At 40.9% G+C, this 144,179-nt stretch overlaps 1 non-coding gene across 1 annotated transcript; it reads right to left on the bottom strand.

The window, feature by feature from the left end:
* Positions 1–29,776: 29,776 nt before the first annotated feature.
* On the bottom strand, positions 29,777–29,847 carry TRNAQ-CUG. The gene has a single exon. It is a non-coding gene; the product is annotated as a tRNA-Gln (tRNA).
* Positions 29,848–144,179: the final 114,332 nt, after the last annotated feature.

The following is a 144,179-nucleotide window of genomic DNA, read 5'->3' as shown; positions in this document are numbered from 1 at the left end:
TTCTACAGCCCTCCTAAAATCCCCACATCCTCCAAAAAGTCTTTAATTATCAGAAGCTTGATTCATATCAACCCTTCAGCTCTCTCTTGAACTTGCATATTTGCAGAAGCAGCATGGCTCAGTGGAAAGAGCCTGGTCTTGGGAGTCAGAGGTCATGGGTTCTAATCCCGGCTCCACCACTCGCCAGCTGTGTGACTTTGGACAAACCACTTAACTTCTCTGTGCCTCAGTTCCCTCATCTGTAAAATGGGGATTAAAGCTGTGAGCCCCACGTGGGACAACCTGATCACCTTGTATTCCCCCAGCGCTTAGAACAGTGCTTGGCACATAGTAAGTGCTTAACAAATGCCATCATTATTATTATTATTATATTTATTTATGCCCTTATACGTATATTTATATGTTTTGTTTTGCTGTCTGTCTCCCCCTTTTAGACTGTGCACCTGTTGTTGGGCAGGGATTGTCTATCTGTTGCTGAATTGTACAATCCAAGCACTTAGTACAGTGCTCTGCAAACAGTAAGTGCTCAATAAATATGATTGAATGAATGAATATATAAATATTCAATATTTCTATTCCAGACTCCCAAGTTAGCATAAGTTTTAAGTGGATAGGGAATACATTCTGGACTTCTATTGCACTCAGTGGATGTTCAGAAAATACCACTGATACTTCTAGGGTTAACTATCATCCCTTTTTTTTCATAATAAAGGGCATTTGTATTTATTAAAAATTATGATCTAGTACAAATAAAATACTTAATATAAATGATCCTTAAGGTTAATGAGACATATTATGTACTTCTGATCCCTTTCACATACTATTTGTTAAAAGAATAAACGTATTAAAAATGAAGCATTAGTATCCAAAGTATTATAAAATGAAACTGATGCAGAAAACCCATTAGATGAATAGATTCTGAATGTTAACTGGGAAAACAGAGTTGGTAATGTCCCAACCCCCCCGTAATGATAGATGCAAATGTATTGTTAAGCATATTTCCCCCTAAAAGCATAGTTTGCTTGGTATATTTACTATGGATGATAAGTTTCCAGGGTTTGGGTTTGTTTGAGGGAGGCCTGAGCAGGGCTGGGCTGGACTGGACTGAGGACTTTATTGGCCTGGTTTGGGAATGAGAGTGAATATGGCGAGATATTGTGAGGACAGTAGGGGAGGTGTGCCTCAACTGTAGTTATAGCTCAACCCAGCCCTGTCTCCAGTTGTATGCCTTTGCCTCAGATCAGTAACTCTAGCACCAGACCTGTATCACTGTCTCTAGCTCATTCTATATGAATTTCACACTTCCACTTCAAATGGCTAAAATGACTCTTCCCCTTATTCAGCATCTCCATTATCATCACTTCATCTTCAGAGCTCCTCCAAACACTGGTCCTTGAGATGTACAAGCTTGCATTTTCCTTGACTGCTCTGCTAAGCTTTGCTCCTCTTGTTTAATCAATGGCAAAGCAAGGAAGCTTCCTCGTCATCAGTCTCTCATAGATCTGTCTAGACTTTAAGGTCTTCATGGGCAAGGAATATGTCTACCAACTCTGTTATATAGTAACCTTCCAAATGCTTAGTACAGTGCTCTGCAAACAGTAAGCACTGAACAAATATGACTGATTGATCGATGTGCCCTTTCTTTTTTGCTACTTAACCAGCACCTCAATCAGAACCTGGTACTTTCTTGCATATACTATCCATTGCAATAACTTCAGTTTCTACTTTCACCAACTCTAAAATACCACTCTCTGACCACACTCTCATTCCCCTGCCCCACAGAACTGTTCTCTCCCCTCTAAAGAGACCTCTGATTGGTAGACAACCTCTGCTTATCCCAGGACATCAGTCCCTTCTTGGAATTCCTTCCCAAACTCCCCTCACTTGATGCAAAAGTTCAGTCCTTCAGTAATTCTAACTGGTCAACTTGCTTGTTCCTGATCCTCCAATGATTGTGCATCATGGATCTCCAGGGCTTTATAATATGCTTCTCCCACTTCTGTGCTTATGCTGTGTTGTGTTCTTCATGTAACTCCAGGCACCAGGGTGATTTCTGCAACATCAAATTCTCCCTCATTTGCCATGCCTATGCCTATTCCTTTGTTCTTCAAAATTATCCTAAAAAAGCCTTCTCTGGATCCCACTGCATTTTTATCATTTTCTATCCAAAACCTTCAGCTTGCTCCCACTTCCTCTTCTCCAACTCCCTTCTTGATCCTTTGAAATGTGTTATTTGCCACTTCATTGTATTCCAGTTGCACTCAAAAATTACTTTTCAGTGTCCTATCAAATAGACCTCAATTTCTCCTAATCCACCTCAATTTATCAGATTCTTTTGACACCCTGGACCACTCCCTTGTCCTAGAAATGCTATCCAACCTTAGTTTTTACCAACACCATTCTTTGTTGGCTTTCTTTCCTTTTACCTCTCTGGCCACTCCTTCTCAGCCTCTTTTTTACTGTTCTGCCAATTGCCATTTAACTCGTGTCACTTATGCATCAGTTCTGGGTCCCCTCCCTTTCCCAATATACCCTCACTCACTTGGAAAGCACATCCAATTCCTTGGCTTCATCTTCCACCTTTATCAATCAATCCAATAAATAGTATTTATTGAGAGCTTTCTGTGTGCAGAGCATTCTATTAATTACTTAGGAGCGTATAATAGAGTTAGAGATAATAATGTTAATGATATTTGTTAAGTGCTTACTATGTGCAAAGAACTGTCCTAAGCGCTGGGGAGATACAAGGTGATCAGGTTGTCACATGTGGGGCTCACAGTCTCAATCCCCATTTTACAGATGAGGTAACTAAGGCACAAAGAAGTTAAGTGACTTTCCCAAAGTCACACATCTAACAAGCGGTGGAACTAGGATTAGAACCCATGACCTCTGACTCCCGAGCCCGTGCTCTTTCCACTGAAACACGCTGCTTCTCAAAGGCATGATACTTGCCTTTAAGGAGCTTACATTCCACATAATTGACTCTCAAACCTATCTTGGTAGTCTGACCTTTCTTCTCTGCAATTTCACATTTCTCTTGCCTTCAGAATATCTCCACTTGGTTGGATTCACTGACACCCTAAACTCAGTATGTCCAAAACTGAATTCTTCCTCTTCCCTCCCAAATCCTCTCTTCCAACTAACTTCCTATCATAATTTACAATACCACCATTTTCTCCTTCTGTCACACCCACAACCCTTACATTAGAGAAGCAGCGTGGCTCACTGGAAAGAGACCAGGCTTGGGAGTCAGAGGTCATGGGTTCGAATCCCAGCTCTGCCACTTGGCAGCTGTGTGACTGTGGGCAAGTCACTTCACTTCTCTGTGCCTCAGTTACCTCACCTGTAAAATGGGGATTAACTGTGAGCCTCACGTGGGACAACCTGATTACACTGTAACTACCCCAGTGCTTAGAACAGTGCTCTGCACATAGTAAACCCTTAACAAATACCAACATTATTATTATTATCATTGCCTCCTCTATCTCTTTCAACCCTGATATTCAGGATGTTGCCAAATCCTGTTGGTTCTTCCTCAATACTTTTAAGATCTGCTTCTCTAGCCACCTTGATCCAAACATTTGTCATTTCCCAGCTTGACTCTTGCATCAGCTTCCTCATTGGCATCCTTGTCTCTAATCTCACTCCCCCAATCCATCATTCACCCTGATGCTCAGACTTTAAATGTCACTCTGTACACTCCCTACCCCCATAGAAACCTCCAATGCTTTTCCATTCATCTGTGCATTAAGGCAGAAATTTCTGACAATTGCATTGAAGACAATCAGCTTTTTCCTACTTATCCATTATCTCTCCCACTACACATGCACAATGCTCATTCTCACCCTTTGTTCCTCTGAAGCTTATTTACTCATTGTGCCTCATTATCAAATCTCCAGATTCCAAACTTTTGTTCCTGCCTTTAGTCCTGCCTGGGACAAACTGCCCCTTCAAATTAGAGAGACCACAACTCTCCCCATCTTCAAAGCCCTTCTGAATTCAAATTCCTTCTGGAGGCTCTCCTTGATAAATTTTTCTTCTTAGTTCATATTCTCTGGACTATCCCCTCAGAACTGTTGGCATATCCCCTTTTCCCTGTTGTACTCACAACCACTATAGCATTTCTGTATATGTAGATTTGTATACTCCACCATGTAAGCACATGCATTCATATATCCATCTTTCTATTCTCCTTTTTTACTCCTTTAATTAGTTTGTGTCCGTTTCCCCTAATAGCAGTTGTAGTAGTTGCAACATTTGAGTGCCTTTATGGTGAAGTACACTGTGCGAAGTGCTTGGAAAATATAGACCCTTCCCACAAGGAGTTTACACTAATGGGGAAGACACATATAAGAGGGAAGAGTCGTTGCCTGCTGTGTGACTTAGGGCAAGTCACTTAACTTCTCAGTGCTTGTAGAAGCAGCGTGGCTTAGTGGAAAGAGCCCAGGCTTGGAAGTCTCAGGTCATGGGTTCTAATCCTGACTCTGCCATTTGTCAGCTGTGTGACTTTGGGCAAGTCACTTAACTTCTCTGTGCCTCAGTTACCTCAGCTGTAAAATGGGGATTAAGAATGTGAGCCCCGAAATGGGACAACCTGGTAACCTTGTATCTATACCAGCGCTTAGAACAGTGCTTGGCACATAGTAAGCAGTTAAATATTATTATTATTATTCATTTTCCCTATCTGTAATACGGGGATTTAAATACCTGTTCTACTTCCTGCCTTAGCCTGTGAACCTCATTTGCGACAGACATTATGTCCAACCTTATTATGTTGAATCTACCCCCATCCTTACTACAGTACTTGGCACATGGTAAGCAATCAACAAATATTATTATTATTATAATTCTATCCCAAATGCACTCTCCCTACAACATAGTACAGGCCCTTAATATAGTGCTCTGCACACAGTAAGAGCTCAATAAATACTACTGATCAATTGATTTACTTTCACATCGCCCTTTTTCCATCTTTTCCTACTGTAAAACTCATCCTTTATTTTTCCTTCTTTTCAAAATCTTATGACTTACAACTGCCAGCTTTTACCATATCATATAGCATAGGCTTCAAAGTCCTCTGACATCTAAGGCCAATTGACCCCCACTCTTCCATGAAGTCTGGGAAGGCTAATTTGAAACCCGTCCTTGAATAATCTTCATTGCCCTCTTCTGAAGCCCCTCCAAATTATCCTCATACTCTTTGCAGTTGATATGCCAGAACTAACATTATAGGTATTTACAATTTGGCACATGAAAGGGCATTAACCACTATATGGTTTTTTACTCTGAGTGTTTTTCAAGGACAGCACTGACAAGCAAAAGTCCTTAAAATGCTCTCACATAGGATTTAGCTAAAATTCACATTGTGGTTTGGATCTACTTGCTTTATGACTTGCCTGACATTCTTTGAAATTTCACTTTGTCATCCCCAAAATTATTATACCTTATAAGCATTTTAAAATGTTAAATTTTATTTTATGTGGATCTGAGAATAGATATCTGCTTAATTTCTTACTGTTCACAATTTTTGCCTCTAGAATTTTACTGAAATTATCTCCTTTGCCGCTAGATTGGGAACAAGTCATTGAAAGTCTTTGTCATGGTCTCTATTATTGATTTGGCAAATGTAGTAGCTATAATGGGTGACAGTGTTTTGCTCAATCAACTGCCTAGGGTAACCAAGCTGAAAATTCTCTATTCCTTTTTGACATCTCAAATGTATTATAACAAGTACACAATATTCTAGAAAACCTTGTAGATGACACCTGTCAATAGTATATAGTCTTCAACTTTGCTTCAGATATTAGCTACATGACCTGGCCACATTTGAAAATTATAGGGCTGCAGTATGTTGTGGTCTCAGTCCTCGGGTTAACTAAACCCATCTAAATTCCTTATCAAGACAACATTGCAATTTGAAAGGCAGGATGCTGACTCCAAAATATTCCTGTCAGATTAAAATGGGTTTACAGAATCACTCTCCTCCCAGCTTGAGTCCCAAGGGTGCTGAAGGTTACTGAAACACAACTTCTAAATCATCTTTGGAAGCCTTAATTAGATGATAGATAATGGACATTCACAGCAAGTATCTCTCCCTTAGGAACAGAGAAAGGGAGGAGGAAAACAGACTACCATTAATCCAAGGAGGTGGAGAATACCATACGGATCAAAAAGAGGATATGGTCAGAAGCCACCTTAATAAATACCACAATTATATTATTATTATTTCCCAGAATTCTTTAGGGTGCTCATTATGTCTTCCATTGTTATGGGGAAACCTATCCCCAGGGGCTGAGAGCCTGGTAATGTTTCCCTCCATAGCAAATAATCTGATCCCCATGGTTGGCAACCACTTTTTATTTTTTATGGTATTTGTTAAACACTTACTAAGTGCCAGACATTGGGGTAAAAACAAGTTAATCAGGTTGGACAGAATTCATGTCCCCACATGGGGCTCAGAGTCTTAATCTTCACTTAGAAACAGAAGTTGAGTGACTTGCCCAATGTCACACAGCATACAAGTGGCAGAGCTGGGATTAAAACCTAGGTCCTTCTGAGTTCCAGCCCTGTGTTCTATCCACTAGCCCACACTGCTTCTCCCACTTTCCTTAGGATGCAGCCCCCAAGGGAGGCCCTCCACCAGTTAACCCACTGGCGAGGAGACTCTACAGTTGATGCTATACCCCTGCCCACACCTTTCATGATAATAAAGTGTATCATGGATTTTTCCAAAAAGTTTCCTATTCTTCCCAAAGAATGGATTTAGATAGCTTCACTGCCAGTCGGGTGGCCTTCACCTTGTCTCTGCAGGACCCCTGTAGCCTGGTTTCAACTGATTTCAACTAGAAGCTTGTGATGCCTCATTTCTTCCAATGCCTCCTGAATCAGACTTGATTTCTTCTAGTGGTGAGTCTTCTCTTCCACAGCCCTTTGTCTGTTTTGCAAGCCTGTCATTCATCTTACACTTGGATTTCTGTTTCACATTTTTTCTGCACTCCTGGCTTTTCATTTTGTATTCTTCTTTGCAAATCTGCCTTCCCATCTTACATTCTATAGCCCAATTGGGGTAACACCGGGCCTGTTCTCCCCTCTTTTGAACTCAGTCTCCCTCTCCAGCAAAGTCAGGTTACCACTGGTAACAACCATATGCCAATCAAATAATCAAATTTATTGAGAACTTACTATGTAAAGAGGACTGTACTAAGTTACTTGAGAGAGTACACTACAACAGAGTTATATGACAACACCTGCCCTCAATGAGCTTACAGTCTAGAGGAGGAAACAGACAGTGATATAAATATATAACTTATATAATTTAAAGATATGTACAAAGTACTGTGGGGTTGAGTGTGAGATGAATATCAAATGCCCAACAGTCATAGATCCAAGTGCATATGGACAACACAACAGGGAGAGGGAGCTAGGGAAATGAGGACTTAATTGGGAAAGGCTACTTGGAGAAGATACGACCTTAATAATTCTCTGAGGGCGGGAAGAGTGGTGGTCTGGTGTATATGAAGTGCATGTTTGGGGGTGGTGTTTCCAGGCTAGGCCGGGAAGTTGAAAGGGGTCGGTAGTAAAAGAGACAAGATCAGGATTCAGTGAGTAAGCTGATGCTAGTGAAGTGTGTGGGATGGGCTGCAGAAGGAGAGCAGTGAGGTAAGGTAAGAGAGGGCAAGCTGGTTGAGTGCTTTAAAGTCAATGGTAAGGAGCTTCTGTTTTATGTGGAGGTGGATGGGCAACCATTGGAAGTTCCTGAGAAGTAGGGATACATGGACTGAATATTTTTTATAGAAAAATTATCCATTCAGCAGAGTGAATTATGGACTGGAATGACTAACTCCGTCCCTTTGCTCTACGCAGCAAAGAAGCAGCGTGGCTCAGTGGAAAGAGCACGGGCTTTGGAGTCAGGGCTCATGAGTTCGAATCCCAGCTCTGCCACTTGTCGGCTGTGTGACTGTGGGCAAGTCACTTAACTTCTCTGTGCCTCAGTTCCCTCATCTGTAAAATGGGGATTAAGACTGTGAGCCCCACGTGGGACAACCTAATTCCCCTATGTCTACCCCAGCGCTTAGAACAGTGCTCGGCACATAGTAAGCGCTTAAATACCAACATTATTATTATTATTATTATTACGCCCCTCCTTCACCCAGCACTTGCTTATATATGTACATACTTCTGATTACATTTTATATTATGTGCATATATCTATAAATCTATTCATTTATATTAGTGCTATTTATGTCTGTTTACTTGTTTTGATGTCTGTCTCCCCTCTTCTAGATTGTGAACCTATTGTGGGCAGGGAATGTCTCTACCGGTTGCTGAATTGTACTTTCCAAGTGCTTAGTACAGTGTTCTGCACACAGTAAGCACTCAATAAATATGACTGAATGAATGAATGAAAGAGCCAGGAAGGTCCTTGAAGAGACTGGTGCAGTCAAGGCAGGATAGGATGTGTTTGGATCAGCATGTGACAGACTAAGTTCATTGTGGGCAGGGAATATGCTTACTGTTATATTCTACTCTCCCAAGCACTTAGTACAGTGCTTTGCACACAGTAAGTGCTCAATAAAAAATGACTCAATGAATTAATTGGATGGAAAGGAAAAGGTGTAGTTTAGCAGTGTTGTTAAGATAGACCCCTACAAGATTTGTTGGCAGATTGAATATGTGGGTGGAATGAAAGAGATGAGTTAAGGACAAGACCTTGCTTGTGAGTTTGGGAAGATAGTGGTATTTTCTATGGTGATGGGAAAGATAAAGAGAGGACAGGATTTGAATGGGAAGATAAGGAGTTCAGTTTTGGACTTCATGTCAAGTTTGAGGTATCAGGGGGACATCCAATGAGAGATGTCCTGGAGGCTGGAAGAATCATGAGACTGCAGAGGAGAGAAGTCAGGACTGGAGATTTAGACTTGTGAATCATTCACATAGAGATGGTAGTTGAAGCTATGGGACTGAATGAGTTGTCCAAGAGAGTGGATATAGATTGAGAATAGAAGAGGATAGAATAGAACTGAGCCTTGAAGACATCCACTGCCAGAGGAATTGCAAAACAGAGAAGGAGCAGTTAGAGAGCTGGGAGGAGAACCAAGAGAGGACAGTATCAGTTTCAAGTTTCAAGGAGAATGGGGCAATCTACAGTGTCAATGGCAGCTGAGAGGTTTAGAAAAGGATTTAGATAGAATATGGCTATCAGATTTGGCTAGAAAAAGGTCATTGATTACACTAGAGAGGCTGTTTATGTGGAGTGATGAGGAGAGAAGCCAGATTGGAGAGGATCAAGGAGAGAATTGGAGCAGAGGAACAGGAGACAGTGGGTCTAAATAATTATCTCAGGAAGTTTGTGGAGGAATGGTGGGAGGGAGATGAGGTGATAACTGGAGGGAGCAGTGGTTACAAGGGACCAAACTGAAGTACGTAAGAATGAATTTAAGGTAAACAAGGTCAGACAGTTGACTGATTTCTTACAACAGTGCTCCACAGATTGGACACAGGAGTGGAGGAAACATACTGTGAAGGTGATTCAGGGTTGCAGGTTAGTAGTTCCCACACCCCGTTAGTAGTAGTTGAGAAGCAGCATGGCTCACTGGAAAGAGCATGGGCTAAGGAGTCAGAGGTCTTGGGTTCTAATCCCAACTCTGCCACTTGTCAGCTGTGTGACTTTGGGCAAGTCACTTAACTTCTCTGTGCCTCAGTTACTTCATCTGTAAAATGGGGATCAAGACTGTGAGTCCCATGTGGGACAACCTGATTACCTTGTATCCCACCCCCAGCACTTAGAACAATTCTTAGCACAAAGTAAGCACTTAACAAATGCCCTCCCTTTCCCTCTGCCCCTACTCCCCTCCCAATTCCCCCTACTTCCTCCCTCTGTTCTTCCCCCTTCCCCTCCCCAAATCACTTGTGCATATATGTATATATTATTTATTACTCTGCGTGGCTCAGTGGAAAGAGCCCAGGCTTGGGAGTCAGAGGTCATGGGTTCAAATCCAGGCTCTGCCACTTGGCAGCTGTGTGACTGTGGACAAGTCACTTAACTTCTCTGGGCCTCAATTACCTCATCTGTAAAATGGGGATGAGGACTGTGAGCCTCACGTGGGACAACCTGATTACCCTATGTCTACCCCAGCGCTTAGAACAGTGCTCTTCACATAGTAAGCGCTTAACAAATACCAACATTATTATTAATTTTAATGTGCATATATCTACGATTCTATTTATCTTGATGGTATTGATGACTGACTACTTGTTTTGTTTTGTTGTCTGTCTCCCCTGATTAGACTGTGAGCCCGTTGTTGGGCAGAGATTGCCTCTGTTGCCAAATTGTACATTCCAAGCACTTAGTACAGTGCTTTGCACATAGTAAGTGCTCAATAAATACAACTGAATAAATGAATGAATGAATAGACTGGCAAAGGGACTGGAAGGGAGTTGAACTCAGTGGAGAGGGTCGTGTTGAGGATTTTAATTTGTAGTCAAGAGGAAGTAGTTTGGGTATGGAGACCAAATGAGGTAGGATGACTGAAGAATATTTCAGGGTGTCAAAAGAACAGAGGGAACGGGGGACAGGACAGGCTTGCAAGGGGTGGGTTTATGGAAAAGAGAGTTGGTGAGGAGATTGCGGTCTGATTTCAGAATTGGTAGAGATTGTACAGTGACTGGAGATTACAAGATCAAGTGTGGGTCCAGGTTGGTGAGGCTGTGAGGTGGGGTAGAAAAGGAGATCATTGGAGTAGAGGAATGAGAGAAGGTGGACAGTGGAAGGGTTGTTGGGGGCATCCACATGAATATTGAAGTCTCCATGGATCAATGTAGTTAGGATGGAGAATGAGCAAAGCAATATGAGAAAGGGATCAAAATGGTTCAGAAAGTTGGAGGAGGCACCTTGGAGGGGGGGTGGGAGGGAGAGTAAGTGATCGTGAGCACCTTGGGGGGGTGGGAGGGAGAGTAAATGATGGTGAGCACCTTGGGGGGGGTGGGAGGGAGAGTAAATGATGGTGACTAGTAATTGCAGTGAGTGGTAGAGGTGAATGATATGGGCTTAAAGGAAGGGAAAGAAAGGGATGGGGGAGGTGGGATTGTGCAAAAATGGCATTGGAAAGCGAGAAGGAAGCCAACTCCTCCCTTTTCCCCCCTCTAGACTGGAAGGACACTGTGGGCAGAGAACTTGTCTATCAACTTTGTACAATATTGTACTCTCCTGAGAGCTTAGTATAGTGCTCCACACACAGTGTCTAATGAATACAATTGATTGATTGATTTCCAGTGAGTCTAGGGGAGTTCCCCAGTCTCCGAGAGAGCAGCAGAGGATATAATGTCCTCTGGGGAGATAGGTGGGGGCAGCCAGGATTGGGGAGGAATTGGATGGGAGTGAGCTGAAGGGGGCCAGCGTATGGGGAGGGGGGTAAGGAGGGGTGTTGGGTGCGGGGGACAGGGGTAGTGGGATCAGAGGGAGGGGACTGAGGACACATGCAGGGCTAAGGTGTACAAGAAAGAATGTCCGGAGCTCCAAAAGTTTATCCAAAGAGTCCCGCTGTCAACACAGGTTCCTCCAGTAGGCGGCGACTAGGGAATCCACAAGTCCTAAAAGGCAATTAGTAAGTCATTAAAAAAACGACTGTCTAGAGTGAATGGGTGCGTGCTATCCTGTTGTTAGTTGTTCAGGGATGAATATAGATGCGTCGCTATCAATCAGTTGTATTTATCTATTTGGTGAGCTCCGCTGTCCGGCTTCTCTGGTGGGGCATCAGGATCAGGATCCTTTCATTTTAGAAGCAGCATGGAGTAATGGATAGATCACAGGGCTGGGAGTCAAAAGGTTTGTGGGTTCCAATCCCAGCTTGGCCACTTGTCTGTGTGACCTCGGGCAAGTCACTTCACTTCTCTGGGCCTCAGTTCCCTCATCTGTAAAATGGGGACTGAGACTGTGAGCCCCACAGGGGAGGGGGACTGTGTCCAAACCCAATTTACTTGTATCAACCCCAGAATTTAGTACAGTGTCTGGCACACAGTTAAGCAGTTAACAAATACCATTATTATTATTATTATTCATTGATGTGCAAAGGGAGTCAGAGGTCATGAGTTCCATCCCCGCTCTGCCACCCATCTGCTGTGTGATCTGTGTGAAGTCACTTCACTTCTCTGTGCCTCAGTTACCTCATCTGTAAAATGGGGATTAAGACTGTGAGCCTCATGTGGGACAACCTGATTACCCTGTATCTACCCTAGCACTTAGAACAGTGCTCTGCGCACAGTAAGCGCTTAACAAATACTAACGTTATTATTCTCTGGGCCTCAGTTACCTCATTTGTAAAATGGGGATCATAAAAGTAATAGTTATGGTATTTGTAAAGCACTTACTACGTGCCAAGCACTGTTCTAAACACTGAGGTAGCTAGGTTGTCCCACGTGGACTCACAGCCTTAATCCCCATTTTTCAGATGAGGTAACTGAGGTGCAGAGAAGTTAAGCTGCTCACCCAAGGTCACACAGGAGACAAGTGCCAGAGCCAGCATTAGAATCCACATTCTCTGACTCCCAAGCCTGTGCTGTTCTCACCAAGCCAGCCCCAGGAGGGACAAGGATTGTGTCCAATCTGATTACCTTGTACCTATCCCAGAGTTTAGAACAGTGCTTGGCACGTAGTAAATGTTTAACAAATACCACAGTTATTATTATTAAAGGGGTGCGGGTGGTGGGGTGCGGATTGTGTAGTCATCCATTCATTCAGTCGTATTTATTGAGTGCTTGTGTGCAGAGCATAGTACTAAGCACTTGGAAAGTATAATTCAGCAACAGAGACAATCCATCCTGCCCACAACAGACAAGACTTCGATGCACGGATGAGGATGCTGGTGTCCCCTCCTCAGGTACAGCCCTGGGCCACTGGTGCACGGGAGGTGGGGGGCTGAGGATGCTTGGGTCTCTTCTCTGTGGAGAATCCCAAACCCCTGGACGGTGGGGTTGGGACACGACCCTCCCCTTTGCTTAGTCCTCAGGTATCCACGTGCCCATCGTGATCCTTCCCTCAGACTGATCCTAGGTCTCTGGTGGGAGGGGAGGGGCCTTCTCCTGGAGTCCCTCTTCGCTTGGGGTTCCTTCTTACACCCAGAGTTTAGGCCTGGGTGCCTTTGGCTGATTCTATATACAACTGGAGGAGTGTCTCAGGCAAACAAACAGCAGGATGATTCTCAACAGCAAGGGACCCTAGAAGAATTCGTTACTTGTCTATACCTGACAGGATATGTTGCTAGTAAACTCTCTGAAATGAATGGGAAAAACAGAGCTGACTTTTTGATTTCTGATTTTTCTTTCAGCGCTCCCTCAAGATAGTTTCTCACCTCTTTTTTCTTATGCTCACAACACTAAAGGGAGGTTTAAAAAAATTATGCAACCTGACAGATAAAATTAAGAATAAGGTAGGGCAGTGACTTCAGACCAAATCCAGCACAGCTGATACAGGAGAAGTACAGCAAACAGCTCAACAGCTTATATTCTGAATTTGTAAATCACACAAAAGGAAAATATATAAGCAGCTGTTTTATGTTGAAGAGAAATTGGGCTTATTCAAACTGGAAGATTGAACAAACATTTTTAAGATGAGTCATCATCATCAACACCAGTATTTATGTGCACTTGCACTACTGCACATCTGGTCAGCCTCTACCCGACACACAGATGGCGGAATGACAAGGGCATCCAAGGCAGGGAACCTGCATCTCTGCCACCAGCCTACTCCGCAACCTTGGATAAGTCACTTAATTTCTCTGTTCCAATTTCAGCCGTAAAATGGGAATTAAATAACTGTGCTCCCTCCTATTTATACTGTGGTCCCCATCTGGAACAGGGACTGTGTCCTGCCTGATTATCTTTATCTACCCCAATGCTTAGTACTGTACTTGGCACATAATATGCATTTAGCTATTATTGTCATCTTAGACAAACTGGCAAAAAAGTCTTTTCTGGGTTATGCCCCAAATTCCCTTCCTTGATTAATTTAGAATATCTCTACTTAATAGAGCCTGATTTCCATGTCAGGATATTTGCCTAACCTAAGCACTTGAGTATTCACAAACAATAATACTTTTGTACATATTTATATATTCTACTGCTTCCTCTTATCTGTATTCACTATCTGTTTCTAATACTACTACTACTAATAAGGGTATTTGTTAAACTCTTACTATGTGTCAAACACTATTCTAAGTACTGGGGTAGATGCAAGATAAGTGGGACACATTCCCTTCTTTACATGCAGCTCACCTACATAAGAGGGAGAACAAGTACTTAATCCACATTTTACAGGTGAGGAAACTGAGGCCCAGAGAAGTCACACCACAAGCAATTGGCAGAGCCAGAATTAGAATCCAGGTCCTCTGGCTACCAAGCCCATGCTCTTTCCACTAGGCTATGCTGCTTCCTTACTAGACTGTAAAATACTTGAGACCACGGATCATTTCTGTTCATTATTTTGTTCTCTCTAAGAGCTTAGTATCATGCTTTGTACACAGTATTCACTCAATAAATGCTAATGATGGATTGAAATTTTCCAATCTGCCCTATGGGAGTAGATGCTACCACCTGTATAGTAGCCTCCTCATCAAGTAAACTTCAACAGGGACAAGTGAGGATAACACTTTTGGAAGGAATAGCACAGACTGATTTTCATACCATCCCTGGGCAGGGTTTAGATCTGAATTTATCCCATCAACTCAGATGGAAATGAAGGTTCTGGCAGAGAACAAGGAGAAAAAGAAAACAAAGGAAATGAGTGAAGGAGCCTTCAAAATCAGTATTTTCATCTAAAGGCCAGTAGCATATCTGATGAAATTTAATCAAAACCTAATCCTTAGTTGGTGATTCCTTATGTGATTTATCATAGGTCAACTTTCCTAAAATCAAAAAACAAAATGCCCTCATTAATCTCCATTGGAGGGTTTACAGTAATTTACGTGGTATTCAGTGTAATAACTTCAAATTGCTTTCTAAGGAAAAATCAGTGGCGAACTAATGAACTGCCTTTCCCATTTTTTATTACTTTTAATATTTAAAGAATTTTTAATGATCATAATGTGAATATCTCTATTTACATGTGGTCGGTACCTATATAGTGCTTCCATTAATATTAAAGTATGCTATTACCTACAAATCCCTGTAAAAAGAAATTATTTAATTACTATATAATGCAAAGTATCAATTATATTATTAAAGATAAATATTGAATACCATTTTTTCATTGACATTTGACTACCTTCAAATTACCCATTATTTCTTCAGTGAATTTGACCCAGCAAATCTTATAAAGTCATGGTTGAGTAGGAAGAGCTATTTGAAAGTGATATTTTTTCAGAACTTTGAACCTTTAACATTTGCACTATTTTAAAATAATTCCAGAAGTTCAAGCAATGTCATCATATAATGCTTATGAAAATCATGAAAAAATTCCAATTTAAACCTGCCTTTTTTCCCACTCTCTTAATACTCTCCCTATGGCATTTACCCCTTCATGACTACACTCCTTTTTTGCTTTACTATGCTTGGATAAATTTCAGTAAAAAAAAATATTCAGTACACAATGCCAATTTCAGTCTAATTTGATGTATTACTGCTATTCATGATACACTGACATTGATATGTGACCATTTTACAAAGATAACTGCCCACACTTGGAGGTAATGTCCAGAAGAGACAAAACCATTAATCCTGATGGAGGCACTATCAGAAGACAGGACCAGGTCCACCTGCACTGAGTGAAGACAACAAGAATTGAATGTCAGAGTTCTTGGGTAGTGATCAGATATGTAGCCAGTCAAAATCTTCTATTAAAACAGAAGGATACTGACTGGGATAATGAACATAACAAAAGTAGTCTGAGGCTATAACTCTGAGCTGTATTTTGAGACTAGGCTTGCCTTCTTGCACCTGAGGGTGGAGGAGAGAGTCACATGATTTCTGACCCTTGAAATATGTATCTCTATTAGAAAGCATGACCCCCTAGTAGAATTCATGTATGACTGCATTTGAATTTGGGAATTGCTGCTGATTCCCCAAGCAAAAGTCCTTTGGCAGAGGGGAAAAATATGCCACTAATTTTCTTAGAATTTTGCATTTTTTTTTTTTAATGAGAACCTCAGAAGTAACAATAGCTTGAAAAAGTACTGTTTCAGGTAGTTCTGTGAAATAATATTTACTGAGCACTTTGTGTGTGCCCAGCATTTTTTAATGGCATTTGTTAAGCGCTTACTATATGACAGGTACTGTACTAAGCAAATAGTAAGCATATATGCCTTTCCAGAGTAAGCCCTGTCTCTCACCTCCCACTCTCTTCTGGGTTGTTTATTGTACTGATGACTGTTCCTCCCAATCCAGACTGTAAGCTCATTGTGGGCAGGGAATGTATCTGTTTACTGTTGTACTGTACTCTCCCAAGTGTTTGTAGCATTCTGCACATAATAACAATCATTATTATGGTATTTGTTAAGCACTTAGTATGTGCCAAGCACCATTCTAAGTGCTGGTGTAGGTACAAGGTTATCAGGTTGTCCCATGTGGGGTTCACAGTCTTAATTCCCATTTTACAGATGAGGTAACTGAGGGCACAGAGAAGTTAAGTGACTTGCCCAGAATCACACAGCTGATAAGTGGTGGAGTTGGGATTAGAACCCACAACCTCAGTCTCCCAGGCCTGTGCTTTATCCACTAGGCCTCACTGCTTCTGAGCGCATTTGACCCAGATGCCATATTGTATGTGTCTTTCTGGTTTTTCAAACTTTTGTACTCTTCTGCTCTATGTGTGAGTGTTCATGGCTTAGCTGATAATGGTTCAAAAGCACCAGCAGAAAGCTCCGCCAGGCATTCAGTAATTTTAAATGGTGTGCCTCTTAGATCAGAAGCTTCAAGAAGATCATGACACAAAGAGGCAGAATTGAAAATGGTGCCTAGACATCTCATCTGGAGTGACCATGATTTTCAGAGTTCTGCCATGCCACCCAAATGGTTTAAAATGAAATTAATTACTGTTTCACTTTTGATTGGGGTGGTGGGAAGGACCTCTTAGCTGCAAAGGCATTGGTAGTAAGAGAGCAGGGATGAGGTGGCTTCTTAGCTAGTACTGCTAGCAATGATATTCCCACTGTGACTCTGCTGGCTCTTGCTGGAGGCCATCTTGAGTAGACATTTATAGTGTAGCTGGGTGCCTAGTAGGGTCACTGCCCTTCTGCTTTGGTTGGAGCAGCAGTGACGGTAACCTCAAGTGGACTGCTCTCCCCTAGGCCATATTACCATCAGACAAATCAGGTGGTAGCGGTGGTGGTGGCAGGCAGGTGCAGCAGAGGTGGCCAAAGTGGATGAGTTTAGTTCTCTTCCCTTATTTCAATTTCTCCCTGCCAAACTCTCCTTCCTTCCTCCCTCACTTCCCCCTCCTTTCTCAAGCAGCCCCCTAGCCTAATCCCTAGAAGCCCCAATTCCATTCCACCTAATGTAACCAGATCAGGGTTATCCCAAATCTTTACACACCTTTGATCACCCGATGGGTCACTGGGAATCCACTAGTCTATTTCATGCATCTATTTCCGAATCTGTGAAGTGCTGCTATATGTAAATCTCTTTGGAAGTGGGGTGTTAAGCCATATAAAGCCAATATGAATAAAATTATAACCTTTTTCCCCCTAAATATTACAAATTGAAAGCAACTTAAGTTTTCCCCTAGTTTCAACTAATGAATTATTCCTGTGTACTGAGTGCCTATGGTGGGGACCACTTATTAAGCTAATAATAATAATAATAGCAACAACAACATTTGTTAAGCACTTACTACGTGCCCAACACTCTAAGTGCTGGAGTAGATACAAGATAATGAGATTGGAAACTGTCTCACATGGGGCTCACAGCCTAAGGGAGAGGCTTTCATTCCTATTAAACAGATAAAGAAACTGAGGAATAGAGAAGTTAAAAGTGACTTGTTCAAGGCCACAAGGCAGGTAAGTGGCAGAGCTGGAATTAAAAGCTAACCCTAGAACCCACTTGAGACAATGCAATAGAATGTGTAGACATGATCTCTTTCTACAAGAATTTCACAGTCTAGCAGGAGAGATAGACACAAATAAATTACAGATGGGGGAGGTAATAAAGTATACATAATATGTATTAAGCTATATGGAGGTTGTGAGTATTTAAATGCTTAGGTGGCACAAAAACTGTTGAAGTGACTGCTGTGAGAACAAAATGGGAAGTTTAGAAATTAATCAGGAAAGGCTTCCTGGAGGAGTTGAAATTTCACAAGGACTTAAAAAATGGGAAGAGCTGGGTCTATCAGATATGAAACAGAATAATAATAATGCCATTTAAGTTCTTGCCAAGCACTGCTTTAAGAGCTGGGGTAGTTACAAGGTAATCAGGTTGTCCCATGTGGGCCTCACTGTCTTAATCCTCATTTTACAGGTGAGGTAACAGGTACAGAGAAGTTAAATAACTTGCACAAGGTCACACAGCAGGCAAGTGGCAGAGTCCACATTAGAATCAACATCCTCTGACTCCTAAGCCTGTGCCTGTTGCCACTAAGCCAGAATGGAGTGCCAGGGAATGGGAAGTATTTAAACAAGTGGGGGAAAAAAAAACCAAAACTGTATGCTCATCATGGGCATATGATATGACTGCTTATTGTTATATCATACTCTCCCAAGTGCTTAGTACAATGCTTTGCATATAGTAAACACTCAATAAATACAATGAATGAAAGAAAGAAAAACAAGAACTAGGCACAAGTAGGTTGGTTTGAGAAAGGTGGAAAGTATGAGCTAGGATGTAGTGGGAGAAGAGAATGGATAAGTAGGAAGGAGAGAGCTGCTTTAGTGCCTTAAAGTTGATGGTCAGGAGCTTCTGGTTAATAGGAGAGAAGTGTGGAGGTGGACACACAAAAACAACCCAGACAAAAGAGTGAAGTATGGATTGGAGATTGGGTGAGACTGTAGCTGGCAAATCAGGAGGCAAAGAAGGTAGATGAAGTGGTTTAGCCCAAATTTGACAAGCACTTAATACTGTACTCTGCACACAGTTAGTGCTCAAAAGTACTATTTTGATTTAAGTGCCTAGACCATTGGTGGATTTCAGAAATGCTGTAGAGGAAGAAATGACAAGATTTGAGGGCAGACTGAATATGGGGGTTAAGGAGAGGAAAGAGTCAAGGATAGTATCTGGATTAAATGCTTAAGGGATAGGAAGGATGTGATAAGAAAGTTAGGTGGACGAGAAGGTTTGAGAGGAGATGGGGCATTTAGTTTTGGACATATAGAGCTTGAGGTGCCAGTGGGACATAATTAGAGATGTCCTGGAGGCAGGAGGCAGTGCAGTACGGCAGAGAAGGACAGAGGTCAGGGCTAGCAAAATAGGTTTGGGAGCCAGCTGAATAGAGATGAGAAGAATAGACCAGAGAAGTATGGAAGAACAAGGAAAGAACTCTCTCAAAAAATGAAGGTTAGCTAGTTTTCCATAGAGTTGAATGCAGATGAAAGGTCAAGTAACATTAGGGCAGCATTGAGTCCTTCAGATTTGACAAGAAGGAGGATATCAATGCTATATCGATAATGATTATTGAAAGGCTTTTTGGATTAGTTTTCATTTATATCATTTTCATGAATAACCAATCTTCTACCATTATGCATTTAAAGGGTCATTATTTATGACAAATTTAAAAAATGCAATGGTTCAAAGTACATAGTAAATCAAAGCTTTATAACATTACATAGTACAAACACAACTAAAAGCTGTCATACCTAAAGCATCAATCTTTAGGTTAGTCTAGGTTCTAAATGGGGATCTCCTCTCTAGTTTGAGAAATAGTGTTTGGGGAAAAGTTGGTGTGAAAAATGAGGAAGGTAAAGTTTCCTCAAATAGTTTGCATTTGAATTTTTGATTGTCAGAAACGGAGGGAAGAAGGTTAAAAGCTCCAATGGACAGAGATACTGCTGCAATTTCAGGGAGCCGAAGGGTTTTTCACAACAAAAGCTGTATCTTTAAATGTCACAAGAATTAATCATCCAGCTTAGAAAAAAGTCAGCACACGTTAAAAGACAACATGCTGCCGATATAGTCAGGCTGAGAAGAATCATAAATCTGAAAATCTTAAATTACAGAGGAACTGGGTCAATGAGGTTATTTCTTCATGCTATTCTCCCTGCAAAAGCAGTTGATATTTACAGACAATTTAGAGGCACTAGGTCATCTGGTTGAATTTTATGTAGTCTCTAAAATCTTTGTAGACATTCATCCAATACATATCACCTGGGAAAATGTGGATAGACCTCTTTGTATTTACCTCAGTGCTTAGTGCATAGTATGCACTTAATGCCATTAGTAGGCTTTTTCCACTTTCTTCAGTGGTATTTATTGAACACTTACTGCATACAGAGCATTATACTGAACACTTGGGAAAGTACACCAGAATTGGTAGACAAGTTCCCTGCCCACAAGGAGCTTACATCTAGAGGGGAGACAGTCATTAAAATTATGGATATGTCTCTAAAATGCTGTAGGGCTGAGAGTGGGGTGAATATCAAGTACTTAAAAGATATCAATCCAACTGCATAAGTGATACAGAAGGGAGAAGTAGTAGTGTACATAGGGGCTTAGTCAGGGAAGGCCTTTTGGAGGAACTGTAATTGCAATAAGGAAGTGGTGGTCAGACAATTGAAAAGGGAAGGGAGAATAATTGAAGAGGTGAGGGATAAGCATGGTATACTAAAAAAACATGGGGGCCTGAAGTCAGTGGAATTGGGTTCTAATCCTAGTTCTGCCACATGCCTTGTGTGACCCTGCACAAGTCACTTAACTGGGAAGCAGCGTGGCTCAGTGGAAAAGAGCCTGGGCTTCGGAGTCAGAGGTGATGAGTTCGACTCCCAGCTCTGCCACTTGTCAGCTGTGTGACTGTGGGCAAGTCACTTCACTTCTCTGTGCCTCAGTTACCTCATCTGTAAAATGGGGATTAACTGTGAGCCTCACGTGGGACGACCTGATTACCCTGTATCTCCCCCAGCGCTTAGAACAGTGCTCAGCACATAGTAAGCGCTTAACAAATACCAACATTATTATTAACTTCTCTGTGACTGAGTTTTCAACCATACAATGGGGGTTTAATACCTGTTCTTCATCCAACTTAGACTGTGAACCCCATGCAGAACAGGGACTGTATTCTAACCTGTTTAACCCTGTGTCATGAGACCCCAGATCATACCAACCAGGACCTTCCTGGACCAGGGAGAGCTTCAGTGACACATAGAAGTCAAACCCCACCACTGATTACCAAGGTTATTGTGGAAGAAGCTTTTTTTTAAACTTAGCTTTACCAACATGCAAGAGAGTGACACTCACCCAATTCCATTCCACCAAGGGACCAATACCAGCCTGCTGGTCAGGGCAGCCCATTCTGCCAATGCTTCTTCCAAGTGCTATTGCCTTCTGCTGCTTCAGAGTGCTGCTTTCCCCCATTTCCACTGTTCCAGCATACCTCCTTCTTGCTTCTTTGCATGCTTCTGATGCTTCCCTCTGTGTCTCCTGTCTTCCATAACACTCCTTTATTTCTGCTATGCCTCCTGATGACAAAATGAGCACCTTTTATCTGTCTTAGGGCTTGTGGCTCTACATGGCAGTCATTGATTGGTCCAGGCCTGTTATTGGGTAGAACAGGGAGAGAAAGCCACACCTCCCTCCATGCTCCACTGCCACAGGTTCACAGTCACCTGTCTCAGATAGAGCCCATCAGTGGCTTCACCAGTCTTTTCTTTGTTTTTGCTTGTAGGATCACAAACAGTCCCTGATAAGGCAGCTTGTTGTGGGCTCACCACATCTTGTATGTATCCCAGCACTTGGAGCAGTGTGTGACACGTAATAAACACTTAACAAATACATATCAGTATTATTATTATTACTTTTGAGAAGCTGTCAAAATACCATTTCATTATTTTACTTATGAACTTAGTCAAAGGCCAGATCATTGCAGATACTGGGATGTATCAGATTACCTGAATATAAGTACTGATTAATTTTACATTTATTAGACCTGATTCACCCTGGCAACAGGGAAGGTGAATCCCTACTCTTTTATGCAGCCACTATCTACATGGCAGCTCCAAGGTAATGAAGGCTCAAACCCTTTCAGACTTCAGAGAGAGAGTTTTCTTGGTTGCAGAAGACTGTTCTCAGTGCTTAGCCCTTTTACAGGCAGGGGAACTGTGTTAGAACAGTGTTTGGCACATAGTAAGTGTTTAACAAATACCAACAATAGTGTTCCAAATTCTGAACTACAGTTTAAGGTGATGTATTACAGCCACTAAATATCTGGAGACAGAGAACTTGAATTAATAATGTTGGTATTTGTTAAGCACTTACTATGTGCAGAGCACTGTTCTAAGTGCTGGCGTAGATACAGGGTAATCAGGTTGTCCCACTTGGGGCTCACAGTCTTAATCCCCATTTTACAGATGAGGGAACTGAGGCACAGAGAAGTTAAGTGACTTGCCCACAGTCACACAGCTGACAAGCAGCAGAGCCGGGATTCAAACCCTTGACCTATGACTCCAAAGCCCTGGCTCTTTCCACTGAACCACGCTGCTTCCCCCACTGAGCCACGCTGCTTCCCAGGATTACCCAAGAGGATTACCCAGGCGGATGGAAAACCCATTTTTTCCATCCCAACAAACATTCATTTGATCTTTGCATACAAAATTAGTGTACCTCAACCCAACAAAAATGATCTGGAATAATGACAATTCCTAATGTTGTCTCTTCCATGGCTTTGTTGAAAGAGCAGGGTCTTGGTTGTCAGAGAACCCAGGTTCTTGCCCTGGGTCTGTCACTTGTCTGCTGTGTGATTGTGTGCAAGTCACTTAACTTCTTTGAGCCTCAGTTTCTTCATCTATAAAATGGGGATAAAATAGTAGTTCTCCCTTTTCAACTGTGAGGCTCTTGTGGGACAGGGACTTTGCACCACCTGGTGATCATCTATCTACCCTGTCATTTAGCACAATGGTGGACACATAGTAAACACTTAATAAACTCACTTAAAACTACTGCAGCCCCTAATATTTACACAGGATGATGCCTAGATCTCCTATTACATGAAGGTTGTGATCTTGAAAACCTTTGCTGTTAGATTGTGTAGCCCTGCATACAGTCAATCTTTGCTGAAACTTCTATGATTTCATTCCAACCAACCAGAGGTTTAGTTGAAAGATGACAAGGAAATTGTATAGATGGAAATGAGAAACTACATTTTCCATATGGCAAAGGGGATGATTCCCTCCATTTGACAGAAGTTGGGGGGGTACCTACGTGCTGTCAATCTTCCAGGGGTGTGGAGGCAGGGACTTGTGCTCTGATTTCTAGTTTCTTCTGTGAGAGGGAAATTCTGTGGCTGCTCCTGGAAACAGACCTTCCATGAGATGAGCTGTCTTTTTGCTCAATCAGCATTTATGGGAAGTCAGGGCAGAGGAACAAAGGTTTATAGGTGATTTTTGGAATTTCCTATTGCAATCCTTTTTGAGCAAACCCTTCTGATTGACATATTTGCTGGCTAACACCGTGTTTAAGAATACTCTTTCAAATACTTTCCATCAAAGCCTTGTAACTCTTCACAAATTTAGTTCCCCTCTGAGCCTCATATGCTCCTTTACTTCTTCTAAATATCTTTTGTCTGGAAGGGATTTTAATGCTATCCAAGGGAAAATTGTGCAAGCGCATACACTATTTCTTCTGACACTTTTGTGTGCTGTATTCAAACAGGTTCATGCTGTCAGATGAATGATCCCTAATTCCCTAACAACCTTTTAACCAAACCACAGTAGAAACATGCATTGCACTAGAACTGAATGTACTCAGAAAGAAATGATATAAAAAAATACTAAAATTCTTGGAAAATTATCATTTTTTAGTCTTGAAATCTTTATTGAAGCAAAGGATACTAATATAGACATGTTATAAACAACTAAATGTTGTTGTTAATTATAAATCTGGGGAAGAAATGAGAGCGGAAGAGAGAGAAACAGAGAGAGAGAGGGAGACAGAGAGAGGTAGAGAGAGGGGAAGATTTTCTTTGGGATTAAAAGATGAGGCATTGAAAATCCCTTCCACTTGCTTTCACTTGTTAAACAGGGCTACGCAATTGTCACTGGCAATTGGCAATATCCACATTGTCTAGGGTTGTATTTGTTTCTGCTTCTTGATGAGAAAATCCCATGTCTCTATACTAATGCAATCAGCCCATTTCTAACTGTCGTACATGAGGTCTGATTTATATGTTACTGTTGTTTCCATCTAAGTATATAACATTATGTGAAATTTTGCTTCTTTTTAACACTCTAATTCTCTCCTTTTAATTTTTTTTTCATTTCCCCTCTTACTTTAGCTCACAAAAATAGCAGGTGTATGGACAGCCTGTGCTCATGTATTTTTCTCACATTTCTTTCTGAGCAAAAGTGTGATATAGTAAGTATTAGTTAACATCCATGCAATGTTGAAGTTAGTATGCTTGTGATTCTATCTTGCTATTTGGGAGAAATCTGAAAACCTCAATTGCTTAATAGACCTTTAATTTTTTTTCTATCACACTGATAGTACTTTTTCAGTTTCCTATAGAACATATTGGTCTTCAATCAATTAATCAGTGTCATTCGAACAGTAATGGGCAGTATACTGTATTAGGCACTTGGAAAGTACAATAAAATAAGTATACATGATCCCTGTCCTCAAGGAGCTTACAATCTAGCTTTCTTGATATGGGTCTCTACCTCTATCTTTGAATTATTAAACTCCTCAGTAGGACATAAAATTTAATGAAGGTCTAAATATACTGCTTATTTAAATTATTTTGAAACACAGCCAAGATAGAAGAAAATTGACTGCTACTAGTTTTCAGAGGATGATATTTTGAGGTTTTGGAGGTGGACGTTTAATAGGAAAAAAATCTGGTAAACCTGAAATTTTTGGAAGAAAAATATACCTGGTCATTAGTCTGTAAGCTTTCAGAGAGAGGGACTGCATCTTCCACTTTAAATTTTATATTTTTATTCATTCATTCATTCAATCATATTTACTGAGTGCTTACTGTGTGCAGAGCACTGTAGTAATTTATTTATTTCGTTTCAGCGTGACATCTTCACAAACCATTTAGAAAATATGGTATATATCAATCTTAAAAATAGGTATAAAATATTTAAATGCATTAAAAATGTACACACAGGAGGCACACCGGGGTAAAATGGGCAAAATCATCATCCATCATTCTGTCAATAGTATTGGTAGAGCACCTATTATGTGCAGAGCACATGTGTTATGTGCATGGGAGAATACAATAGAATAAATAGAGGTGTTCCTGATTTCAAAGGATCTTTAATTCCAGTGGGGATGTCAGATTCTAAAATAACACAGAGAGCAGAAAAAGGATCTGTTAGTGCTTATGTAATTGGGTATGCAGGATATATACACAACTGCTGTGGAAGGTTGTGAGGATTTAAGTGTTTAGATGCCACAGAAGTGCTGAACAGGTAGTAGGAGAGAATAGAAACCGAGGAAGACCTGGAAGAAATGTGATTAAAGAAGATCTAGAAGAGATGGCTAGCAGTGGTCTTTCAAATTTGAAATGGGGTGGGAGCGGGTAAGTTCTAGGCAGTGGGGAACAAAACGTCAGTGTTGGGAGAGACAAGGACAAGGCACAGAGTGTAATTTATTCATTTGTATTGCTGTCTGTCTCCTCCACTCTAGATTGTAAGCTCATTGTGGGTAGGTAATGTGTCTGTTTATTGTCGTATTGTACTCTACAAGTGCTTAGTACAGTGTTCTGCAAACAGTAAGCACTCACTAAATATGATCAAATGAATTAATGAAGATTGGGTTGAGAGGTATGGACAATATGAGCTGAGATGTAGTGGGAAAAGAGAGTGGATAAGTAGGAGGGAAAATGCTGACTGAGTGTCTAAAAGCCAATGATTAGAAGTTTATGCTTGATGCAAAGAGGATTGGATAGTCAATTGAGGTTCTTGAAAAGTGAGGGGAATGTGTGCAGAATGCCATTTTAGAAAAATGATCTTGGAAGGAGAATGAACCATTGACTGGATATGGAAGAGACTGGAGCAGGGAGACATAATGCAGCAGCCACACCATGTGACTGGACTAGTGTAGGGGCTTTATGGATGGAGAGGATGGGGTGGATCCTGGAAATGTGGTGATGGACCAAGTGTGGAGTTTGAAAGAGAGAGAGGAGTCAATGATAATACCAGGGTAAGTGTTTGAGATGGAGGAGGGATGGTGATATTGTCAGCTAGGATAGGAAAGATATGTGGAGAGGAATTGGGAGGGATGCTTAATAATAATAATAATGTTGGTATTTGTTAAGCGCTTACTATGTGCCGAGCACTGTTCTAAGCACTGGGTTAGACACAGGGGAATCAGGTTGTCCCACGTGGGGCTCACAGTCTTAATCCCCATTTTACAGATGAGGGAACTGAGGCACTGAGAAGTTAAGTGACTTGCCCAAAGTCACACAGCTGACAAGTGGCTGAGCCAGGATTCGAACCCATGACCTCTGACTCCAAAGCCCAGACTCTTTCCACTGAGCCACGCTGCTTCTCAAGAGTTAGGCTTTGGTCATACTGAGCTTGAAGTGCAAGTGGGGCATCTAGGAGAAATGTTTCAGAGGCAGGAGGAAATTAATGATTGCGAAGGAGGAGAGGGGTGAGGACAGGTGAGGTAAATTTGGAGTCATCCACAGGAAGGTGGTATTTAAAACTGAATAATAATTGAGAAAGATGATCCAGTCAAAAGAGTGAAATATAAACTCGAGAAGGGAGAGGGTAGAGGTAGGGAGATCAGTGAGGAAGTATTCACACATTTGTCTAAAACCCTCTAGAACCTAATGATAAAATCTTCCTATATTTTTCCTTTAACCATCTGCGTATTTCATGTGACCAGGGTGTTACCTTTCACCTTCTCTTACATTTATCCTTCTGTATTTTGTAATCAGAAAGATAAATATGGTAGAACACTGAAATAAGAGAAAGTTGCCTAGACAAGAAATTGCCCACATCTCTATTTTAGGAGAAAAGTATATTATAAATTTGAAAGTTGGAGAAAATAATAAAAAAAGACTTCTTCAAGGTCAACAAGCTCTCAAACCCATTTTTTTGCATGTCAGGGAAATAGATGAAAAAAACTGATTTCTCAACTAAGGGTGTACAAAGTATGAATGAAAAACAGATTTCTAATTTTTTTAAATCAGGGCTTTCAAGAAATATTTGTGTTTGATACTGTTACTGATACAACTAACACCTGGGCTGCATTTGGAATGAATTCAGAACATTTTTCTTTTAGGCACTGAGTTTCGTTTAGCAAACCAAGTTTAATGTTAATAGTGGTGCAGTGCATTAAGTATTCTTTCAATGACAGTAGGACTTGTGTGGAGAATGTAATGACCCTACATGGATTTTATACTAATTTAGCCACAGCTACTGGAAGTATTGATGAATTTGGACTAAAAATGAGCCATCAATCATTTCTGAAGGGGCTAGTAAACTAAAGACAGAACATATTCACCTGGTCAGAAGTCATGCACTAAGAGTACATTCTGTGTTCTTCAGCTAACCTTCCAAATTCCTCAGGACAAGTCCTGAGCTGCATTTCTAATGCTCTTCTCACAAAATAAAATAGAAACTGGAAGCAACTGAATGGCATGAATCACAACTTGGTGGCATTGGAGAATTAGGAGGAGTTGGTGTAGGTCATATAAAAAGGTGATAAAAATTACTCAGGCAGAAATGTTTCTGAGATTTACTTATCAGTGAAAAGTCTCCTAATTTGAAAATTAAGCCACCAAAAAGGAAATTTGAATTTTTAACATTTAGATATTTTTTTCCCCATTTTCAGGCTATTTCAAGCCCCTATATGAATTTAAAAAATACTTATTTTTTTCTTGATGACTGGTAAAGGTATTCATATTAGCTGGTGCAAATGGGAGTTTTCTGATAAAGGATATGAGATTTATACGAGCAAATTAGTTCATTCCTCTGCACCGCAGTGGGGCTCTTGACTCACCTTCAGGTTTTTCTTTTGTTTCAGTGCAGCTTTGTTTTCAGTGCAGCTCTGTCCAAGATAGAAGTTCAGTGCTATCTAATGCAATGCAGAGCTGAGATTGCATCCCTTTTTGCCTAGAGCCAGTGAAATTTTTGAGGTCCCCAATGTGCAGTGTAGTGTTAATGACTTTCCCCCTCCTAGACTATAAGCTTGCTATGGGCAGGGAATGTGTCTACAAATTATGTTCTATTATATTCTCCCAAGCACTTTGTACAGTGATCTGCACATAGTAAGTACTCAATAAATCTCATTGATAGATTGATTATTGTAGTGTACTCTCCCAAGTGCTTAGTACAGTGAAGCAGAGAAGTGGCATGGGCTAGTGAATACAGCACAGGCCTGGGAGTCACAAGGACCTGGGTTCCAATCCTGACTCTTAAGCAAGCCACTTAACATCACTGTGCCTCAGTCACCTCAGCTGTAATATGGAGATTAAGACTGTGAGCTCAACATGGGGCAGACCCTCTGTGTCCAACTTGATTAGCTTGTATCTACCCTAGAGGTTAAAACAGTACCTGGCACATAGTAAGCACCTAACAAATACCATAACAACCCCTCCTCCCCTTCACCCCCCAAATAAATGCCCAGCACACAGTAAGAGCTCAATGAATACAACTGATTGATTGCTAATCATGCTACAGGTGATGACATTTGAGCTCTCTCCCAGGTTTAACTGATCAGGTCATGGCTGGCAGCCTCCCTGACCACAGCATCATGCTATCTCACAGCATAGATGGATCCCTCTGTGTCTGGCTCTGGACAAAGCTTGCATTAACCATAGCACAACCCTCTTCAATTAGCCCCTGATAAGTGATGGGCTATTAGCAATTTGACCCCGGAGCAGGTGTTTCCTGAGGGCTCAGCTCAGTTCCCTTTCAACCATGGGTTTTCAGGGCAGGGGTAGGGGCACACTATGTCCCCACTTATCTCCCTGCAGCCTAAGGGTTCCTGACAAACCAAAGTTGAGTCCAGGTCCTCTGAGCCAGCTAGACTGAGGCCTTGGCTTGTCATGCAGCTCCTGCAGTCTGGAGCCTGCATCTCCCATGTACCACTGACTTGTTGACCCCAGCGACAGGTCAGAATCACAGGGAGGGAGGGAGTTCCCCTATGGGAGGAGGAGTGATTAGAGGGAGAGTGTGCTTGATCCAGCTGGACCTGAGCATGGATTTCACTGGATCAGGGGGTTTAGGTGGCAGCTAGTCACACTAATGAGAGCTTCATTGTTTGAGGTTCAGGGCCTCCCACCACCTTAGCCAGGAGCTTCAGCCCCATGAGTAATTGCATTAATCTGGCCCTAGTACAATGCACTGTACTAAGCATTCAGAAAGTTCAACAAAAGCACAGGACATGTTAATAATAATAATAATGATGGTATTTGTTAAGCACTTATTATACAATGATGATGATGGTATTTGTTAAGCACTTACTATGTGCCAAGCACTGTTCTAAACACTGGGGAGATACAAGGCAATCAGGTTGTCCCACATGTGGCTCACAATCTTAATCCCCATTTTCCAGATGACGTAACTGAGGCACAGAGAAGTTAAGTGACTTGCCTAAATTCCCACAGCTGACAAGTTACGGAGCCTGGATTAGAACCTATGACCTCCCAAGCCCGTGCTCTTTCCACTGAGCCACACTGTTTCTCTAAAGTTGAAGTTCCCACCAAGATTTGAACTTGGATCGCTGGATTCAGAGTCCAGAGTGCTAACCACTACACGATGGGGCCCCCTACTACCCGTGTTATAATAATGATGGTATTTGTTAAGCACTTATAATGTGTCAAGCACTGTTCTAAACGCTGGCATAGATAGAAGGTTATTAGGTTGTCTCTCATGAGGCTCACAATCTTAGTACGAATTTTACAAATGAAGTAACTGAGGCACAGAGAAGTTAAGTGATTTGCCCAAAGTTACACAGCTGACAAGCGGCAGAGCAGAGATTTGAACCCATGACTTCTGACTCCCAGGCCCATGATATTTCCAATAAATCACACTGCTTCTCCACTAAGACACGACAAGGAGCTCTGAGATAGTCAATAAAAATACATTGAGTGAAATCAGAATGAACTGAATGTTCAATCAAATGTATACACACACACAAATCCCCACCCTCCTCACTGCTGTATTTGGGTATAAAAGGATCCAAAGTGCATGAGGTAGCTGTTGAGTTGATACCACTCAGGGTGACTGTAATTAGGCAGGGGAAGTTTGTTGAAAAGACTGAGAAGAAGAGACCTGAGAAACTGTAACTTTGAAATTCCTTTAATTTGAATTGGTGACTAAAAAAAAATAGTAAGAATTCATTTATTTAATTATATTTATTGAGCATGTACTGTGTGCAAAGCACTGTACTAAACACCTGGGATAGTACACTTTAACAACAAAGAGACACATTCCTGCCCACAATGAACCCACAGTCTAGTGGGGAAGACAGACATTAATATAAATAAATAGATAAATAAATTACAGATACCTACAAATATGTACATATGTGCTGTCGGGATGGGAGGGAGGATGAATGAAGGAACAAGTAAGATCGGTGCAGAAGGGAGTGGGAGGAGAGGAACGCTCAATCGGGAAAGGCTTCTTGGAGGAGATGGGCCTTCAATAAGGTTTCGAACTCGGGGAGAGCAATTATCTGTCTGATATGAGGAGGGAGGGAGTTCCAGGCCAGGGGTAGAATATGGGCAAGAGGTCAGTGGCAAGGTAGACGAGATTGAGGTACAGTGAGAAGGTTAGCATTAGAAGAATGAAGTGTGCAGGTTAGACTGTAGTAGGAAAGTAGTGAGGTGAGGTAGGAGGGGGCAAGGTGAGTAAGTGCTTTAAAGCCAATGGTGAGGAATTTTTGTTTGATAAGGAGGTCGATGGGAACCACTGGAGTTTCTTGAGGAGTAGGGAAACATGTCCTGAACCATGATGATATTTTGAGTGGAGCCTCTCTTGTTCCAGACCCTCACTTCAAGTTCTTCCCCCTATCTGGAACTCCCTCCTTTTTCATATCCAGCAATCCAGAGATGTGTATCTCTCCATCTTCAAAACCCTTCTGAAGTTACATCTCTTCCAGGAGTCCTTCCCTAATAATATTTTCCAGATCTGCCCCTTCTTGTCCATCCAAACAGCCTCTACTCAGTCCAAGCTCTGTCATACCAAGGCTAGATTATTCAATCAGTCTCCTTGATGGTCTACCAGTTCTCTCCACTCCAACCTATACTGTACTCTGCAGCATGGATCATTCTTTAGGAGTGTATCTTAGCACATATTTCTCCATTTCTCACAACCCCCCACTGACTCTGTATTATTCATTCATTCAATAGTATTTATTGAGCGCTTACTATGTGCAGAGCACTGTACTAAGCGCTTGGAATGTACAATTTGGCAACAGATAGAGACAATCCCTGCCCATCGACGGGCTTACAGTAGAATCGGGGGAGACAGACGGACAAAAACAAGACAGCTTAATCACAATAAATAGAATAAAGGGGATGTACACCTCATTAACAAAATAAATAGGGTAATAAAAATACATACAAATGAGCACAGTGCTGAGGGGAGGGGAAGGAAGAGGGGGAGGAGCAGAGGGAAAGGGGGGGAAGGGGGCTTAGCTGAGGGGAGGTGAAGGGGGGCAGAGAGGGAGCAGAGGGAAAAGGGGAAGCTCAGTCTGGGAAGGACTCTTGGAGGAGGTGAGCTCTCAGTAGGGCTTTGAAGAGGGAAAGAGAGTTAGTTTGGAGGAGGTGAGGAGGGAGGGCATTACAGGACAGCGGGAAGACATGGACCAGGGATCAACGGCGGGATAGGCGTGAGTGGGGGATGGTGAGGAGGTGAGCGGCAGAGGAGCGGAGTGTGTGTGGTGGGCATTAGAAGGAGAGAAGGAAGGAGAGGTAGGAGGGGGCAAGGTGATGGAGAGCCTTGAAGCCTAGAGTGAGGAGTTTTTGTTTGGAGCGGAGGTTGATAGGCAACCACTGGAGGATTTTAAGGAGGTGAGTGACATGCGCAGAGTGTTTCTGCAGGAAGATGATCCAGGCAGCGGAATGAAGAATAGACTGGAGCTGGGAGAGACAGGAGGAAGGGAGATCAGAGAGAAGGCTGACACAATAATCCAGCCAGGATATTATGAGAGACTGAACCAGTAAGATAGCCATTTGGATGGAGAGGAAATGGCGGATCTTGGCATTATTGTAAAGTTGAGACCGGCAGGCATTGGTGATGGATTGGATATGTGGGGTGAAAAAGCCCTTCAAAATTGACTTCAGGCCTCTCAACCAACTTGCTCCACCTTACATATCTGCTGTTTTAACCCACTTCACCACAGTTAACAGGTCCTGCACTAAGTGAACACAATTGATTGTATTTCATGTACATATTTTCACCCATGTTGTTCCCCCAGCCCCTTAACTTCTAGATTGTAAGCTCTTTGTGGAGAGGTATCATGTCTACCAACTCTATCGTGCTGTACTCTCCCAAGTGCACATTAAGTGCTCAATAAATGTTGTTGATTGATTGACTGGAACTCCCACACCACCAAATCCAACAAATCACATCCCTTTCCACATTCAATGCCCTCCTAAAATTCCATGGTTTCCTATAAGCCTTTCCTGATTAGTTCCTTAATTTCCAATCCTGTGCACTCATCAGCAATGTCCAATATTTAATCATACCTGCCCCTAGCACTTTGGATTATATATCATTAAATGGTACATTCACTTACATTGAAAACTCTATTTCTAAATATTTTTTGTGTGTGTCTCTCCCATTACAGTGTAAGTTCTTTGGAGGCAAATAACGTCATTTTCCTGTACTGTACTCTCCCTCCTACCATTCCTCTCTAAACTCTTTGAGCAAGTTATTTACACCCGATGTCTCAAGTTCCTCTCCTCAAATTCTCTTCTTGACCCTCTTTGATCTGAATTCCATCTCCTTCACTCCACATAAGCCACCATCTCAAAGGTGAGAAATGATTTCCGTCTTTCCAAATCCAATCCATCCTAATCTTGCTCAACCTCTCAGCTGTCTTTGACACTGTTGACCACCCCCTTTTCCAATTCAATGGTAGTATTTATTGAACACTTACTATGTGCAGAGAACTGTACTAAGTGCTTGGAATGTATAGTTCAGCAAGAGATAAAAACAATCCCTGCCCAATAATGGGCTCACAGTCTAAACGGGGGAGACAGCAAACAAAACAGAACAAAACAAAACAAAGCAACATCATCAAGATAAATAGAATCATAGATATACACACATCATTAACAAAATAAATAGAGTAATAAATATTATATACAAATGTGCACAGTGCTGAGGGGAGGAGAAGAGGAAAAGCAGAGGGTGGGAGAAGGGGAAATGGGGAGGGGAGGAGGAGCAGAGGGAAAGGGGTGCGCTCAGAAACATTATCCAACCTTGGCTTCATTGAAACTCTCCTCTCCTGATTTTCCTCCTATCTCTGGCCACTCATTCTCAGTCTTTTTTGTGGGCTCCTCCTGTTTCCCACCCTCTAATTGTGGGAGGACCTTAAGGTTCAGTCTGGGTCTCCCTTGGAGAACTCATCTGCTCCCATTGCTTCAACTACCATCTCTACATAGATGATCTCAAATCTACATCTCCAGAATTGATCTCTCCTTGTCTGCAGTCTCATATTTCCTCCTACTTTCAAGACAACTATACTTGGTTGTCCTACCGACACCTCAAACTTAACATGTCCAAAAAATAACTCCTTATTTTCCCACCCAAATCTTGTCCTCCCACTGATTTTCCCATCACTGTAGACAGCATCACTATCCTTCCTGTCTCACAAGTCCATAACTTGGTGTTATCCTTGACTCATCTCTCTCTTTCAACCCACATATTCAATCTGTCACTAAATCCTTTCAGTTCAACCTTCACAATATAGCTAAAATCCTCCATTTTCTCTCCATCCAAACTGCTACCATGTTCATATATGCATTTATCCTATCCCACTTTGATTACTATATCGGCCATATTGACCTCCCTTCCTCCTGACTCTCCCTACTCAAGTCCGTACTTCACTCTGCTGTCTGGATCATTTTTCTACAAACATGTCAGTCCATGTTTCCCCAATTCCTCAAGAATGTCCAGTGGTGAAAGTCCATCCACTTCCACACAAAAGAAACTTCTTACCATTGGCTTTAAAACCTTCAATCACCTTGCCCTCTCCCACCTCATCTCAATGCTCTCCTACTACAACTCAGCTTGCACACTTTGCTCCTCAAATGCCAACCAACTCACTGTACCACTATCTCATTTGTCTCATTTGTTCATTCTTCATTCATTCATTCATTCAACCATATTTATTGAGTGCTTACTGTGGGTACAGCACTTTATGAAGCACCTGGAAAAGTACAATATAACAATAAACAGATGAATTCCATGCCCACAACAAGTTTACATTCAATCTCGCTGACAACCACTCACTAATCCTGCATGTGGGCTGGAATGCTCTCCTGCTTCATAACCAACAGACAATTAATCACTCCACCTTCAAAGCTTTATAAAAAGCACATTTTCTGTCTCCTCACAACCTACACAGAGCAGCAGTGTGACTTAGTGGCTAGAGTAAGCTCGTCATGGGCAGGGAATGTGTCTCTCTATTGTTATATTGTACTCTTCCAAGCACTTCGTGCAGTGCTCTGCACAAAGGAAGTGCTCAGTAATACTACTGAATGAATGAATAGACCATGAGCCTGGGAGTCAGAAGGACCTGGGTTCTAATCACTGCTCTGTCACTTGTCTGAAGTGTGACCGTGGGCATGTTACTTAACTTCTCTGTGTCTCGGTTTCTTCATTTGTAAAATGGGAATTAAGACTGTGAACCCCATGTGGGACATATAAAGCAACTGGGACATAATAAGGGCTTAACAAATACCATAAAAAACTTCTCCAATACACCTTCCCTCACTGGGCACTGATTTCCTCATCTGCAACTCCTAAATCACCCTTGCTCTTGGATTTGCTCCCTCTATTCACCCTTCCTCAGCCACACAGTAATTATGTACATATCTGTAATCGATTAGACTGTAAGCCCATCAAACGGCAGGGACTGTCTCTATCTGTTGCCGACTTGTTCATCCCAAGCGCTTAGTACAGTGCTCTGCACATAGTAAGCGCTCAATAAATACTATTGAATGAATGAATGAATATTTATTTATTTATATTATTGTATGTTTCCCCTTCTAGACTGTAAGCTTGTTGTCTACCACCTCTGTCATATTGTAATATTGTACTCTCCCAAGCACTTAGTACTTAGTTCTGCACATAGTAAATGCTCAATAAATTAGATTGATTGATTCTAAGTGCTTTGCACAGTGCACTGTACCCAGTTGGTATTTAATAGATTATATTAGTCCTTATTGTTGATTGTGATCAGTCTTTTCAAAACACATTAAATAGGATGTAGCTAAATGAGAGAATAAAAAACCGAGTACAGGGATAGAAAATTGGCCATTTAAGGAAAGATGAAAGGCGATGGTGCTAACCTCACTGTGCCTTGATCTCACCTGTCTCGCCGAGGACCCCTGGCCCACTTCCTGCCTCTGGCCCAGAATGACTTCTCTCCTCAAATTACTCTTCCCAAATTCAAAGCCTTATTGAAGTCAATCTCCTCCAAAAGGCCTTCCCAGATTAAGCTTGACTTGTCCTCATCTCCCACTTCCTTCTGAGCCACCCTGGCTTGCTCCCTTTGATCTTCCTCTACTCCCAGCCACACAGCATTTATGTATATATCTGTAATTTTATTATACTGATATTCATTCATTCATTCAATAGTATTTATTGAGCGCTTACTATGTGCAGAGCACTGTACTAAGCGCTTGGGATGAACAAGTCGGCAACAGATAGAGACAGTCCCTGCCGTTTGACGGGCTTACAGTCTAATCGGGGGAGACGGACAGACAAGAACAATGGCACTAAACAGCGTCAAGGGGAAGAACATCTCATAAAAACAACGGCAACTAAATAGAATCAAGGCGATGTACAATTCATTAACAAAATAAATAGGGTAACGAAAATATATACAGTTGAGCGGACGAGTACAGTGCTGTGGGGATGGGAAGGGAGAGGTGGAGGAGCAGAGGGAAAAGGGGAAAATGAGGCTTTAGCTGCGGAGAGGTAAAGGGGGGATGGCAGAGGGAGTAGAGGGGGAAGAGGAGCTCAGTCTGGGAAGGCCTCTTGGAGGAGGTGATTTTTAAGTAAGGTTTTGAAGAGGGAAAGAGAATCAGTTTGGCGGAGGTGAGGAGGGAGGGCGTTCCAGGACCGCGGGAGGACGTGACCCAGGGGTCGACGGCGGGATAGGCGAGACCGAGGGACGGCGAGGAGGTGGGCGGCAGAGGAGCGGAGCGTGCGGGGTGGGCGGTAGAAAGAGAGAAGGGAGGAGAGGTAGGAAGGGGCAAGGTGATGGAGAGCCTTGAAGCCTAGAGTGAGGAGTTTTTGTTTGGAGCGGAGGTCGATAGGCAACCACTGGCGTTGTTTAAGAAGGGGAGTGACATGCCCAGATCGTTTCTGCAGGAAGATGAGCCGGGCAGCGGAGTGAAGAATAGACCGGAGCGGGGCGAGAGAGGAGGAAGGGAGGTCAGAGAGAAGGCTGACACAGTAGTCTAGCCGGGATATAACGAGAGCCCGTAATAGTAAGGTAGCCGTTTGGGTGGAGAGGAAAGGGCGGATCTTGGCGATATTGTAGAGGTGAAACCGGCAGGTCTTGGTAACGGATAGGATGTGTGGGGTGAACGAAAGGGACGAGTCAAGGATGACACCGAGATTGCGGGCCTGAGAGACGGGAAGGATGGTCGTGCCATCCACGGTGATAGAGAAGTCTGGGAGAGGACCGGGTTTGGGAGGGAAGATGAGGAGCTCAGTCTTGCTCATGTTGAGTTTTAGGTGGCGGGCCGACATCCAGGTGGAGACGTCCCGGAGGCAGGAGGAGATGCGAGCCTGAAGGGAGGGGGAGGGGACGGGGTGGAGATGTAGATCTGCGTGTCGTCTGCGTAGAGATGGTAGTCAAAGCCGTGAGAGCGGATGAGTTCACCGAGGGAGTGAGTGTAAATGGAGAACAGAAGAGGGCCAAGAACTGACCCTTGAGGAACTCCAACAGTTAAAGGATGGGAGGGGGAGGAGGCTCCAGCGTAGGAGACCGAGAATGATCGGCCAGAGAGGTAAGAGGAGAACCAGGAGAGGACAGAGTCCGTGAAGCCAAGGTGAGATAAGGTATGGAGGAGGAGGGGATGGTCGACAGTGTCAAAGGCAGCAGAGAGGTCAAGGAGGATCAGAATGGAGTAGGAGCCATTGGATTTGGCAAGAAGGAGGTCATGGGTGACCTTAGAGAGAGCAGTCTCGGTAGAGTGGAGGGGACGGAAGCCAGATTGGAGGGGGTCTAGGAGAGAATGGGAGTTAAGGAATTCTAGGCATCGATTGTAGACGACTCGTTCTAAGATTTTGGAAAGGAAGGGTAGTAGGGAGATAGGACGATAACTGGAGGGGGAAGTGGGGTCAAGAGTGGGTTTTTTTAGGATGGGGGAGACGTGGGCGTGTTTGAAGGCAGAGGGGAAGGAGCCCTTGGAGATTGAGTGGTTAAAAATAGAAGTTAAGGAAGGGAGGAGGGCAGGGGCGATGGTTTTAAGAAGGTGAGAGGGAATGGGGTCCGAGGCGCAGGTGGAGGGGGTGTCACTTGCGAGGAGGGAGGAGATCTCCTCTGAGGATACTGCAGGGAAGGATGGGAAAGTAGGGGAGGGGGTTGTTGGGGGGGAGGGAAGAGGCGGAGGGGTGACTTTGGGGAGCTCAGACCTGATCGTGTTGATTTTCGTGAGGAAATAGGTGGCCAGATCATTAGGGGTGAGAGATGGGGGAGGGGGAGGAACAGGGGGCCTAAGGAGAGAGTTAAAGGTCCGGAACAATCGGCGGGGGTGACGGGCATGGGTGTCGATGAGGGAGGAGAAGAAGCTTTGCCTGGCGGAGGAGAGGGCAGAGTTAAGGCAGGAAAGGATAAATTTGAAGTGTGTGAGGTCGGCTTGGTGCTTGGACTTTCGCCAGCAGCGCTCAGCAGCTCGAGCATAGGAGCGTAGGAGGCGGACGGAGGAGGTGATCCAGGGCTGTGGGTTAGTGGCGCGAGAGCGGCGGAGGGAAAGGGGGGCGAGAGAGTCGAGATGAGTAGAGAGGGTGGAGTTGAGAGCGGAGACCTGATCGTCGAGAGTGGGAAGAGAGGACAGGGCGGCAAGGTGAGGCGAGATGCTATTGGAAAGACGGATGGGATCGAGAGAGCGGAGGTCTCTGTGGGGCAGTAGCGAAGATTTGCAGGGGGAGGGAGTGTGAGAGATGAGGCAGGTGAGAAGGTTATGGTCAGAGAGAGGGATTTCAGAGTTGGTGAGTGAGGAGATAGTGCAGTGGTAGGAGATGACAAGATCGAGGGTGTGACCGAGTCGGTGAGTGGGCGTGGTATGGTGGAGGAGGAGGTCGGCAGAGTCGAGGAGGGATAGCAGGCGGGCGGCAGAGGAGTCGTCGGGTACATCCGTATGGATGTTGAAGTCTCCAAGGATCAGAGTGGGCAGAGAGAAGGAGAGAAGGAAGGTGAGAAAGGGGTCAAGGTGGTTGAAGAAGTCGGAGGTGGGACCGGGAGGGCGGTAGATGACGGCGACAAGTAACTGGAGTGGGTGGTAGAGGCGAATGATATGGGCTTCGAAGGAGGGGAAGGAGAGGGAGGGGGGAGGAGGGATACTGCGGAAGCGGCATCGGGGCGAGAGGAGGAAGCCGACGCCTCCTCCCTTACCGGTGAGTCTGGGGGAGTGGGAGAAGGAGAGGCCTCCGCTGGAGAGAGCGGCGGCGGAGACCGTGTCTTCGGGAGAGAGCCACGTTTCCGAAAGGGCGAGGAGGAGGAGAGAGCGGGAGAGGAAAAGGTCATGGATGAAAGGTAGCTTGCCTGTAACAGAGCGGGGGTTCCAGAGGCCACACTTGAAAGTAGCTGTGGGTGCAAGGGGAGGAGGGGGGGAAGGGCGGGGGGAGGGGAGGGTTTGGATGGGAAGGAGGTGGCGGGGCCCTGGACGAGGAGAGGGGGATGAGGGGTGGCGGTGGGACAAGAGGACTGGGATGGGGCATGGGTGGGGAAGAGAGAAGATATCTGTTTATTGGTACTGATGTCTATCTCCCCCACTAGACTGTGATCTCATTGTGGGCAGGGATTGTCATTGTACTTTCCCAAACACTTAGTACAGTGTACTGCACAAAGTAAGCACTTAATAAATACGATTGAATTACTGAATGTATGATGGGGTGATTTGGCTTAAGAAACTTTCAGGTCCATAAGATGCACCAGCTCATTATTTTCTAGTACAAGCATAAGCCACAATATTCAATATGTTCCTAGGAAATGTAGATGTATTGTGAGTCATCATATGTGGAATACATTTTCCCATATACTTAAATATAATTTGGTAGTTTCCTGATTCAGAAGCACCTATGACATGACAACCGAGCCCTAGAGGTAACTAAAAACCACATTGTAGATCCCACCATGTCAGCCCTCTCTCCCTTCATCTCTTCCTGTTTATCATTTTCAGAAACATTTTTGATCTCTGATCTCATCTCCTCCAATTCTTGTTTCCCTAGGTCCTCTCCCACACCTCCCCCTAGTTTTGTTTGTGTGTTCTTTTTGGTAAATCAGTGAGATTCATTCATTAGCATTTATTGAGCGCTTACTATGTGCAGAGCACTGTACTAAGTGCTTGGAATGTACAATTTGGAAATAGACAGAGACCATCCCTGTCCAATTACGGAATCACAGCCTAAACGGGGGAGACAGACAGCAAAGCAAAACAGAACAAAACAAAACAGGACATCATCAAGATACATAGAATCAAGGAGATATACACCTCATTAACAAAATTAATACGGTAATAAATAATATATATATAAACGAGCACAGTGCTGAAGGGAGAGGAAGGGGGAAGAGCAGAGGGTGGGATGGGAGGGGGAGCAGAGGTAAAGGGGTGCTCAATCTGGGAAGGCCTCCTGGAGGAGGTGAGCGCTAAGCAGGGCTTTGAAGAGGGGAAGAGAGTTAGTTTAGAGGATGTGAGGAGGGAAGGCATTCCAAGACAGCGGTAGGACGTGGACCAGGGGTCGACGGCAGGACAGACGTGAACGGGGTACAGTGAGGAGGTGAGCGGCAGAGGAGCGTATGGGGTGGGCAGTAGAGAGAGAGAAGGGAGGTGAGGCAGGAGGGGGCAAGGTGATGGAGAGCTCTGAAGCCAAGAGTGAGGAATTTTTGTTTCATGCTAGGGTTGATAGGCAACCACTGGAGGGTTTTGAGGAGGGGAGTGACATGCCCAGAGCGTTTCTGAAGAAAGATAATCCGGGCAGCAGAGTGAGGTATAGATTGAAGCGGGGAGAGATGGGAGGCCGATGCAATAAGCCAGTAGGGATATTATGAGAGTTTGTACCAGCATGATAGCAGTTGTATGGACAGGAAAGGGTGGACAGCCCCTCAAATTATGCACGACATTGTTTGTCAGCAGGAAAGGGGAAAGAAAACGCTATTAGAGTCTCCCTCCAAATGCTCGGTCATCTGGGTGCCAGGCACCTGAGACAAGGAGGTGACTATTTTGCTTCCACTCCTTGGCTCCAATCTCTACCACGTTTCAGCCAGAATTCATGGATCAATCAGTCACCCCCAGGATTCCTACTTGGTCCTGCCTTCATGGACTCTGCAGTCATCCCTGCTGAGGCTCTGCCTTCCCCAGCAGCTCCAAACTCCTAGTTCAGTCTCTTATATCGGTTGCACTCTTCCTTTCTCACCTCTATCTCCCAACTTGATGCTGTGGGGCTTAACCGTCACTGTTTCCATGGAGACTACCATGTCAGCTACTGCTAAAGACCACAGAAGTTTGGGATCTTTTCAGCAATGTTTAGTAGGGCACCACATCACTTGTTTTTAAAAACAGTGAGGCAGGTTGGGAGGAGACAGAAAGAGGGAGGGCTGAATCAAGAGTTTGGAGGCTTTAAGGCACTCAACACTCAATCAACTCCCCTCCTCCTATCTCACCTCACTGATTTCCTATTACAACCTGTCCCATACACTTCTTTCATCTAATACAAACCTACTCACTGTACCATGATCTCCCAGATATAGATAGATATCTAAGTCTTCTTTCTGGCCTATAACTCCCCCTTCATATACAACAGATCACCATTCTTCTCACTATCAAAACTTCCCTAAAATCAAATCTCCACCAATCCCTAATTTCCCCTCCTGGCTCTCCCTCCTGCATCATTTATGCATTTGATTCTGTACCCTTTAATTACTTGATATTCACTCCAACCTCAGACCCACAGCAGTTATGTATATTTCCTTATATCCTGCCATTTCCCTTATCTGTAAGTTATTTTAGTGTCTGTCTCCCTCTATAGAGGGTAGGGATCATGTCTACCAACTATAATGTATTCTATTTTCCAAGCTATCAGTACAATGGTCTGCACACAGTAAGTGCTTAATAAATACCACTGATTGAGGAAAACACCTCATAATGGGATGACATGAGAAGTAAACTGTTCAAGGGAAGGACTAGGTGGGGAGGAAATTGATTTTCCTCCAGCACTTGGACATAAGGTTAATCAGGCTATATGGACACTGGGTTATGTCAGCAATTAATGTGTGCTATATCTCTTCAGAAATTTGTGTATTATGGTCATTCAGAACTGGGGATATTCCTCCTGTACATGATGTGTTTTAAAGAGCATGATCAACAGTGGTGGTCCATATTCACAGGGCTTACATGAAAACAGAAAAGATATCAATCAGATACAAGGTAGAACTTCCTGCTTGGCAGGAGAATAATCCTGGATTGGGCTACCCATGAAGGTACACTAGAGATCTCTAGGGCAAAAACAGACACGTGCATCTTTCTGGGATTGATTAGTCACTCAAGCCACTAAATATCTCTCTGCCTCTGATACCTCACCTGTAAAATGGCAACTAATACTGCAAGCCCCACATGGGACAACCTGATTACCTTGTGTCTACCCCAAGGTTTAGAAAAGTGCTTGGCACATAGTAAGTGCTTAACAAATACCATCATTCTTCTTCTTATTATTATTACTTATCACCATGGCACCATGGGGATGGACCATGTAGTTCCCAATGTTCTCTAAAATTATAAGACATTTGGAAAACACATTTCACCACTATACCAAAGAGCTTCACACTAGTAGCCTAATTAATCCTTAGTACATTCCTCTGATGTAAGAAAGATAAATTTTGAAATCCTTCATTTTACAGAACAGGAAACTGAAGCAAACAAATTAGGCATGGTAACCAAAGCTAAGGATTGTCTCTTTGGATAAAAAGCTATTTAATGGATATTTCCTAATACTCTTTATCGATTAGACTGGGCTACCTCAGAGAAAGGTGTCAAGATACCCAAATGTGGTTCTGTGGGTAAACATCTAGTGGGTTGATAAATAGAACAAGAAACATAAGGCATGGAATAGGAATGTTAACTGCAGTGGAACTGATTTACTAATGTACCCACATTTAGTTCACATTTTTTTTACATCATTGCTAAATATTTACTCAATGCTTTGCATTTTCTATTTTGTATATTTTCCTAAATATCTGATTTTATCAATTTAGTAGAAGTTGATTTCCCCTTTAAATATTTACTCTATGTTTTGTTGTTTAAAAAAATCACAACTTTTCTATTTATATTTTCTTAAATATCTGATTTTATCTGTCTAGTAGAAGTTGATTTCCCTCCCAGAAACATTATTTTAAGTAGCCTCTGCTGAGTAGGAAATGAAAATCAATAGAAAGCCTGAGCTCTTTGCAAGCTTTGAGTAAGATAAGAACTTGATGACATTCTGTTGACTGTTTCAAACACAGCGGAGGCTGATGGGGTGACTAGAATAGACTGCTATTGAAAAGGGACCCCTCAGGTCCTGAAGCTGCTAGAAAGATCCTTTTAAGATCCACGTCATGTCAATCCAATATTCATCACAGCCCTTATGTACAAACGAACATCCTGAACACTTACATATACATCAATCTGTGCACTCCATCTATTCATTTACTTATCTATGTCCCTATTCATTATTCCTTACTTTTACTATTCCAAGTATCTTTTTCTTCATCCTCCCATTAATTGTAAATAATTTGTGTAATAATTATGGTATTTGTTAAGCACTTAACTATGTGACAGGCACTGTATTAAGTGCTGGGGCGGATACAAGCAGATTAGGTTGGGCAAAGTCCCTGTGCCACCTGGGGCTCACAGTCTCAATCCCCATTTTACAGATGAGGTAATTGAGGCCCAGAGAAGTGAAGTGACTTGCCCAAGGTCACACAGCAGACAAGTGGCAGAGCTGGGATTAGAACCCACGATTGCCAGGCCCATGCTCTATCCACTATGCATTATGCTTGCCTTCTCCTCTATATTTTTCACTCCTTGAGGGCAGGGATCATGTCTCTTAATTTTACTGTCCTTTCCAATTACTTAGTATAGTGCTCGGCATAATACTGCGTATACATTCTTCAGTTCTACCTGTTGAAGATGCATTTGTTTCTAGTCAGAATCTTTCAATTAAATGCACTTAATCTACGAATATCTTCCATTTTCAAAGAAAGGATTTAGATGGATCATCTACTATCATTCCTACTTCTACTACTACTTACATTTATAATTAATATTTCATGAAAACTTCAAAGGTAGAAAGGTACCATGGAGAAGAGGTGTGGTCTAGTGGAGTGAGCACAGGAATGGGAGTCAGGAAACCTGGGTTTAAATCCCAGTTCTACTATTTGACAGCCGTGTGCCCTTGTACAAATCACTTAACTTACCTGTGCCTCAGTACCACATCATATTTGATAATACTCTATCTGCCCTAGGGCCAGACACATAATAAATACTCCAATTATTATTATTATTACTAATAATAGACAAAATTATGACTGTAGAGTCCAACTTCACGACAATGTTGCTAACAAAAATGAATTAAGGCCTGACTCAGTCTCATTATTCAGGCCTCTCAATTTGATTAAGGAATGGCTGAATCTTTATGGGGCAGGCATATTTTGGGAGATTTTTATGGTGGAAAAAATCAGTTATTGAACAAATATGAACATGGCAAAGCTTACCTTAAGCACCACATTAATTTTAACTAAGTTTACACTGGGCGGACCCAACTAACATGTCTGAAGTTTCTTGTTGCTCGTCTGTCTCAGGGGCTGCTTGAACTTCAGCTTCTCCTTTCCCACCAGATTGTCCAATTGCATTATATCATTCAATAAATAAATCAATCATATTTATTGAGCACTTATAGTGTGCAGAGCACTGAATTAAATGCTTGCAAGAGTACAATATAATTGAGTTTGTGGATACAACTAGCTTACAGTCTAGAGGGGGAGACAGGCATTAATACAAATTAACTACGGATAAGTACTAAGTGCTTAGAAAGGTGCTTGGCACATAGTAAGCGCTTAACAAACACCATCACTATTATTATTATTAAGTGCTGTGGGGGTGAGGGGTGAATGAAGGGTGTGAATCCAAGTACAAGGCCAGTGTAGAACGAAAAGCTTTTCCTCCAATCTTCAGGTAAAAAAACCCAAAAAACCTTCTCTTATAATCACATGACAAAATATAAATTGCCAATTCTTACATATTCTTAACATTGAAAATGGATGTCATGGCTTTAAATTATAGTCCCTACCTGGCTATCACGTAATCCCCTGGGCAGCACCTGTTAATCGGGAAAACCTCAGTGTCTAAGGAATCATGCTTGAGCGTGGTCTCACAGGAAAAAAAAAAAGAGTCAAAAACATTCTATAGGTTCTCAACCTAATGGATTTTAGTGTTCTTTGATAGCTTGAAACAAAAAGCACAAAGTTTCCCCCCTTTTATTGAGTTGAAAGTGAAGCTGTTTCTGTCCATTTAATTAAAAATAATGTGGACTCAATTTCTTTTTCACACAGATCTACTTTGTTCAGTGTAGGTTCAGGCATTAGGTCTTCCATTTTCCACTGTCTCATCCTGGAGTGGTCATTTATCTGTGACTATTCAGAAGTCTAAGCCTTCAGCCATCACAAAACACCAAGACAAACATGGAATATATGAGTAAATGGGAAAATTCTTCCTGGTCCCTATAGGTTAATGGTTTGTTCTTGGAATGTGGTGTTTTATTACCCATATCATTGTCCTAGCTTGTAAATATTTATGAACAGTCATAAAATTGCCTAGCCCTTTTTAAAATTCAAGCCACAGAATGTGTCTTGATAATCTGCTGTGAAAGTGAACTGCCTCGGTTGACTACTTTGTATATGCTGGTAGAGAAATATTTCTTTTTATTGGTTTTAATTTACTGTCCTTTAATTTCATCGTGTTCCTCAATCCCATATTATGGGACAAGCTAAAATGGAGAGATGAATATGCTTTTCATGATGCCCTTCAAAATGTGTTCAAGCAAATGAACTTTTAACTCATTATTTTCCCAGACTGTCCTAATCCTTCACTGGGGTTACACGTTCAGGAGAAGCACTACAAGGAAAAATAAAACATTTATCCCAGTAAGCATTGTTTTCACATTCAACCAGGCAGAGACTTCATGGAATCATATGGAATACAAGTTTTGGAAACACATATATACCATTAACTGTATTCATGAACAGAATTGTTTGCCCTACATTTGGTGAGTATAGAGAGAATTTAAAAGAATTGCAAGGGGATATTTACAAAGTATGATGTGAACAGTTCAGGTCTTTTCTTTGGGAGCCATTTCTTCACAGGAAGTGGCTCAAACTTGTTGTTAGCCAGACTATGTAACATTGTAGCATATATATGTGTGTATATATATATATATATGTACATGAAAATTTTGTGTAGAAAGAATAGAGAGTGAAATGTAATGGTATGAAAGCACAGCAAATTTACCTGGAGTAAACAATTTCTCCAAGAAAGGCCAGAAGACATAAAGGGGAATCAGTTGATTGATGCTGTAGTAGAAGATATAGTAGTAGTAGGTAGTAGTAGTTTAGTAGTACTAGTAATTGTATATTTGTTGAATCACTACTTGCTGCAGCACAATAATCCAGAATTTGAAGAAGCAGCATGACCTGGGTTCTAATCCCGGGTCCACCATTTGTCTGCTGTGTTACCTTGGTCAAGTCACTTCACTTCTCTGGGCCTCAGTTACCTCACCTGCAAAATGGGGACTAAGACTGTGAGCCCCACATGGAACATGAACTACGTCTAACCTATCTTGTATCTACCCTAGTGCTTAGTACAGTAACTGGCACATAGTAAGTGCTTAACTAATAATAATAATACTTATTATTAAAGGTGCTAATACTTAATATTTTTTTCTTAATGTAGCTCACCCACTTCTTGACAGATGGAAATAATGAGGAAAAATGAGTTGAAAGCCGATGCCTACCATTAATCTCAAAATTAATCAGTACTGCTTTCAGCATATTCTGAGGGGCACATTCAGTTTAGTTTGGACTTGCACAAAGGATTACTGGCATTTTGAACTACAACCCATTTAACTGGAAAAATCCTTAGAGATAAGTAGATATGAGACCATAGTTTCTCCACCTCATCCATGTCTAAGCAGTTGAAACCATGTTTATCACTAGCCTGGAGATAAGGGGGTAGAGTCAGGAAAGACAGAGGGGGAACATTTTGGTTAGCCTGGCTCTTTCTCCTCTGGCATTGGCTCAGTGATTCCCTGCAAACCTCCCCACCTCCCCTCTGTCTTCCGGAGGAGCCATCAAGACATCCTCTAAGTCTCCCTGCTAAGCACTGTACTAAGAGCTGGGGTAGTTAGCCAGGATAATTACAGATAACCACTTCAGACACAGTCCCTGTCCCACATGGGGCTCAAAGGTAAAGGAGGAGGGAGAACAAGCATTTAATTCCCATTTTATAAATGAGGAAACTCATCAACAAAGAATAAGAGATTTAACGTAATTATGCCTAAAATATTAAAAAATCTATTCTCATATTGAGTACCTATGGGAGAGGTACTGTATTAACCATTGAGCCCCATGAAGGGGAAGGGACAGTTTCTAACCTGATTATCTTGTATCTGTCCCAGCCGTTAATATTATTATTATTATGGTATTTGTTAAATGCTTACTATATGCAAGACACTGTACTAAGCACTGGGATGGATTCAAGCAGATCAGGTTGGGCACAGTCCCTGCCCCACCTGGGGCTCACAGTTTCAATCCCCATATTACAGATGAGGTAATTGAGGCCCAGAGAAGTGAAGTGACATGCCCAAGGTCACAAAGCAGACAAGTAGCAGAGCTGGGATTAGAATTCATGATCTTCTGACTACCAGGCCCATTCTCTTATGTATGACACAGAGTAAGAAGTTAACAAATTATTCATCATTACTAGATTTGGAGCTCTTTGAAGGTGGAAATTGACTTTTACTCAATTTATATATATGCATATATATGGGTATATAGCTATACCTATATATCTCTCTCTATATATAAACACATACATTTTATAAAGCATTTAATACATTTTAGGTGCTCACAACTGTTAGTGATGGTGATGATTATTCCTACAATACTAGTCTTCAACAAGCATTTATTTTCACTTTAGGGTTATTTCATTATTTTCTTACGTTTCACCCCACTTCAAGTCAAATGTGGCTTCTTACCACAAATCCTCAATTTATTTAGAGGATGTTCTTCTCAAACCCTTATAAACTACCTATGAGGGAAATGAAATGGACTTGCTAGGTTACCTCATTCATCGTCTTGTCACTGAAAGATAGTCCTGATAATATTCTTTTGAAAGCTTCATCTGGTCAAATGTGAGTGGATGTCTAAAGGGCAAGTCAATTCAATTTGTACCTGCCTCACTTAAACAGGAAAGCGGATATATTTCCATCATTTAAGGTAGTCATAATTTGACACCTTAACAAAGCCTTTAACATCAATCAATCATATTTACCAAACTCCTACTATGTGCAGAGCACTGTACTAAGCCCTTGGGAGAGTAAAATGTAACAAAGTCGGTAGACACATTCCCTTCCAACAGTGGGTTTACAGTCTAGAGGGGGAAACAGACATTAATATATGTGAATGAATAAATTATTGATATCTACATAAGTGCTGTAGGAATGAGGGAGGGGAGATTATAAAGAGTGAAAATCAAAGCGCAAGGGTGATGCAGAAGGGAGTGGGAGAAGAGGAAATAAGGCCTTAGTTGGGGAAGGAATTTCCCCTAACACTCGGATAGGGAAGTATTACTTTAGAACAGTTGCCTGACAAATGTTCTCTGAAACATCATCACCAGCTACCACAGTAGTTAGAATTCCAACAATACACCAAGGAGCTAGATGCTGGGAGGCAGTGATGGTGGGTGGTGGTTTTGGTAAGACAAATCCCCTACCTTACCACTAGGGAAATTAAATAATTCAGAAAATATTGGGTACTGAAACTGCTGTTGTGTGTATTGGCACAACCAGCAGTAACACTGGGGTGACAGGATGTTACTTGACTAACAATAATAATAATAATAATAATACTTCTTGTACTTGTTAAGTGCTTATTTTGTGCCAGGCATTGTAATAATAATAATAATGTTGGTATTTGTTAAGCGCTTACTATGTGCAGAGCACTGTTCTAAGCGCTGGGGTAGACACAGGGGAATCAGGTTGTCCCACGTGGGGCTCACAGTCTTCATCCTCATTTTACAGATGAGGTAACTGAGGCACAGAGAAGTTAAGTGACTTGCCCACAGTCACACAGCCGACAGGTGGCAGAGCTAGGATTCGAACTCATGAGCTCTGACTCCAAAGCCCAGGCTCTTTCCACTGAGCCACGCTGCTTCCCTACTAAGCGCTGGAGTAGGTACAAGCAAATTGGATTGGCTCACAGTCATTCCACCTTCCGCTCTCTCTTGGATCTCCTCAAATCTGGCTTCTGTCCCCTCCACTCCACCGAAACTGCCCTCTCAAAGGTCACCAATGACCTCCTTCTTGCCAAATCCAATGGCTTCTACTCTATACTAATCCTCTTTAACCTCTCAGCTGCCTCTGACAGTGTCGCCCATACCCTCTTCCTGAACACATTATCCAACCTTGGCTTCAAAGACTCTGTCCTCTCCTGGTTCTTCTCTTATCTCTCTGGCCATTCATTCCCTGTCTCCTTCACGGGCTCCTCCTCCCCCTCCCATCCCCTAACTGTAGGAGTTCCTAAAGGGTCAGTTCTTGATTCCCTTCTATTCTCCATCTACATTCACTCCCTTGGTGAACTCATTTGCTCCCACAGCTTCAACTATCATCTCTACACAGATGACACCCAAATCTACAACTCTTCCCCTGTTCTCTCTCCCTCCCTCCAGACTCATATCTCCTTCTGCCTTCAGGACAACTCCACCTGCATGTCCACCCGCCATCTAAAACTCAACATGTCCAATACTGAGCTCTTTATCTTCCCTCCCAAACCCTGTCCTCTTCCTGACTTTCCCGTCACTGTGGACGACACTACCTTCCTTCCGGTCTCACAAGCACGCAACCTCGGTATCATCCTTGACTCTGCTCTCTTATTCACCCCACACATCGAATCCATCACCAAAACCTTCCGGACTCACCTTCACAACATTGCCTAAATCCACCTTTCCTCTCCACCTAAACTGCTACTTTGCTGGTTCAATTGCTCATAATATCCCGACTAGACTATTGCAGCAGCCTCCTTTCTGATCTCGCATCCTCCTGTCTCTTCCCGCTTCAGTCTGTACTTCACTCCACTGCCCAGATTATCTTCCTACAGAAACGCTCTGGGCATGTCACTCCCCTCCTCAAAAACCTCCCGTAGTTGCCTATCAACCTTCACATAAAGCAAAAACTCCTCACTCGACTTCAAAGCTCTCTATCACCCTGCCCCCTCCTACCTCACCTCCCTTCTCTCGTTCTACAACCCTCCCCGTACACTCCGCTCCTCTGACACTCACCTCCTCATTGTGCCTCGTTCTCACCTGTCCTGCTGTCAACCCCTGGCCTACATCCTTCCTCTGGCCTGGAATGCGCTCCCTCCTCACTTCCACCAAACTAACCCTCTTTCTCTCTTCAAAGCCCTACTGAGAGCTCAACTCCTCCAGGAGGCCTTCCCAGACTTAGCCCTCCCTTTCCCTCTGTTCCTCCTCCCCTCCCCATTGTCCCTACTCCCTCCCTCTGCTCTACCCTCTTCTCAATATGTATTTTGGTACATATTGCTCTATTTATTTTATTAATGATGTGCATTTATCTATGGTTCTATTTATCTATTTGGATGGTAGTGATGCCTGTCTACTTATTTTGTTTTGTTGTCTGTCTCCCCCTTCTAGACTGTGAGCTCATTATTGGGTAGGGTTTGTCTCTATCTGTTGCCACATTGTACGATCCAAGCGATTAGTACAGTAATCTGCACATAGTAAGAGCTCAATAAATATGACTGAATGAATGAAAGTACCCGAAAAGTTGTTACCAAATCATCAGTTTAACAGCGTCCTTGAACCTATACATCAAGTTAGCAATAACATGGTAATAATAATCACTTGCAGATATACAAAAAAAATTTCATTTCAATATGGCAGAAATCAATTTTAGGAAACAAAAGACACGAGTGTGGAAGAAGTTATGATGAAACTCATCCATGTAAAGATAATGCCTAACAGCTGAAGTTTTCATTGACCTTTGGGTATGCAATCATGAGGCAGCTTTTTCACCCTTTGAAAAGCAAAGAATTAATCTGTGCCATGGTCTTCTTACATACTAGAAATTTGGAATAGATTCATTCATTCAGATTTCATCATTCAGATTGGTCTGTTTCTAGCTAACTCCAATTATTAAGAGCTCTTTTTATACATTTTATTACCATTAGTACAATACTCATGTAAACAATAATAAGAAACCCTAGATCACATTGTTTTAAAAAGCCAAAATTCTTTTTCATTAACATTATATAAAGTTTTACTTTTAATATTACTCTTTTAATTTGTTGCCAAGATTAGTTTCTATATCTCCTTACTTCATCCTTTAATCAAAATTTTTTTGAAATATTACCTAACGTTTTTGTGAATGCACATATAGCATCACAGGTATTGCCCTATTAAATCACATCTATGTCAATTTTTGGCCAACTTCATACTAATTAAATTAATTTAACCTGCAATCAATCTCTGTTTCTTGGTTAATTTGGCCCGGATATGTCAAATTACCTTCTCAGTTGCCTCCTGCAAGATTTATACTTGCTAAATTTCTTATCGCACAAGCATGGGTTCCAACTGTTCTGAACTGAGTAAGGAAGCACTCATAACTTTCTTGACAAAATGCTACCATTAACAAACACAAAAATATAGATATTGACTGATTAAACCCTCTTTTCCTCTACTCCCTCTCCCTTTTGTGACACCAATTCACTTGATATTCCCTTTAAGCACTTGACATTCATTCCACCCGCAGCCCCATGGCACTTAAGTACATTTATATAATTTAATTACTTTTATCGTGTGTCTCCTCTTCTTGATTGTCAACTCCTTCTGTGCAGGGAATGTGTTTACCAATTCTGTCACACTGTACTCTCCCAATTGCTTAGTACAGTGTTCTGCATACAGTAACTGCTCACCAAATACCATTGATTGATTGATTTAAACATGTGCATTAGGAATATCTCTTCATTAAATATGTTTAGTTAATATGCAGTCAATACATAACTAATCTACGTGTAACTTTAACTGTGTCACATTGGGAGTTTTAAATGATTTAACATGTTCTAAATCTGGTCCATTAATTTCAGAAGTGTTAGACAACGATGACACTCACTGCAGAAGGGAGAGACAAGTGCTTAGTATGGTGTGCTAAATACAGTAAGTATTCAATAAATGAATTGATTGATATGAATATAAGGGTTTTTTTATTATCTATTTTTGTTTGGCATGGAGAATCTGCCATTTTTCATCTCAGCAAAGCCACTGAAATTCAGTTCTTCAATAGCCCAAGAAGTCAAGCAAAAGTGATTCTGGGAGCTCCTGTTGCCAAAAGAATTTGGGCATTTGTCATAAAGTCACTAGAAAGTGGTGGGTCATAATAGCCTTTTGTTTTCTCTTGTATATCTTCTCATCATCAGATTGAGCTCCCTTTGTAGATAATGGAATCAACATATTCTGTGGTGAACAAGTGATATTCAAAGTTTAATAAAGAAAAAGAAACAAAGCTGTACTTTAAATGCACACGTCCTTAATAGAAACCACCTACATTTTACCATTTAACCATTCTGAGAGTAATGGAAAAATGATCTAATATAAATAAGTCCAGGAATGGAGAGACTATTTTAGAGCAAAGACTTTGGGAAGATTGTAATGCTAAATGACAAAACTGAAATGGCACCAGACACTGGAGGCAGCAAATACAATTTCACAGCTTCACAACTTCACACCTACACTAAGGTATGGCTTAGAAAGGATGGTTGGTGAACCCATCAGCCTTTTCAACCACACCTGCATGCATGGATAAAATCTCACCATCAGTAGTGTCATAGGATTATTTTTGTACCTTATGCATATCTAGCTATCTCTCCATCTCCCTATCATATAAGATATAGTAACCTTCAGAAGTCTTTTGGGAATTTCAGAAAATGAAAACTAACACAAGCCAAGTTTTATTTAGATTATACGTGCTATGTAAATTACACAATTTTTAATGAATATGATTTCAAGAAAATATTAGAATAGATACTAGTTCCTATATGAAAGATAATTTTGGTGAATTTCTATCTGTAAAGAATTTTCTTGTATCTATAAAAATTTAAGTTATTTTATATGTAAAAACCAATTTAACTTGAAGACCACAAGATCTGCAATTAGCAGTAATAAACTATTTAGGTCATTACTACTTAATTTCACTTTTCATAGTGCGATTATATCAGTTCTCCCATTTAAACCGACTGCAGGATAATAAGCATAAAAGACCAGCTATCTTTGAAGGACACATTATAACATTCAATTAAATAGTACTGTAGTGTTCTTAATATGAAATTTTATAGGCTCTAGTAATTAACAAACCCAATATAATGCAGAAAAATCAAAATTCAAATAGAATTTTCAAGAACAAAACATAACTTGTGGGTTTATAAGCTATTTTCTATGCTTCTCTATCTTAAAACCATGAATTTGAAAAAATAGAGCTAAATATAATAGGAATAAGTGAAAATATCTACTACTTAAATGCCTACAACAATTTTCATTACTCTATTTCTTCCGATAATGTTATCCAAATATTACCTAGTTGCATATTTCAGAAATTGATTGCTTTCATTTGTTTGCAAGTTATGAAAAATGAACATAATTTTAAAAAATGACAAAACAACAGATTCATAATTGGTGAGATAATGATCTTTGTACTTTGATCAGGTTCACGATGAGGGTGCAATTTTCCATAAGAGGTGTTTGGTGGGCTTCAATTTGTCTAGGAGTTCTGTAACTTCTATCAAAATTGAGTCCCTTCACACACACAGTCCTCTGCCTCCTCCCTGTCCCCTGTTCCACTAGTGAGAACCAGCGTGGCCTCGTGGACAGAACATGGGTCTGAGAGTCAGAAGGACTCAAGTTCAAATCCCGGTTCCACCATTTATCTGCTCTGTGCCTTAGTTATCTCACCTGTAAAATGGAACTTAAGATTGTGAGCCCCACGTCTGACAGGAACTGTGTCCAACCTGATTAGCTTGTATCTACCCCAGTCTTTAATATTGTGCCTGGCACATAGTAAGTGCTTAACAAATTCTGTTAAAAGAAAAAAAGGGAAAAAAAGTGGACACTGTGCATAAATGTTCCCCAATCACCCACACAGCCCTCTGCTGCCTCCGTGTCCCCTGGTCCCGTGGTGGACACTACACATGCATGTCTCACTTCACCAACATAGCCCTCCACCTCATCCCTGACACCTGGTTCATTCATTCATTCATTCATTCATTCATTCATTCATTCAATTGTATTTATTGAATGCTCACTGTGTGCACAGCACTGTACTAAGTGCTTGGTAGAGTACGATTCAGCAACAGATAGAGACAATCTCTGCCCAACGACAGGCTTAAAGTCTAGAAGGGGGGAGACAGACACCAAAACAAAATTAAACAAGTAGACAGGCATCAGTAGCATCAAAATAGATAAATAGAATCATGGATATATACACAACATTAATAAAATAAATAGAGCAATAAATAAGTACAGATATACAAGTGCTGTGGGGCGGGGAAGGGGGTAGAGCAGAGGGAGGGAATAAGGGCAATGGAGAGGGGAGGAAGAACAGAGGGAAAGGGAGGGCTCAGTCTGGGAAGGCCTCCTGGAGGAGTTGAGCTCTCAATAGGGCTTTGAAGAGGGGAAGAGAGTTAGTTGGGCGGATGTGAGGAGGGAGGGCATTCCAGGCCAGAGGAAGGATGTAGGCTAGGGGTCAACGTCGGGACAAGTGAGAATGAGGCACAATGAGGAGATTAGCAGCAGCAGAGGAGCAGAGTGTGTGGGCTGGGCTGAAGGAGGAAAGAAGGGAGGTGAGGTAAGAAGGGGGCAAGGGGATGGAAGGTCCAGCCATGGCCGTGCCCTGGTCTGGTCCAGTCCAGTCGGGTCTGGTCCTGCCCGGCAGGTTCAGCAGTGGACACCATGCATGCACATTCTCATTCATTCACCCTCCTCTCTCCACCTGGTCCAGTGGCAGAAACTTCGAGCATGCCCATCCCCTTTCACTTACATGGTTTCAGAGGGAACAGTGCACATGTGCATATGTCCCCTGTTGACAGTCCGCTCCCCATGTGGGTGTCCCTTCTTCCTACTGAGATTCACAAAAAGTCCTACCTCCTGCTTCCCTGGCACCATCCCCAGCTCAGAAGATCAGGTGATCTAGTAATTTAAACCATGAGATGATTAATCATAACCATTATAAACTCCTAGTTTATCAAGTCATCTTGAAAGATTTTGCCTGATTAACACTTCTCTTTGTAAAATGTGCTGTCATGGAACTCTTTGATCTGGATCCCACAGAACTGTATATCTGAGCTTTGGGATATTAATTGCCAATACATTTGGGGGAACCATTTTATATAGCCATATTAATTATTTAAGATAATTCTTAGAACTGGGAATAGGTCTCTTCTTTGTGACTTTTTTTTCAAATCATCTGTATCATTTAAATTGTAACATCCAGAAAGGAAACATTAGTTATGGATAAGATTGCCCAATTTGGGTACTGCAAGGATGGCTTAGCTGATTGTTAAATTTTAGAAATTGTCACTGAGGGCATGTGCATTTAATGTACTTTTTTCTTATTTTACCTTTTTATATCTTTATTTTTTCTTAGTCATAGCTATAATAAAATCACATTTTAGAAGAACATATTGTCATTATTATTTCATTATTTTTTAATTCAAAAGGTTTTTTTTGTTTCTTGGAATCAAGAATTCCAATGGGAATGGGAAATAAACAACAATAATGGGAAATAAATGACACTACTAGACAGCCCTATCTCTTAAACAAGTCATTTTGTAAGTCAGAAAAATCAATATGGAATAATTATATTTTGAAACCTGAGATAACATAAAAAGAGTATCAAATGTAACTGGAAAAGTCTTGTGGAAATGTAAAGTTGTTCCTTTTAATGATTCAGTGGGAGGATTTCATTAACACTATATGCATTTAATTATGGATATTGTGAACAGTACTATGCACAAGATGCAAAACTACTAAAATCCATTAGTAGAGTACAGATGTTTTATGTAGATTTAAACTGTAGACCAAATTGATTGTACTTCTTTGTCTATAAACCAGCTGGCTATTCTTTATTAAGGCATCTGTCAATTCTACCTCAGCCCCAAAAAGGGGAATAGTAAAATTAGAGATGAACAGATTTAATTATAAGACAAAAAGAAGACTTTTGAAGTTGTTGTTTTTTCTCAAAGAAAAAATAATTGCAGATTTACAGTCAGTCAAATAGAAATCCCTCTAAAGAGATCATGCTGGGACTACAATGCTTCAGACTGACTGGCAAGTCCTCAAGGAAATGTCTGCTGATCATTGGTCCATATTAATCAGATTCTTGATTAGATTTCCCTTATACTGACATGGGGAAAAACTAATAGTTTGGGAGTTGAAGCATTTTGGTTAGCATACACCATATTTTTACCTAAAGAAATGCTCCTAAAGAATGCAACTACATCCAAAACTTTTCGTTAGTGATACAAAGGTGAAAATCGGCAGTGAATTCTGTAAAGTGATGATATCCACATGGTGTAAAGAGATCAAGGAATGGAACAACTAGTCAAGCTCTGTCAAAGACAAAGAGTGGTGCACAAAGAGTGGTCCACATTTGGTAAGCGCCAAATGCATGACTCACATAAGGTATATGAGGTTTTTTTTGAGCAGTTTCATCTGGGCCCCTATGTGGCAAACCTAACAAAGCTGATCACAGTCTCACCCATCTGCAACATCTCTTTCAAACCTAAGCAATATCAATCAAACAGTGGTATTTGTTGAGGGATTACTGTGGGTAGAATACTGAACTAAGCATTTAGGGGAGTACAGTGCAATACTTGAAAGAATCCACCTGACCTTGAGGACCTTTCTATCTGGGGAGTGGAATGTAACTGTTATATTGTTATATTATACTCTCCCAAGCACTTAGTACAATACTCTGCACCCAGTAAGTGTTCAATAAATATGACTGACTAGTAGCATATGTAATGTCTCCTTATAGTATTACGAGTCATATGTGAATAATAATAAGTGTGGTATTTGTTAAGTGCTATATACTATACTATATACTATATGTCAAGCACTGTACTGGGGAAGCTGGGGAAGATGCAAGATAATCAGGTGCTACATGAGGATCACAATCTTATTATGTGGGAGGACAGTTATTATTGAATCGCTATTTTGCAGATGAGAAAGATGATATACAGAGAGGTTAAGTGACTAGCCCCAGGTCACACAGCAAACAAATGAAAGAGCTGAGATTAGAACCCTGGTCCTCTGATTCCCAGGGTCATTCTCTATCTCCTAGGTGATTCTAATTCTCCACCTACACACTTATACCTATATACACTCTCTCTCTCTCTCTCTCTCTCTCAGATTACAGATGTAATAATAATAATAATGTTGGTATTTGTTAAGCGCTTACTATGTGCCGAGCACTGTTCTAAGCGCTGGGGTAGACACAGGGGAATCAAGTTGTCCCACGTGGGGTTCACAGTCTTAATCCCCATTTTACAGATGAGGTAACTGAGGCACCGAGAAGTTAAGTGACTTGCCCAAAGTCACACAGCTGACAAGTGGCCGAGCCGGAATTCGAACCCATGACCTCTGACTCCAAAGCCCGTGCTCTTTCCACTGAGCCACGCTGCTTCCCTAATCTTCATAAGTGCTTGTATAGCAGGAGTGTATGCCCTAAACTAAGGTGGGAATTTAATTTGGAAGAGTTTCTTTCAAGAAGCAGAAGAGAGAAGCAGCATGGCCTAGTGGAAAGAGCATGGTCTGAGAATCAGAGGACCTGGGTTTTAATCTTGGACTCATCATTTATCTGTTGTGTGACCTGGGGCAAGTCACTTAGCTTCTCTGTGCCTCAGTTACCTCATCTGTAAAATGAGGATTACTACTGTGAACCCCAATAATCAATAAACTGTATTTATTGAGCACTTACTTTGTGGAGAGCACTGTAATAAGTGCTTGGGAGAGTACAACACAACAATATAACAGACACATCCCTGTCCACAATGAGTTTACAGTGTAGAGAGATGAGGGATGGACTATGCCCAACCTGATTGCCTGGTATTTACCTCAGTGCTTAGCACAGTGCCTGGCACATAGTAAATGCTTAACAAATACCATTCAGAAAAAGTAAGTGTTCTTAAAGAATCTCTGACCAGGAGTCAGGATTCCCAGGTTCTTATTCCAGTCCAACCACTGCCTTGCTGTATGCACTAGGTGTGGCTCAGTGGAAAGAGCACGGGCTAGGAAGTCAGAGGTCATGGGCTCTAATCCCGGCTCCACTGCTTGTCAGCTGTGTAACTTTGGGCAAGTCACTTAACTTCTCTGTGCCTCAGTTCCCTCAACTGTAAAATGGGGATTAAGACTGTGAGTCCCACGTGGGACAACCTGATCACCTTGTATCCTCCCCAGGACTTAGAACAGTGCTTTGCACATAGTAAGCACTTAACCAATGCCATTATTATTACTATTATTGTTATTATTAGGGTAAGTCACTTAACCTTTATGGATCTCAGTTTCTGCTCTGTAGAGTGTGATGATAATATCTGTAGCTCACTACCTCACAGGGTTGTTGTGAGGATAAAATAAGATAATTGACTTAAAAGCTTATTGGAAAAATAAAAATGCCATACAAAAACAAGGTATTATTACTATTTTGAGATAGGAAGGGACATGATTCTACCTTGAAACTCATTAACAAGAATTTTAGTTCGATATGTCAGTGGCCAGGATTTACTGAGGCATTTGAAGAGCAGGGTGGGAGAGATTTAATCCACTTCTGGAGAAAGAGATCTGTTGAAAGGCCATTTCTTACAGTTCAACTAAGCAGTAGTACTAGTAATAGTATTTACTAAGTGCCAATTAAGTGTAGTGTCCTGTGCAAATGTACAAACTGCTTAGATAGTACAAAAGTTTAATATAGGAGAACACAATAACACTCAATAAATGTCATTAATTGATTGATAGATTGAAGAAAGACATATAGATGTTTATGGATAAAGTATTTGAAATAATTGAATACAATTGACTAAACATAAGTACAAAAACGCTGAGGTTAAATGCTTAGAGAAGGCTGGATGTGACTTGGGGAGCAGAGAATGAATTAGGGAAAAGCTTGTTTGGAGAGGTGGGATTTTAGGAAGGCTTTGAATAGGTGGGAGTTCTGATTTGAGGAGGTTGAGTGTCCCAAACTGGGGGGAACAGTTTGAACGAGGGGAGGGGGTGAAAAGTTCAGAGCAAGGTATAAGACAATCTAATGAATAAAGAGTGAAGAGAGCAGATACCTAAACTGGGGTGAGTTGTTGAAGATACTTGAGGTCGTGTGAAGAGACTATGCTTGATGCACTAGGACACACAAAGGCAGTGGAGGGCTTTAAATGAGTTGAGTTATATGTGATCTGTACAGCAGTATGCTCTATTTGTGGAAGCAAGGAAACATTGGAGGCAGGGAGACCAACTACTACGCTGAAACACAGGGCAGCCAAGATATGGCCATAGCTTAAAACAAGATAGTAGCTGTTTAGAGAGAGGGAAAGGGGGGGTGCTTTCAAAGACCCATATGTACTGTGCATTAATATAATAATGTTGGTATTTGTTGGTATTTGTTAAGCGCTTACTATGTGAAGAGCACTGTTCTAAGCACTGGGGTAGATACAGGTTAATCAGGTTGTCCCACGTGAGGCTCACAGTCTTAATCTCCATTTTACAGATGAGGTAACTGAGGCACAGAGAAGTTAAGTGACTTGCCCACAGTCATACAGTTGACAAGTGGCAGAGCTGGGATTTGAACCCATGCCCTCTGACTCCCAAGCCCGTGCTCTTTCCATAATTCAAATCACTTCAAAATGTCCAGCATGATTCTAGCAGAGCCTGAATATACACCATGGGCAAGCATGAGGGATCGTTTAGTGTGTTACTGTTTACACTGCAATAATAATAATAATGATAATTGTGGCATTTGATAAGCAATTACTATGTGCCAGGCAATTGTACTGTGTTCTGGGGCGGATACAAGCAAATCGATTGAATAGTGTCCCTGTCCCACATGGGGCTCACAGTCTCAATCCCCATTTTACAGATAAAGTAACTGTGACCCAGAGAAGTGAAATGACTTGCTCAAGGTCACACAGCAGACAAGCAGCAGAGTAAAGATTAGAACCTGTGACCTTCTGACTCCCAGGCCCGTGTGCTATCCATTATGCCTTGCTGCACACATGACCGCAGTATACTAAATAAGCCCTCCAAAGTATGAAAGTGCTAATGCTCCCCACAAAATTTGCAGCAGGGAGTGAACCTAGGCTATGGGAAAATTGTGCTAAATAAAACTGAAACACAAAGTCAGCAATGGGAGGAAGAAAAAAACCGAGTCTTTTGTTTTTATTTAAGACTGAAATATACTAAACTCCTCAGTGACAGGGAAAATGGGGAAAGGGAAGTGTTAGTGGCTGATGGATAAATCCCATAAATTTTACTAAAATGGGGCCCTCCCACAGATATTAGGATAGCTCTGGCAGCAGAAAATATGGTATTTTGAGGGAAAAGCCAAGCTTCAATAACAAGAAGATGGGATAACCAGGTCAGGGATAAGTCCAGGGTGAATAGAAGTCTGTCCAAAATAAAGCCACAAATGCACATGCGCGCGCGCGCACACACACACACACGCACACTTACTAAGTAGCAGTAAAGTCCTGGCTCAGCCCGCCACATTAAAATTCTTATTTTAACTGCAGACAAAGCACTAAGAAACCAACAATTCCCAACCTTTTAGGCTTGAAATCCCATGCTTCTGCAAGCAGTTATTGTTAATTCAAGGCGATTCTTAACTCTCTTCAAGGGCTATAATGGAGACTTACACTAATGAAGAGAAATTGAAATTCCATAACAAACTGAACAAGTTTAATGACCTATTGGTGGTATTATTCAGGCACTTTTTTATTCCTGATTTTGACAAATTCACTTGGGCTCTGTAGATAACTGGATCAAACCAGATTTTAGGGACCCCAGTGTGAGAAAGTAACTTGATGAAGAAGTAGATACATTCAATCAATACTCAACTGGAAGAGTTTGTGACTTCTGACCTTTCTATGTCTTAATAAAAATGTACTGAAAATTCAAGTTTTACTTCTATGACCAACATAGAACAAGGATGAAAAGTTATAAATTTCTTACATATTTTCTATTCTGCTCTATGTCCTTTCATTAAGTTATCCCCAGGAGAGTCACCATAGTGAATTATAAAATACCCTTCCCTTAGCCTGCTTACAAACTAAAAACCTAGGAATTCATGGTCCCTGCTTCTTTGAATTGGTTGCATCTGATTTAGTTCTGGATCTTTAGACCCCAGCTTCTCCACCAGACAGACTCCCTCATACCTGGCTCATATCCTTTTAACTCCTTAACTTCCTGGACAGCCAGTGAACTCAACGACGCTGCTCACAACATTAATAATGTTGGTATTTGTTAAGCACTTACTATGTGCAGAGCACTGTTCTAAGCGCTGGGTAGATACAGGATAATCAGGTTGTCCCACATGAGGCTCACTGAGCCACACTGCTTCTCTACATCCCTTGCCTGGCATGTCCTCTCTACTCTACAACATGTGAAGTAGCATGACCTAGTGGAAAGAGCACAGGCCTGTGACTCAAAACACCTGGGCTTTGCCACTTACCTGCTCTGTGACCTTGGGCAAATCACTGAACTTCTCTGTGCCTCAATTTCCTTTTCTGAATAATGGGGCTTAAATGCCTGTTCTCTTGCTTACCTAGACTCTGAGGCTCATGTGGGACTTGATTATCTTTGTATTCATTCCACCACTTAGTACAGTGCTTAACCCATAGTAAGAGCTTAGCAAATACCATAATTATTATTAATGTTATCACCTTATTCTGCCCCTTCCCCCCTTCAAAGTTCTGCCAAAAATTCTGCTACTTTGCAATGCCAGTGCTTCCATTTGTCTACTTGCAAGGGTTTTGCTTGGACTTCAGTTGTAATTCCACTTACCTATACTTTGCATAGGGGGCAAAAATTTACTTAGAGCAAGGGTTGAAGAGAGGGCTGGATGATGAGGATGATGATGATGGTGATGAAGGTATTTGTTAAGCACTTACTATGTGCCAAGCACTGTTCTAAATGCTGGGGTAGATACAAGGTAATCAGGTTGTCCCACATAGGGCTCACAGTCTTAATCCCCATTTTACAGATGAGGTAACTGAGGCATAGAGAAGTTAAGTGACTTGCCCAAAGTCACACAGCTGATAATTGGTGGAGCTGGGATTAGAACCCACCTCCTGTGACTACCAAGCCTGTGCTCTTTCCACTAAGCCATGCTGCTCCCATGATGGGGACTGGGGTAGCAGGGGGGGATTCCAATGATATGAAGGCAGTATCAAGTTAGAATTAGAAGAGAGAGAGGAAAGAGACACACAGATTGAGAGGAAGTAGGCAAACTCACAAGGACACAGTAAGAAAGAAACAAGACAGAGACATAAAAAGTAAGAAAAAATGATCATTTCCCTCTCCAACTTCTCTCTTGTCTCACACTTTTCTTTAACTTCCTAACCTCTTCATATAGTTTTTTTTCCTCAGAGGTATCCCCAGAGTTGCTGGGTTAGGGAGTTTCTCTTCTGGTATTTTCTAACCTCCAAGACTTCATCAGCCAAGAACAAGGATCAGGTCTAGCTCCTCTTAGATGGGCATCGGGCCACTAATTCTCCAGAGCTTAAACTGTGGGTGAGGAAATTTTTTTAAAAAAACCATAGAAACATCTAACCTTGGGCTTCGCTGACACTGTCCTCTCCAGATTCTCCTCCTGTCTTTCTACCACTCCTTCTCAATCTCTTTCACAGGTTCCTCCTGTACCTTTCACCCATAAAGTGTGAGAGTCCTTCAAGGCTCAGTTCTGGGTCCTCTTCTATTCTTCATCTACTCTTTTGCTTGCATGGCTTTGACTAATAATAATAATAATGTTGGTATTTGTTAAGCACTTACTATGTGCCGAGCACTGTTCTAAGCGCTGGGACGACCATCTCTACCTGGATATTTTACAAATCTACCTCTCCAGCCCTGACTTCTCTACTTCTCTCCAGTCTCTTATTTCTTCCTGCCTTCAGGACATCTCTACTTGTATGTCCTGCTGACAGATCAAAATCCTCATCTTCTCATCCAAACCCTGCACTCCCCTTGACTTCCCCATCGCTGTAGACAAAACCATCATTCTCCATAGCACAAGCCCTCTCATTCAACCCACATATTCAATCTGTAACCAAATCCTGTTGGTTCTACCCTCACAAAATCACTAAACGCTGCCCTTTCTTCTCCAACCAAACTATTATTATGTTAATATAAGCATTTATCCTATCCTGCCTTACTACCTCATTAACGTCTTTGCTGACCTCCCTGCCTCCTGTCTTTCTTCATTCCAGTCAATTCTTCATTCTACCAATTGTATCATTTTTCTAAAGTGAAGTTCAGTTCATATTTCCCCACTTCTCAAGAACCTCCAGTAGTTGCCTATCAAACAGAAAGTCCTCCATAGGCTTTAAAGCACTCAATCTCCTTACCCCCTCCTATTTTGTCTCTATGATTTCCTACTACAACTCAGAATGCTCACTTAACTCCTCTAAAACCAACCTACTCACTGTACATCAATCTCATCTATCTTACCTCTGACCCCTCACATCCCTCACTCTTAATTTTTTTTTTACACTGGTATTTGTTAAGCACTCACTATGTGCCAGACACTGTGTTAACTCCTGGGGTAGAAGCAAGCTAATCAGATTGGATAGTTTAATCCCTATTTTATAGTTGAGGTAACTGAGGTACAGAGAACTTAAGTGACTTACCCAAGTTCAAATAGAAGACAAGTGGCAGAGCTGAGATTAAAACTCAGGTCCTTCTGACTCCCAGGGATGTGCTCTATCCATTAGGCCATACTGCTTCATTTCTAATAGTCCACCAATTTTCCCAACTTCAAAGCCTCATTAAAATCACATCTTTTTCAAGGCCTTCCCCAATTACGCCCTCTTTTTCCTAATCCTTCTCTCTTTTCTGTTGCCCTAGCACCTGACTTTGTATTGTAACCTTTATTCATTCCACTCTCAGCTCCTCAGCACTTACACAAATATCCAAAATTTATTTTAATGTCTGTCTCCCCTTCTAAACAGTAAGCTTATTGTGGAAAGGGAACATATCTAACAACTCTATCGTATTATACTTTCCCAAGTGCTTAGTACAGTGCCCTGCAGCCCAGTAAGCACTCAATAAATATGACTGACAGATTGATTGATCACCCCCATCCCATCCCCAGCACAGAAAATCATGGTGATCTGCTCAAACCAAGCAAATACTATTGATTATGAGAGTTACTGATAATTATGGGGTCTTTATCCCTGCCACATCTTTATACATCTGAGAAAGCTTTGGCCTGTTAGTGTCGGCATCAGCAGCATCAGTATTTCCGTCTCTGTTAATTAATCAGTGGCATTCATTGTGTGCTTACTGTGTGCAGAAAAGTCCAGGCATGTGTCCAGGCATACAATAAAAGTACAGGCAACACAGTCCCTACCTTAAAAAGTTTACAATCATTAGATTGCAGAAATCTGCAACCTGTGAATTTAGGCACACTAAAAGCTCTGAAAGTGCAGACCTCAGATGGGCAAACAAAAGACACATAAACTCATTGGGATAAAGAGTCCCCATTGCCTCTTCTAATTGCTTTCCCTGGCTTCCTTCCTAATATCTACCTCATTTATATTAACCCCATCAATTTATTCACCTTAAATTAAACAGGCATTTAGAGACTTGGTTAGCTGTCTTAACTGGTCCATCTGTCCTTGCAGGGAAAATGAGATGATGAGATGAGTGTTGCTTAGTGGGCCCAACTTTATTCATTCATTCATTCAATAGTATTTATTGAGCGCTTACTATGGGCAGAGCACTGTACTAAGCGCTTGGAATGTACAATTTGGCAACAGATAGAGACAATCCCTGCCCATTGATGGGCTTACAGTCTAACTGGGGGAGACAGACAAAAACAATAGCAATAAATAGAATCAAGGGGATGTACATCTCATTAACAAAATAAATAGGTTAATAAAAAAATATACAAATGAGCAGATGAGCACAGTGCTGAGGGGAGGGGAAAGGAGAGGGTGAGGAGCACAGGGAAAGGGGGGAAAGGGGGCTTAGCTGAGGGGAGGTGAAGGGAGGGCAGAGAGGCAGCAGAGGGAGCAAAGGGAAAAGGGGAAGCTCAGTCTGGGAAGGCCTCTTGGAAGAGATGAGCTGTCAGTAGGGCTTTGAGGAGGGGAAGAGAGTTAGTTTGGTGGAGGTGAGGAAGGAGGGCATTACAGGACAGCGGGAGGACGTGGCCTAGGGGTCAACGGCAAGATAGGTGAGAACGGGGGACGATGAGGAGGTGGGCGGCAGAGGAGTGAAGCCTACGGGGTGGCCAGTAGAAAGAAAGAAGGGAGGAGAGGTAGGAGGGGGCAAGGTGATGGAGAGCCTTGAAGCCTAGAGTGAGAAGTTTCTGTTTCGTGCAGAGGTTGATAGGCAACCACTGGAGGTTTTTAAGTAGGGGAGTGACATGCCCAGAGCGATTCTGCAGGAAGGTGAGCCGAGCAGCGGAATGAAGAATAGACTGGAGCGGGGAGAGATAGAAGGAAGGGAGATCAGAGAGAAGGCTGACACAATAATCCAGCCGGGATATTATGAGAGCCTGTACCAGTAAGATGGCCGTTTGGGTGGAGGGGAAAGGGCAAATCTTGGCGATATTATACTTTAGACATTTCACTATCTCTCAAAGCTGCTTCCTCCTCTCAGGGTCACACCTGGAGAGTTTCCAGTACTCTATCAGTCTCAACTATGGAATGGAGAGTCAAGCAGAGGCATATCCATTCCATTCGTAGCTTGAGGAGTGACTACTGAGTTGAAGGCAATCTGCTACAAGTCAAAACTCACTTGTGTTGGGCAGCAGCGGCATAAGAGAGAGTCGAGGGTGGAGACTCAAGTTTGCTGTGCGGAAGGTGGTGATGGTAAACTACTTCCATATTTTTACCAGGAAAACTCTATGGACATACTACCAGAATGATTGCAGAAGGTGGGGCATTCTGGGATAATAATAATAATAATAATGTTGGTATTTGTTAAGCGCTTACTATGTGCCGAGCACTGTTCTAAGCGCTGGGGTAGTAGATCTATCTATGGCATAGCTATGGGTCAGAAATGACTCAACAGCATAAGACATAAGACGTAAGACATAAGACAGCATAAGATGAGACAAAGCAGCTTCATATCCAATCAAATGAGAACAAAGGGGCCATCTCACCATAGTGATGACTATATTAAAGTCTGACTCCTCCCCTAGATGCTAAACTCTTTGTGGGCAAGGGAATGTCTACCAGCTCTGTTGTATTGTACTCTCCAAAGCACTAAGTACAGTGTTCTGCACACAATAAGTGGTCAGTAAATACGACTGATTGATGATTGATAGGCTAATGACCAGCACCTCTTCATTTCTAGGTCTAGGAACTAGGTATTATGTAGTTACTTGTGGGTAGGGAATGTGTCTACCAGCTCTGTTGCATTGTACTCTCCCAAGCACTTAATACACTGCTCTACATACAGTACATAATAAATACCATTGATTGATAGAATAGATCTCCCTTTGGGGACCCCATAGTTTGAAGTCAAAATTGAGGATTTCAAATTCCTTAGCATATAGACCATTTTTAATTTGACTTCTGATGGAATTCAAGGCATAGGCAAGCATTAGTATTTGTGAGCTGGGGTTCAGCAGCAGGACTGAGAGACTGTTTTATCACAGTTTGTTTTTACTGAGAGCTTTGAGTTGGTTAAAAATGTCCAAGGCTGACAAGATTGGTAAGGGAATTGCAAAGGGAAGGAGAAACTACATTTCCCCAGAAGCAAAGAATAATTATCTTTGTACATCACAGTTTGAGGTGGTCTTGGATGGAGCCAAGTTCTCAGGTTCTCTGGAAAGTGAGGAGACAAAATAATTTTCTTTTTTCTACTGGTACTGGGGAGTGAGAAGGTTGCTTTATCTAGCTCTATGGAGCAGGCCTCATGTGAGGAAGAAGTCCAAATCACCTACTTAAATTGACAGGAAGGTCAGCCAGACGAAGTGGGGATAGTTGATCCATTTTCATTCATTCAATTGTATTTATTGAGAGCTTACTGTGTGCAGAGCACTATATAAAGCACTTGGGAAAGTACAACACAGCAATTAAGAGGGACAATCCCTGCCCACAATGAGCTCACAGTGTAGAGACGGGTTGACAGACATCAATACAAGTAAACAGGCATCAAGACATCAATGTAAGTAAACAGACATCAGTATAAATAAATAAAATTACAGATATATACCTAAGTGCTGTGAGGGGGGGAAAGGGGGTAAGAGCAAAAGGAGTGAGTTAGGGTGCCATAGAAGGGAGTGGGAGATGAGGAAAAGTGGGACTTAGTCTGGGAAGGCCTCTTGGAGGAGATGAGCTTTCAGCAGGACTTTGAGGGAGGGGAGAGTGATTTTGTTGCAGATTTGAGGAGGAAGTGCATTCTAAGCTAGAGGTAGGACATGAGCCAGGGGTTGGTGGTGAGACAGGCAAGATCGAGGCACAGTGATGGGGATCTTTTTAAGTTTGTGGTTATAAATCTATTTGAATTTACTTTCTTACTTTATGTTCAATTGTATCTCTGTTTACAGTATTATTTATGAGCAGAAATGTGTAATCAGAGTTTTAAATTTCTTCAAAATACTCAGGCAGAGTTCCCTTTCATATTCTGGCTAGAGTCCATACATCTTTTATTCTTTTGAATACCTGGTTTGGTGTAGCGTTCCTAATACTTCTCATTCTAGCTATTTTTAGCAAGGTGGCCACTACTACATAAAATATGAGTATAGAAAGCACAGATAGAAAGCACACAGGTCAGACTCTTTAGTCTAAACATCTACTGATTTTTTTAAATGGTATTTGTTAAGGGTTTATTATGTGCCAGGTACTATATTACCTAGTGCTCTGTATTAGAGAGGCAGCATGGCTCAGTGGAACGAGCATGACCTTGAGAATCAGAGAACATGGGTTCTAATCCCAGCTCTGCCACTTGTCTGCTATGTGACCTTGGGCAAGTCACTTAACTTCTCTGTACCTCAGTGTTCTCATCTGTAAAATGGGGAGTAAGACTGTGAGCCCCACGTGGGACAACCTGATTATCTTGCATCTACCCCAATGCTTAGAACAGTACTCAGCACATAGTAAGTGCTTAACAAATACCATAATTATTATTATTGTTATTACTAAGCTTTGGGGTAACTACCAGTTGGATGGACACAGTCCATGTCACACATGAGGTTCACAGTCTTCACCCCCATTTTATGGATGAGGTAACTGAGGTACAGAGAAGTTAAGTGACTTTCCCAAGATCACACAAGACAAGTGCCTTTGTGGTCTGTTCACGAAAATGCTCCGTTTTGTTTCCTGGAGGCTGAGAAACAGAGCTTATGAGTTCTGCCTAGTTTCATTTCAGGCTTTTGGTTTTTCTTTTTTTTCCTTTGTGTTGTTTTTCATGTCCATATGCAAGAAGGAACTTCCATGGTAGAGGTTGTTTGTTAAAAAGAAATCTAACAAATAATAATGCATTCCCCCTTAGGGCAAAGTTAACTGCCTGAGAATGATCAAATCTCTACTTACATAAATATTCAGAGAGTCTCCTGAAAGTACAAATGAGTATTTCAGCTTCTGCCCAGATCAAAAAAAGAAACATTGTAGTATTACCAGAGTTAGAAATAAAATAGGGTTTGTTGAGATGATCTGAAGCACTCAAATATTGAATTGGTACACTGGACACAAAAACTGCTCTATTTATGAAAAAGAATAGCCAATGACAGCATCTTCTTTCTGATATATTGATTTTGGATTCTCAGGATAGACAGAATGTGTTGGGGGCACAAGGAGGTTAGCCAGAAGAAAAAATATAGAAATATCTCCAACTGCTACCTAATGGAAATCCCAGGAGGCCCTCAAATGACATGGAAGATTTCTGTATTATAAGGATTTGGACATTTCTTTAAAGGGTGATTGCTTTTAGAAAGAAAAAAAGTAATTGCTAAATGAGTGAAATGCAGTTAAAAAAATCTATACTCATGAAAGTGCCTCTCATTACTGGGTAAGACAGATCATTCCTTAGTGAAAAAAGAACTGCAGTAGATGAGAAGAAGATCTATGGATCATATAGCCCAAAGGGAAATTTGGTGGAAGATGCATCCTTCGAAAAAATAGCTTGTGATTTGCTCTTTCTTCCATGAAGGTTTCTGTTCTAAAGAAGGAGAAATGCAATTATTTATGAAAAGTTGATTTTCAATGCTAAATTTTGCACTGCACTTGGAATGGATTTTAATCTGGCCTCAGAAGTGAAAGACATCACTTATCGGTGCTTTGAAAAGAACCATGCATTTCACTCAATTCTGGAGAATTGATAATAAATAATACTATTAGAATGCTTTAATAGATATTTTCAATATCTATACTAAAAAAAGCATTCATTAATTTACCAAACCTAAGATAATCTTCCTGATTCTGACTTGTCATGGGGCCATTCTCAATAGTCTTGTTTATATCTGAACAGTGTCTAGCTATTGCCTTGTTTTCATTTTTTTTTAATCCATCCTCATACTTTTTTTTCTTATTGTGTTTGCAATTTGTGTCTGCCTATTTTTCCCATTAGGCTCCCATTAAACTCCTTGAAGGCAGAAACCAAGTTTTTCTTATAGTGTATATACCCCAGTACAGTTCTTTTGTATAGAACAGGCTCTCAGAAATGCCAACCACTGTTGCTGCTCCTGTGCTGAGGTAATAGGGGACTATTTCTAGAATCCCCTTAATCACATCTTGGTGACACCCTGGAAACCATTAGGTTACCACACTTGTCTGTGAATTCTATTTTCTGCTTTTCAAGCATCCACTGTGCCTCTGGCTGCCTAGGGAACACCATGGCAGTGTCCAGAACCTGAGCAGACTGGCAACAGAATGAGATCGATAACTGCTGAACACTAATTAGGGCTAACTTGATGAGTGAAGCAGCTTCCAGCCTCAGGATGCCCAGGCTGCGGCTGTTAATCAGGCCACCTACTGGTGGAATCAAGAGATGTGCCAAAAATCCAATCCTTCAGCCTCCAATCCAAGTCCTGGTATTTGGATTTTCACCCTTTATTCATCCAACCGTCCGTGCTACAGCATTTATGTTCATATCTGTAATTTATATATTTACATTAATGTCCATCTCCCTTTCTAGACTGTAAGGTCCTTGTGGGCAGGGATCATGTCTACCAACTCTATCATGTAGTATGCTCCCAAGCACTCGGTATGGGTGCTCTGCACGCAATAAATGCTCCATAAATTTGATTGATTATTGATTGATTTAAACCCACAGCAGCTCCTTTTTCTTCTGATCCCCTTATAGTTTGAATGAAAAAAAATAGTTTAAAATTTATGATGGTTAAGAAACAGGGAAGTTTGGATTTTGTTTGGGTACAAGTATTGGCTTTGCCTGAGCAGACACAATCACTGTTGTTGATATCTTCCAACAGTGCTCTTTTTTTCATGCATATTGCTTGTCTTCATGGATAGAAACGGAGTGAGAACAAATGTGTCTCATTCAGACACCTCATCACTTCACTCAAATAGTTTAGGCCACTTCTTCAGCAGGAGTGTTCTGGCAGCAGTCAGTATAAGTTCAATAGCTTTAAAATTAGGACAAAGACTGCTGTGGACAGGAGGGATATTAGTGGGGAAAAAGTCAATCAGTGGGAAAAAAAATAATCAGGGATATTGGCAGAGCATCTGACTCAGCCCAGGCATTGCATTTGGAAGGAGTTGAGGGATCCAGAGAGAGTGCGCTTCCTGGTGGTAGTGATTTTTCCAGCACCTTCTTTCAGGAAGAAGGGTCTGTCCACTTTGCAGTGGGTAGGACTTGTTGCAGGTGTTTCTGGTGATTTGGGCCCAAAAAACTTGAGGAGATGAGAGTGGAGGAACTGATGGTAGTGGCAGAGAAAAAGGAAGAATTTACCAGGAATGAGTCCTCTCTTTCACATATGACCCTGAATAATAGTCAAAGTAATGTCTAATTGATATCTGTCTCTCCATCTCTAGACTATGAACTCGTTGTGGGCAAGGATTATCTCTCTTTATTGCTGTATTGTACTTTCTCAAGCCCTTAGTACAGTGTTCTGTGCACAGTAGGCACTCAATAAATATGAATGAATGAATGAATGAATGAATGAATGAAAGGCGCCTGCACCCACCCCACCCTTAGTGGTCCTGCATTTCCTCCCTCCATGCCCCTCCCCATCTTCCCTGAATCTTCTCAAGGGCAATCACCCCATTTCTAGGTTTCCTCACTTGACTTGTGCTCTTAGCTTTTGGGAGGATTGCAACTTATGGACAGAGTCATCCTTGCTTTCCACAGTCAGAGTTCCCCTCTCCCCACAATTTTCAGTCTTTTCGCCCTCTAAACTGTAAGCTCATTGTGGGCAGGGAATGTGTCTACCAACTCTGTTATAATCTACACTCTCAAGCACTTAGTACAGTGCTCTGCATACAGTAAGTGCACAATAAATACAATTGATGGACTTTGAGAACAATCAAAGGTATCAGTTGGAAGTCCCTTTTGCTGTAAGAGGACAGATTAGTTCAATAGTCAACTTCCTGACTTGCCTCTTGGCAAGTCTAGTCTAGTCTAGTACTGCTTATGCCAATCTCCATTCATTTATTCATTCATTCATTCAATTGTATTTATTGAGTGCTTACTGTGTGCAGAGCACTGTAGTAAGCCCTTGGAAAGTACAATAAAAAGGACTAGAAATGATGTGTTGGCTTTTATGGACACCAGCAGAAAAAACAGAGAACCGGAGTTAAATTGTATCTCAAAGCCTGACTTGGTTTGGCTGCCACCACGTGCTGCCACACATGTAAAATGTCACCTACCCATGTCGTGGAGATATTTCAAAAATTCATGGGGATAAATTTCCACCAAACATTTTGAGATTCATAAGGAAAAGTGCTAACAAAAAACAAATTAATATTTAAGGAGATTTATGGAGAAAAGGAAAAAAATTATAATTACTTTAAAGAAACACGGATCCAACTTTACTAGAACCATCCAAATCAGTCCTTTTTATTTACTCAGAGTAATTATTTCAAGTGCTGTGTAAAATAAAAAGCTAATGCACGGTGGAGTTATATTCCATTTAACATGTTTCTAAAATTTTGGAATGGACCTATAAAACCTTAGAGAGCTAACTTTATCATGCTCAGCAAAAACATGCTATGAATTTCTTAACTAAGCAGAGGAAAGCTAGGCCAATGGTTCCAGATGCATTGTCTCTTTTGTACATAAACCATTTGAGAGAAGAAATGAATTCCAATGAATGTCTAGTGTTTTTTTTAAATACAAGTTTCAGGTTAGCTTCTAGATGAAGAAAATGGTCTCAAATGGTGCTTCATGCCAACATCTTGGTGACTAATCAGATTTTCCGAGTGAAACATACCTAGGGAGACTATTCAGAATTTTTAAAAAGAAGTCTATTTGACAGGTGGCCTTTAAATAGAGGGTCATTACAGTTTATGTGTTGCCATTTCCAAATGAGAGTTTATGGTAAAATGCAGCATTAAATTTGAATGAATAATTCAAATGAAGCAACATTGTACATTCTGCTCTATCAACAGTACTCTATTGATCCTGCTCCTCCAAATCACCTGCCCAGTCACAAATTCTCTTAGAAAGCAGCTAATCTGGTTGGGATCTGAACTTTTTCCTCTTTCACTGACCAGAGTGGCACAATGAAAAACTAACCCTCACATGAAAAATCAGACCTAACCCACAGGTTTCTCCAACAAAACCCTAGCTTGGCTAAAGGTCCTGGATCCCATGAACATAAAGCTTAAAAAAAAATTATTGAAAAAGTCACTGCCTCCCTCACCACACGCAACCGTGTTGACTTGAAGTCCAGTTGTCACCCAGAATTTTAAACACCTCCCCGAAGCGGGTGGCCAGCCCCAAAGAGTCATTAAGGGACATTGCAATGACAAATCACATGCCAAAGAGGCTCAATTTGGAAATGACCTGATGTTCAATAGCCCTTGAGGATTATAAATCTGTTGTCCTCAAGGAAAAGCCCAAGTAGACACAATGAGCTCTATTCTCCCTGCTGAGAATAGAAACACATAAGGCCATTGAGAGGGCATTCTCAACTTCCAAGGGGAGGTAAAGCTAGGATTTAAAAACATACAGGGACATATCTATACTCCTGGGGTAGGTTCTGAGAAAGAGAGGAAGGTAATGATTTCTGGCTGCCACTCTGATGTGGCTCCTTAAAGCTCAGACAGCTCCACAGCTGTGACAGCTATTTCCCCAAGAGCGCCAAATCCCCAATATGTTCCCCAGGACCGTGGCTTTGGCCTAGATTGAACCACATAGACACTGAACTACCAGCATTTTCTTTGTGTCTCATCTCTGTAGTCTCACCTCTTCTGCCCTGCAATTTATCCCGTACTGTCCCTGCTGTCCTTTGCATTCAATGTGCTTCTGATATGTCCCTAATGATATACAGTGCATTTTGGAGTCAGGGCCAGGGGTTCACTACTATGCTTCAAAAGAGTCTCTGTTGTCAACAACATAGATGCGGTGTGACCTAGTAGATAGAGTAGGGGCCTAGGAGTCAGAAGGACCTGGGTTCTAAATCCTGGCTCTGCAACTTGTCTGCTGTGTGACCTTGGCTAGTCACTTCACTCCTCTGCACCTCAGTTATCTCATTTATAAAATGGGGATTAAGACTGTGAGCCCCATGTGGGACAAGGACTGTGTCTAACCTGATTGGTTTGTATATATCCAAGCAGTTAGTACAGTGCCTGGCACACAGTAAAGCACTTAACAAATACCATAAAAATCCTGTATCCCTCTAATACAACTCCTTTAACACGGAGGAGATATATTTATAATTGTTTCAAATATATCCTTACTTGAGGTGTTGGCAAAACTGAACCCAAAAGAGGAGTTTGAGTGGAGTTATTCTTTCCCCCAATGTAAACAGAATACACTGAATGAAAAGTTTACTTTTCAGCTCAATCAAATTCCGCCCAGACGTACAGAGTTATTGGAAATGCTATTTTGTAAAACTCAAGTTTAAACCTATTATGATACGCTAAAAATCAATTATCACAAAAACCAAATGAGATTTTGCTATTTCACATAGTGAAGGAAATGGGTTTGCCAAGGGCACATTGACCATTTAACTGATGGATCAGAAACAGTAATGATCACTCTATCAAAACCCTACCAGATGGGTGAGCATTAATGAAAATAAAGCTATAATTATTTTAATGACTGGTAACAAAATTGATGAATGCATTTTAACTAGGTATTAATGTTTAAACTAGTTAATTAGCATTTTATGTTTAAACTTATATTTCAATGGGAAAAGCCTGGGAGGACTGAAAAAATGAATGTTAATAAAAATAATATGTTATTAACCTCCATTTCAAAGAGCTCAATGAGCTTTCCCACATTTAATCCCATTTGCCTTTATTTGGTTCAAAAGGTAGGTACTGACAAATTCTATTACTCCCATTTTGCATCTGGCTCCAAGGAGTTTCTTAGAAAGTCTTTACTATCCTCTTTCTAAAACAGGTACATGTGATGACTGAACTCTCAAAGTCAATGGACAAAAACACATGAGCTAGCTTTTGATTTGCTTTTTGGGGTCAGCCTGGAGCAATTTACGGATAGTGATCCTGAAGAAGATTGAGACCAGCCTGTTCAACCAATCTCTTCAAGGCCCTTCTGAATTCACACCTCCTCCAAGAAGCCCTTCCAGATTAATCTTTCATTGCCCCCATATTTTCCCACTTCCCCAAATTCGACTTCAGCACTTCTACACCATCTAAGCACTTGACTATTCACATTTCCACAGTGATGAGAAGCAGTGTGGCTTAGTGGCAAGAGCACAGGCCTGGGAGTGAGAAGGGCTTGGGTTCTAATCCCAGCTCCACCACTTGTCTACTTTGTGACCTTGGGTAAGTCACTTATCTTAATAATAATAATAATAGTAATGGTATTTGTTAAACACTTACTACGTGCCAAGCACTGTTCTAAGTGCTGGAGGAGATACCAGGTAACCAGGTTGTCCCACTTAGGGCTCACAGTTTTCATCCTCATTTTACAGATGAGGTAACTAAGGCACATAGAAGTGAAGTGACTGCCCCAAAGTCAAACAGCTGACAAGTGGTGGAGGTGAAATTAGAACCCATGACCTCTGACTCCCAACTCTTTCAATTAAACCACGCTGCTTCTCAGTTGCCTCATTTACCTCATCCAGAAAATGGGGATTAAAACTGTGAGTCCCATGTAGAAAAAGCAGATTAGGTTATATCTACCCCAGCACTTAGTACGTGCTTGACAGATGGTAACTGCTTAACAGTACTATAGAAAAAACTGCACTTATACACATATATTTACACTTTTTTGCTTCGACCTTCCGGTAACTTATTTAAGTGCTTGTTTCTCCCACTAGATAACAAGCTTCTTGAAGGCAGGAAACATATCTACTAACTTTATTGTACCCGTGACACAAACTAAGTGCTCATTAAATTACATCAATTAATTGGGTGATTGCTAAATGTCTTTTCCAAATTCTGGTATATTGACAAAGACTCACTGAAACAAAGTAGAGAACTTCACTGTTATCATCAAAGCATTAATTTAGCAGCTGTATGCCTATGATATTGTAAGAAATTTTAGAAAGCAAGTTAAATAGACTTGGTTGCTATCACTAGGATCGTATCAAAAAAAATACTTTCATAGATTTATATTAAGGATTTGACAAACAAATAAATAAACCTAAAGCAAATACATAATTCAAAGCAATACCTTTGTATTATGTGTTTTCAGAGGGAAAAGTGTACTTGGTAAGATTCACTGGAGATAGATTGGAGCTGTGGTGAAGGCAAGAAGGAGGAGATGGACTTTCAAAAGGTAGTGAGCACCAGCACTTTTGAAAAGTAATCTTTTGAAAGGTTAGGGGAAGAGTTCAGGTATTCCTCAACAAAGAGGAAAGGGTTGACTGATAAAAGCCTGGCTTAAAACCATCTTTATGATCATATTCACAAAGTTGGAACATATTCAGCTGATGTCAGAGGTGGCACCAAAACTGACCCAGCAGTGTCACTTAGTCCACAAAGGAGGTTGTATTCTCTAGCATTCTCACTGGACACAAAAATCCAATTTCACAGGAAATCAAATGAAATTTTGTACCTCTTCTAAGAGCACGTGGAGGACCATGGTCATGGAGCTGGGGTTAGCCGTTAACTGAAGCTGTCAAATTAACCCAACAAAATGCAAGTAGAGAAACGACCACCAGAACCAAGCTCTATTTGGATTATCCAGGTAATTCTATCAGAAGTTCTCTTGGATTTGCTAAGGAAGAACAACATTGAAGGAATGAGCATTATTACATCTCTGCAGAGTCAATAACACACAACAGGGCATTGATTACTCTGCCAATTCAGGAGATCTTAGTTGTGAAGGATGCCATGGTAATTAATATATATATTTTTATTTCTGCAGTTCTGCATATGAGAAATCCAGGATTATCACATTAAACATAATTTTTAAAATAGTAAAATGTTCCAAGTATAAATGTGTCATAAGTTCATAATTCAGTTGGATATGTTTTGACTGTGCTGCTACATGTAGTGCAGCTGAGTGTGCTTTATTCTACAAACTGGGTTATATTCTGTGGCCTTGCAAAATTGTGAGCCCACAGGCTAGTAGTTTCACCATTTTCAAATATCTTTTTAACCAGAAAATTGATACCTCATTGATTGATTTTTTGGATTCAAAATCTTCACAGTATCCTTTAAAGCACAATCTTGGTATACTGCATTGTTTCGTTTTCCACTTAAAAATGTATTTTTGTGGAATGCATTATTGGAAGAATTGAAAAATGATTGATCACTTACGGTTTACTGTGGAAATTTGGAGTCTCACGGGTTACTCGACCACTATTTCTTTATGCCAACAGTTCTATTACTGCATCTTGCTGAAAAAAAGCATTGTATGTTGCATAACCTAAAGAAGTAGCATGGCTCAGTGGAAAGAGCCCGGGCTTGAGTCAGAGGTCATGGGTTGTAATCCCGGTTCCACCACTTGTAAGCTGTGTGACTTCGGGCAAGTCACTTAACTTCTCTGTGGCTCAGTTACCTCATCTGTAAAATGGGGATTAAGACTATGAGTCCCACATGGGACAACCTGATCACCTTTTATTGCCACTTCCACCGCGCTTAGAACAATGTTTTGCACATAGTAAGCACTAAACAAATACCATTATTACTATTACTATAACCTGAAAGGTTCTGGCACGTTAGTCAAATTGAAAATGGAATATGTAGTCTTCCAAGTCGTCTCTCAGGGTCGCACCTGGAGAATTGCTAGTACTCTATCGGTCTTGACTACAGGAGGGAAAATCAAGCAGAAGCATACCCATTCCATTCATAGTTTGGATAGTGCCTAATGAGTGGAAGGCAATCTGCTATAGGTCAAAACTCACCTGTGCTGGCCAGCAGTGGCATGGGAGAGAGTTGAGTGTGGAGACTCAAGTTTATTGTGTGGAAGAAGGCAATGGTAAATCACTTTGATATTTTTACCAAGAAAACTCTATGGATACACTACCAGAACTACTGCAGATGGAAGTGGAGTGTTCTGGGAGAGATGCTTCCATGAGGTCGCTATGGGCAGGAGACGACTTGATGGCGTAAGACAAGACAAAACTCTCCCAAGTGTTTAGTCGGTGCTCTGCACGCCGTAAGTGATCAATAAATACGATTGAATGAATGGATGAAGTGCTCTGGTGACATAGTTGAGAAGAAAAATAGGAAGGTAGATAAAACACTCAAAAACACTCAATCATCTGGCAATTTTAAGTGAAACATTTTGGTATCTGAGTTATCTGAGTTTTCAGAGTGATCTGATTTATCTGTATAATTGTCTCAATCCTCCATCTCCCATTTTATGTGTAAGCTATATTGCTGTGTGAAATATCTTCACAAATTAAGAGTGACTTTGTAGCTCCTAAGTGCTGGAGTGACACAAAGAATTTTATCAATTCCTAATCAATCGATCAATTGTATTTATTGAATGTTCACTCTTCATTCATTCATTCAACTGTATTATTGAGGGCTTACTGCATGCAGAGGACTGTATCAAGTTCTTGGTAGAGCACAATAAAACAATAAACAGACCTATTCCCTGCCTACTGTACTAACTGCTTAAGTGCACAAAAAGGTAAGAGGGTTTCATAATGTATACCTTCTATTACCATTCCAGCCTCATTTCATCTCCAGAGTCATGCAGGCCAATATAGTCATGAGATATGTGGGATAAGTTGAGTCATTCATGGCTTTTTTTGAAGGGATTTAGGAGTCACAAGATCCCTCACCCTTGGGACAAAGTTAGAGAGCAGAGGCACACAGAGACACTTGACTAGAGACAGCTCATGCCAAATGCATGCTTTTAAAAACTTCAAACATATGTACTCTCAGAGGGAGCTGCATATTTGATCTTTTAGTAGTTTCAGTAAACTAATGATTTCTACTTCTCTTGACTTTATAGTAGCTTTCCCTGATCTCTTCCCCATCCCGCCCTCTTTCTTTTTTCTCTCTCTCTCCCCCTCCTCTCTCTCAATCTCTTGCTGTTTCCATGATCACATTGGAGTTTCCCAATTTGTATCTCTTCTGAGATCCTTTTGCAATTCCCTGGACCTTAAATGGGTTTCCATATTGTCTTCCCTCTACATGTTGAAGAATCTATCTCTACACAATCCTCTGGCAATCAGCTGGGAATGTGGTTCTCCTGAGATGACGTCGGAAGGACCGAGAGATTGCATCTGTTCTGCTGTCTTTGACTATTTATCAATCTTCCTTTGTGTGTCCTGCTCTGCAGTGGGTAGAAATCTGTGTCTTTAAATATACTGTTCTTGAATCTCAGAGACCAGTTGTTCATCTTAAATGCTATTTAGTTTCACTAGCTAGCAGGTCTAGTGTAACATTTTGTGGAGCAGCAGAAATTACAGAGGAACATTTGTTCTACATTTCAGCAGTCCAGGTAGATATATGATACCACTTTGCTCAATTTGTCTGTGCTTTGACATAGAATTACCCATTTCATCCACAATTAAATTTTATTTCAAAAGTTGGAATGTTTATCATTTTGATTAAAAAGGTCAGTATGCTGCTCTCTGTTGGCTTCTTTCTGTAGTCAAGTGAAAAATCAAATGAACCAACACCCCCTTCCCCTACAAATGAGTGAAGAATATATATTCAACTAATTTAAAATTTGAAAATTGTGATTTTAATGATAGTGTATACTAGGTTTACAGAGACAATATAATACTCTTCACAAATGTTTTCACACTGACCTTTCAAAGAAGGAAGGGGGATGAATCAACTATTAGCATTTCACTTGAAAGGAAATGTACTTAGAAAACCATAGAATACAGGAAAGATACTCAGGATGCTTCTAAGCAGCACACATTCAAGAAACCATGTAAATGAATGCATATGCTTTTTCAATGGATAGTACTAGTAGTAATAGTACTTATTAGGCTTACAGGGGGGAAAACACTGGAAATTAAACATGGTTCCTCTTCTTCATGGGGGAGGGAAGAGGGTGGGAGGAGGGGAGGGGGATTCACAATCTAAAACAGAAGATGTCTGGTTAGAAACCTCCTCATAATTAGGTTGGAAATATTTTATTTGTTGAAGACTGTGTTGCTGTCAAAAACTCCACACTTGTGTACCTTCTCTTTCTTTCTCTGCACCTGGAGGGAGGAGGCAGAAGGGAAGCGGGATTAGTGTTCCCCAGTGTGTTGTTACATCTACACCTCAAGTTCCAGAATCTGTGGGATCTAAATTAAGTATGGGCTACTTCTTTTCCAGAACAAGATGGGGATGCATACATTTAGCACTTAGTAGCTGGGCTCAATGCAAGATAGCTCCATCATTTTAGCTGGAACAGTAGCAGTTGTGGGGAATTTACATATGTACAATGTGCAAAAATTTAGGAACCAACCAAGTTAATGCCAACATATGATATTATCTTATCATCATCTTATATTTTGAAGACAACTTTTATATAACGCTTCAACTCCTTTTTCTGCAGATTAAGTCTCAAATGCCTTTAGTACTCCTTAGCTATAATTTTCCAAACCTCTTTCCTCTATTATGGTTTATCTACATCTTAATTTCTAAATATTCCACTTAAAATGTGAAGAACAAAACTGTACACTTCTGTAAGAATTTCTTATCCTTTAAGGATAAGTTAGTTGAGTGATTTTTACTTTTTCAAAAATATATCTGAGATTGATGAGGTCCAGTCCCAGATAGACATTTATAATATGCAACTGAACACCAAAAACATTATGAAATCATTTTTTATCTTATGAAAACTGAAAATTACCTCCCAACAAAGCAATATGCCAGGTTTCGAAAGATGATATGTAAATGTGAATATTTTGATCTAGTTGCATGGAAAGCTTTTTATAAGAGTTTTGTTCTTGTGCTACATTCTTTTTTTTATGATATTTGTTAAGCACTTACTATGCTTCAGGCAGGTACTAAGCTCTGGGGTATATAAAAGATAACCAGATTGGAAACAGTCCATATCTCACATGAGGCTAACAGTTTTAATCCTCATTTTACAGATGAAGTAACAGAGAAGTTAAGTGACTTCCTTAAGGTGATACAGCAGACAAGTGGCAGATCTGGGATTAGAACCCAGGTCTTCTAACTCCCAGGCCTATGCACTCTCCACTAGGCTATGCTGTACAGTTGGCAAACAAGTGTATCTAGTGATTATTTATCTTTTCTTGTTCAGTCTCCCCCACCCTCTTCATTCTTTTAAGCCAAAATCTTACAAATGCAATAATGCAATCCAGATTGGTTTGCCACCTTAGAAAATTAAAGTTAGCTTTCAGGTACCATTCATTCAGTAGTATTTATTGAGCACTTACTATGTGCAGAGCACTGTACTAAGGGCTTGGAATGTACAATTTGGCAACAGATAGAGACAATCCCTTCCCGTTGACGGTCTTACAGTCTACCAAATCTGAATAACCACCATCGTAACAAGTACTAGATCATTTGTAATCTATAAATCATTGAATATGCTTGCAGTCAATCTCAAGGAATGTATAGAAATCACAAAGACTCCAAGTAGACAAACAAAAGTCCACTGGCATTACTGCTCCATCCCCCTCCCCTTGCTAAAAGAACAGTGTTTGGCTTATTGTCTGAAAACATCTTATTAAGACTCTTTTAAGTATTTTATTTACCGTTTGAACACTGAGTTCAGTGAATGGGATGATATCTATATCTTTGGAAACCTGTTACAAAAAAGGAGTAGCCTACTGAAGGGAGTTAGGTGGTAATAACACTGATGAGGCAATTTCTTGTTAGTTCTTTGTTGTTGAGCATTTGTTTGTGAGTGTAATCTACAGTTACATAATAATGCCTTCTCAAAGCAATTAAATCGCAAACACATTTCTTTGAGAAAATCATGTGTGTTGTTCAAAGAATACAAATGAAACTATAGAATTTATCTATTGGAACTGTAGGTTCCATTATTCTATCCAATAAAGCAAAGGTTCATCTTTGAAGTTAGTGGACTTTCTGACCAAACAAAATGTCTATCTTTTACACACTGGCAGCTAGAAAACACAGAAAAATGTAGAAGGAAGTTTCACTGACCTTTTCATGCCCTTTTAACATTGTGTTATGCTTCCAATTCGTTGCTTACTCAACCTTAGATTTCTCACTAGCTGGTTTTCATGACTAAACACGAGGTTATAGAACTGGACAACAGTCATTTGGGAAGAAATGAACTGCTTTTCATAGCAACATACTTGATTGAATTTAGGACATTGATAAATCATCTAACATTTTCTTCAAGAATTCCAAATAGTCAAAGCTACTTTACCATAAAAAAATTCAATAAAGACTATTATTAGCATTTAATAATTTAGGACATCAACACTGTGCAGAAAACAAAGTGATTAAAAAGGTCCCTGACCACTGAAATTCACAAGGGAATGGGTGGTTCACATGCTGAAGATGTAGATAAAACTTCAGTTTCAAAGATTCTATTTAATCACCACTAGGTGGAATTTAATATAAGTCAGATATGGAGATTTTTACTTCATTTCACTCTCACCAACAAACCCTCAATACCATAGGACAAAGAAGTGAGAGGGATTGTACCAAATCATCTCAGTGCTTAATCTACCCCTAGTTTGTAAATTAGGCAACAGCAGAAGCTACGTTAACATTTTCAGGGCTCTGATATTTACCTTCCTAAAGAGCACACTGAAACACTTAGTAAATCCATCCAGGTACCAACAGGAGTTAATAGGGTTTTCAAAAGTGCCGCCTCTGCACCTAAGAGAAGGTAGGATAATGTAGATCAATATGTGCTTTACTGAAGTGAAGAAAGGCAGGGGACAATTGGAAATGTGAGAAAACAGTTTGTAGAGCCTGCTTAGGTTCTGAACATGATGAGGGCAGTTGAGTGGGAGACAGCAGAAACATTCATTGAAAAACTTGCTGAAAGGTTAAGAACATAAGTCTCGGGAAATACATTAAAAAAGATTTTAAATGAAACACCACATTCATCAGTTTCTCAATAATTCTACTGGCAGTGGCTTAGTCAGAGACTTCAACTTTCCGGTGGATGTAGGACACAGATTCTAAAAAAAGATTGAGAATCTTAAATGACCTAAATCTGATTTGAAGGAAGGCCAAAAGTTGAAGGAGTCAGAAGTAAATAAAAAGTGTTCCCTCATCTCAGCAGTTCAGTGAATTAAAAAATGGACAAATAGCAGAAAGATCCCCAAAAAACTTTGGGTTTGAAAACTCCATTCTGTATGATAGCTTCAAATCCATGCTCCTAGGAAGATGGTGATAAAAATTTTTACTGTTTCTTGTGTACAAGGCATGAGTCGAGCAATAGACATTAAGAATATCTCCTTAATATACTTTTTAGGAAGAATATAGTTCAGGGCTGATTTCAAAAGCAAAATTTAAAAAAAAATCATGTTTCACCATCATCATTAACTAATACATTTTGAGACTCAGTCCAAGGTGATGTAGTAGGTTCTCATGCCATTTCTGCTAATGGTTCATTTTTATTAGCAAAATCCAGGTGGGATGCTCAAGCGTAGCCTGCATCGCTTCATCTGCATCAAGCAGAGCCTTCTACCACTGCCGTTTTAGATTTTTTTTGTATACAGGGCACTCTATATTTGGAGCAAAGATATAGTTTGTCAGGTGGGAGGAGTGAAATGAAGTTCTTATTCTTTGTTCCAAGCAATAAAAAGACCTTTCAACAATTCCATAGTAAATAAAATCCTATATTTTATTAATTGCATGGCCACTTTCGGTTACTATCAGATAATTGTTTTCTTCAATTATATCTATTTATACAGATTGTCACCATCATACTTAATATTTTGATAAATATTCCCATAGCATGCAATTAAAGATAAAAAATATTCTCCTTTGTATAAAAATCTAGACAACAAACAAAACCAAATCCGTGGGAGACATGATTCTCTCAAGTCTAGTGGTTCACATTTGTTTCTCACGTGCACGTGTGCGCGCACACACATGCACACACACACACACACCTCCCCCCTCCCCAGCATAAGTAAGTGGCCTAGTGGAAAGAGTACAGGCCTGGGAGTCAGAGGACCTGGGTTATAATCTCGACACTGCCAGCTGCTTGCTGTGTGACCTTGGGCAAATCACTTCTTTGTGCCACCATTCTCCTGTTCTCCTTCGTACTTAGACTGTGAGCTCCATGTTGGAACAGAGACTGTGTCCAACCTCACTGACTTGTACCTACCCCAGTGTTTGGGACATTGTTTCACACATAATAAGCACTTATCAAATTCTATAAAACCAACAAACATATACATCTGCCCTTATGTTCCAAGGTGACTGTATAAGAGTGTAAGTATGGATGAAACCTCAATACCCACCAAGAGTCCTTGTAAACCTCTGGTAGGCAGGGACTGTTTCCCATCTCTTTGACTGATTGATTCTGATTCAAGAGTGGTCACATAAAGAAAATACTTTCTTGGGCAGGTAGAGTTTTGATAATTGGAGGATGGGTAGAGTTTGGAAACCCACAGTCGGGGTTCCCCCACCATCAGGGTTCTGAGTCACAGGAGAGAAGGCACATGATAAGCAGGGGTACAGACTCTCTGACCTCTGCTTTAATCCATCTCTGCTCCTATAGCTCTGGAAGAGTGTTTGAATCAATGTTTTTATCAAGGGCTCAGTACAGTGCTCTGCACATAGTAAGTGCTCAATAAATATGATTGAATGCATGAATATTTCTTCCTGGGACCAAATATAGTATTACTACTATATTGCTCTTCATTCATTCATTCATGCATTCATTCAATCATTTATTGAGCACTTACTGTATGCAGAGCACTGTAGTAAGCTCTTGGGAGAGTACCATACAACAATGAACAGACACATTCCCTGCCCACAATGAGCTCTCACAGTCTAGGGGGTTGTGGACAGATATTAATATTAAAAAAAAACATTTAAAATTGATTAATATAAAATTAATTAAAATAAAATTGATTATGAAAATTAATATAAAATAAATTAATAAAAATGGAAGATGAGGAAAAGGGGGTTTAGTCAGGGAAGATGTCTTGGAGAAAAAATGCCTTCAATATGGCTTTGAAGTGCGGGAGAGTAACTGTCTGTTAGATTTGAGGAGGGAAGACATTCCAGGCCAGAGTTAGGACATGGGCGAGAGGTCGGCAGCAAGACAGAAAAGATCGAGGCATAGTGAGAATGTTAGCACCAGAGGAGCAAAGTGTGCTGGCTGGGTTGTAGTAGGAGAGTAAGAGGTGAGGTTTGAGGGGGCAAGTGCTTAGTATAGTGCTCTGCACATAATTGTGCTCAATAAATACAATTGAATGAATGAAAGTGATTTAGTGCTTTAAAGCCAATGGTGAGGAGTTTCTGTTTGATGAGGTGGGCAACCATTGGAGTTTCTTGAGGAGTGGGGAAACATGTATTGAATGGTTTTGTAGAAAAATGATCTGGGCAACAGAGTGAAGTCCAGGCTGGAGTAGAGAGAGATGGAAGGTGGGAGGTCAGTGAGGAGGCTGATACAGTAATCAAGGTGGGAGAGGATAAATGGTTGTATTAACATGGTAGCAATTTGGATGGAGGAAACAGTGGATTCTAGCAATGTTGTGAAGGTAGAACTGACAGCATTTAGTGATGAATTGAATATGTGGGTTGAATTAGAGAGAGGAGTCAAGGACAAAGCTAAGGTTATAGGCTTATGAGACAGGAAGGATGATGGTACCATCTACAGTGACAGAAAAGTGAGGGGGAGGACAGGGTTTGGGTGGGAAGATAAGGAGTTTGGTTTTGGACATATTAAGCTTGAGGTGACAGGAGGACATCCAAGTAGAGATGTCTTGAAGGCAGGAGGAAATGAAAGACTGCAGTGAGGGAAAGAGATCAGTCCTGGAGATGTATATTTGTGTGTCATCCACATAGAGTTGGTAGTTAAATCCATGGAAGTGAATTAGTTCTCCAAGGAATTGGGGAGTAGATGGAGAAGTGAAGGGGACCAGGAACTGAACCTTCCTCCTTCTCCTCCTCTAATTACTATTAATATCTGCAATGGACACTGAAGAGTAAGGTCCCTACTTTTTTAAAAATTTCCATAAGCCTCCTATTTAATTATTTAACTCACTGTCCCAGCAGGAATACAACTGGCACAAGAATGGGAGCTGGTGAATGCCTTTTTTCAATGGTATTTGTTGGAAGTGCTTACTATGTGTCAAACACTGTTTTAAGCTCTGGGGTAGATACAACTTAATCAAGTTGAACACAGTCATTGTCCCATGTGGGGCGCACGGTGTAAGCAGGAGGGAGAACAGGAGAACTGGGGCACAGAGAAGTTAAATGACTTGCCCAAGGTCACAAAGCAAGCAATTGGCAGAGCTTGGATTAGAACCGAGGTCTTCTGACTCCCAGGTCTGTGCTCTTTCCACTAGGCCATGCGGCTTGGATGCTTCCTGGAGGAAATGTGATTTCAGGACACCTTTGAAGATGGGGATTTCGGTGGTCTGGCAAATTGTAGAGAGAGGGAGTTATGAAAAGGTGCTATGAGGGAGTTATGAAAAGATGTGAGGAAGAAGTCAGAGATGGGAGAGGTCAAGAACAAAGCACAATAAGAAGTTGACCTTTAGAAGAGTAAAGAGTGAAACTACAAGTCTGGGAATCAGAGGACTGAGTTCTAATCTCAGCTCTACCACTTACTGCTGTGTGATTTTAGGCAAGTTACAATTTCCCTGTGTCTCAATTTCCTCTTCTGCAAAGTACTTAGGCTGTGAAGCCCATGTGTGGCCTGATTATCTTATATCTACTCCATCACTTAGTGCACTGCTTGACATAAACAAATTCCACAATTATTATCAGATGCTTACACAAGCATGCATTATATAATACCAAAGTATCACATGCCATAAAAATAACAAAACTGTTAAAAAATACTACACATCCAGATGTCATATTTTAAAGAATGAATTATGGACATATATCATTTTTAAAGAGACACAGAAGAGGCATTTTATTTTTAAAAGGCACATATTCATTTGACTTACGAGTATAAATAAGATGGCACAAATTATTCTTCAATCATTCATCCCTATAAATCTATAAAACTTTCACATTCTATTAATATCTCAATCCAACTTTCAGAGGCAATTTCTTGAAGAGTAAAGCAATGGCTTCTTTTGAACTTTCAGAAATATTAATAAAATCACCTATCACTAGGTTTCCACTCATGTCTTTAATTGCCTGAGCATTAGACTTGTCAGATTATTCGCTATATACCTACTGAAAAATCTCTCTCCCTGTTGCTCTTTGAAGTTCAATTTCATTTAGGATTTCAGCTTTCAGGATCAATTCTGAGTCACTAAATTGGTGAATGTAGTATTTAATTATCTTACCACTTTAATATAGTATTTTCAATAAGCTACTTTTCACTTGAAGGTTGTATTTAAATAAATTTGTAAACTCCATTGGTCGCCAAATCAAGTTCTTCTTGACATCAGACAGAACGCAAAGAAAAGTCCCAAAATTCAGTGCAGCTTCATCACATCCCACATATTTCTCCCACCTAATGATAGGCCATTAGAAGGGCTTAATTCATCCTATGGAACTCAGAGCAGCATTTTGATCTGGAGTGCTAGGACTCTTGGAGAAAGCCACAGATCCTTTTTCTTCTTTTTTTTAATGGTACTTGTTAAGTGTTTAGTTTGTGCCAGGCACTGTACTAAGTGGTTGGGTAGGTACAAGATTATTATGTTGGATGCAATCCCTGTCCCACATGGGGCCCACAGTCTAAGATGGAGGAACCCTATTTTGGCTGAGCCATGGTGGGTTTCTATGAAGTCTTGATTGAATCTGCAGTGGGTCTTATCCACCATATTCACCCATTTAAAAATACATCAGTTTCATAACCCCAAATTATCTTCAAACCCAAAGGACATCTAGAGATCCCTCTTTCCTCCTCATTTCTTTTTTCCATTTCCTCTCCTCTCCTCCTCTCCCCCACTCTCTCCAGTAAACCAACAATAAGTACTGAAAGTCTTTGTGGATTTTAATTGTTTAGAGTTCACTTCGTTCTCAGTGCGATTCATTCTATGTGAAAAGCACTTGGCAATTTCAAACCTGACATAATTGATTTCTTTCCTGAAAGCCCTACTCAGAACATGGTAAGCCTGCCCTTGATTCACCTTGCTAGCAAAATCACATTTCAGACTCAAATATGGAACTAAGCTCTGTAGAGAACCTGGATGGCCTCAGCCTTGCGAGGTAGGGTTGGATGAGCATAGAATCAGGTTTTATGGAGTGGGATGGCATCCCATTTCTGCTGCTGCTGCTGCTGCATGCCCACAGCAAAGCTAAGCCACAAGGGAAGGAGGAGAAAACAGCTTAAATGCATATTTATGTCTATTCTTTTGATTTGGGCTCACTTCCCCCTGAGCCAAGTCAGCGGGAGTTGAAACAGAAGCAAAGGGTATTTAGAGCCACTTTTACCTGCTGCTGCTGCCATAGCTACTGCTGTCATAATTGCTTAAGCCTGAAACACCTTGTGCCTCTGAACATTTAGCTATAAGAAAAAGTAGTCAATAAGGAGGCCCCTCCTAATTGCCCCTCCGCTGCTTATCAATCAATCAATCAATGGCATTTATTGAGCAGTTACTATGTGAAGAACACTGTACTAAGCGCTTGGGAGAGTACAATACAACTGAATTAGCAGACATGTTTCTTGCCCAAAACAAGCTTACAGTCTAGAGACAAGCTTACAGTTTAGAACTTAGACAATCCAATACAAAATTCAGGGTTTAGAAGGTCCAAACACCAATTTTCAGTGCCCGTTGAGATTGGACATAGCTCAAATTTGGCCAGTACAATGCTCTATGGCCTGTATTCTAAGTTTCTATCTCTTGGCCCAGTTTCACAGTGTAAGGAGGCAGACTGCTGTCCAAGGGAATGGACTAGACTGAAATTGAAACCCAGCTGAATGTGACTGGGATAACTGGTATGCTTGCAGCTGGGCAGGGCAGATAATCTTGGGTTGCCTCAGCACATATGTATTTGAATCTTCCTGTAATTAGTCAGAAATTTTATATAATGTTCCAGTCCACTAAAATAAAATATAATCTATCATTTCCATCAAAAAATCTCTTCTAAGACTCACACACAGACACATATACCCACACCTTCGACTCCTGCAATCCTTTGAATCAAAGATTGCCTAGATTAAACTCCAAAAGAAATCACAGTATCTTTCCAAATAACACACCAGGCAGAAGAACATAAAGATCACAAGCTTTCTCCTTGATCCCTAGAAACTTAATGTCCTAGACATTTATGTGGCAGCTCTGAACTGGTCCTCCCCATCAGCCCCCAATAAACAGGGTCATTTACTGATTTTTTTCAGCACCTAGCCTAGATTCATGAACAGCCCCCCAAACCAGGCATATCACTGGTCTAGCTGGGTCAGCCTATTTTTAGAGCAGCTTGGCAAATAACTTGCATCAGTCAACAGACCTGCAAAAATTCTAATCATCCTTCAGAGGTTCCATTGGCTTTGCCTACCTTCCCCAATACCACCTCCTCTCTCTTCTGTGCCTGATGCTACTAAGCTAAGAAAACACAAGAATCTTAGGCCTCCTGAAAAGCCCAGATGTCCATAAAAACCAAATAAATTTTTAGTTCCTATTTTGAGGGCCACAAAGTGTGGGAAGAAAGTGCAATAGTAAGAACAGGTTGGGATTCAGGTCTCTAGTAAGCAAGAAAACAGACACTGATTAAGGGTGACTGAGAAGTGAGGTGTGAGACAGCTTCCACAGGCAGGTTTTGTGGGAATAGCAAGTTCCTCATCTGAATAAAAAAGGGATTAGGTTCAAAGTCCTCTGCAACACCAAGACAATGGAGTCACCACTCTGCCACCTGGAAGGGAAAAATCCCTAGGGAAAAATCCCCTGGAAGAGAAAGATCCCCAGAAAACCCAAATGATGGATGTCTAAAACCCTGAGGTTCTCCTAAGTGGAAGATGCACCTGAGGAAACCTCAAAATACCACAGTATCTTTTTATTATAAGGTCCACACTCTAATTTCTTTTAGACCTTAAAATGGTGCTACTTGCTAAGCACTGAGGTAGATGCAAAATAACTAAGCACGGAAGTAGATGCAGGAAAATCAGGTTTGAAATGATCTCTGTTCCCCTAAGGCTCACAAGTCTATGGGATACGTGTGGTAGAGCTGACTTTCTTGACTGTCCTATACAATCCTTTAGGGATTGTTTTTTTCTCTTCACACATTCCTAGCAATTCTATTGACAACAAAGTTGAAAACATCCCCATCATTTGGGAATCATGCCAAAGAGTTGTCCAGAACATCCAGGTCACATTTTGATCATGTACATTTCATTCAATTTCCTAAAACAATAATGGACTTTCATTGTTCTGATTTGATTAAAGTTTTTATTTTTCCACAAAGCCACATTAATGTACAAATATATGCTAAAGCAAGAACTATAAAAAAAGCCACTTGGAAGATGCAAACTTGCATTTCAAATACTAAAGTTTGACATCTCGCAATCAGACATGATGACATGACACGAAGTCATGATGACATGAAGTCATGGTAATAGAGTGAAAAATCTGAAAAATGAGAATAGGTATTATTTTAGTCAAAAATGAGGAACAATCACCTTTTTAAAATGCACTACACAGAACTACATAATTTTATAGGCTTACATTAATACTACCAGTAGTATCAGAGAAGCAGCATGGCTTAGTGGAAAGAGCACAGGCTTGGGAGTCAGAGAACATGATTCTAATCTCAACTCTGTCCCTTGTCTGCTTTGTGACCTTGGGCAAGTCACTTCACTTCTCTGTGCCCCAGTTCCCTCATTTCTACAATGGGGATTAAGACTGTGACACCCACTTGGGACAACCTGATTACCTTGTATCTATCCCAGTGCTTAGAACAGTGCTTGGCACATAGTAAGCACTTCATAAATACCATAATTATTATTAATTATTATTATCTTTAAGAAACAGAAGTTGGTTTTAGCTATTTCTGGAACACCTGTATCTCTTTATTGTAACAAAATAGGAATGGAAAAGGGATGGTTTGTTGGATTCATATTTTCCTCAAATATAGCATTGTGATTCCAGGATGGGCCATTTTTAATGCTGGCTTTTATTTCCCAGAACTATTCAATCTGGGTTATTGATAAGTCTCTTCAGTGCATTGTGATGACATGTTTCTGGCAACACTGAAAACTCCTGTCAATGTCCCAGTAGGCCATTTATGATGCTATGGTGAGAAAGGACGTAATAATTTAGGTAGCCACCACTGAAAGGAAGGAGGACAAAAGCAGAAGCAGTAGAATGAAGTAACAGAACCCCAAAAAGCATAATCATCCGACTACGTGATGTCTTTATACCCCAAATTCCAAGGTATTTCAAGTCCATCCAGTAACTTGGAAAAAGAGCCTCAAAACTGTTACCAGAAGTAGGTAGTGTTCAGAGTATTTACATCAAACCTATGACTGGAAAATAGCAAGTTGTGGAGTAATAATTTAGGATATGGGATCCCAGAATATAAAACACTCAGGCATTTCATTTTGTATAAAAGATATAACATCATTAAAACTAAGACAGGAATGAGTATGAATTTAAAGAGTAAACAAGTACAGTGACCAACTGTTCAGTGTTATACTGGATAGTGGATTTTTCAGCTGGTCTGACTCCTATTCAGTACCAATAGGATTCATCATCAAATCTCCCATTGCTGAGTTCTAGTGCCACTTGGACAATAATTATGGTATTTGTTAAGCACTTACTATGTGCCGAGAACCATCCCAGGCACCGGGGTAGATACAAGGTAATCAGGTTGTCCCATGTGGGTTTCACAGTCTTAACCCCATTTTACAGATACAGGAACTGAGGCACAGAGAAGTGAATAGGCTTGCCCAGGGTCACACAGCAGACAAGTGGTGGAGCCGGGTATAGAACCCACATCTTTTGACTCCCAAGCCCGTGCTCTTTCCACTGAGCCATTCTGCTTCAGTGCTGCTTGGATGCAGCATTACAGTTCATATGAATCTGGAATGCACATGGCTCTGGAGCAGGCAGGAGGTTCAGGGATGCTCCTGAGAAATATTCTAGGATTACCATACTTCCACAAAATGGCATTTGACATCATCGTATAAAATTCCTCCTGCCTTGAGGACACCTCTACTGGGATGTTAACCGCCTAAACCTCAAACTTAACATGTTCAAAATAGAATGCCTCATCTTCCCACTCAGATCCTGTCCTCGCCCAGTTTTTCCAATCACATTCCAACAGAGCACCATCATCTTCCCTGTGCACAAATCTGTAACCTTGGTGATATCCTTGACTCATCTTTCTCATTCAACCCACATATTCGATATCAACAAATCCTGTCAGTTCAATCTTTGCAACATACTAAAACCTGCCCTTTCCTCTCCATTGAAACTGTTACTATGTTAATCCAAGCAAAGCCCATTTCACCTTAATTACTGCATCAGCTTCCTTGCTGACTCCCTGCCTCCTCTCTCTCCCCACTCTAGTCCATACTTCACTCTGTTACCTGGACCATTTTTCTACAAAACCGTTCAGTCCATTCTTCAAGAATCTCCATTCGTTGCCCATCTACCTTTGCATCAAACAGAAACTGCTTATCATAGGCTTAAAAGCACTCAATCATCTTGCTTCCTCTTACCCTACCTAGCTGCTTTCCTACTATAACCCAGCCCACACACTTTGTTCCTCTAACACCAACCAGCTTGTTGTATCTCAACCTTGTTTATCATGCTGCCTACCTCTTATCTAAGTCCAGCCTCTGGTCTGAAACTCCCTCCTTTATATCCAACAGATGATCACTCTCCCCACCTTCAAACCCTTATTAAAAGCACCTCTCCTCCAAGAGGTTTTCCCCAACTAAGCCCTCATTTTCTCTTCTACCACTCTCTGCTGGGTAATGCTTGCATTGGATTTGTACCATTTATTCATTCCTCCTGTATCCCCGCAGCAATTATGTCTTCTCTTCTCTTACGCTGTGGAGTCGTCTCTGACCCATAGTGATACCATGGACACATGTTTCCCAGAATGCCCCACTTCCATCTGCAATAGTTCTGGTAGTGCATCCATAGTTTTCTTGGTAAAAACACAGAAGTGGTTTACCATTTTCTTCTTCCATGCAGTAAACCTGAATCTCTGCCCCTTGCCTCTCTCCCAAGTCACTGTTGCTCAGCACACGTGAGTTTTGATTTGTAGCACATTGCCTTTCACTCGCTAACCACTGGCCAAGCCAGGAATGGAATGGATATGCCTCTGCTTGAATCTCCCTTCCATAGCCAAGACTGGTAGAATATTGGAAACTCTTCAGATGTGACCCTGAGAAGGGCAGTAGTTATGTACATATCCATAATTTGTTTATTTATATTAATGTATGTCTCCCTTTCTAAACCGGTAGCTCATTGTGGGCAGAATGTGTTTACCAACTCTGTTATATTGCACTCTCCCAAGTGCTTAGTTCAGTGCTCTGCACCTAGTAAATGCTCAATAAATACAATTGATTGTTTGATTAATCAGAACAGTATGAATCAGAAGACCTAAAATTTAATCCCAGTTCTGTCACTTTCCTACTGTGTGACCACGGGCAAGTCACTTAACTTCTCTATGCCTCAGTTTCCTCAACTGTAAAATTAGGATTCAGTACATTCTCTCCTTCCTACTTAGACAATGAGCCCCATATAGAGTAGGGACTGTGTCCAACCTGATTAACTTATATCTAACCCAAAGCATAGAACAAGACATGACACCTAGTAAGTGTTTACTAAATATAATAATGATAATAACAACAATGATAATAACAATAATAGTATTAATAGTTAACAACAATGATAATAACAATAATAATATTAATAGCAATAACAACATGCATAATCATATCTGGTATTTTAAGTGGCCATCAGTGGCTACCCTGCATTCAAGCAGATAGGAATAAGCAACAGTAGTAGATGTTAAGAGCCTAAAACTAAGTTCTTACCATAGTCTTTTCCATCTCTAAGGACTTCCAAAGTATCATTACTTTACAAGTTCAGGGCACTTCTGGACTTCTCACTTTTCTTCCAGAATTCACCCCTTCTGCAACTTTCCCCCAAACTGTTGATAACAACACCATTAACCCTGTCTCCCAAGCTACAACCTTGGTATTATCCTTGACTTATGTCCCCTTCAACCCTCATATTCAGTCAGTCACTACATTTTGTTGACTTAATCTCCAAAATATAATAATAATGATAGTATTTGTTAAGCGCCTACTATGTGCAAAGCACTGTTCTAAGCACTGGAGGGGATACAAGGTGATCAGGTTGTCCTATGTGGGGCTTGCAATCTTAATCCCCATTTTCCAGATGAGGCAACTGAGGCACAGAGAAGTTAAGTGACTTGCCCAAAGTCACAGAGCTGACAAGCATCTGAGCCGGAATTTGAACCTATGACCTTTCATTCATTCATTCAATAGTATTTATTGAGTGCTTACTATGTGCAGAGCACTGTACTAAGCGCTTGGGATGAACAAGTCGGCAACAGATAGAGACAGTCCCTGCCGTTTGACGGGCTTACAGTCTAATCGGGGGAGACGGACAGACAAGAACAATGGCAATAAACAGCGTCAAGGGGAAGAACATCTCGTAAAAACAATGGCAACTAAATAGAATCAAGGCGATGTACAATTCATTAACAAAATAAATAGGGTAACGAAAATATATACAGTTGAGCGGACGAGTACAGTGCTGTGGGGATGGGAAGGGAGAGGTGGAGGAGCAGAGGGAAAAGGGGAAAATGAGGCTTTAGCTGCAGAGAGGTAAAGGGGGGATGGCAGAGGGAGTAGAGGGGGAAGAGGAGCTCAGTCTGGGAACGCCTCTTGGAGGAGGTGATTTTTAAGTAGGGTTTTGAAGAGGGAAAGAGAATCAGTTTGGCGGAGATGAGGAGGGAGGGCGTTCCAGGACTGCGGGAGGACGTGACCCAGGGGTCGACGGCGGGATAGGCGAGACCGAGGGACGGTGAGGAGGTGGGCGGCAGAGGAGCGGAGCGTGCGGGGTGGGCGGTAGAAAGAGAGAAGGGAGGAGAGGTAGGAAGGGGCAAGGTGATGGAGAGCCTTGAAGCCTAGAGTGAGGAGTTTTTGTTTGGAGCGGAGGTCGATAGGCAACCACTGGAGTTGTTTAAGAAGGGGAGTGACATGCCCAGATCGTTTCTGCAGGAAGATGAGCCGGGCAGCGGAGTGAAGAATAGACCGGAGCGGGGCGAGAGAGGAGGAAGGGAGGTCAGAGAGAAGGCTGACACAGTAGTCTAGCCGGGATATAACGGGATATAACCTCTGACTCCCAAGCCCGGACTCTTTCCATTAAGCCACGCTGCTCCTCGTTTCTTCTCTGCTTCTCCATTTCTTCATATGGAGTGTCAAGTAGTGCTTCACATTACCTACAATCCCTTAAAACATAGAAAGGAATTCTTCGGAAAACATGGCACATATTCTGATGAAACTGAATGTAAGATAAATAGAATTCCACAAACTTTAGCAGACTGCTTTACTATCTAGCAATCAAGTCTTTACTATCAACCTGGAGTATGGCAATATCTCAATAACTTAATGGCTCATAGGAACAACAAAATAGGTCAGATCGGGAAGCTAAGGAGATCTTGAAATACTTCAGTAAGTTCATATAACTGTCAAATTCATCCAGGTAAGCAGATTGTTATTTCTAAAATTAGAATTAGGCTGATACACTGCTGTGAACTGCAAACTGCAAACATGCACTGCTGAGAACTAAGAAAGGTTCTAGGAGATTTGATTTCTTAATTTGACTCTGAAGGTAGACAGTGAGCACAGAAAATGTCTTATCATCATGCAAAGGAGAAATTTGCACTTTGTCTAAAAATCTGCTTTATGCTGCTTCTAGCTTTATGCAAAATTTAATGTATTTCTATTTGATGTGAAACATAAGACAATTCTAGAAACAGTTTGAACAATAACTGCAAATGTATTTTCAGCTCAATTTTAACCTCCTTTCATCATTATATTGATAAAGACGGGAATCTCTCTTCCATCTAATCATGGCTCCACCACTTGTCTGTTATGTGACATTTGGCATTTCATTTAACCTCTCAGTACCTCCATTTGCTCAACAAAAATAAAAAACCTGTTCTCTCTCTACCTTGGGCTCTATGTGGGACAAGGTCTGTGTCCAATCTGATTACTTTATATTTAACCAGAGCTTAATACAACACTTGATTGATAGGAAGTTCTTTTACAAATACCACAATTATTATTATGCCATCATAAAAATAGCTCTGTGCCAGAGTCTCAGCTAAATGTTTTCATTTTCATTTAAGATGCAATACATCATTATTGTCTTCACTTTTATCTGATGCCAGGAATGGAGAAAAATCAACATTTGGCAACATTCATTAATGCATTATTTTGGAGAGCTGACTTTCTCATTTCACATAGTCTCAAGAAACTTCAGAACACTTGATCATAAAAAAAGAAATAGAAAAGGTTAATTAATAATTTCAATTTCAAAGAGCTTTAACCAGATCCAGTAAGCAGGGAGGGAGGTTATTCTTTATGAATGATTCTTTTTATCATTTTCATTATAAAATGCCTCTAATTGACAGCACATATTTTCCAAATGGCCTGTATTATTAGATTAGAAAACTGATGCTGTTCACATCTGTGTACATGAGCAAAAAATAATTAAATTTAGTAATAATGAGAAGAACCCACAGCAATCCATCATGCCACTATTATAACATGAGCACCAAGTGTGAATGAAAGCCAAATTAGAAAATGAATCCATAAAAATATGCCAATTACAATCATAATAAGATTCCCATCTCAACCCAAGGGAATTTGGGCAGCTATCATCACCCTAAATCTCCCTGAGTTCTAACATCTTTTGATGCAAAAAATGTCCTCCACTCTTTTTCAGCTACAGTCCATTAGCTTTTTAGGCTAGGTCTGCAAGGGGCAAAAGCACACATCCATTTGAAAAAAAATCCCATATTCACATTTTTCTTAATATTGTAGATGTTGCTATGGTTCTGAATTAAATATAAGGGATCAGGAATACTGTCTTATTTTTTCATAATTCTAGGATTGGCTGAAAGTTGTTCAGTCAGTGCAGATTTTTATTTTTGGAAATAGTGTTTGGAAAAGTTCCAGTTCCACTCATCCATACATCCATCTTACATCCAATTATAGTAGGGTGATCTGTAAAGTATGGGATTAATGGAATGTGATATATTATCAAAGACCAAACTTTGTCACCAATGGAGCAGTCTTGCAAGAAGTGGCAACAGGGATAGACAAGAAAAAGAACACTTGCTGATCCATTCCCAGTGGGTGGATGAGAACTGACCAATTCTCAGGACTGGCATCATATAGCAAGGTAAGCCTTGGGGCACAATGCCAGAGGGGTAATGGTGTGGCCTCTCACAAAGATGGTGGGTACTGTGTGGTGAGAGAAAGTGATCCTTTAGCAGGGCATAAATTAGAGATTGAGAACCAAGGGGGGGGGTCACTCAAGGGGCAGCAGCCACATGATCATGGGCAGGGAATGACAGAGAAACACTACAGAATAATATTATACATAACTTCATTATGTTATCTAGCATCCAAGGGCACCATAATGTGATGAAGTCCCAGGGCACAGAGTATAGCTGATTTTTGCCCAATTAGAGCAGCTGAAGCCAGTCCTGCCAATCTTAATACTGAGAAATAAGAATTCTATAGCCACATGAGCATATTCTAACCAAGAATGGGAATGAAGGGAATAAAGCCATTGTGCTTATGTAATCACAGTGAAGAGCCAGAGCCAGAGTGAAGCAAGCAGTTGGGGAAGGACACAGCTGGAGAGAATGCAGTTGGGAAGAGGAGTGAAGCTTTCCAAGAATGCAGAGGGAGAAAGAATGAGATAGGGCTCAGAACAAGATAGAATAGAACTAACCTGGAAAGACCAAGGACAAGCAGAAGATGTGGTAAAGTGAGAGAAAGTTGAGATTTTAGCAACCTTACTTTGCAGGTTTCAGCTATCAGAAACCAGTAGGATAAGATTACCTTCATGTGTCACATGTCCCTGTACCTTTATCCATATTTTGAAAATTTCAGGATGCTGACATACTCAGATATGGTAGGTATGGCTACAGATCAACTGATCTCAGCTTATAATTTTGTAGCTTCTAATTTCTTCTCTAGTAAAATAACATAGCCTTGTTAGACTTAATCATATGAATTTCTACACACTTCTCTACTTTGATAAGGCTATTTAAAACTTGAATATTTTCTTCAAAGTCATGTCACCTTACCCAACCTGATGTTTTAGGCTTAGGCTTTGCCAAACATATGAAATCATAAGAATATCTTGCCAATGTGATCGATGAAAAAGTTTCAGTGCATCTCAAACATTCATATGTACAGCATGTTTTTACACTTACTAAAAATTCATCTTTAATAATTACCAACCTCATCACTCAAATGATGTGTTTTTTAGAGCACTGCAACTCTTGCTAATGAATATATATTTTGGCATTTTCTCATGTCTGATTTAGAACTGTCATCATTTGTCAACCTTGGGGAAACTGGCAGAAAATGTAAACGGAGTGCTCTGTGCATTTGCATGCTTTTAATATTCTTCCCAAGGTATTGTCCTGCAGGAAAATTTCTCTCAAGTAAGAAAGAATGGGTTGTTACTTTTCAAAGAAAAGAGTGGCATTGTGTAAATGTCATTTTGGCAATGCGAATGCATACATCAATGTCAGAATTGTCTTAGTTTTATAAGGAAGAAAATGAGCTTCATAAGAGTTTCCTTTATTATGAACTATGTAACCTGGATATTTTCATCATTATGATCTGAAATCACTATATATGGAGTCTGCTTCTCCCACTGTCTGAAGTTATTCCCTAAGATCATAGTTTGCCTTTCTGATGTGAGCACCAGCCTTTTTAGACCACTAGAGAATCACTTACTGCATGATTGCCATGAACATGCAATGTACTGTAGACAGCAATGCAGTAAGTCAATCAATCAATCATGTCAATCAATCAATCATATTGAATGCTCTCTATGTGCAGAGCACTGATCCCTAGGCCATGTCCTGACTCTGGCCAGGAATGCTCTCCCTCCTCAAATCTGAAAGACAATTACTCTCTCCAGCTTCAAAGCCTCACTGAAGGCCCTTTGCCTTCAAGAAGCCTTCCCAAACTAACCACCCCCTTTCCTCATCGCCCACTCCCTTCTTCATCACCCTGACTTGCTCCTTTTGCTCTTCCCCCCTCCTAGCCCCACCGTACTTATGCACATATCTGTAATTTATTTATTTGAATCGATGTCTTTCTCACCCCTTCTAGACTGTAAGCTCATTGTGGGCAGGGAATGTGTCTGTTTATTGTTGCACTGTACTCTCCCAAGTGCTTAGTACAGTGCTCTGCACACAACAAATGCTCCATAAATTCAACAGAATGAATGAACATTCTCTGCCCAGAAAGTTTACAATGTGGAGAGGGAGTCTAACACTAACATAAATAAATACATTACAGATATATTCAAAAGTGCTGTTGAGCTGAGGGTTTGGGGAATGGTTTATAAATAAACCATACTCTAGGTATCTGAAAGAATCACGTTATACCCACAAGAATTAATTTACCACTAGGATATGGGTTTTGTGGGGCTTAACAAGGTGTAACCGGGAGGGTAATTATGGGGTTTTATCATTTGTTTAGCCACAGATTTGTCAAACTGACACACTATAATCAATAACCTCCTCCAAGAGACCTTCCCAGATTAAGCCCCCCTTTTCCTTAGCTCCCCCTCCCCTCCGCATCACCCCGACTCTCTCCCTTTGCTCTACCCCCCGTCCCACAGGACTTGTGTATATATGTACATATCTATAATTCTATTTATATTGATGATGTGTACATATCTATAATTCTATTTATTCATATTGATGCCTGTTTACTTGTTTTGATGTCTGTCTCCCCCTTCTAGACTGTAAGCCCAGTATGGGCAGGGATTGTCTCTCTTTATTGCTGAATTGTATTTTCCCAGTGCTTAGTACAATGCTTTTTGAACATGACTGACTGAATGAATGAAAGAAATCAGTGACTTTTTTCAAGTTGAAACACCATCAGTATTCCAAGGAGGCAAATCAATAACAGTACCAGGTGGTTCTACAAAATCAATTAATCAATCATATTTATTGAGGGCTTACCATGTCAGAACACTGAACTAAGAGCTTGGAAGAGTAAAATACAACAGAGTTGGTAGACACATTCCCTGCCCAGAATGAGCTTAGGGTCTAGAGGGGGAGATAGACATTAATGAAAATCAATAAATTAAGGAAATATACATAAATGCTATAGGGCTGAGGGAGGACTGATAAAGTGTGCAAATCCAAGTGTAAAGGCAACAGAGAAGGGAGTGGGAGAAGAAATGAGGGCGTAGTTGGGAAAGGCTTCTTGGAGATGTGCCTTCAATAAAACTTTGAAAATGGGGAGAGTGATTGTCTATCAGACAGGAAAAGGAGGGGAATCGCAGGCCAGAGGCAGGACGTGGGTGAGAGGTCAGCAGTGAGATAGACAAAAGGACAATAGTGTGTATGTGTTGAAATTTGGGGGTCCCACATTAGTCTTTTCAAGCCACATATATACCTATCGATCATTTTCACTGATATATTATTAGTGATATATTCTTAGAATACAAAGAACATTTATATATACATATGTATATATATATATATATATATATAAAACATGCAAATTTAAAATTTGAGTAGGAATATGCTTAATTTTCAAAGACTTATGGTTTGTTTTAGTTTTTATGTTATTTTTATGTCTCACACAGAACATCTGCATTATAAGGATTTCTTTGGCAACAGTATTCCATTCTAGTATTTGCACATGAAACAAGTGACAAAATGAATGTTCACTCTCTATGCCAACTTGTTGTCAACCCAGAAATGGTGAGACATCCTTGATTAACTGGACTTCAGTGGTCCAATCCAAACCCCAACAATATCAACTCTTAACTAAGAAGTGAGGCTTGTATATTGGAGTAAGAATGATGATACTACCACAACAGATGAATAGTGATTGGCCATGGGTCCCGCATCCCTTGAAACCTCAGATTCCCTTCAGAATGGATAGAAGGGAAATCAAACATATGTGCACGCTCACACACGAACACACACATACACACACACACACACACACACACACACCCGTTTCAAAATAACCAAACCTCAAGGTACCATTCCAAAATTACATAATGATTCTAGTGATAATAACATAAATACTGACAATTCATCATTTAATTTTGCTAAATTGGTTTAAATCAACCATTCCAAATGAGAAATGGATTCATAAATCAATATAAGTCAATTCTGACAGGAAAATGTTAAGAAAAAATTAACACAATTTAATTTAGGGTGTTTTGGGGGGGAGAATGGGATCATTCTAAATGAATTGTGCAGGGGGAAGGGAAGGAAAAGAGGATGAGAGGTTGGGATAAATCACATTAACACTGAAAATCTGTATCCTGTTTACTACCTAGAAGTAACTAAGTAAGCATTCAGGACAGTGTTCTATATACAGTAAGTGCTCAGATACCATTAATTATTGGGAAAATTGAGCTCAGTGTAATGCAGTATCAAAATATTTGTTTTTAAAAACACTTATGTAATTATAAAAAATGATTAATTGCAAGTGGGGAAAAAAAGGGAACGATATGCTTGTGTAAATGATGGTGACTAATGGGAAAAAGATTAGTTACCTTTAACAATCAACTTGTGAGATTTTCATATCCTTTTTGATTTCATGGATCAAAATCAGTATTTGATCTTTAAATATATGCATTTGCATTTAATATAATCCAAGCAACAATTACAATTTCTTTCTAATCTTGTCATTAATATGCTAATTTGTGGCTCAATGGAAACATATTTGAAAATTATACATAATAGAGCAGGTGTAGTTGCTTTTAAAATTAAGTAAGAAGCTTCAGGTGCATTATCTAAATCTGATGAGAATCAGGTCTGGGTATTTTGCCTTTGCATCCTCAGTTTTGAGATGATGAATTCATAGTTAACACTATGTTAATGGAAATGGCTGAAAACAAACATTTGTGTCCAGCAGTCTTTGGTAAACCTCCAAGCTGCCCTTTGTAGAGTTTGTGATCATTTTTCAGGCCAGCCTCTCTAATTCTGCCACTTCACCTGCTGAGCCACATGACTCCCTTGTTAAAAATAAATCACTTCATCTCTAATGGTTTCATTTTAACTTCATTGTGCCTGGTACACAAACATCATTTGCTGATAAATCTGCTCAATAAATGTTGTTTGGTGTTGCTGATAGCCCAGAATCTGGATCAAATCCAAGTCACCTTCAGTTAGTCAGATGGCGGCATAATGGCAAGAGGTCTTGGAAAGCTTTTACTTAAGGGCTTTAAAAAAACAAACCAAAAACTCCCCAAACAATTGCAGTCTACTTTGCTTAAAAGTCTCATTTTCTGAGGTTGGATGATTTAACAATAAATTCAAAGCATAACAGAGTAATCTTTTAAATTGCCTTAATTTAGAATGAAGAATGTTTTGAATTAAAGGTTAAAAAGGAAAAGCATAAAAATAATGCTCTCCCAACAGATTATCTCCTTCATTATATCATAATAGGGTAGCCATTCATCTGGTTTCATATGGAATATAGTCTGGTTGGTAACCAGTCATGCCTTTCCCTCTGCTGATATGGAAGCGTGCACTCTAAATCATATTCATCCCCAGGCCTCCTTTCATTCTGGATCCAGCTGCCCAGGTCCATGTACAGAGCAGCCCCCAGAAATTATATGATCTGGGAAGGGAACATAAGATCTCTGGATCAAATAGAGGGTACAGGGCTCCCCTATCATCAAAGTATAATGTAAGCTCCTCTAATAGATTTGTAAGCACCTTTTATTTTTCTGAAAAAATACTCAGTCCATATCTCCTCACTCCTCAAAAGACTCCAATGACCATACATCTTCTCATGAAACAGTAACGCCTTACTATCAGCTTTAAAGAACTCAACAACTTTCTCCCTCCAACCTTACATCGCTGATCTTCTACTACAACCCAATTCGCACATTTCACACCTCGAGTGCCAACTTGCTACCTGCAACTTGATCTTATCTTGCCGCTGACCCCTTGCTAACTTCCTCCCTCTGGCCTGGAACTCTCTCCCCACTCACAACTGAAAGTCCACCACTATCCCCACTACAAAACCCTCCTACATCTCTTCCAAGAGGTCTTCCCTGACTAGGCCTTCATTTCTCCTATTGACTCTCCCTCTATGCTGGCTATGAACTTGGCTGGGTACCCCTTTAGCCTTGTGATACTCACCCAGTCCCACGGCACTTATGTTCATGTCCTTATACTCTACTTCCCCTATATGTAATTTATTTTAATGTCTGCCTTCTCCTGTAGAATGGAAGCTCCTTGTAGGCAGTGATTCTTCATTCATTCATTCAATAGTATTTATTGAGCACTTACTATGTGCAGAGCACTGTACTAAGCGCTTGGAATGAACAAATCGGCATTGAAGTGTACTTTCCCAAGCACTTAGTAGTGTTCTGCACCCAATAAGTGCTCAATAAATACCACTGATTGATTGATTGGGGGCAGGGATCATATCTACTATCTGTATTGTATTTTCCCAAGTGTTAGTACTGCCCTCTGCAGTGTATGACTCAGTAAATATTCACTGTGGGCAGGGAACATGTTAAAAACTTTGCTGTAATGTGGAGAAGCAGCATGGCGTAGTGGAAAGGGCATGGGTTTGGGAGTCAGAAGACATGGGTTCTAATCCTGGTTCTACCACTTGTCTGCTATATGACCTTAGGCAAACCACCTAACTTCTCTGTGCCTCAGTTACCTCATCTGTAAAATGGGGAGCCCTACATGGGGAAACCTGATTATCTTGTGTTTACCCCAGCACCTAAAACAGTGTTTGGCACACAGTAAGGTCTTAACAAATACTATAATTGTAATTATTATTATTATCTCCAAAATGCTTACTTAGTACACTGCTCAGCATAAAATAAGCACTCAATAAACACCACTGATGATGCAAAGTCAGTATACTTTTGCACAAAAGCACATTTGACATCATCTAATCAAATCACATTTCTGGTATAATGCATGTAATATCACATGTGGCTCTTCTGAGGTATTCACAAAGGCCATCAAAGGCCATCTAAGAAGATTCCTGAGAGGCTGTACCTTCTGTGTAGTGGGAAGCAGCATGGCATAGTGGATATAGCATGGGCCTGGGAGTCATGGTCATGAATTCTAATTCCGGCTCTGCCACTTGTCTGCTGTGTGACCTTCATTATTCTGGGCCTCAATTCCCTCATCTGTAAAATGGGGATTGTGAGCCCCAAATGGGACGGGGACTGTGTACAACCTGATTTACTTGTATCCACCCCAATGCTTAGTACAGTGCAGTGCCTGGCACATAGTAAGAGCTTAACAAATGCCATAATTATTATTATTATTATTTTTCTACTTCTATTATATGCTGCTAAGTATCTAGCACACAACAGGTTCTCAATATACATGGATGATGACAGTGATAAAATTAAGGAAGCCTTAGTAGAGAAAAAAGGTTTATGTTAAGTTTTTTTGTGTCAAGGTATTTGTTAAGCACTTACTATGTGTCAAACACTGTTCTAAGCACTGGGGTAGACATGAGATGATCAGGTTGGACACAATCCCTGATCCACACTGTTCAAAGCTTAAATTCAAGGGAGGAGGAGGATTTAATTCCCATTATACAACTGAGGTAACGGGGGCACAGAGAAGTTCAGTGACTTGCCCAAGGTCACAGAGAAGACGAGTGCCAGAGCTAGGTTTAAAACCTAGGCCCTCTGGCCCGTGCTCTTTCCACTAGGATACACTGCTTCTCACATTACATGAGAACACATGTTCTTCTAGTTTATTATAGCTCTAAACATGCAAATGATTTATGTTGTACACTGCATCATATGTATTTTTCACTACTATCTATGTCTTGCCTAAAAAAACATTTTCCATCAACCACAAAAGAGTTATCTGTGGAATAATAAAAATAGACAAATGCATCAAAATGATTGATTCAATATCTCCAAGTATATATCTTCCAAATAAACTAAATGTTAGCAAAATCAAATTCTTCTGATCAGAAATCAGAAACTACTATACATTTAACTAAAAATAATTTGAGTTGGATAATAGCTTCCTGACATTATTTATTTGGAAGAATATTATTTTTTCCAGATATGTGGTATCCATCCAAGATTTTTCTCTCACACTATCATACTGAAAATAACTAGACTCAAGCATGTAACAGAACATCAAGCAGAGCCCCTCAATGCGTATACATAATAATAAATGCTTTGATGGGTGAAAAGCATGTTTAAAAAGTTGCCCTTTGGGGATAAATAAAATTAATATTGATTAAAGCCAGCAAAGTATATGGCAAATCCTGCATTTGAAAGCATACTCATTTTTTCTGTACTCTTCCTTTCTTCCAAACTACCTCCAAATAAATCAACCAGACCTCAGAAATTTATATCACCATTTCCCCCTCATTTACCAGTATCATAGCAATCATGCTCTGATTGGTGGTCCACATTTGTATTCTGAAGAATACAGGACAAGAGTCATTGGTTCTAAATTTAATTGTTTTGAAGATCCTTTGTTCCTTTTGTCTGATTTCTTTTTGGCCAACTGAGAATGGAAAGAAATTATTATTAAACAAAATCTTTGTTGCACCAGCCAATGAACTAATGGTGCCCCAAAATCTAGTTTGCTTAGAGAATATTAAATTATGATTCCTTAAAATATATTGTGAACTTAAAAAAGTATATTTATATATACATATGTATTTATAAATGTGTGTGTATTGTGTGTTGCATGTATACATGTACATATATTGCTATATATAATAATTTTCAATTATATATTCAACTATATACTGTACAAACTATATGGCTAAACCAATGCTCCAAAACTCTATTCAAATGCAGTCAACCAAGACAGAGACATTGGATAATTTCACAAATTAACTTTGAAAAAATGTATCATTTTTTAATATTAGAACACGCATTTTGCTATTTCAAATCTCAAGTGAATAAACTTCTTCAGACTTTAATTTGTCCTGGGCTTTGCTGTAGCTCAATCACAGAACTGCTCAAGTTCATATTCCCAGCACCTCTATTTCCATTTCAAAAGTAAAAATAAAATCTGTTTGCTTTGAAATATGATTTAAAAAAATTCAAAATATCTCCATCCATTTTAAAACAACTGTGGTCTCTAACCCCTTGTGCACCCAGCCTGGAACTCCCTAACCCTCCAAATCTTCCAGATCCCAGCTCTCCTCTTCTTCAAAACACTCTTAAAGATCTATCTTTTTCAGAAAGTTTTTGCAGGCTGATTTACACTCTCCCAGTCACATCCACCCAACACCCACCAAAGCACCTACCTATTTTAGTCTTGTCCTTAGCACTTAATTTACAAAAAAACATGTTACTGGTTTATATATGCATGCTTCAATTATTTATTCAGCTATTTTACTGGAATATAATTGGATTATTTTCTGCTTTATCTTTGCTATTTCTCCTGTTCCCACTATTGGTAAATTGTTCTTCTCTATTTTGTTAACCAAAATTAATTTTAAACACCTTGATGGGAGGAAACACATATCCTGCTATTGATAGGAAAGCAGCATGTTCTACCTAGTGGAGAGATCCCAGGTCTGGGAAAAAGGGGACCTGGAGCTTAGTCTCAGCTCCACCGTTTGCCAAGGTTGAATCACTTAACTTCCATGTGCCTCATCTGTGAAATGGGGATAGAAAAGCAGCATGGCTCAGTGGAAAGATCACGGGCTTTGGAGTCAGAGGTCATGAGTTCAAATCCCAGCTCTGCCACTTGTCAGCTGTGTGACTGTGGGCAAATCACTTAACTTCTCTGTGCCTCAGTTCCCACATCTGTAAAATGGGGATGAAGACTGTGAGCCCCACGTGGGACAACCAGATTCCCCTGTGTCTACCCCAGCACTTAGAACAGTGCACTGCACATAGTAAGCGCTTAACAAATACCAACATTATTATTAAATGGGGATGAAATTTCTGTTAGCAATTAAGAGTATTTATTGAGTGTTTATTGTGTGCAGAGCACTTTACTGAACACTTAGGAGACTACAATGCAATAGAGTTGGTATATACACTCCCTTCCCACCAGGAGCTTACAGTACAAAGGTGGAGACAAACATTAAAATACATTATGGAAGGGGGAAATACCAGAGTATAAGGATATGAGAAGCAGCATGGCCTAGTGTCTGCTGTGTGACCTTGGGCAAGTCAATTAAATCCTCCGTCTCCCATTTTACCTCATCTATAAATGGGGATAGAATGTGAGCCCCATGTGGGACAAGGACTATGTCTAACCTATCTATCTAAGTATAGTGAATAGTTTGGTATTATAAGAGTGAGGTGTGCGGGCTAGGTTGTACCAGGAGATTAGCAAGGTAAATTAGGATGGAGAGAGCTGATTAAGTGCCTTAAAAAACTGATCGTAAGGAGTTTCTGTTTCATTCATTCATTCATTCATTCAATAGTATTTATTGAGCTCTTACTATGTGCAGAGCACTGTACTAAGCGCTTGGAATGTACAAGTCGACAACAGATAGAGACAGTCCCTGCCTTTTGACGGGCTTACAGTCTAATCGGGGGAGACAGGCAGACAAGAACAAAGGCAATAAATAAGAGTCAAGGGGAAGAACATCTCATAAAAACAATGGCAACTAAATAGAATCAGGGTGATGTACATCTCATTAAACAAAATAAACAAAATAAATAGGGTGATAAAGATATATACAGTCGAGCCGATGAGTACAGTGCTGAGGGGGTGGGACGGGAGAGGGGGAGGAGGAGAGGGAAAGCGGGGAGAAGAGGGAAGGGGGGAGAAGAGGGTTTTGCTGCGGAGAGGTGAAGGTGGGGGAGTGGTAGAGGGAGCAGAGGGAAAAAGGGGGGAGCTCAGTCTGGGAAGGCCTCTTGGAGGAGGTGAGTTTTAAGTAGGGATTTGAAGAGGGGAAGAGAATTAGATTGTCTGAGGTGAGGAGGGAGGGCATTCCAGGACCGCAGAAGGACGTGGCCCAGGGGTCGAAGGCGGGATAGGTGAGACTGAAGGACGGTGAGGAGGTGGGTGGCAGAGGAGCGGAGCATGTGGGGTGGGTGGTAGAAAGAGAGAAGGGAGGAGAGGTAGGAAGGGGCAAGGTGATGGAGAGCCTTGAAGCCTAGAGTGAGGAGTTTTTGTTTGGAGTGGAGGTTGATAGGCAACCACTGTAGGTGTTTAAGAAGGGGAGTGACAGGCCCAGATCGTTTCTGCAGGAAGATGAGCCAGGCAGTGGAGTGAAGAACAGACTGGAGTGGGGCGAGAGAGGAGGAAGGGAGATCAGAGAGAAGACTGACACAGTAGTCTAACCGGGATATAACAAGAGCCTGTAGCAGTAAGGTAGCCATTTGGGTGGAGAGGAAAGGGCGGATCTTGGTGATATTGTAAAGGTGAGACCGGCAGGTCTTGGTAACGGATCGGATGTGTGGGGCGAACGAGAGAGACGAGTCAAAGATGACACCGAGGTTGCAGGCCTGAGAGATGAGAAGGATGGTCGTACCATCCACAGTGATAGGGAAGTCTGGGAGAGGACCGGGCTTGGGAGGGAAGATGAGGAGCTCAGTCTTGCTCATGTTGAGCTTTAGGTGGCGGGCCGACATCCAGGTGGAGACATCCTGAAGGCAGGAGGAGATGTGAGCCTGAAGGGAGGGGGAGAGGACGGGGCAGAGATGTAGATCTGCGTGTCATCTGCGTAGAGATGGTAGTCAAAGCTGTGAGAGCAAATGAGTTCACCAAGGGAGTGAGTGTAAATGGAGAACAGAAGAGGGCCAAGAACTGACCCTTGAGGAACTCCAACAGTTAAAGGATGCTCCCGCGAAGGAGACCGAGAATGACCAGCCAGAGAGATAAGAGGAGAACCAGGAGAGGACAGAGTCCATGAAGCCAAGGTGAGATAAGGTGTGGAGGAGGAGGGGATGGTCGACAGTGTCAAAGGCAGCTGAGAGGTCAAGGAGGATTAGAATGGAGTTTTAATGGAGAATAGAATGGAGAATGTTTGAGGTAGAGAAGGATGGGTACCCATTAGATACTACTTTGGAGTAGAGATATGTGTACAGTGATTTTTGAGAAAAGCCATTGGGACAGCAAAGTGAATTATGCATTAAGCAGGGGAAAGGAGGTCAAGTCAGGATATGACAATAATAATAATTATAGTATTTTTTAAGCACTATGTGCCAGGCATTGTACTAAGTACTGGTGTGGATAAAATTGGGTTGGACGTAGTCCCTGTTCCACTTGGGGCTCACAGTCTTAATGCCCATTTTGCAGATGAGGTAACTGAGGCAGAAAGAAGTGAAGTGATTTGCCAAGACCACTCAGCAGACAAGTGGCAGATTCAGGATTAGAACTCATGACCTTCTGACTCCCAGGCCCATACTCTATTCACTATACCATGCTGCTTAAGTGCGTGGACCAGCATGGTAGCAGTTTGGATGGAGAGGAAAGGGTGGATTCTAGAGATGTTGCAAAGGTTGAACTGACGGAATTTGTGACAGACAGAAAATGCAAGTTCAATGAGAGAAATGAGTCAAAAATAATGTCAAGGTTAAAGGCTGGTTATATAGGGAAGATGGTGGTGGTGTCTATGGTGATGGTAAAGTCAGGAGTAGGAAAGGATTTGAGTTGGACGATGAGGAGTTCTGTTTTGGACATGTTAAGTTTGAGGTATTGGTGGGACATCCAAGTAGAGATATTCTGAAGGCACAAGGAAATAAGAGCTTGCAGAGAAGGAAAGAATTACGCATTGAAGTGGTAGATTTGGGAATCTTCAGTATAGAGTGATAGTTGTAGCTGTGGAAGCAAATGAGTTCTCTAAAGAAATGGGTGTAGATGGAGAGTACAAAGGGATCCAGAACTGAGCTTAAAAGGATTTCTAGAGTTAGGATGTATATGCCGAAGTGAAACTGGGCATCCACCATCTCATGGTCAAAATGCTATCAGTGACTTCTGAAACTGAAAGATCTCTGGCCAGGGGTATGGAAATAGGCATCCCTCATCTCCGTACTTACCAAATAAGGTATGGAAGAAGGAGGGGAGCAGGCTGGTCTGGAAGCTAGAATGGCCTAGGAATACAGGTAATAAATACCTGTGGCCTCTGACCTTCTGGGTAGCAGACTGAGACTCACAGCAGTGGGCTGCATGTCATCTCTGCCCAGAGTGTGGGATACCTTCTCTGCCTGCACCAAGTGAGGAGCCATGGGATGGATGAGTGTCCTGCTGAACGCTCGTGAGGCTGGAAGCTAGGCTATGGGTCTGTAATGCATAAATGTATTCTTCCTGGGTCGGAAGCATTCGTGGGTGGGACCCAGATGTTTCACCACATGCAAGTATCACATAAGTATATTCATCCCAATAGGGAAGCTCTAATATCGTTCGTTAAATAATCATATTCCTCCCAAAAGGGGCCTCCCAGAAGGGAAGCTGAATTCACCACATCCAAAATAATAAAATAATTCAATTCATCACACAGAATAAATTTTGTATAAACTCAGTCTTTCTGACGCCGGTCTCTCACTCTCACTATGTCACTTCCCAAACAACAGGTGACATATGGAAGGTGGAGAAGTGGAGAAAGACACTGACAAGGAGCAGTCAGTGAGTTAGGAGAACCAGGAGAGGACCATGTCAGTGAAGCCAAAGTTACATAGTGTTTTCAGAAGAAGAGAATGGTCCATGGTCAAAGGCTGCTGAGAGGTTGAAGAAGATTAGCCTGGAGAAGAGCTATTGGATGAGGAAAGAAAGTGGTCACTGGTGACTTTAGAGAATGCAGATTCTGTTGAGTGAAAGGGGTAGAATTTAGATTTCAGTGGGTCAAGGAAAGAATTGGAGGTGAGAAAGTCAGAGGTACTGGTGGAGGGGGTGGATTACAGGAGGGGCAGGAAATACTAGTGGAAAAGATGGTAGAATCAAAGAGAGGACATGAGGAAGGTGAGACTAGAGAGGGGCAGGGAGATTTTAGGAAGCTCATGCCTGTTGGTTTCAATTTCATCTATAACATAGGAGACAAAGTCATTAGAGAAAAGAGATAGGGTGGCAGAGGTGATGGGGGTTTGAGAATGAAGTAAAAAGTCTGAAAAAGCTGCCATGGGCATTGGGCATGGGAGTCAGTTAGGATGGAGATGTATTGTTCTCCATCTTTCTCTTCAAAACATCTCTGTAATCTGTCCTTTACTCTCCACACTGATCCAGCTCTGATCCTATCCTGTCGACTATTGCATTAGTTTCCTCCCTGGCCCCCCGACTCCTGTTTCTCCCCCTCTCCAGTCCATACACCACTCTGCTGCCCAGATTGTTAAAAAAAAGTTCACTACATTTCTCCACACTCCTCAAAAATCTCCAGTGGTTGCCCATTTACCTCTGCATCAAACAGAAACATCTTACCATTTGTTTTAGGGGACGCAGTCAGCTTACACTACCTTACTGATATCCTACTATAACCCAATTCACATAATTCGCTCCTTTAACACCAACTTCTCTCTGTACCTCAATCTCGCCTACAGAACCACTGACCCCTTTTCCACTTCCACTCTCTGGCCTGGAACTCTCTCCCCTCTCATATACAAAAGTCCATTACTCCTCCCACCTTAAAAACCCTCCTAAAATCACGTCTCCTCCAAGAGGTCTTCCCTGACTAAGCCCTCATTTCCCCTATCTTCCCTTCCCGTTCTGCTTGGTTGTGTACCCATTAGGCACGTTGGTACTCACCCAAGCCTTAGAGCACTTAGGTACATATAATTTTATTCTACTATTTCTCCTATCTGTAATTAATCTGTCTCCCCCTGTAGACTCTTAGCTTCTCTCTTTAATGGCACTTCTTGTATACTTACTTTGAGTTTAGCATAGTTCTAAGCACTGGGGTAGATGTATGTTAATCAGGTCAGACACAGTTCCTGTCCCACATGTGGTTCACAGTCTCTAAATAGAAGGGAGAACAGATATTGAATCCCCATTTTACAGTTGAGGAAACTGAGGTGCAGAAAAGTTAAGTAAATTGCCAAGATTACCCAGCAGGCAAGTGGTAGACCTGGAATTAAAGCCCAGTCCTCTGACTACCAGGCCTGTGCTCTCCACTCTAGGTCACACTGTTTCTCCCTTGTGGGCAGGGATCACATCTATAAACTCCATTTTACTCTACTTTCCCAAATCCCTAGTGTAAGTGCTAAGCACACAATAAATACCATTGATTGACTAATTGATATTATTACTAGGAGAAGGAGAGGAGAGGGCAGAGTTATGGTGTTGAAGAGTTTATAATGGATGACGCTGGCCAGATGTCTTGATTTTCTCCAGCAATCCATAGCAGCACTCCAGAGCTTCAGCACAAGTAGAAGAAGTATACTGTGGAGTTGATCAAGGGCTATGGCATGGATTTGTGCATCAAAACAAGGTATGGAGACCAAATGGAGTGTGATGAGGGGGTTGAGAGTTTGAATATCTCACTTGGGGAACAGGACAGTTTTGCAGAGGGAAGAGTATGTGGGAGAGAAGGCAAGTGAAATGGTTGTGGTCAGAGAGTTAAAATTCAGAATTGGTGAGGCTAGACATTGTACAGTGACTAGAAATGAGGAAATTAAGGATAGGAAATAGGTGAAGAGGGGTGAAGCAAGAAATTGGTGGAGGTAGTGACAGGAAGTAGGCAACAGGTAGGTTGCCAGGAACATCCATGTAGAACAGTGCTTGACTCATAGTAAGCGTTTAACAAATACCATTATTATTATTATTATTATAAGATATTGAAGTCCTTGAGGATCAGTGTTGGGACAGAGAAAGAGAGAGTCTTTGAGGGACTCCCCACTCTATGGTTCAATTCTGGGTCTCCTTTTATTATTCATTTACACCCACACCCTTGGAAAATTAATTTGTTCCCATGGCTTCAACTACCACCTCTATTAGGATGATTCCCAAATCTACATCCTTGATCTTTCTTCTCCTCTGCAGTCTTGCATTTCCTCCTGTCTTCAGGACATCCCTTTGGCTGTCCTGCTGACAGCTCAGACTAAATGTGCCAAAAACAGAACTCCTTATCTTCAGCAAGCACAGCAAGCTCTGGGCTGATGAAGAAATGGGCCACTTCTTGGCTACAAGGAGCTAGCAAATGAGCTCTGTATCCCTGCAGGCAAAAGGAGATGTTTCCAAAATCAGATGGCTCCAGGCTGGCCAATCAAGGCTCAGTGGTTCTCAGTTTCAGTTTCAGTTTCAGGATGAGGGTTATGGTGAGAACTGAAAGAAGCCTGGATGATCAGTTCTGTGTCCCCACAGGTCTTGGATCCAGGCATGTTGGGAGGGTCCATGTCCCCAATGATCTCAGGCCCAGGTGAGGTGTCACACTGGGTGTGACTGAATCTAGACTGCACCTCTGGAGCACCTTGCTGCTGTTCCCAGTTGCTGTTCACATTGTTACAGTGTTCCAAAATCAGGCATCCCCAGGCCGGCTGATCAGGGCCTTGGGGCAGGTCCTGGCAGGTTCCCCTGACACTGTGAAGGACAGACTACATGCTGGGCAGGCTCCCAGGGACCCCAAGTATGTGGGCCAGCAGCATCCAAATCACCCTTGATAATTTCTCCCCCAACAACACATCTGAACCTAAGGGTTCCATAGTTCCTTCTCTAGCGATGGTCAGGGTGTGCTCTCCACCCAGAGCTCTGGGGCTCTCGCTTCCCATTAGACTGTGTTCCCATGTGAAACAGTGCCTGTGCCTGACCTGATTATCTTGTATCTACCCCAGAGATTAGTACAATGCCTGGAACACTGTGCTTAATAAATACAAGTATTCCTACTGATGTGCTCTCCCAAACTCGCAGCACTCAATAGGTACCACTGATTATATTCCTGTTTGAGACTCTAAACAATGGTGACATAGCCCTCCACCACCAAACTCAGCTTCCAGAGACTGCTATGAGCTTGGTGCACTGTACCACGTTTGGGTGACCCACAGGCATCAATTCTTCAATTCTTTACTAAGACATCATCAGCACTCCTTAGCACAATCAGCATGATTACTGTTCATTCTGGATAATGTCATGAGATAAGAAGAAGAAACAGTGATATTATTCTAAATAAAGTTCAAGGGAAGAAGTGCCAGTTTGTAAGAGAAAAATGAAGGGTTCTACAAAAAATTATCATCATTTGAACTATGACCTGTTTATCTGGTGAATTCTTCCAAAATGAATGGATAAGTTGTCACAAAATCACCTGCCTCATCCACTGCCCAAGTAGTTTGAACTATGTTAGTCGCCAGCCTAGCAACAAGCTGGTGAAGCTGGGGAAGATGGTGGTGGAACAGTCCAGTGAGCCCTGCTCATATTCTTCTCAAAATGGCTTTTCTGTCTCCCTCCATGACGCCAATCCTCCTAAAGCCACTGTCTGTCTTCCCTCTGCCCCTTAGGGGGCAGAGGGTAAGGGCTAGAATGCCCCAGATGGGCAAGACTTTTCTTGAGGAGCTGGGGGAAACCTACTTTAGTTTGCTCCACTCAGAAGATCTGGGTTGGAGTGTTGTGAAGTGCCCAGGAATGATGGTGAGGGGCACAACCTCCTCCCTGCTGAGGAGCCGGGATGTAGCACCGTAAGAGTTGTGGGAGTGCCACTTATGGTGGATACAACCATTCCTCCCATGAGAAGCCAAGATACAGCCTGGTGAGAGTTGGAGGGAAGGATATTAATTTTGATTTTTGAGAAAAATTCTCTGTCAGTCTCTGTTTCCCATTATTATTTCACTGTGTCAGAAGATTAGCAGATATTCCAATCAAGAGCCCATCTGCAGGAACCAAACAGAGGACAAAGCTCATGAACATGTCATAAATCAACTATTTCAACTGTGTGGAGGACTCAGATATGGGCACCCAGGGATGCCTGTAATTAAATCAAATCTACCCTGGGAAACTGGCACCTATATTTTTTATCCCTCAGAAGAAAAGAACCTGACATTTTACTCAGTTCCTTCCATCAAATATGTCAGTGTCAGCCCTAGGCCTACTGTTGAGAAAATCAGTTTCAAGGAATTGTTTGTGAAAGGGGTGGAGAAAGCACTTTTGGGTATTGTGATTTTGAAACAGAAAGTAACTGGTAGCAAAGATGACATATTAGATCAACAACATGATATGGCCCATAACGATTACTTCCTTCAGGAAACCTCAACTTTTCTTTTTCCCCAAAGCCAGTTTCCATGGTGAGGTATTAGCTGGAAAGTGGGTTAGGAAGTGGGTAATCTGGATCTGGTAAAGTCTATAGGATTGAAGTTGTCAAAGTAAAATAATCTTTGTGCTCTGAATCAAGAATGTTTGCTTTATTTTGCTAATTGATGATCAAGACCAGGTTAGAGTGACGGAAAAATGAAAGAAAATACAGGTAGGTTACTACTTTACATTTACTGCAAGTCTATTTTTGCAATTTTCTATGGTATATCAAATCATGGTTTAGTCTGTTAATTTAAAATGTCCTGTTCTAGATGTGAACCTCATGTTTTACTCAAATAACTACAGCATAATATTATAAAAAAAGAAATAAACAAAAATAAGAGATGACTGGAGTAAGGGACATGTACACTTTTGTTTTAATGATTAGAAACAAACAGAACAGGACCAAAGCCTTCCACCATACTATAAATAAGAAATAAGGTTTTCTTTGGAAACTGTTTTTAATTCACTTACATTATGGTTTTATTATCTCATTTAAAAGGTTTTTCTCAAAAAAAACCTTTAACTCCATTTTAGAAAATAATCATTTAGTAGTAAACTATCCTAGTGAAACATCAACAACTGATTTCAGAATTAAAAACTCCCTCCCATTCTATTTGCAAACGGTAGATTATCTAGTTAACTTGATTTATTCTCTAGCCTTTGTGGTCCTACCACCTCATCAACCTCCTCATTATGTAGTTAGAGAAGCAGCATGGCTCAGTGGAAAGAGCCCGGACTTGGGAGTCAGAGGTCATGAGTTCGAATTGCGACTCTGCCACTTAGCTGTGTGACTGTGGGTGAGTCACTTCACTTCTCTGTGCCTCAGTTCCCTCATCTGGAAAATGGGGATTAAGACTGTAAGCCTCATGTGGGACAACCTGATGACCCAGTATCTCCCCCAGCGCTTAGAACAGTGCTCTGCACATAGTAAGCGCTTAACAAATACCAACATTATTCATTTATTTTTCTATCAATTTTTTTCATTTTCTGGTGTCTCTTGTTTATTTCATCCCCATAGTACTTATATACATATCTGTAAATTATTTCTATTAATGTCTGTCTACCCCCTAAACTGTAAACTTGTTGTGCACAGAGAATATGTCTGACAACTCTGTTATTGTGTATTCTCTTAAGAGCTTAATGCAGTGCTCTGCACACAGTAAGCTTCAGTAAATCTCATTAATTGATTGATTGACTTATATAGTCCAGTGGTTAGAGCTCTGCTCTGGGAATCAGGAGACTTGCGTTCTAGTCCCAATTCTGCTTGCTCAGTAGAAAAGACTTCTTACTAAAAACCATTAAGGACATTCTGACAGGTGTAGAGAGCAAGTAGGAATACTGAAAATATGGAAAACAAAATCTACAGTGGCTAGTAAGGCAAGCACCTTCAACGTAATGGCATTATGATAAAACACTTTGCACTATGTTGTGCTTATTTAGGCTGGAAATGTGCCATGCATGCAAAACCCTTCAATCAATAGTAGATAATTATGAATAAAATGTGATTGTCCCCTATCTAAAATAAATTATTAATGTTAATCTCACTCACTACGATTATAAGATCCCTGTAGGCAGGGATCATGTCTACTAACTCTATTGTACTGTACTTTCCCAAGTACTTAGTCCAGTGCTCTTTATAAGTGCTAAATAAATACCAATGATTTATTAATTCATTCTCACCCAGTCCATGCCTTAGCAAGAGGTGTGACTGGAAAAGAAGAGTGTACACAGAGTACCCACTAACATTATAATCAATCCTGAAATCTCAAGATTTAATCTCATCCATTATTTTAGGGGAAATTCCATCAACACACACACATACACAAACACACACAAACACCCCCCCACACACACACGCCCCCATACACAAACACACACATTTTATACACTTATATATCTTGCCTTGGACCCTGATTTTAAGCCAAAGGATGTGAATTACCATCCAGGGAAGAACCTTAGAAAAATTCACGGTATATCTTCAACTTACACTTAGAATTCAAACACTTAGAACTTAGATACAGAATTTTAGTTTCAATCTTGCCTAACTTGACACTAAACCCTAGTCCACGTGCTGCCAATGGCCTGGAACGCCCTCCCTCCTTATCCAGTAATTACTCTCTCCCCCTTCAAAGTCTTATTCAAGGCACATCTCCTCCATGAGTCCTTCCCAGACTAAGTCCCACCTTTCCTCATCTCCCAGTCCCTTCTGCATCACTCTGACTTGCTCCATATGCTCCTCCCCTGTTCCAGCCTCACAGCACTTATGTACATATCTGTAATTTATTTGTACTGTTGTCTGTCTCCTTGCTTCTAAATGGTAAGCTCGTTATGGATAGGGAATGTGTCTGTTTATTGTTGTATTGTACTCTCCCACGCACTTAGGACTGTGCTCAGCACACAGTAAGTGATCAATAAATGACTGAATTAATGAATGAAAGAATGAGGTGAATATTAACTTCATAAAGGGAAGCAGAGTTGCCTAATAGAGAAGCTCAGTGGAAAGAGCCTGGGTTTGGGAGTCAGAGGTCATAGGTTCGAATTCTGGCTCTGCCACTTGTCAGCTGGGTGACTGTGGGCAAATCACTTAACTTCTTTGGGCCTCAGTTACCTCATCTGTAAAATGGGGATTAACTGTGAGCCTCACATGGGACAACCTGATTACCCTGTATCTACCCCAGTGCTTAGAATAGTGCTCTGCACATAGTAAGCGCTTAACAAATAACAACATTATTATTTTTATTATTAATAGGCGGAGTATAAGCCTGGGAGTCAGAGGACTTGGGTCCTAACCTCTGCTCATGACACTTGTCTGCTGTGTGACCATAGGCAAGGCACTTAATTTCTCTGGACCTCAGTTACCTCATCTGAAAAATGGGGATTAAATCTGTGGGCCCCATGTGGGACATGGGCTGAGTCCAACCTGATTATCTTGTATCTATCCCAGCATTTAGTATAGCACGGGACACATAGTGAGCCCTTAACAAATACTATGAAACAAAACAAACAAAAAAAAGAATCTCAGTGGGAAAGAAGAGAACAAGATACAGATCCACCCAGACTTTACCCTCCTAAATTTAAAGGCTCTGCTCTGCTTGCTGATCATCTTATTTCCAGATGAATTGGGAAGGTTCCCAGATCTCCCAACCATGTTTCCTACTCTCCCTTCTCTCCAAACTGGAACATGAGCATTTTCATAACTGAGCTCTGAAAACAATAAACTCATAAACAGTTAATATATGATTCATGTATTATCTATTTAAGGATGCATTAATATAGTTGTGGACATCACTACAAGAGGTGTATATCTCACTAACAACTTGCAGGGGCCGGTGAAGGGGAAGATACTGACAGACCATTGGTCTAAGCATCATTACCTAGTGGATAGAAAGCATGGACCTGGAAGTCAGAAGGACCTGGGTTCTAATTCTGGTTCTGCCACTTGTCTGCTGTGTGACCTTGAACGAGTCACTTCACTTCTCTGTGCCTCAGTTACCTCATTTGTAAAATGATGATTTAGACTGTTAGCCCTGTGTGGGACAGGGACTATGTCCAACCTGATCTGCTTGTATCCATTCCAGTGCTTAGTACAGTGTCTGACACATAGTAAGTGCTTAACAAATACTACAAGTACTATTTTTATTATTATTAATATAGATTACTTCTGCCAAGATGGTACTGGAGGTAAAATATTAATTCTTTATTAATTCATGTTTACCAAGTCTTTAGCCTTCAACTATGTTCCAGCCTTAGGACTGATCTTACAAATAGGTTGCATTTAGAATTAAGGGAAAACTTGCACTTGGATCTGATTTGCTAGGAATGAGGAACAAGGGAAGTAAGTGGTTGAGAAATAGCAACAATAACAGCTTTAACAACTGGTGATAGTTTACTGTTTTAGTCTACATCGAAACAAATCTACAGACCTAAGGCACTCTTTGGAAAGTGCTATTGTAACGCTTCTGTGATTTCTGCAAAGCAGAAATCTGAGAATTGTGTGATGTAGTGGAAAGGGCATGGGCCTGGGACTCAGAGAACCTGGGTTCTGATCCCAGCTACACCACATGTCTGCTGTATGTCCTGGGCAAGTCACTTAACTTCTCTGAGCCTAACTCATCTGTAAAATGGGGATTAGGCCTGAGCCCCAGGTGGGACATGGATTGTTTTCAACCTGATTATCTCGTATCTACCCCACTGCTTAGTATGCTACCTGGCACAGAATAAGTGCTTAACAAATACCCATAAAAAAAAGCAAACATTCAAATTTTAAAGCCCATAGCTAAGGATATATAAAACATTTTCTTCTGAAATAGCTGTTTTCTCATTTGCAAGATTCTTGGTTCCTATTTTGCCTCATTAAATTTCCTGTTAAATAATTTCATAACACTGTATTTACCCTTCATTATTTGAAAATTTCAAAGAATTTTATAGTCAGGATCCATATGTAGAGATAGTATGCCCAATTAAGAGAAAACTGAAGCCCAGAGATATTAACCAAACTGTTTGGAATAAAGTACCAGTTAGGGATTTGTGGCAACTTAGAATATGAATTCATGAAGATTGATGCACGTTGTTACCACTGAATCACTCAGGTAACAGGACTGCCCTACTAGGTAACCATTATCAGAGGGACCAGGACCACGGCTCACAATAGATTATCTGTATTAATACCCTGTTGGAACAGTGTAGAATTTCAGTAACAGATCAATGAAGAATTCAGTTCTGGTTTTTTCAGTGAAAACTTTGGATGGGATATAGAATTTCCTTTGTGAAAAGCTGATACAAAGCCTTGTATTTTTAGGCAAACATTTGAGAATCAAATTTTCTTATTGGACAATCAACTTTTTATTTAAAATTACTCCTTATGCAGAAATTTTTTGTACAGAAATCATGCTTGAGAAATGTCAAACGTTTTAATATAGTGATCAAACTCGGGATGCCTAGATAATCAGAATTGCTATGATTGGAAACTACAATCCCTCATGTCTCCTTAGAACTGGTTTGAATAAGAACTAACATTATTCAAAAGATGTGACCTTATCAGGGTCTTCATTCTTAACACAGACACACACACACACACACACACATACACACACACCTGTGTATGAAGATATCTTACTAAAAACTTCTTACAAATAATTAATTTCTGTGATTTCATTAATGTTAGAGTTTGCTGCAGCACATATGAACATTACTATTCTATTATTTTGCATCAGCACATTTACATTGCTCTAACATACCTTTTTTATTGGAATTGTTGCAGAAGAGTAGTTCTGTAGTAAAATGCAACTACTCTAAAGACGTTCAACACATTAACAAAGATGAAGTTCTTATGTTTATTTTTAAAATTCTGTATTCTTTTATCACTTTATCCAACTTGTCATCATTCATTCCTCCACTAAAGTAGACAACATACGATTCTATTTTACCTTGACCACATTACATTCTTGGGCTTCTGTGCCGAGATTTTAATCTACCTGGATTTAATCTGTTGGGAAATCCATAAACTAAATGGCTTCCTCAACTTTAATTTGCTTTAAAATCTTTCCAGTCAAAAGCTATCTTTCCTTTGTTTTTCCCTTCACTGTAGAAAATACCACTATTCTCCCTATCTCACAAGCCCATAACCTCAGTGTTGTCCTCCACTCACTTTTTTGCATTCCACCCACATACTTAATCTGTCACCAAATTTGTCCTACCTTCACAACACTGCTAACATCTACTCTTTCTACTCCTTCATAACTGCTACCATGCTGATCCAAGCACTTATCCTATCCCAACTTGACTTCACTCTTCATATTTCATTATGCTGCATGGATCAATTTTCTAAAAATGTTCAGTCCATGTCTCCCCGTTCCTCAAGAACCTCAAGTGGTTGTCTATTTACTTTTGCAACAAACAGAAACTCCTTTCTTTGGGGTTTAAAGCACTAAATCAACTCAAGATATTTTACTACATCTAGCACATAAACTTTGCTCCTCTAGCATTAGCTTATTCACTATTCTTATCTTATTCACATCTATTTCACTGCTGACCACTTTCCCATGTCCTCCCTTTATCCTGGAACTCCCTTTATCAAATCAATCCATCATATTTATTGAGTACTTACTGTGAGCAGAGCACTGTGCTAAGTGCTTGGGAGAGTATAATGTAAAAGAACTGGTAGACAGCTTCCCTGCCCACAATGAGCTTACAGTCTAGAGGAGGGGACAGAGATTAATATAAATGAATAAATTGTGGACATTTACATAAGTACTATGGGGCTGAGTGGGAGATGAATAAAGGGAGCAAATCAGGTTGACACAGAAAGGAGTAGAAGAAGAGGAAATGAAGGGAAGAACGCTTGGAGAAGATGTACCTTCAATAAGACTTTGAAGATGGGGAGAGTAATTGTCTGTCAGATAAGAAGAGGGAGGGCATTCCAGGCTAGATGCAGGATGTGTGTGAGAAGTTGGCAGCAAGATAGATGAGACTGAGGTACAAAGAGTAGGGTGGCACCAGAAAAGCTAAGTGTGTGGGCTGGGTTGTATAAGACAGCAGTGAAGTGAGGTAGAAGGGGGAAGATGAGGGAATAATATAATAATAACACTTGCTAATAATAATAATAATGGTATTTATTAAGTGCTTACTATGTGCCAAATACTATTCTAAGCGCTGGGGTGGATACAAGGTAATCAGGTTGCCCCACGTGGGGCTCATAGTTTTAATCCCCATTTTACAGATGAGGTAACTGAGGCACAGAGAAGTTAAGCGACTTGCCCAACGTCACATAGCAAACACGTGGCAGAGCCGGGATTAGAACCCGTGTCCTCTGACTTCCAAGCCCATGTTCTTTCCACTAAGTCACGTTAAGCACTTACTATGTGCCAAGGACTGTTCTAAGCTCTGGGGTAGATACAAGCTAACCATTCATTCATTCAATAGTATTTATTGAGAGCTTACTATGTGCAGAGCACTGTACTAAGCATTTGGAATGTACAATTTGGCAACAGATAGAGACAATCCCTGCCCAATGATGGGCTTACATTCTAACCAGGTTGGACACAGTCCCTATCCCTCATGGAACTCGCAGTCTCAATCCCCATTTTAAGGCACTAAGGCACAGAGAAGTTAAATGAGCTGCCCAAGGTCACACAGCAGACAAATGGCAGAGCTGGGATTAGAAATCAGGTCTTTCTGACTTCTAAGCCTATGCCCTAAGTGTTTTGAAGAGGTGTGAAGGGACAGGGCCAGAGGTGGAGGTGGAGGGGGTGCATTTTGAGAAAAGGGAGTAGATCTCCTCTTGAGATATTGCTGGGAAAGATGGGAGAGTTTAAGAAGGGGCAGGAGGAGGAGAGACTGGAGAGGAACAGGGGAGATTTAAGGGAGATCACACCTGATAGGCTCAAATTTATCAATAAAGTTGGTGGCCAGGTCATTAGAGGCAAGAGATGAGGCAGGTGGAGAGACAGGGGATTTTAGGAGAGACTTAAACATTTGGAACAACTGGTGATGCAAAGGGTATGGGTGACACTAAGAATGGAGAAATCATTTTGCTAGGCAGAGGAGAGACCAGAGGTAAAGTTAAAGTAAACCTGAGGTGGATGAGATTGTCCTGATATCTAGATTTCCATTAGCTCGTGCACCGGAGCGAAGGAAGCAGATGTGGAGGTGATCCAGGGCTATGGCTTAGTGGTACGAGATCGAAGGAGGGGAGTGAGAGAGTTGAGTTCAGAAAGGGTGGTGTTGATGGCATCAATTTGGTTGTCCAGACAAGATAGTTTAGTTATGGAGGTTAAAGGGGGGCATGATGACTTGAGAATATTGGATGGGGTCAAAAGATCGGAGGTCTCTGTGGTGGAACAGGACAGATTGTGAGAAGATGTGTGGGAGATAAGGCAGTTGAGGAGGGCAATTGGAGGGATTTCAGAGTTGCCAGGGTAGAGACTGTACAGTGACTAGAGATGATGAGATCAAATGTGTCGCCAAATTGGTGAGTGGATCACCTGGGGTGGAGCAGGAGGTCAGTGGAGTTGAGAAGTGATAGCTGGAAGCAGAAGGGTCATTAGAAACATCTATGTGGATATTGAAGTCCCCACGAATCCATGTAGGGATGGAGAAAGAGGGAAAGAACATGAGAAAGTAATCAAAATGGTTCAAAGAGTTGGAGGGGGTCTGAGGGGGTGGTTGATGACTGTGTCTAGTATCTGGAGTGGGTAGTAGAGGTGGATGATATGGGCTTCCAAGGAAGGAAAAGAAAGGACATTGGGAAGTGAGAAGGAAGACAACTCCTGCCCATTTGCCATTGAGTCTGGAGGAGAGGGTGAATATGAGGCCTCCTCTAGAGAGTGGTAGGAGAAACCATATCATCTGGGAAAAACTAGGTTTCAGTGATGGCATGGAGGAGCAGTGACTGGGCCAGGAACAGGTCAAGGATGAAGGGAAGCTTTCCCATAATGGAGTGGGGATTCCACAGGCCACACTTGGCAGAGGCTGTGGTGGTGGGGACAAGGAGATGGGACAACACAAGGAGTAGGGAGAGGTTGGATGGAAGTAGGCTGACAAGGACCAGCATGGGAAGAGGGGGATGAGGGGTGGTGCGGGGACAGGATAACAGGGATGAGGTTGGGATGGTTCAAGGGGTGAGGAGGGGTTGGATGTAATGGGAGAAGGTGGGGTGCTGGAAAATGGGGACAGGGTTGGGCTGACTGGAGGGTAGAGATTGAGGCATCATGGTGAGGTCAGATCATTTTAAGTGTTGATGGTGTGGTTATTGAGCTGCTTAGTCTGCAGGTTTCCAGAGTAAATTGTTGAACTATATGCAAATCCTTGGGTCCTTGAGATTGAAGAGGTGAGAGTTTAGGAATAAACCTGAGGTTGGATTGATGTGAAGACAGGCAGCTGACAATAAGTAAAAGTCTGGGTCACTGTCAACTGGATGGCAGATGGCCACACCTTTTTTGCAGTCTCCACTGTGGACTCAGGCAGAGGTGCAAGGAGAGGAAACATGAAGGAATGGCCACTTGGCCTTCTCAGCCACGGCCCTCTCCATGTACTCCAGACCACCACTCTTCCCATCTTCAAAGCTTTATTAAGGTCACATCTCCTCAAGGAGGTCTTCTGGGATTAAGCCTTCTTTTCTCCAAATCCCTCCCCCTTCTATGTCAACTAAGCATTTGGATCTTCAATCTTTGGACATTTGATATTTGCTCCATTCTCAACCCCACAGCATTTATGTACAGATCTATAAATTATATTTTAGTTATTTCATTAATGTTTTGTCTCCCCCCTCTAGGTTGTAAACTCATCGTGGGCAGTGAAAGTATCTACCAACTCTGTTGTACTGGACTCTCTCAAGAGCTTAGTACAGTTCTCTGAACACAGTAAGTACTCAATAAATACCATTCATTCATTCATTCAGTAGTATTTACTAAGCACTTACTATGTGCAGAGCACTGTACTAAGCACTTGGAATGTACAATTTGGCAACAGATAGAGACGATCCTTACCCAATGACGGGCTTACAGTCTAATCGGGGGAGACAGATGGACAAAAACAAGATAACATAATCACGAGAAAAATAATAATGGTATTTGTTAAGCACTTACTATGTGCCAACCACTGTTCTAAGCACAGGGGAAGATTACAAAATTGTCCCACATGGGGCTCACAGTCTTAATCCCAATTTTACAGATGAGGTAACTGAGTCAAGAAATTAAGTGACTTGTCCAAATCCTCCTCCCTTTTGAATTTGTTGGAAAATGACGACCGTATCAATCTAAACATTTCTGGCAAGATTGGGTCTCCCTGTTTGACTCCCATCACTACCTTTAAACAACATGGGTTGTTGAACACTATGATTGTAGCTCTTCCCTTGCAGTGATCTATAAATGTCAATTCATTACAGTTTAGTTGAACTACCACTGAATTCCACTGAGTAAAACAATTCCTTTAAGTCATCAAAAAAGAAGCAAACTTGGAATTGATATTCTTGGCATTCTTCAGGCAACAAAAGGAGAAAGTGCATGTAGTCAATAGTTGAGTAAACTGTGAAAGTTTGCCTCGTTTCACTGTTGGAAGGCAGTTTCAGGTCATTCTTTATATGGTTCAGTAGGATTTTGGTGAAGATTTTCATGTCCAGCCTTCCTTCTTCAAAGCTTACAGTTAGCTCTTAACCGATTTTATTTTTAGTATGACAGTTGAGAAGCCCTAGTTCAATGTGAAATAAAGAGCTATACTTACTCCCTCCACCAAACTTTCTTTTACCACCATTTATATGTAGTCCTGGAGTTGTGGTATGCTTTTTTGATTGTCTTTATCTATTGGATTTATGGTATGTCAAATCGTATCTGTACTGGATGGAGCAGAAAGTGGACTTATATTCTACTCCATATAACACTGTATGGCTTTGCAGCTATTTTATTTTCAATAGCTGGACATTTGGGTTTCTAACACTTAGAGCAGATGGCTGTTACACCTCCAAGTCTCTGACTAATAGGGATGTAATCACATTATAGAGAGACGCTATAGTCAAGTAGAGAGACACAGGCCTGGAAGTCAGCAGACCAGGATTCTAGTTTTGGCACACTGTTCAGCATGGACAAACTTCTTTCTCTTTGCCTTAGTATGTCATATGTTAAATGGAAATAATATTTCCCTCTTTTTACCTCTTAGGAATGTTGTGAGGAAAAAATGAGGTCAGTGACAGGAATATCAAGTATAATCAATTTTTGATTACTCTGTAAAGAGTTTTTATGGATATTTTCCCACATAAAGTGTAAGCACCATGTGGTAGGGTTAAGTTTCTACTTTTTCTACTTCCTCATTCCCCTATTGGAATGCACTGCACTAAGTGGGCACTTGATAAATGCTGCTAGTATTTTTACTTAGGAAGAAAGAACTCAGGCATATACTCAGAAGGAGGGAATTTTCCACTGACCTACACCTTTGGTTCCTGGGGAAGTAATTAATTTAATTAATTAATTAATTAATTAATTCAATTGTATTTATTGAGTGCTTACTGAATGCAAAGCACTGAACTAAGTGCTTGGGAGAGTATAATATAACAACAAATAGACACATTCCCTGTTCACAACAAGCTCATGTGATAATACAGGCTAGTTATCTTCATTGTAATAATAATAATAATAATAATAGTGTTATTTGTTAAGTGCTTACTGAAAATACTAATTATGGTATTTGTTAAGCACTTAATATGTGCCGAGCACTATACTGATTACTGGGTTGGATACAAGCAAATCAGTTTGGACACAGTTTCTGTCCCATGTGGGGTTCACAGTCTCAATCCTCATTTTACAGATGAGGTAACTGAGGCACAGAGCAGGTAAGTGATTTGCCCAAGGTCACACAACACACATGTGGCAGAACTGGGATTAGAACCCATGACCTTCTGACTCCCAGGCCCTTGCTCTAACCACTATACCATGCTGCTTCCTATGTGTCAAATACTCTATCTGTCAAGTGCTGGGGCAGGTATGGGACAATCAGGTTCCACTTGGGTCTTACACTCTATGCAGGAGGGAGAAGAGGTAAGGAATCTATTTTGCAGATGAGGGAAATGAGGCACCAAAGTCACACAGCAGACAAGTGGTGTAGCTGGGATTGGAACCCAGACCCCCCTGAGTCACAGGCCTGTGTGCTTTGCACTAGGGCACATTATTTCTCTGCTGCTCTATGTAGTGTTCATCTTTCCAGACTGATTCAGTTCACCTTTCTAGACAGACTCAGTGATGTTTTTCATTCATAGACTTAAAGGACTAAGGGACAGCCAATGTAGTATAGAGCAGGCCAAAAATCTCAACTTGGATTTACTCTATATTGGGAGTCCCAATGACACTCCTGTTCACTCTCCTCCTGAATTTCTGTTATTACATACCCTAGTTTAGTAGGAATAGTATTAATTATAGTCCCTACTGTTTAAATTTCTCACAGTCTCCTAAACATGGCAAAGAGACACAGTTCTTTGGTTTTTCAGCATTCTTCTCAGAAATTCCCTAGGATCAGTTATTCAGAATAGACTTTGTCAACCTGTCTCTTGGAACTTCAAACCAGGTAGGAGAAACCCCATTCTTACCACTAAAATCCTACTGGTCCCTATCTGGCCTCTTCTACCTTGGGGATACTAGCCCAGATGAGGTTAAACTGGATATCTGTCAGATAGACTTACCTCTAAATTAAAGCAGGTTCTTAAAGGAAAAGATGCCTTTTACTCTGTCACATGGAATGGGGATTGGACTGGTTGAGATGAGCTTTCCAGGGGTGACTAAATCCAAATTTTAGAGAGAAAGAAATTAGATTCATCAGGAAGGATTGGCAGGAGAGTTTCATTCAGTCATTCAATTGTATTTATTGAGCTCTTACTTTGTGTAAAACACTATACTAAGTGCTTGGGAGAGTGCAATATAACAACAGACAATTTCCCTGCTCAAAATGAGCTCATAGTCTAGAAAGGGAGACAGACATCATTATAAGTAAGTAAATAAATAAATTGCAGCTATATTCAGATATATGCTCTAGAGATCAAAGGGAGGATGAATGAAGGGAACACGTCAGGGCGACACAGGAGTGAGTGGGAGAAGAGGAGAGGAGGGCTTAGTCAAGGAAGGCTTTTTGGATGAGATGTGCCTTCAATAAGGCAGGGAAGAACAATTATCTGATATGAGGAGGGAGGGCATTTCAGGACAGAGGTAAGATGTGGGTGAGAGTTGGCCACAAGATAGATGAAATTGAGGTACAGTGAGAAGGTTAGGAATTAGAGGAACAAAGTGTGTAGGCTGGATTTTAGTAGGAGAGTAGTGAGGTGAGGTAGGGGGGGCAAGGTGATTAAGTGCATTAAAGCCAATGGTGAGGAGTTTTTGTTTGATGCAGAGGTGGATGGGCAACTTTTGGAGGTTCTTGAGGAATGGGGAAATATGGTCTGAATGTTTCTGAAGGAAAATGATCTGGACAGCAGAATGGAGTATTGACTGGAGTGGGGAGAGGTAGGAAGCAGGGAGGTCAGCAAGGAGGCTGATACAATAATCAAGGTAGGGTAGAATAAGTGCTTGCATTAATGTGGTAGCAGTTTGGATGGAGAGGAAGCAGCAGATTTTAGCAATGTTGTGAAGGTAGAACTCACAGGATTTAGTGATGGCTTGAATCTGTGGGTTGAATGAGAGAGAGGAGTCAAGGGTAAGAGAAAGAAGTCAAAGATAAAGAAAGAGGTGAGAATGAATAGTGGTTTATGAAATGAGGAAAAATGATGGGACTTCATAAGAAGGGAGAATTACACATGGCTTCTTATATCTCTATTATTAAAGTGAGATTTTTCACCTTCCTTCGGGAGTGGATATATAATGACGTAAACATCAGTCCCTAGGACTGACTACTCAGTTAACCAGCCTGAATTATCACATGAGCTCACTGTGGGCAGGGAATGTGTCAGTTTGTTGTATTGTACCTTCCTAAACACTTAGTACAGTGCTTTGCACACAGTAAGCACTCAATAAATGATTGAATGAATGAATCTCTACCTCCACTTATTTTTTATCCTCCTCAATTGTCATTTATCAAGCTCCCATGGAACTCTGCAGACCAAGTAAACTGCAACCACTGTAAAACCCCTCAGGATGTACACATTTCTAAAGTGAAAGTTCTAAATCAAATAGTTTAAGAAAAAACATTTCTATGGAGAGTGGGATGGTTTATTTCACTTTGGAAATTAAAATGTACTACCAATTGATTTGCCCTTGTTCTGTGCACTCTGTCTCAGCTCTCCCTTCATGTCCACCCTGCTAGGAGGCAAGGAGAAGACACCTTATCAATTGTACAGTTCACTGACTTCATAGCACATTTATAACTATTAAAACTGGTATTTTGTGAAAATTACATTTATTACTTTCTTACCAGAGTCTTAGCAGAGAAATAACTTTGTGCCACCTGACTAAGCACTTGACATATTGAGTGGTAAATGTTGCATTGTGTCATAAATAACATCTTTAGGTTAGCACACTTTTATTCAAATCAAAGCAAAGGAGCTGAACCAAAAATTGCCTGGATTCAAGGACAAAATAACGGACGGGTACCTTAAAATAAAGAAAACTCACCCCAGTGTGTTAGTGATAGGGTCTTTGTAGAAGATTCATCTGAGGCAGTGGGGATCAAATCACCTGTCAGGGTTCTGAAGGGACAGCTCAATCATATTTGACACATTGTTGATTGCTTCATTAAATCACTAGAGTGGTCTTGATTTGTCTCATCAGGGCAGGTGGCTTTTTTTAAGCTTTTCATGATAAGCTGCTTTTCAAGTTTTCTTATTGAATCCTTTCTAAATGAATATGCATTTTTCATTGAACCAACCTAATAGACCATAAAGCTCCAACCTAATAACAAGATATTTTAGAGCAGATGCCATGCCCCAGTAATGCTGAGTATGGGATTTTTCTTCTTTGTTTAAAACACTGCACCAAGTGAGTTTCAAAGCTTGGAAGCGGAAGGATATGGAAACAATTAAATATTCCCACATCCTCAAATATCTCATCCCAGTTTCTCAGTCTCAAACCACTATTCCATGCATAGATTCTGGTTGGAAGAATCACATATTTTCCTTGGTCCCATATGGGTGCTTGTTTGGGTGGTTGATTGATGGCTTGTTGATTGATGACTTGTGGTATAAAGGTATCCCAGAAGCCCACCCTCACCCATTTCCATCTGTCATATACTCCAGAAACTCCTCTTCTCCCCTCCTAAAAGATTACACCTCAAAATGCCAGAAATTTTGCTCACCACATTCTTGCTCTTCTTCTTGTAATCTACCACCTTTCCCACTTACTCTGGGAAAATCCTCCTCCTCATCTTGGGAATCCAAGGTTCTCCTTTAGAGTCAAAACATTCCTTTGTGAAGTATACTGCCCCACTAGGAAATTTATAAATAGACCCTGTTACCATTGATGTTTGATTCCAACCATTTAATGTCTGTCTCCTACTCTAGACTGTTTAAGCTCCTTGTGGACAGTCATTGTGTCTACCTACTTTATTTTACTGTACTCTTCCAAGTGCTTAGAACAGTGTTCTGCACAAAATAAGCTCTCAATAAGTACCAATAATTGATTGATTGTCTACTGGTGAAAGGGATTGGGTTAAATCGGATGGTGAGGCAGAGCCCACATTCTATCCAGGGTTCTGGGCCTTGTAACTCCTGGCTCAGTGAGGGGAGTGATAATAACACAGATCGCTAGATTAATGACCATTGACCCTTTTTTCCTCCTTCTGCACACTCCTAGCTGCCTAGCTGCACCCAATCTTACTGTTTGTAGGATGTGGACTGTGATCAATTTTATTGTCTACTATCTATCCTAATGGTAAATGCTTAATAAACATCCTGAGTAATTATGTAAAATAAATATATTTTTCATCTACACCACTGCTAAGACTTCTACTGAGACTCTCTTATGAAGTCATGGGATGAAAATCATTTTCGTTAGATCCTTATTCAGCCAGGAATTTGGTGCTCAATAACCCTCCTGCTGCAAGAAGTAATAATAATGTTGGCATTTGTTAAGTGCTTACTATGTGCAGAACACTGTTCTAAGCGCTGGGGGAGATACAGGGTAATCAGGTTGTCCCACATGAGGCTCACAGTTAAACCCCATTTTACAGATGAGGTAACTGAGGCACAGATAAGTTAAGTGACTCAGAGTCTCAGGATTCAATGCTTTAAGCTTTGACATGTATAACATGCCTAGGAGAACTAAAACAGGAAATTACCACTTTGGGAAAGAAAGAATCAACGTTTTTTGCACTGTGAAAATGTCACGGACAAGGATGTTGAGAAAGACTGTGAGCATTATGAATTCATGCTATTGAAGGAGCAGTAGAAATGTCAGAAGACAATGTCAGAATGTTACTTGATCTATTACATGTAATCAAACAAGGTGGTGATTCTCATGGATCACTGGATACTCCTCTAGAACATCTAAAAACTAACAGCACACTTAAACGTACTTCTCATTTATGGAGGGAATTTTGGAAGTATCACTGAAGAAGGCAAGTCAAGAGGGAAGAGAAGAAGAGTAATGAGGCAATAAAGTGGCATGTAAGGATGTTGAGGAAGATGATTAAGGAGACACTGAGAACAATGAAGAAGAGATAGACTGGGAGGGCTGGATTATTACTGTCAGATCTCTTGAATCTAGATATGTAAAAAGATTCAAAAACAAGTGAGGACGATGTGCAGACTGAATACAGTCAGGCATTATGAAACCAGAGGCCAAGAGAGGAGAGGATTGTTCAAAGTTGTGGGGAGATTTGATAAAGCATTTGTTTACCAAGCAATAATGTAACAGAGATACGATCCTGGAAATAATTTTGTTCTTTTTCTCCTTGGGATTGTGTTAATTCCAAACAGTAAGGAGATGTGGAGTCTGCACATGATGACAGCATTTCAGCACATCTCCAAACCTGTGAAAATCCCTCTAGCTTGTTTCTGAGGCCCCGTAGAGAAGATATTATAGCATAGCTCAGCCGTACAACAGTTTTTATAGTTTCTATTGATTGCTTCTGTGGGTAGGTTCATACCCATAGGAATATTTTGCTCAGGATGATGAAAATTACTTGAGGAAATGTCTGAGGCAGAGTGAAAGGACACAGTATTGAAAGATGTTGTGAAAAAATGTGATAATTAGTAATTTTGTCAGAATATAGTGGTTTTAGGATATTATGACAGCGACAACTATCCACAGGTTGAGCAATATTTTGGATGAAATGGATAGTAATATCCCAGTGTTTCTTTAAACATTCAAAAATGGTGGTAAGAAGATAAAGGAGCATGGCTTAGTTGAAAGAGCTAAGGGCTGGGAGTCAAGAGATCTGCGTTCTAAACCTAAAACTGCCACTTGCCTCTGCTGTGGGATCTGGTTCTCTGTGTCTCAGTTTCCTCATCTGTAAACTGAAGATTAAATACTGGATTTCTTCTCTTCTAAGACTGTGGATACAGGTTCTGCATCTGACCTGATTGCACTGTATCTATCCCAGTATTTAGTACAATGCTTGGCATATAGTCATCACTTAACAAATACCACAATCATTGCTATTAGAAAAAGATGAGATGATGTATTTTTTCCTTATTTCTACACCTTAAAGAGAGAATAATGTAATTAATTAGACATGCTACTGAATGTGTAAGGTAGACCTGCGCCAGGAATTAAGTTATTTGTAAAATACAAAAATGTGCAGTCATTTTTTTTGTTTTAAAACAAAACATTGAAAAGGACTTTAGATAAGAGCACTTTTAAAAAAGTCTTTGTTGATTATATTAAAAAGAGAAAAAACCTGCCTCCTTCCCACCACTGATAGAATATTTCAATTATCTCATTTTTATTTGAGTATGATTCCCACCAAGATATCCATATATATCTTTGTAGGAGAGGATAAGCATGAAAAATAAATGTATCATGATCAATGGCTCAAAGATCACGTATATAAAACAGATTCCAAAGTTGTAGAATAGGAAAAAAATCTCAGATAGCTCTTTGGTTAGTTCCTGTATGTGTACATTAATGTTAGAAAGAAAAAAATATTTGCAAGTAAAAACATTACTCTTTGCTTATAGTAGCATGCCACCAATTGCCACACAATCTGATCAGCTTCAAGAATATCTTTGTCTGAAGACCTGCACGAGGTTAACAACTCTTGGAGGCTGTTAAACATACCTTGAGAGAAAATTCATACTTTTATGTTTTCATATTATAACTCTCAAGCATATAGGATTTTACAGTTCACTTTTCAATGAAAAGATGTTAGGAGCATTAAAGAAAAATTTATCTAATTGTTACCAACCCAAAGACCTCTAATTGATATCTTGGTTTTCTTGCTAGAAAAGAGCCAGGAAGTATTTTAAGTATGGGTGCCACTGGCTGACTCTTCGTGGAGGAAGCCTAAAATTTGGAAAAAAAAATCAGAATCCACATATTCTTAGTAGGACATACAGATGAAGCCTCATTTTTAATCCAAAGAAAAAGGGATTTGCCACGCAAAAAGAGTTTCCTTTGGTCACAAGTTTATGGCTGTGGCCTTCCTCATTGGCCAAACTTATACCCAAATGACACTGATTCCTGGGGCTTTATGGGACTGTGGTCACAGGGGCATGGGAATGGAGGCAGGGGAAGGGGGAATCTTCCCAGCTTCTTGGAAGTCATCCTGACTGATAGTTGGGATTTGAGGACATGCTCAAGTTAGAGCTGCCCTCTATTTCTCAGGTTTGTTCTAGAATGACTCCAGTGATCCATGGTGTAATATCATAGCTGTGAATCCACTACAGGGACAAGATTTAGGATAAAGAGCTTCTTCATATAAGTGTATTCTCTAGACTGGGATAGACTGCATACTCAAGTGCTTAGTACACAACTCTGCACATAGTAAGGGCTCAATAAATGCCGTTGATTAATTGATTGATTGGTCACATGGATATTGGACATACGGCAGAGTTCTACACAGGCTTTGAGGCTTTATAAGGGTATAATTATAATTATAATAATGTTTACAATGATAAAACTGGTAAGAGAAATAAAATAGATACTTATTAAGCAGGCACTTACTATGTGCCAAGTAGAGCAGTAAGCACTGGGGTAGAAAAAGGTAGTAAGGTTAATCAGAGTCCCTCTCCCATATGGGGCTCAGAGTCTAAGTGGGAGGGAGAACAGGTATTTAATCCCATTTTTTCTATAAACTGAAAACTGAGTTTTCAGTAACTCAGGAAACTGAGGCACAGAGAAATTAAATGACTTGCCCAAGGTCACACAACAGGCAACTGGCAGAGGAAAGATTAGAACCCAGGTATTCTGACTCCTAGGCCCATTCTTTTACTGCTAGATCACATTGCTTCCTAACGCGCTGCGATACAACATATATAGAATTTATGAGCACTTCTGCTCTCAGTGTAAACTTTTGAGATTTAAAAGCAGGTTTGTATGTTTAAATGATGCATTTATCACATATATTCACTTTGATATACTGGAGCTACTCAAATGAATTTAACCATCTGTGTTAGTTTAATCCATGTAATGGTTTTTAAACAGAATATGAAATAAATGCATAAAGATAGCAGTTTGATATTTCAATGACTTTCAAGTGCTATGAGAGTAATCAAAATAGAAGTCTAGAATAAAAATGTTTTTATTCAAATTGTACAATTTATTATAGTAATCATATTAAAATCTTACTGTGTTCACAAAAGAATAAAAATCAGTGAATTAAACTTCACTAAAAATGCAAGCATCACAATGACTTTGAGACTCCCTAGTGTAAAACTGACCTCAGAATGTCATTTTTTTATAACTTGCTCCTCCTAAACGTTCCTTTACTTTCACCAAAAAATATTCCAGTTGCTGAACTGGGATGGAATTATATTCCTATTTGGAAAATTAATGGAGGCGGACAGTAATATCAATAATTAAACTTTCATTTATTATGAAAAAACAAAAGACATTATGTCAAATGAATAAAAGTTTTCACATGTTTTCATGGAAATACCTTTAGATATTTCATTTTTATCACTGCACTTAATTTTCAAAATAAACAGGAATTCCATCGTTTGAAGGAAAATACGCATGTTTCTTTAAATTTGAAAAAGATCATGCTCTCATGATTGAGAGTAAAATTTCAAGCTTCTTCGTACACATTCGTAATTACTACATAGTAATCACACATGATTTACTAAAAAAAAGTACTAGTAATCACAAATAAACTTTGAAGTAATGGGATTTTATGTACACTAATGGCAGAATGCTTCAAAATCCGTGGAAAAGAAGGTCAAATACACCACCTTTATTGTCAGTTGGATAATTGAAAGGACAAGAGAATTTTAAAAGGAAGTCAGCAAGTGCTTTACTGATTATAGTATGGTCTTTGAATGTGTGGATCATGAGAAACTCTGGAGCACATTAAGGAAAATGGGCATGCTGGACCACTTAACTGTATTTAATACGGAACCTGTATGCCAAACAGGGGGCTACAATAAGAACAGAATATGGAGAAACATTGTTTTCCCATTAATAAGGGTATAAGACAAGGATGTATCTTTTTGTCTTATCTGTACATCCTTTATAATGAATACATACTGAGAGAAGCTGAATTAGATGAAAACAAACGGGAAGTAAAGATTGAAGGAAGGAATATAAACAACCTTTGTTATGCTGATGATACTAACCTACTAGCAGAAAGTGAAGATTTGAAGGGCTTATTATTAAAAGTTTAGGAGCAGAACAAAAATATGGGCCTACATTTGAACGTCAAGAAAACAATAATCATGAAAACTGGAAGTTTTAACACATTTATAGTGAATGGAGAGAAGATTGAAACAGTTGACAATTTTTCTCTCCCGGGATCAGTAATCAATAATAAAGGAACTGGTAGTCAAGAAATATGGTGAAGATTAATGTTAGGAAGACTTGCTATGAAGACTCTGGAAAAAGTCAAGAAATGTACAGATGTAACAATTGCCTCAAAAATTTGAATTTTTAATTCTATGGAGTTTCCAGTGACAATATATGGATCTGAAGGCTGGACAGTGAAAAAAGTATGGAAAGAGAATCAAATTCTTCTGAAAAGTAGTGTTGGAGAAGGCTTTTGTGAATACCATGGTCTGCCCAAAAAATAAACAAAAGGATTTAAGCCAAAGTGGTCTGCGGAAGTCCAAATGAGTTAGATACGCATATTTTGGACACAGAATTAGGAGGATTAATTCTTTGGAGAAGACACTAATGTTAGGAAAAGTCCAGGGAAACATGGAAACGTCAAATCAGCAGCTAGATGAATAGAGACCATAACAATGATAACAGAAGAACCGTTATCCTGGCTGGATTATTGTGTCAGCCTTCTCTATGATCTCCCTTCCTCCCGTCTCTCCCCACTGCAGTCTATTCTTCATTCCGCTGCCCGAATCATCTTCCTACAGAAATGCTCTGGGAATGTCACTCCCCTCTTTAAAAACTCCTGCGGTTGCCCATCAACCTCCGCATGAAACAAAACCTCCTCATTCTTGACTTCAAAGCTCTCCAAATCACCTTACCCCCTTCTACCTCACTCCCTTCTCTCTTCCCACTGCCCACCCCATACACACCACTCCTCTGCCGTTCAGCTCCTCACTGTCCCCCGTTCACGCTGTTGACCCCTGGCCCACGTCCTACCGTTGTCCTGAAATGCCCTCCCTCCTCACATCTGCCAAACTAACTCTCTTCCCCTCTTCAAACCCCTACTGAGAGCTCACCTCCTCCAAGAGGCCTTCCCAAACTGAGCTCGCCCCCTTCTCCCTCTGCTTCCCTTCCACCCTCTGCTTCCCCTCTGCCTTCTGCTCCTCCCCCTTCCCCCTTAACGTCCCCTTAGCTAAGCCCCCTTTCCCTCTGCTCCTCCCACTCCCCTCCCCTCACTGCTGTGCTCATTTGTATATATTTTTTATTACCCTATTTATTTTGTTAATGAGGTGTACATCTCCTCGATTCTATTTATTGTGATAATGTTGTCTTGTTTTTGTTTTGTTCTGTTTTGCTCTGCCGTCTGTCTCCCCCTATTAGACTGTGAGCCCGTCATTGGGCAGGGATTGCCTCTCTCTGTTGCCGATTTGTACATTCCAAGCGATTAGTACAGTGCTCAATGAATACTATTGAATGAAGGTTACAGATCATGGCAGAAGACAGGATGCTCTGGAGAAAATATATCCATAGAGTCGCTACGAATAGGAAATGACTTGACAACACTTAGTAATAATTCTATAAAGAGTATGACATGTCTTTAATGAAGATTTGAAGGGGGACATAGAAATTGAATTGTTGATCTGCACCATGTTAACACTGAACATTTACACTCTGAAGAATAGAATGTTTCCACAATATCTCTGTGTTACACATCTCTCCTGCTAGACTGCGAACTCCTTGAGGGCAGGGAGTCTAGTTTATTCTATTGTACTCTCCCAAGTCCATAGTACAGTGCTTGGAAGTTCCAAACTTTAGGATCCTAAAGTAACAGTTCATACATTTCAGAAATTTATTGCAAATGAAGGATTACTGTTTTGTTTGCTATCTCTTATCTCTCATGACTGGCCATCTAATTTACTGAGAAAATTGATGCTATTAAGCATAATCTCCCTAAAATCTCCCCTGCCCCGATCCAGGCCCTTTCACTTCCTGCCCCTTCTTCAACTCTCCCATCTTTTCCAGCAGTAGCTCTAGAGATCTCCAGCCTCCTCTCTAAATCCACCCCCTCCACCTGCGCATCCGACCCCATCCCTTCGCACCTTATCAAAATACTCACCCCTTCCCTTCTTTCCTCCCTGACAGGGATCTTCAACTGTTTGGGCTCCCATGGCTTCTTCCCCACTGCTTTCAAACATGTTCCTACCTCCCCATCCTAGAAAAAAATCGTCCCTTGACCCCATGCATCCCTCCAGTTATTGTCCCATTTCCCTCCTACCATTCCTCTTCAAATTCCTTGTGCATATTTTCTACACCTGCTGCCTCAAGTCTCTCTCCTCCAATTCTCTCCTTGACCCTCTCCAATCTGGCTTCCATCCCCTTCACTTCACAGAAACTGCCCAATAAAAATGATCTTTTTGCCAAATCCAGTGGCCTCTGCTGCATCCTAATGCTCCTAGATCTCTCAGTTATCTTAGACACTGTCGACCAAACCCTATTCCTGGAAACATTATCCAACCCCAGTCCATTAACACAGTCCTCTTCTGGTTCTCCTCCTATCTCTCTTTCCTCTCACTCTCAGTCTCTTTCATGGGCTCCTCCGCTGCCTCCTACCTCCTAACTATGGGTATCTCTCAAGGTTCGATTCTGGTGTCCCTTCTATTTTTCATCTAGGCCCACTCCCTTAGTTGCTCATTTGCTCATATGACTTCAACTACCACCTCTATGTGGATGATACCTAAATCTACATCTTAAACCCTGATCTCTCTCTCTCCCTGCAGCCTCATATTTCCTCCTGACTTCAAGACATCTCCGCCTGGATGTCTTCCAGTCAACCTCGAACTTAAGGAGTTCTGTTTTTGACATGTTATCTTCCCAACCAAACCCTGTCTTTCTCCTGACTTTCCCATCACTGTAGATGGCACCGCCATTCTATCTGTCTCACAAGTCCATAACCTTGGCATTATCCTTGGTTCATCTCTCTCATTCAACCCACATATTCAATCCTTTTTGTTCTGCTTTAGCAACACTGCTAAAATCCACCTTTTCCTCTCTATCCAAACTGCTACTACATGAATCCAAGCACTTATCTACCCCACAATGATTACTGTATCAGCCTTCTTGCTGACCTCCCTGCCTCCTGTCTCTCCCCACTCCAGTCCACACTTCATTCTGTTGTCCAAATGATTTTTCTATAAAAACGTTCAGGCATTTTTCCCCACTCTTCAAGAACCTTCAGTGGTTGCCCATCCACCTCCTTATCAAACAGAAACTCCTCACCATCAGCTTTAAAGCACTCAATCACCTTCCCCCCTCCTACCTCACCTTAGTACTCTTCTATTACAACCAGGGCACACATTTCTCTCCTCTACGGTTAATCTTTTAATGAACTATCTTGCTGCTGACCTCTATTCTGGCCTGCATCTGTCCTGGAATGCCCTTCCTTCTCATATCAGATAGAACATTTCTCTCTCTGCCCCCCCTTCAAAGGCTTATTGAAGGCACATCTCCTGCAAGATAACTTCCCTAAGCCCTCTTTTCTTTAACTCCCTTCTGTGTCCACCCTGACTTGTTCCTTTTATTCATCCCTTCCCAGCCCAACAGCACTTATGTACATATCTGTGGTTTATTTATTTATACTAATAATGCTTGTTTCCCCCTCTAGACTGTAAGCTCACTGTGGGTAGGGAATGTGTCTGTTATATTTTTATACTGTACTCACCCAAGAGCTTAGTACAGTGCTCTGCACACAGTAAGCACTCAATAAATGTAATTGACTGACTTTAGCATATCTCCACTAACAAAAGAAAATGGACATGTCAATAGGCCCAAATGGGGAACTCCCAACAGGAAAGAATGAAATTGATAAAAATTTTTGCCACTTTTAGGTCAGGTCTAAATTAGCAAAGTACAGAGTTAGAATTAGCAATGTTTTGTTTTGTTTTTTAAAAAGAAACAACACTGTTACCTGCAAATGAAGAAAAATTGTTTTTAAATGGGAAATATACAGAGTTGCCTCAGTTATCCACTTCACTCTGCTAAATAGGTAAGGATTTTCAGCAGCCAAAATGTGGGAAATATAGAAAGCTTCCCCCCAATGTACAGTTCCTTTTGATATCAGTGACGGAATTGTTTAGAAAGTTCCATGTTAATATGTGGCATTACATACTTGAATCAATCAGTCATTATTCTTTAAATATTCCAGATAAAAGTTGTCCTTCTATAAATATTATCCTGATTTTAAGCATAGTCATTAAATCCCTTTGGGCTAAGAAAGTCTTCGTGTCTTGCTACAATTAATCAATGATGTTTATTGAGCATTTACTATTTGAAAAGCACTGCACTACCCACTTGGGAGAGTATAATACACAGAGTTAATAGACATATTCCCTATCAATCAATCAATTAATCAGTACTACTTATTGTGTGCAGAGCATGCGGGTGGTTGTAATATAATACAACAGAGTTGGTAGATATGCTCCTGCTCACAAAGAGCTTACAATCTAGAGGTACTGTAAGACAATTATGTGACTATTTTGGACCAAATGCCTTCCATTTTCTTTTCTAAAAATGATTAGTGATTTACCTTTGGAAATTGATTTTAGTTAGTTAAACTTAGGCCATTGTAAAGTTTAAAACTCTTTACTAATTAAAATTAAATATCATATTATAGTATAGTTTTAGAAGTCCTGGAAACACTATAAAGCACTTAACTGTCCTAATGCACAAATGTTTAGCTTTCAATATTTTGTTGGATGTCATTCTTGAGATTTTATTCCAGACCATTTGGAGGTTGAGGAAGTTCTCAATGGTTGAAATCTAGACCTCAGCCTAGAGAAAGATAGCAAACTTCATGAGCATGATACATAGACTGGCTTAACAGTCACAAGAAAAATAATTCCTGGCTTCCCCTTTAAAAAATAAATATGTGAAACGCTATCTTTGCAAATATATCTAAAAAGGATCACCGAATCTTACTGGATGCTTTAGGCTCACAACATAACAGAGGACACCTGGAAGTTATAGAGAATAGATAATGCAGGATCTGATAGTCACAATGTTGAGGACTCAGCAGCAGATCAATGGGCAGGACCTCCAGAGGGCAGAGCTTCTGGGAGAGGAGGTGTCCTCAAGGAGTGAGCCCCCAAAGTTAGGCAAGGAAGTGCACAAGGAGATGGGAAAAGAGATGGGGTAATAATGGAGAGAGAAGAGAGAGAATACAATAAAGAAAGCATGAAGGTCCCTGAAAAACAGAGACCATTTTCTCTAATGCAGGAAGGTTGGCCAATATATAACAGAAGACCCTCTGAAGGAACATGGTAGCCAAGAGTCTAGAAGATGAAGACCGTGCTCAAGGTATGTTCCCTGAGACAGTCACAGGGGCCTCCTGATGCCCTTACCACCCATCTACACCTGCCACCCTGAACCCCACCACTGCACCTTCTCTTTCCTGCTGTCAAGTGATAAGGACATGATTGGGTGACTACAAATACCTCAGGAGAAATAAATTCATCAAAGCATTGCATTTCAAGCCTTTTTGCCAGAGTAGTTTGTGTCTAGGGTTTGGTTTTTTTCTAACACAAAGATTATGCTCTCCTAATTTCTTATTACTTGCCCTTTTCAGAGTTTCTAAAACTATAATAAATTATAATTATGGTATTTGTTAAGCTCTTACTATGTGCCAGGCATTGTACTAAGCACTGGGGTGGACACCGGCAAATCGGTTTGGACACAGTCCCTGTCCCACATGGGGCTCACAGTCTCAATCCCCAAGCAGCGTGGCTCAGTGAAAGAGCACGGGCTTGGGAGTCAGAGGTCACGAGTTCTAATCCTGGCTCCGCCGCTAGTCAGCTGTGTGACCTTGGGCAAGTCACTTAACTTCTCTGTGCCTCAGTTACCTCATCTGTCAAATGGGGATTAAAACTGTGAGCCCCACGTGGGACAACCTGATCACCTTGTATCCCCCAGCGCTTAGAACAGTGCTTTGCACATAGTAAGTGCTTAACAAATACCACAATTTATTTTTTATTTTATTTTCCAGATGAGGTAACTGAGGCACACAAGTGAAGTGACTTGCCCAAGGTTATACAGCAGACAAGTGGCAAAGCTGGGAGAAGAGCCCATGACCTTCTGACTCCCAGGCCCATGCTCTATCCACTAAGCCATGAATCTGAATCGACAACAGCAGGCTCTGCCTCTGACTTCTATCCTCTAACTGTGAGGGTGACTCAAGGTTCAGTTCCTTTCCCTTCCCTTCTATTCTCCATCTACACTCACTCCCTTGGAGAACTCATTTGCTCCCATGACTTCAACTACCATCTCTATGTGGATGCTTCCCAAATCTACCTCTCCAACCCAATCTCTCTCTTTTTCTAAAGTCTTGCATTTCATCTTATCTTTGAGATAGCTTTGTTTGGATTTCCTTGCTAACACTTCAAACTTAACATACTGAAAACATAACTTCTTCATCTTCTCACATAAACCTTGTTCTCCCCCTGACTTACCTATCATTGTAGCAATAGCACCATCTTCCCTGTCTCACAAGCCCATAACCTTGGCATTTTTCTTGACTCATCTCTCCCATTCAACTCACACATCGAATCTGTCATGAAATGCTGCAGGTTCTGCCTTCACAACATCTCTAGAATCCACCCTTGGCTCTCCAACCAAACTGCTACTATGTTGATTCAAGCACTTTTTTGCCTTGATTATTGCATCAGCCACCTTGCTGAACTCCCTGCATCTCAATTTTCCTCTTTCCATTCCATATACTGCACTCTTTTGTCCAGATCATTTTTCTGAAAAACTCTTCAGTCCACATCTTCTCACTCCTCAAAAACCTCTAATGGATGGCCATCCACCTCTGCATCGAACAGAAACTCCTTAGCATCGGCTGTAAGACAACCTAATCAACTCTCTCCCTTTTACCCCTCACTGATCTACTGCAACCCAACCACACACTCAGCTCCTCTAACACTAACTTACTCTTTATACCTCAGTCTTACCTATCCTGCCACCAATCCCTTGCCCATATTTTCTCTCTTGCTTGGACCTCCCTCCTCAGCTCCCAAATCCTCCTAAAATTATATCTTCTCCACGAGGCTTTCCCCAACTAAGGCCTTTATTTTCCCTATCTGCCCTCCTTCTGGGGGGACTATGCACTTAGCTCTGTATCTCTTAAGCACTCACTCCAGATCCTCACTCTGGACACACAAGGCTTATGTAAATATTCTTAAACTTTACTATTCCCCCTAACCCAAATCTACTTTAACATTTGTCTCTCCCTTTAGACCGTAAGCCCCTTGTGGTCATAGATTGTGTCTCCCATCTCTGTGTACTCTCTGCACACAGTAAATGTTCAATAAATAACACTAATTGATTACCAACATGAGTTTCAAAAAATGTATCCTTTAGAGACTCCTAGCTATATGGGATGATACTGTGTTGAATACTAAATTTAAGTCATCCACATAAATGCCTGTCAGGATTTCCAGTCAGTAATTTATTCTAATGCTGTTAACTCAGATTCTTTAAGATGTGCCAGATCATGATTCCATGCCACAGGGTTATCCATGTGGCCATCAATGAATTGGCCTATTAGGGTTATTGGGGAAGAAATTGAGAAAAGGTCAACGTACTTACATGCACTCAAACACTCAAGAGAAAGACAGCAAAGCTTGGGTTAAAGCAGAGAAAAAGAAGAATCCTATATATAAAGATTTTAGTATCACACAAATAACTATATATACATATATCGTTATGGGCAGGGAACATGTCTGCTAATTCTGTTATACTGTACTCTCCCAAGTGCTTAGTGCAATGCTCTGCACATAGTAAGCACTCAAATGTCACTGATTGGTATATATGGTAAAGTATATAAAGTGTACTGCTATATATTTCTCTTTATATATTCCTAGATATGTCCACATACACACACACACACACACACACACACATTTTTACAAATCAATACATTTCTTTAGATCTAGACAAAGTTTTGAACTTAGTTTCTCACTTAATGCATGGCGCAGGACATCAAGAAAGGCTGCTCCTAAGTACGTTGTGAAAAGAAGAGAAAAAGAAAACTTCGCTAACCTGAATTTAAGGGCTCTACCTAGTTGATTGATAAGCCCTTATGCCCAGAGGATGGTAGGAAATACAGGTCTCCCATTTAAGATAGATTCCAAGCAGACTATGCTTCAAAAGTGCCTTACCTCAGTTCTGTCTTCAACAGGAATCGGAATATTCTTACACCATGATCTGCCAAAAGTAGTTTAACAAGTTTATAGTTAGGAAGCTCTTCCTACGTCTAACCTAAATTTTTATATGAAAAATACATTTATTTCCTCTTGTAACTTGTGAACAGCTTGTGAACAGAACAGCTGACCACAATTCTCCCTATAATCACTTTGAGAAATAGTCATTTAATTCCTTGCCCAACTGGAGTATTAATTTATACCAGGAGTTGTATAATTTGGTAAATGTAAAAAAACCTCTCATTTATCATTTTTCCTTTTTTCCCTTAGTATTGAAACTAAATTCCTATTTTTAAGTTTTTTGTGATGACTGGAGAATTGTTTGGAAGAACCATGGATTTTTCCCTGGACCTTTCACCTTAACCTTTATCAGCCACGTTTTACAAATATAATTCTATCTATGCAGCCATAGGGATTATATTTGCAATCCTATAGTGTGTCATCTGAATATGAGACACTTCAGAGCACTTGGAATTGAGCACTTTGCCTCTAATATATGATAGATCCCAAAGCAAATAGCTTTCTTTGCTCAGGTGTCTCATCTTTAAAAGCAGGATGGTGGAATGCTATGTTTGTTAAAGTGCCTAAGAATTACAGTGATTGACTATATAGATAGTTCCCCTCAGAGAAAAGCATTCAACAGCCTACTAATTGGAAGCAGCTGTGGTCACAATAAACCAAAAGGATGGGGGGGAGTGGGGGGTGGGGAGGAGAGAAGAAAAAATTCACAGCTGGTGATTATCAACTAAACAGCCCAGGAAGTCTTAACAGCTTGAATGAAACAGGAATCAAACAGTGA

This window comes from Ornithorhynchus anatinus, chromosome 1, assembly GCF_004115215.2.
Source record: "Ornithorhynchus anatinus isolate Pmale09 chromosome 1, mOrnAna1.pri.v4, whole genome shotgun sequence".
NCBI classification, from domain to species: domain Eukaryota; kingdom Metazoa; phylum Chordata; class Mammalia; order Monotremata; family Ornithorhynchidae; genus Ornithorhynchus; species Ornithorhynchus anatinus.
Note: the sequence above shows the minus strand (reverse complement) of the source record. Positions and strands in the feature narration are given on the sequence as shown.